The sequence below is a fragment of the Panthera pardus genome, unplaced genomic scaffold, assembly GCF_024362965.1.
Source record: "Panthera pardus isolate Hobbes unplaced genomic scaffold, ASM2436296v1 HiC_scaffold_27, whole genome shotgun sequence".
Taxonomy (NCBI): Eukaryota; Metazoa; Chordata; class Mammalia; order Carnivora; family Felidae; genus Panthera; species Panthera pardus.
Genome location: NW_026526843.1, coordinates 79,646,378 through 79,788,087, shown reverse-complemented (window position 1 = coordinate 79,788,087; position 141,710 = coordinate 79,646,378). Strand labels below are relative to the sequence as shown.

General features: G+C 44.3%; 4 protein-coding genes across 14 annotated transcripts in view; 1 reads left to right on the top strand and 3 right to left on the bottom strand.

Annotated features, from left to right (window-relative positions):
- The window catches only part of IQSEC2 (IQ motif and Sec7 domain ArfGEF 2), a 78,630-nt gene extending 49,650 nt beyond the window's left edge, over positions 1-28,980 (bottom strand). The window contains 2 exon segments of the mRNA XM_053891595.1: positions 4,029-4,058; positions 28,012-28,980. Coding sequence (XP_053747570.1) covers positions 4,029-4,058; positions 28,012-28,718 — 737 coding nt within the window. The 5' untranslated portion in view covers positions 28,719-28,980.
- Positions 28,981-71,645: 42,665 nt separating this feature from the next.
- On the bottom strand, positions 71,646-118,588 carry SMC1A (structural maintenance of chromosomes 1A). 9 transcript variants are annotated; one of them, XR_002076930.2, is made up of 27 exons: positions 118,382-118,587; positions 114,109-114,297; positions 113,886-113,998; positions 112,700-112,903; positions 112,368-112,606; positions 111,451-111,709; positions 111,228-111,368; positions 110,461-110,543; positions 110,101-110,308; positions 108,856-109,041; positions 108,584-108,763; positions 108,340-108,486; positions 108,103-108,240; positions 107,181-107,297; positions 106,968-107,074; positions 103,876-104,017; positions 101,698-101,843; positions 101,456-101,609; positions 100,290-100,400; positions 90,775-90,931; positions 89,965-90,119; positions 89,686-89,837; positions 88,488-88,557; positions 88,094-88,204; positions 75,647-75,854; positions 73,952-74,044; positions 71,646-71,857 (listed from the first exon to the last, which is right to left on the bottom strand). XR_002076930.2 is itself a non-coding variant. In XM_053891589.1 (25 exons), the coding sequence occupies exons 1-25, from the start codon at positions 118,488-118,490 to the stop codon at positions 75,642-75,644; spliced, it is 3,831 nt and encodes a 1,276-aa protein (XP_053747564.1). In that variant the 5' UTR covers positions 118,491-118,587; the 3' UTR covers positions 75,612-75,641. The 9 variants fall into 9 exon arrangements, 6 of the variants coding, with proteins under 6 accessions (XP_053747564.1, XP_053747565.1, XP_053747566.1 ...); XR_008418262.1 differs by lacking the exons at positions 113,886-113,998; positions 114,109-114,297 and having other exon boundaries at positions 118,382-118,499; XM_053891589.1 differs by lacking the exons at positions 71,646-71,857; positions 73,952-74,044 and having other exon boundaries at positions 75,612-75,854.
- A 135-nt stretch (positions 118,589-118,723) lies between these two features.
- RIBC1 (RIB43A domain with coiled-coils 1) lies at positions 118,724-133,716 on the top strand. Of its 3 annotated transcripts, XM_019438427.2 has the most exons (7): positions 118,730-118,898; positions 126,521-126,634; positions 127,970-128,051; positions 128,255-128,599; positions 132,436-132,554; positions 132,994-133,388; positions 133,490-133,716. In XM_019438427.2, exons 2-7 carry the CDS (start codon positions 126,521-126,523, stop codon positions 133,569-133,571), a joined length of 1,137 nt encoding a protein of 378 aa, XP_019293972.2. In that variant the 5' UTR covers positions 118,730-118,898; the 3' UTR covers positions 133,572-133,716. The 3 variants fall into 3 exon arrangements, with proteins under 3 accessions (XP_019293974.2, XP_019293973.2, XP_019293972.2); XM_019438428.2 differs by lacking the exon at positions 132,994-133,388 and having other exon boundaries at positions 118,727-118,898; XM_019438429.2 differs by lacking the exons at positions 128,255-128,599; positions 133,490-133,716 and having other exon boundaries at positions 118,724-118,898; positions 132,994-133,392.
- A 141-nt stretch (positions 133,717-133,857) lies between these two features.
- On the bottom strand, positions 133,858-136,396 carry HSD17B10 (hydroxysteroid 17-beta dehydrogenase 10). Its single transcript, XM_019438430.2, has 6 exons — positions 136,279-136,396; positions 135,794-135,958; positions 135,034-135,198; positions 134,793-134,921; positions 134,603-134,711; positions 133,858-134,191 (listed from the first exon to the last, which is right to left on the bottom strand). The coding sequence occupies exons 1-6, from the start codon at positions 136,303-136,305 to the stop codon at positions 134,001-134,003; spliced, it is 786 nt and encodes a 261-aa protein (XP_019293975.1). The 5' UTR covers positions 136,306-136,396; the 3' UTR covers positions 133,858-134,000.
- Positions 136,397-141,710: the final 5,314 nt, after the last annotated feature.

Genomic DNA, 141,710 nt, shown 5'->3' with positions numbered 1-141,710 from the left:
AAACGGCAGCAGTGAATACTAAGGGCAGCAGGAGCTCAGAACTCTGGGGTCAGAGCATCCCAGGAGGGAGAAAACAGGCAGGTTGGACTAGGGTAGCCAGGGAAGGCTTCCCAGAGTGAGGAGGACTGGAGTTGGGCTCCCAGAGCCAGAAAGCTTTCAGCAGACACTAAGTGACAAGGTTTTCAGGCACAGGAAATGGTGAGAACAGAGGGCTGGGGCAGGGTGGGCAACCAGGCTATGCTGAACAGGACTCAGCCTGGGAAGGGAAGACTCCAACACAGCTGGGTTGCCTCCAGGGACTGGTGGAGTCTTCGACTTGTGGATGGGGGAGCCTTGGAAGATCCCTGCAGTCTCAGCCACCCCAGATTGCCAGGAGGTCAAAACAAGGAAGCATTTTAGAGATTACCTAATCTAAACTCCCGTTTGACAGATGGGGGCACTGAGGCCCAGAGTGGGAGGCCTCCTCTGGGAACAGAGCCAACCGTGGCTCCTCCTCCCACTTCTCCTCCCAAATGCAGTGGGCTCCCGTTGCCATGGGGACATCCCTGGCTCTGTGGGTGTCAGTGGCTCCCCCACCTCCTCCCTCCTTCCCTAGCAACAGGCCACCTCTTCGGCTCTCCTCCTTGCGTGCCTGGCAACCCCAGCCCTGTCCCCAAGGCCCCCCAGTTTCAGCCCGACCTTCCCTACTGTGGCACCGCCTCCAAATCTGGGACCCCTGGGAGGTATTGGCCCCTCCTGCCTCTCCCCACACTTCACATCTCTCAAGCTTGACCATCCAGTAAGAGACAGTGGATTGGGCGTAGAGGAGGGTGGAGGGCACTACAACATACTGAGCACTATTTTATGCTGAACATTGTTTTACTTTAATTTCTTTCATCTGGCTTGGACAAGTCAGAATCCTCATCCCCATTTCACTGGCCAGGAAACCAAGGATCAGAGAAGTTCAGTGACTTTGCAGAGAGCACACCAGCTAGGAAACAGGCTCTGCTGAGAGCTGGCTTTGTGAACTTGAGCCATCGCCCTCCGAGGGCCTTGGTTTAAAGTGCTTGTAGGCTTGACAACTTCTCACAAACCTACAGGAAGTCCGGGCACCTTCCTGTGCCCACAGCCCTCGCGCAACACCAGCTGTTCAGCTCTAATTAGACTCCACACTTCCTCTGCCACCCCATACTTAGAAGCCCTCAGGCCTCCGTGGTTTTCAATCTACCTACCCTGCTCCCACAACTGCCAAGGCCTCTCTCCTCTCCTTGGTGTTTCTTCTCCCCCACCCCAGCCTCTCCCTTTTATGCACACACAGTGCTTATTAAAGACACTGGGGCTCCAAGGGATGAACAGATTTGTCCAAAAGCACATAACTAGAAAGTGACCTGCCATAAATGGAGCCCTTTACCTGGATCTACTTGCTGCCCTTGGTATGCTGCAGAGCTCAGCCTCTCCCCTCTAGCCTTCCCTGGCTCCCACTGATGACAGAAGGTATCAGTCCATGTTCTGAACTTTAACATTAGCTCTTTTCCTGCCCAGATCTGTTTTTGCCCAGCCAACTGTGCCCCCCTTGAGTCCCATCCTCACTTCTGATGCATATTGGCTACATTCCCAGGGATGTGCCCCCACCCTCCACTGCAAAGCCTGCATGTCAGTCCTCCACAGCCCAGATCAGATTCTGCCTTCTCCAGGAAGCTCTCCCTAGACCCCTAGCTGAAGCCAGCTCAAGAATTTACATGTGGTCCTGTGAGCATCCTCACACAGCCCTGGTTCCAAGTTCAAGGGTCTACCAACCAGGTTGGCAAGATCTTCCCCACAAGTGCTATGTTTTAAGACCCTTCCACAGCCCAAGTGTGACCCTTGCTTCCCAAATGCTGAGTCCTCGAGGCTGCTGTAGCCTCCTGGGCTGTGGACACAGGATGGATGTCGGGAAGCACGTCTCCATAAAACAAATGCTGGCTTTGGAACCAGACAGCACAGGGTATGAGTCAGAGTGATGCTACCCTGACCTATTGCTTTTCTTTCCTTGGGCAAGGCACTGACCCTCTGGGGAACCTCATTTTCCTCATTTGTAAATCAGGGATCCCAATCTACATCTAATAGGGCTGTGGTGAGCATTAAATAAGATCATGTTCAGAGTTCTTAATATGCGAGGAGCAAATGATAACTGCTATTATTACTAATATTAGGATGATGATGAGGATGATTATTATTATCTGCAAGGCTGTCAAGAGCTCCCGCAGTGACAGTGTGGGCAGGGCTCCGGGCTTGGTGCCAGGCAGACCTGGGTTTGAATCCTGGCCCAGCCATCTATGAGTTGCGTGGCTGTAGGCAAAACCCATAACCAGCCCAAGCTTCAGTTTCTTCAACTCTAAAACAGTGATGATAAGGCCAGCCTGGGTTCCACCTACAGTGTCACTAGGAGGATCAAATGAAAGAAAGTCCCTGATGACTTCTATAAGTTGTAAAGGCCCAATACATGTCATCATGACTTATGATTATGATCATTAGTAAATACGCTGAGCTATAGGTCCCAGGAACTCCCCTGCTGGGAGAGCTGAGAGCTAGAGATGCCTTTAATAGGATTCTTCAACAAGTAGCAGGGATATCAGTGTGGAGGCCTATGACTGTGCTTGGAGCCATGCCAGGTTGCTTTTCTCCAAACCCACAGTGGAACAGTGGGACCCAGGTCCTTTGCTAGACTAGTGCCTTCGTAAATGCTAGGACAGGCTGTGCCCATGCCTCCCTCCTTGGCTGCATCCTGGGACTAACTGCATCTTGTCATGTACTCCTTGCCTGGACACTGGGCCTGACTGCATCTGTCACATTCCCCTGCTTTCCTGTTGACACAAGTGTGCTTCCACCCCACAGTCGCGACCTTGGCCCTCATCAGTGTGCTCATCCCATAGCCCCTGCTTGGGATGCCAGGACACGGTGTGTCCCATTACACACTTCCATCTCTATGCTGGGATCCTCTGCCTCCCTCCCATATCTACTGCCTGAATGGCAGGACCTGGGTTGCCACATATGGTTGGGCAAGCTGTGCCCCGTACAAGGGTTCACAGCCAAGAGGCCACAAGTAGGGGACTGAAATGGTATCCTGTGCTCTGTTCACTAAGCCGGGAACCCCAGTGAGGGGCCACAGTAGACCAGTAGAAAGGGAATTTTCCTCCAACTGATCAACTCAGTGGATTCTACTCTTCACGAAGGCACTGTATATGCTAGTTACAATCCTGGCTGGGACTGAGTATACCCATCCCATCCCTTTGTTGCCTGGGCCCATCTCATCTCAGAGATCACCCCTGGCCTAGATGCTGAGCCTGAGCGGGCCTTATCCTGAGTCCCCCCACCATTCCCATGTACACCCAGACTCCCTATCCTTCACACTTGTATCTTCATGAAGCTTCTGGTGGGTTAAGGCCTGGGAAATGCATAAATAGCCCTTGTCTTTACCCCCATTTTACTCCTGCCCCCACGAGCTGCCAACTGATCACACCCTGAAAACTTACTGAAGCTTGTAAATCCTTTTTACCAAGCATGTAAAAAAAATATGTGCACTTGGCACCATGATGTATGTTTCTAATGTGTAGACTGTGTCACATTAAAAGTCCACCCAGATCCCACTACTCAGGGCTAGTGCAGTTTGGGGTAGAGCACCAACACTAGACCAGAGAAGCCCCACTTCTCTCATACCCTCTTCTCCTGGAAGGAAAAGGTGGAGAAGGTCCCAGGTCCAGAGCCGACCTCTCTGCAAGTCAGCTTTCCCATCTGGGCAGCAACCATGAATCCCTCTGGGGTTCAGCCCAGCTCAGCCCATAGTAGCTAGGGTCAGAAAGACTGAGGAACAGTTTTCAACCCCTTTCCCATGCCTGCCACACTCACCCAGCCCTCCCAGTCTGCTCCATACCCGTCCCTAATACCAACGGGACAAAACCCCTGGGGTTGGCCCCCACCCCTGCCCATGGATCCCCAAGTTAGAAATCAGAGGGCCCCACCCCAGTCCCTGCCCCATCTCCCAACTGCTACTAGAGAAAGGGGGTACTGACCTGACTGTCCTGGAATTCTCACCATCAGATCTGAAAGGGAAACAGAAAAAAAAAAAAAGTCAGCATTTGCTCTCTGTTCTTCTCCCTGTGCCCTATGCAATGACCTGGTGGCCTAATACATGTCATGAAAATGAGGGGTAGGGTATCTCATCCAGAGAAGAACCAGTGAGAAGGCTGGGAGATGGCAAAGGGCCTGGCCATTTGTTGGGACAGTGAGGAGGACAGCATGGCTGGAGTGCACTGAGCAAAGGGAGGAACGGTAGGGGGTGAGGTCAGGGAGGTGCCAGGAGCCAACCATGTGGGTCCGAGTGGGTCACAGTGAAAGGTAAGGCCCAAATCAGAGTGGCTGAGAGGCAGCCTGCAGCTTGGGCCAAGGCAAAGCCCAAGCTTTAAACCCAGAGAGACCTCACTTCAGATATTGGCTCTGCCATCTACCAGCCTTGTAACCCAGGCAACTCACCCCCCTTCTCAGGATCTGAGCCTCAGTCTCCCCACTTGGAACACAACGCCAATCCTGGCAGGGCTGTTGGGATGATTAAACCCTTTGGAACCCAGCAGACAAATACCAGGTATTATTAACAACATAGCAAAGGCTTCACCAATTGCCTGGTCCAACCTGCTTATTTTCTAGATGAACAGAATGAGGCTGAGAGGGTAAGTGAGTCAGCTGCTGGGCTCCGGTTTACTACACAGGCCCTGCCTTCTCCATTGTGAGGCCCCCTCAGAGGTGAAGGAACTGCGAGAGAAGAGAATGGAGTGGAGGACAGCTTTGAAGGAACCCAAGGGAATGAGTGAAATCTGAACCACACCCCTCTGGCAGCTCCTCCTCAGAGGAGTGTGGGGGGTGGGGTGGGGGGAGGATTGAGACAGTGAAGCTGGTGCCTTAGGGGTGGGGAAGGGGAGGAAGAAGGACCAGGGAACTTGGAAGAAGTGGGAGAGTGTGGAAGCAGGCTTTCCTATCTCTTTTGTCTTCTTCCTCCTTTATGTGCCCCCCATCCCCTCTGTGCCTTTTCCACAGAGAAGACAGAGATAACACATCACAGGCTCTGTCCTCAATGAGGGGAGCATCATCTATGCTGAGTGCAAAGCAAGAGATGGATGCACAGGGAGGGGAGGTGGACCTCAGAAGGGAGTATTTGTTAGAAGAGTGAATGGAGCACTCACAGCGAGGTGGGGCAGGCAAGCATCAGGGTGTTGAAGCTCTGAGTGGGTGAGTACTGTGCTCCCAGTTCTGCTACTTACTAGCCACGTAATTCTGGGGAAGGTACTCCCCTATGCCCAGCCTCAGCTTTTTCACTTGTAAAATGGGGTGTGTGTGTGGAGGGAGAATCTCTCCTCTTGTCAGGTAAGGCTTGCACAGCGTCTGCCTGGCACATGGTACATGTTCAGCCAAGGACAGTGGTACTCACCTTTGGCCTCACAGTCCTGTAAAGGGATAGATGACCAGGGCCACAGAGCACCTTTTCATGTTTATTAAAACTTTCCATCTCACTGTGCAGCAACACGATTGCTTCTGAGGCTTGGCCCAATTATTCACAGGTACCAGGTCAGAGGGGTCTGACTTCAATGACTCCCCAACTGCCAACAGAATTGAGGCCAAGACCCTCAACACTCCCTAACACTCTCCCAACACTCTCAACACTCCCAACACTCTCTCCCTAACACTAACCCTCTGCTCCAGACAGGCTGGTCTTCTTGTTGCCCCATCCCACCCCCAAGCCCCAGCACACATGGATTCAATCTACCATATACCATACCCAGACCTGGAAATATGAACCCTCCAGGAACTCATGGACTGGCCTCCTGCCCCAATCTACTTTTGAGCATAAGCAACATATATAATCACCTCCATCAGCACTGAGCACCTATATGTACCAGGCACAGTGTCAGACTCTTTCCCTACATTATCTACTTTGATCCTGCAAAGTGGGAACTACTCATCCAACTTTAACATGATCAAACGAGGACTCAGAGAAGTTGAAATGATTGGCCACACATCATGTAAGTAGGGGAGCTTGGCATGAACCCCAAAGCTCGTGCTCTTACCATCACATGCCACTGTATCGGTAGCTCAGTGCTGGGCACATATGTACTGTTAAGGTGAGTTCCCTTATCCTACTTCCCTAATGTCAAGACAGACCCTTCCTCTCTAGGGCTCTTTCTTCTGAGAGGTTATTAGATACCTATCTCTGCTCCAAAAGCAGGCCTATATGAGGTGTTACAGTCCTCAAGATGGCAGCTGAGGGGAGCAAAAGATCTCTAAGCCATGATGAGGAATGAATTAACCAGTTCTCCTCACTGTGGGCTGATTCTTACTAGTTTGAGGGTATATGACATCATGGGACCCTCAATGTAGGGGGGGCATCCCACCTCAGAGGTTTACAGCCCTTTATGCATTTAGTGTATGATTAACTATGTGTAGATACCAATGATCATTAGTGCTGTGCTTTCCTACACCTCTCTGAGGGCAAATGCCCTGCCTAATGGTCAGTCTACCTCTTACTCCATGAAGCTGAGCCACCATTTTGGGGGAGGTGGCACAGACTTGGATAAGTCACTGCTGTCTGGACCTTGGTTCCTCATTTATAAACAACGGGGCTATGTTGGCTGAGTTCCAAACAATCTTTGGGCCCTAAAATATTTAGTTTCTTCAGAATGCCAAAGTTTCTCTTTTTTATCAACTGGGTTCAGCTGCCTAGATAGAGAGGCAAAGACGCAGGGTACCAGGCCTCCCTTTATCAATCCATGTCAGGAGAAGAGATCAATTTCTCCTGCTACTCCCACAGCCCTCTCCTAATGAAAGGTCACTTGGGACCCCGGGGCTCTCAAAAGGTTTAGCCATGCCAATTCCTATCCTCAGGAGCGATCCTCATAAACAGTAACTTATTGAAGCCTATGAGTACAGTGACCATATTTTCTGAACCAAAAACTTGGGCATGTAATATGACCAAGGATTTTTCTTTCTTTTTTTTAAAAATTATTTTAGCGTTTATTTTTTATATATATTTTGAGAGAGCATGAGCTGGCAAGGGGCAGAGAGAGAGAGAGAGAGAGAGAGAGAATCCAAAGCAGGCTCCAGGCTCCGAGCTGTCAGCACAGAGCCCGGCGCAGGGCTCGAACTCACAAACTGTGAGATCATGACCTGGGCTGAAGTCAGATGCTTAACTGACTGACTGAGCCACACAGGCGCCCTGACCAAGGATTTTTCTTAAGTGATTTCTACCCAATGTGGGGTTTCGAGGACAACTGTGAACAGGGCTCCTTCCAGCAGTGCTCTGAGGGGAAAGAGGTAGATACCCTGGTCCAGGGATCATACAGGTCTCTCCAAAAGCTGAGAACCAGCCCAGGGGCAGCCAGGCATCTTCTCTCCTGGACATCACCTGGTCTAACTGTAAGTCTCTCCAACGGAAAACTCCCTTCTCATTGCAAATCAGTTGACATGGTTCTCCTGCACCAAACATTCAGTGACTCCCCTCAATGACCTCCCTGCCAGTCCTGCCCAAACTCTCCAAAGCTCTCCATCTTACTCCACCTCCTACCTACTTGTCTAGCACATCTGGTATTTGCTACTTGGAATACTCCTGCCCTTCTTTTATGCCTTTTAAAGTATTTTTAATTGTATTAGAGTGATACGTGAAATAGTTTAAAAAGTCAAATTGTAAAACGATCTTAACACAAAACTCGTTTTCCACATTTTTTTTAACGTTTATTTATTTTTGAGACAGAGAGAGACAGAGCATGAACAGGAGAGGGTCAGAGAGAGGGAGACACAGAATCCGAAACAGGCTCCAGGCTCTGAGCTGTCAGCACAGAGCCCGACGCGGGGCTGGAACTCACGGACCGCGAGATCATGACCTGAGCCGAAGTCGGCCGCCTAACGACTGAGCCACCCAGGCGCCCCTCCACGTTTTTTTCTGATTGCACTTTCGTATTTCTAAAGTATATGTTCGTGCTGCTAATCTATTTTGGAAACATATTTTCTTGTGTGTCCTTTTACCATTTTTTTGCCAAAGTAATACACATATGTAGATTTTCAAGTCACCCAGTACTTCAAGGATTGTAACAAAACACACAAATTTCCTACCCTACCCCCTTTGCACCCCCAACCCCCACTCTCAGGGACAAACCCTTTTCAACTCTTTTAACTGCTTTTTCAGGTATTTACCTCCTCATTTCTAAAGAGCCCATGTGTACATCTAGCTCAATCAATACTGGTAGCGGGCATTACTATGACTATATCAATACTAATAATGGATAAATCGTATCATATGCTATAACCACATTTCCTTTTCCATGCAACTTTTTCTTTTCCCTGGTGTTGATGTTGTTGATGGTGATGATGATGATGGTGACGATGATCTTGTTTGCTTAGTTTTCTTCATATCTATGATCAATTCTCCCCAAACTCTGTCAGAAGTGCAATTCTCCTCTCAATATGTTTTGACACATCAGGTAATCTATCAGATTATTTTTTCCCCCTCTGAGACATTGTCCCTAGTGCAATTGAGACTGGGCGCTCTCTAGACCTGCACAAGGTTGCACTGAGATCTTCTCCTCTCCTCATCACTCTGGGTTTCCTTTCACCTCTCTTCAGTGTTGGATTTCCTGGATCCCTTGCCCTTTTTTCTGACTTTATGTCCACATTTTGCTGGAGCACATTCCCCAGTGCTTCCTATGAGGCCTAGGGCATAAAATCTTTAGATCTCATATGCCTGAAAATGTCTTTATTAGACCCTCAACCTCGATCGATAGTTCAACCAAGTATAGACTTCTAGGTTGGAAATTATGTTCATTCAGATTTTTGAGAACACTGCTCCATGGTCTCCTAGCTCTCCAGTGTTGCTGTTGAGAAAGCCAATGCCATTCTTTTCCTTGATTCTTTGTGTATCATATTTTTTTTCTGGAACTTTTCAGGATCTTCTCTTTAATGCCTGGTATTCTAAAATTCCACAGGCATACCTTGCTGTGGTCATTTTAACATTTATTTTGCTGGTTACTCAGTAGGATTTTCATTCCTTCAGTTCTGGGACATGTTCTTGGCTTTGATCACTTTCTTTGATCACTTTGTATTATGGCTTTGATCACTTTCTTCCTGCTGTTTCCTCCATTCTCTATTTCTGGAACTCCTAATGTCGGATGCTGGAGTTCCCCAATTGATCCTCCAATTTTCTCATCTTTTCTCTTCTGTTGTCTATTTATTTGTCTTGTTATTCTGCTTCTTAGGATATTTCCTCACCTTTTATTTTCTAATTCTTCTGTGGAAATCTTTATTTTGACACTATCTTTAACTTCCCAGGTTTCTTCTCCTCCCTTTGTGACCTCTGTTCCCTCCAAGTGCCTTTGTTTTTTGTTTTCTTGCTTGCTTTTTTGGTCACTCTTATAGGTTGATGGTCTTCTTCAAACAGGCTTGTACTATCTGATCATCTCTGGCTACCTAAGGCTTGCTAGTCGAGGGCAGGCGGCGGGGGGGGGGGGGGGAGGTTAAATGTCAGTTGTACTGAGGTTTAATTTACATAAAATGAAATGTACCTATCTTAAGTGTCCTTGGCTGGTGATCCTTGGTGACTGGTTCCCATGACACTAACAAGCTGATGGGAAGCTCTGTGAATAGATGGAGCTTGCCAGGTGGTGGGCTTCACTACAGTTGCTGGGCTGAAGCCTGTTCTTTTGTTGGAAGACTCCCACATGTTATCTTTTGGAGGCCCTTTTCTAGGGACTTTCAGTTTCCTCAGAGAAGACTACTTTACCCTCTTGTATGCTCCTGATTTCGGTGTCCTGGAAGTAGGGGAGTGGAAGAGGTTGGGATCCCACTGTTTTAGGATGCTTGTAAGCCTGTTTCACCCCACCCTTCATTGTGCCTGGTATCCCCAAGCCCAGGGCCTCTTAACTTCAATTTCTCCAAAAAATCAACCCCTATGTGCAGGGATGGGGCTGGAGGGTTGGGGGGGGGGCCTCACTAGATGGGGCCAGGGAGGGGCCAAGAGTGTCTGTTAACAGACTTCCAATATTCTCCCTGTTTTGAATTCCACACCTCACCCTGTCTGCTGTGGTTCATAGCCCCTCCAAATCCTAAGCATTTCTGGGGCTCTCTGGGTGGAACAGTTTACTTCTGGTCAGCATCCCAGACCCTGTGTGTTTCTACCTTTTTTAGTTCTTTTTCTTTTTAAAAAATTATTTATTTTTGAGAGAGAGAGCGTGAACAGGGGAGGGGTAGGGGTGGGGACGGACAGAGGATCTGAAGTGGGCTCTGCACTGACAGCAGCAGGCCTGATGGGGGCTTGAACTCATGAACCATGAGATCATGACCTGAGCTGAAGTTGGATGTTCAACTGACTGAACCACCCAGGTGCCCCTACCTTTTTTGTTTCTTTACTCATATTTCAGTTGGATTTGGGGAAGTGTCAGAGATAAATAAGTTTATTCAACTCATTATGTATAACAGGAAGTTCCTCTTCTTATTGCAGCTAACTCCTATTCATTTTCTGTGACTCATTTAGGCAAGACCTCCTCCAGAAAGCTTATCTTAATGTCTCTAGGCTGGATGAGGAGGCCCTCCTCTGTTCCCCTGCACTGTCCTTTTCTTGCCTCCATCACAGCCCTGATCAAACTGTTCTGAAAGTGTCCATTTCCTGACTCTCCCTGAAGATCAGGAGCTCCTGGTGGTCTGGGGCTGTCACTCAGTCATGCCTGTATGCCCCAGTTCCCAGGGTCTGGTCCACAGAGGCACAGAGCAAATATGTAGTGATAGAATGAATGAATAAATGAATGACTTCCAAAATGAATCAGACCCAGCCAGAGGGACCATCTAGAAAGGGAAATAAGCCGAAGACAATTGTTCCTATACAAGGCCAGTTCCCTAAAAGCTAGATGTGCAAGGATGCCCACTACAGCATGATTTGAAACTGTGGACAAATGGGCCCAGCTTCCATGCCCTGCATCCATAGGATGGTTAAGTACCTTATGGTATATCAGTTGCCATGAAAAACAATGCTAATGAAGAATATGCAATTACATGGGGAAATGCTCAAACAAAAAGCAAGAAAAAATTTTATGTGCTGTATCATTTCAACTGTATGAAAAGAATGAAAAGAACAAGGGAAACACACCAGATGTTTGCATGCAGTGGCTGCCTTTGTGTGCTATAATTATGGGTAATGTTTTCCTCCTCTACTTTTCCAAGTTTTTCTACATTTTCTAATGGAAGAATGCATTAAATGTCTAATTTTTAAAAAGGTCCTGAGACGTGAAGGCCAATGTCCTGAGAGTGCTATGAACAAAATACTGTGATGGGGGACCTAAGAGTCTGTGTGCAGGTCCCACAGTGCTTGGTGGGAAAGCTGCATTCTTCACTGTCCAGAGACCTTGAAGACCCAGGCCCATGGAATATGAACCTCTCTCGCTGCAAAAGTAGGACCTAACTTGGGAAGCCAAAGGAGGAAGATATTGGAGTCTAGCTTATTACAAATAGCAATACCATAGGCCATCCTGGGAAACAGAGGCCCCTACACTGGGCCGCAAACTTTAGAAACCCCTATCCATGAGGTAAAGGATCTGAGGGGCCAAGGGAATGGGACCATCAGGGTCTCAGGGGCCAAGGGAATGGGACCATCAGGATTTTTGGCCCTCTTTCTTCTAGACTACACTCCAGGTACCCAGGACCCCGGCATTCCCTGCCTATGTCTCTTGAGCTTATTTGCGAGAATTGTGAGGTCTTATTATCAAGGTCCACCGGCTAGGCCCAACAGGTGGCCAAGGGGAATCTGGGAGTAGGGAGGGCTTTGATGTGGCCTGGAGTGTCCATACACATCTCAAGGTTCTATACAAACCACAGGTTCATACAGAATGGGGACAGGCCAAGGGTGTCAACTGGTACCTTGCCCAGGCCCTACAAAAGTAGAGCCAGGCAAGTCCATACCTAAGCCTCAGGGTTTATAGAAAGGTCTAACACTGAGAGGTGGATGGACCTGGGTTCAAATCCATTTATCAGCTGTGAAACCATGAATGAGTCCATTCCCTTCTCTGAACCTCAGTTTTCCCAACTATAAAATATGTATAATAATTCCAACTTCAGAGAGTTGTGGTGAGGCTTTCTGGGAACAGGATGGCCTAATGGTTATGAGCACAGGCCTTGGAGAAGACAGGCCTAGGTTTCAATCGCAGCCCTGCCCCTTCTAACTATGTGATTTGCATCTCTGAGGCTCAGTTTGTTCACCAATATAATGGAGGTATTAATAGCATTAACCTGATAAAGTTGTTGGAAGGATTATGGTTGTAAACAATATGTAATAAAATTGAAACATTCTTAAATGAGGAAAAGCTGCTTAATAATAGTTGTGCAAATATTGGTTATGGTGGAGTTGACGAGGCCTTCTATACTGCCGATGCCCCTGCCCAGCTTTATTTTTCTCCACAGCACTTACCACTACGTGACATACTCATATCTTCTTGTTTCTTTTCTGCCCCCACCCCCTCCAACATACAAACACTAGAATATCAGCTCCACAAGGCAGAGACTCTGTCTGTTTTGTTCACTGTTTCTAAGTACCTAGAACAGTGTGAGGTACATAGAAGATGTTCTTCTACCGTTAGGTAGATATCTGCTACTTAGGGGTAAAAAGGCATTCTTGGCTGATAAAATAGCCAGAATACAGGCATGGAGGCACAAAGAAGTCCACTGTGCTTAGGGAACCCTAGACAGTTGACTACAACTTGATTACTGGTCAGGAAGGGAAGAAAGTGGCTAAAAAGGTGAATGGAGCCACGGCCTGACCAAAAGGAGCATGCAAGAGCTTTCCCAGACCACAAGTGGTGTAAAGACTTACTTTTGATGGCTAGGGAATGGAAAAGCACTTGGGAGAGAGGCAAAGATACCTCCCAAGTCCAAGAGCCATCTAAATCATGACAATGTGAAAAATGAAAGTCAAAACCTTTTGAAAGATTATTCAGCTGGAGAAGACTCCTTCCGAAGGGACCCATCTGAACCAAGAATCAGACCTAGAAATGACAAATAGGCAGGTAGAGAAGTCAGGAAGATGAGATGATGGTGATGTAAGAAAATCTTATAAAGGTTAATGAAAGAGAACAACCAGATGAACCACCAGACAAATCAGAAAGCTTGCTGGATAATGAAACCACCTTCAGCAATAGAGCCACATCGAAGGCGAAGATGGTGGCATGGATGCAAAATGAAGGCCATGGTAATTTTGGTTGCTGGTTATCCCTTTGCTGGTAATTACTCTTCCCATGGTCCTTGATTTCCACTATTCATTGAACAAGTTCTGGGATGATAAGGATGATGATAATAATAATGAAGATTGCTGCATACTTCAAAGGAAATATTTTGCTTTTAATGTTTTGAATTTCTTTTTCAGGAAATAATGAGACAAGTACCACTTCACATTTTTATTTCAAATAGAAGATAGGCAGAGACTACAACAAAGAGCCTTGAATACCAGGCAACAGTGTATTGTCCTATAATTTCTGAGGAGCTTTTGGGGAGCTCAGCCCTAGGAGTAATTAGGTCAAATACTGCCTTCCCCAACTTCATGCTCCTTTCTGTCAAGCAGGCTTTATTTTGGTCCGTAGCATATTCTGCCTTCTAATAATCCAAAAAGAATAAAGTGAATATTGATTAAGCACCTACAATGGTTCAGGGCTTGTGTTATATTCTCAACAGTTGGGCAAGATAGTGATTATTCTTCCCATTGTATAGATGTGAAAACTCTGGATCAGGGTAGCAATGAGATTTGCCTAGAGTTACGAAGCTAATAAGCAGGGAAGCTGAGATTCAAGTCTGGGTTTGTCTGACTCTGAAACCAAGGCTTTTAACTGCTACAGCTGTGGCTTCCTTCTGTCATGCCAGAGCTAAGCGGCACTTCATCTCCTATACCAGCCTGTGAGCTTGGCCTCTCTCCCTCACCTGGCTCCAATCTCCCCTCCACACAGTGCAGCCCAACACCCTCGACACACTATGAGCACTCAGAGAGTACTTCTGGAAGAAACAATCATTCAAGGTCAGAGGGGGAGCAAAAAGAAAAGGAAAGGTGGGATTAGGCACAGGTGTTGCAGTCCAGATCAGCTCAGCATTATGACAAAAAAAAAAAAAAAAAAAAAAAGGAAGGAGGAGAGAGGGAGAAAAGGAAAATGGAACTGGCTCTCTCCAGCCCTCCCTTCCTGCCTCCCTCTGCCTGGGGCAGAGGGATGGAGGTTCAGCCATGATTGGAAGGAGAGTGGGTGGAATGGGGTGCAGCTTAGAGAAGCTTGCTGTTGTAGAAGCCTCAGCTCATCCTCAAAGCCCCTCCTGTGCACCAGGGGGCCCATCTCTGGTCTACCTGCTCCCACGGCCTAAGCAAAGGACCAGAACGTTGGGCTGCATGCCAGGCACCCACCCAATGCTGCCAAAGCACAGCTCACAGCAGACCCAGGACCCTCTCAGGTCACAGTGAGGGTACCAAGAGAAGTAGAGGGGCTGGCTCGGGTTGGGGGGTACAGATGGAGGCCGTGGCAGAGCAGGAGTCAGAACCCAGGTCTTCAGTTTGCTGAGGGCTCTCTTGACTGCACCAGAGGTTGAGAAAAATGCTCACGAATGCACATGGAGCCAGAGGTAACACATGCTGAAACGAGGCCCTCCACGGTTAGGTATTTGGGGGGTTCCTAATAATTTCCAGTCTCAGTGCAGAGTGAGAAAGCAAAACAACCACTTTTAAAAGTATCTTTAGGGGCGCCTGGGTGGCGCAGTCGGTTAAGCGTCCGACTTCAGCCAGGTCACGATCTCGCGGTCCGTGAGTTCGAGCCCCGCGTCAGGCTCTGGGCTGATGGCTCGGAGCCTGGAGCCTGTTTCCGATTCTGTGTCTCCCTCTCTCTCTGCCCCTCCCCCATTCATGCTCTGTCTCTCTCTGTCCCAAAAATAAATTAAAAACGTTGAAAAAAAAAATTAAAAAAAAAAAGTATCTTTAGCTTCATTTGGGCCTCAGAAGCATAAATGTTTATCTCCTCTCTCTCTCCCAGGACCCCACTAAAACGAATGTGAAAAATCAAATAAGGTAGGAAATTGTAACAGTGAAGAGGATGGAAGAGAGTGAGATCAATGGATGAGAGATTTCGACAAATTTCTAGAAGCAAAAAACAAAAAGAGTGTGCATAGTTGGAAGGAGAGCCAGGGGCACCACTCAGGGGGTTGCAGTCCGGGGTGGGAATCAATAGGGCCAGCAGAGACCCAGAAAGACTCCAGACTTGGAGATGGTAGGTATGAGGAAAGGGTAGGAATGCTCAGGATCTGAAGACAGGGGAATAAACCAAGGGTAAGTACATGAAATCCTCCCCTGCTTCCCTAACCCCTCAAATCTAGAATACAAGCTGCCTGGCATTCACCCCTAGGCAAAATATCAGAGAGCTCAGGGCTAAAGGAATTAAACTATCTGGGATGAATTAGGGCATCCAAGTGGCATGTTGGTGTCCCTGGAATAAAGTGCTTTTCAAGTGCTTTTCATCCTGGCATTTAGGGGGCACCCATTATAACAGTCAGCTCCCTGGAGGCTCATCTGAAAGAAAGCCAGCAAGTGGACAAGGCAGTGTGGATATACAAACATCTCAACCAGACTTTCTACTAACTCATTTATAAACTACTAAAACAGAAAGTATGAGAGAAAAGAGCAGCAGCCCAGAGGATCAATCTGGGAAGCTCAACATCCAACTAAATGACATTCCAGCAAGAGGAAACAGAGAAAATGAAGGGGAGGAGACTATCAAAAAAATTATGTAACAAAAGACAAAATGCATCACATTTTGTACCGGGGGGTCGGTGACTGGAAAACTGAGTGCTGGTTACATAGGTGTGTTTGGCTTGTAAAAATTGACCAAGCTATTCATTTGCGATGTGAGCACTTTTTTGTATGCATATTATGTTTCGGTGTGAAGTTTAAAAAAAATCCTTCTTCTAGAAATCTCCAAGGAGATTGTCCCCAGAAGAAGTGCTGTGATTATTCTGCAGGTGCAAGGAACTCCACAAAACAGTAACTAAATAAGCAAGGAAGTAAACAAACAAACAAGGTAGAAAGGAAGTCCTGGTCTCAAATATAAAACAAAGTAAAAAGTGGCATGATTTTGAACAATGTCGTAGAGCAGAAGAAAGGAAAATTCATTTGATCTGGATGCTAGGAACATCTTCCTGGGAGTACAGAGGTTGTGACAACGGACCTTGGGAACTGAGGTGCAATTATAGTACACTATTTGGCCCTGCAATGAATAATATTGACATAATCATAATCACATAAATAGAGTGTATTGGTGGTCAAATTTAAAAAAAAATTTCTAATGTTTATTTTTGAGAGAGAGAGAGCGCACACAAGTGGGGGAAGGGCAGAGAGAGGGAGACACAGAATCCAAAGCAGGCTCTAGGCTCTGAGCTGTCAGCAGCTGGACGTGGGGTCAAACTCACAAACCATGAGATCGTGACCTGAGCCGAAGTCGGACAGTTAACTGACTGAGCCACCCAGGCGCCCCAATGTGGTCAGCTTTTAAAATCAATTTGTCTTGATACAGCACTGAAGACCTAATTATTGTCACAGAACAGAATATAAATGCAATCAAGCTTGCTGACAAAAGTATGGAACACACAAAGCAGGAGCTACAAGGGTGGAAGAGAAATGGAAGGAAGGATGGGGCCCTAATAACTATGTCTTACAAACTGAGTGGTCGAGAGATACTGTGGAGGGGCGCCTGGGTGGCTCAGTCAGTTAAGTGCCTGACTTCGGCTCAGGTCATGATCTCATGGGTTTGATTCATGAGTTCGAGCCCCACATCGGGATCTCTGGTGTCAGCACAGAGCCTGCTTCGGATCCTCTGTCTCCCTCTCTCTCTCTCTCAAAAATAAACATTTAAAAAAAAGAAAGATACTGTAGAAAATGGATGGAATAAGAAACCATAGTTTAAAATAGTACTTGATAAAAATTACAAACTTGAGAAGAGGAGAGAAAGAGTCAGGTGTTGTAAATAAGCTAAATCCTCACTTGTCATAGTAGAGAGAAGTCAGTGGATAATGTTCAAAGTTGATAAATGAAGAAATGATGCACGCTATTTAGAGATATGAAGTCACTGCCAGAAAACCTAAATGGTAAAAGCAGCCACCTCTGGGGACTGGGAAGGGGGCAACGGGGAGACACTGGCTTTTTACATGTGTCTTTGTGTACTACTTGCCTTTTTAAAACTATGCATATGTACTGCTTTAATTTAATTTTAAAAACAAGTCCCTCCTCTTTCTCTGGACCTTGATCGCCCACATGCTACATACAAAAGAGGGAGTTTGATGATTCCACGTGGTGTGAGGTCCTTTTCTCCATGCTTCCTTTTATATATTTATTTTTTTAAGTTTATTTATTTATTTTGAGAGAGAGAGAGAACGAGCAGAGGAGGGGCAGAGAGGGTGGGGGGGGTACAGAGGATCTAAAAGACTCCCTGTCAAAAGCAGAGAGCTCGATGTGGGGCTCAAGCTCATGAACCTCGAGATCATGACCTGAGCCAAAGTCAGATGCTCAACCACTGAGCCACCCAGGTGCCCCTCCATGCTTCTTTTTAGAGCAGGAAGAAGACAGGCGAGTAAAGGGCTGACTCCCCCTAACTAATGCCTCAACTCCTCATGGCACCACAGTCATCTATGCAGATGCCTTCTCAGCTGCCCCAGCCTGCACCACCCTCTGGTCTCCTTCAAGCCCCACCATTGCCTGTCCAGCCTCTCCAGCCCTCCATTCATTCAACTATTTACACCTGTTAGTTATTTATACCTGCCTGAGTCACAAAGGATTTGAGGTGGCTTACTCCAATAACACAGATAAAGAAAGAATAAAAATTGAACTAGAAAACGAGAGCTCAGAAAAAGAGATCAACAGAGATGCTGAAGCTGTACTTCAAATTAACTGGTAGCTGAGGAAGAAAGCGAGATACAATGAGCCATGACAACCTCATATTAGGAAGGAGGAAATACACCCGTTTTCAGGGGAAGCAAATCTTTGCCGAGCGCTGAATTCTTCAAATCATTGTCTATGGGAGATTCCAAGCAGGAGAAGGAGATGACTGGTTTGGTTTGGTTTTGTTTTTTAAACTTCAAGTTGTCTTATTCAGGATGAACTATTCAGATATTTGGATGAGTTATTTCCCATAAAAACTAAAGAATTTCAGGTAATACCATAATTATGAAATGAGGTATGTGCTATGGCACAATCTTGGGTTATTTCATTGATTTTCTTCCCCTGCAAATGACTATTAAGCACCTACAAGTATCAGGGAATGCCATTCAAACGTTCTTGGTTAATCCTGAGAGATGGGCATTGTCATCCCATTTTCCAGATGAGGAAACCAAAGACGAGAAGGTAAATGACATAGCTAAGGTCATCCAGTGGGTTGGGGCACAGCCTAGATTCAAAAATAGGTTTTTCTGACTGTAGCTATGCTTGTGGTGAGCATATCATAATGTATAAACTTGCAAAGTCACTATATTGTACACCTGAAACTAATGTAACATTGTGTGTCACTATACTCAGAACACAACAAAACAAAAACAAAGTTAGGTCTGTCTGTCTCCAAAGCTCCTTCTTTGTGTATCATACCATGGGGACTCATAACAAAGGCATCCAGGCTGGAGACACTCTGCCCAAGGCGATGGGCACACAAGTGATGACAGACACAAGCCCGCCCTCTTCCACAAAAATAGAAAAAGGGGGGATGACAGGCCTAGCTATCAGGCCAAAAACTGCCTGTGAGCTGCCTCAGTTACATTAAATGGGGACTCCTAGGGTAAAAAGCAGCAGAAAAAACGGTGGGCCTGGGTGGAGAAAGTGAAATCTGGGTCTACTCCCCAGCTATGAATCTAGGAAATCTGATTTCTGAGGGGCTGAACTAGACAGAGCAGAGGGTCTGTCCGCCATCAAAGCAAGAGATCCTTTATTTAGGTGATCCCTCCTCTTCACAGCTTCCTCCCCAGCAAGTCTCCAAGCCTCCTCGAGCTCCAGTTTTCTCATCAGCAGGACCCAAAGATAATGATCCCTATAATCTTCACAGGCTTTTAAGGCATAAAATAGCACATCTAAGGAACAGTACTTTAAACACTGGCATTAACAGTAGAGTGACTTTTCTTTTAAAAAACATTTTTTAATGCTTATTTATTTTTGAGAGAGAGACAGAGCATCAGCAGGGGAGGGGCAGAGAGAGAGGGAGACACAGAATCCGAAGCAGACTCCAGGCTCTGATTGTCAGTACAGAGCCCGACATGGGGCTTGAACCCATGAACCACAACATCACAACCTGAGCCAAAGTCAGACGCTTAACCAACTGAGCCACCCAGGCACCCCTAGAGTGACTTTTCTAGTCAGAGCTGTTCTGCTCATACATTGAGCAGCCTCATACAAGCCCTTTCTCTCTGGGCCTCAGTCTTCTCATCTGTAAAATGAACAGCTTGAGCTGGATGATTTTTAAGGATCCTTCTAGCTTGAAGTTTCTTGGCTTTTATGCTGGTATTATTAAAATCCTGCTCATCATGAATGGCTGCCGCTCCTCTGTGTCCCCAAAGTAGGCTGCATGCCCCTCTGTCACAGCACTTGTCAATGTGTTGTCACTCTCCTCCAACAGAGTATCTCTACTCCCCACTACCCCAGCTCAGGCCTTATCATCTCTCATCTAGACTGTCACACTCGCCTTCTCACTGGGTGCCCTCCAATCTGTCTTCCAAACTATCCACTAGTCGGATCTCTCCAAAACATGCCTCTCAACACATCTCCCCATTCTCTACAATAAGGACCTCTTGCCCCAACCTAAAACCCGATCTTGGCTCCCAATTCCCAACATAATAAAGCTCGTTATCCTGCTAGTCAAGTGTCCTCCTGATCTGGGATGGCTGACTCTTCAGACTCTTCTCCAGACCTTTCCTGCCTCAGTTTGTGCTTTAGTTTGTACTGACCTAATAAAAGTGCTCCGCCCCCCAACACACCCTGCTGGTTCCATGCCTTTGTTCATTCACTCACGCTGGCCCCTCTGCCTTAGTCTCCCTTTTGTTTTCCATTTCTGCCAAGCCACACACTGTCCTGCTTCACCTTGCTAACTCCTACTCATCCTCCAGGCCTCAGCTCAGGCAACACCTCCTCCAGGAAGCTCTCCCCGACAGTCTAGGTAGATGTCCCTCCTTTGGGCACCCACAGAGCCCTGTGCCCCCCCCTCCCCGGCACAGCACACAGGAAACCGCATCACATTCATCTTCTCTGCCCAACTGTGAATGCCCTGAAGCCAGGAACTGTATAACATTAATCACAGAACTCCCTGCCTGCAGCAGTACAAGGAATGGCATGTCCTAGGCACACAATATTCACTGGACTGACCTCTCTTTCAGAAGTGGGGTGAGCTCCCACATGGCCTGTCCCTCCGGCTCCTCCCCAGCACAGAGTTTTGCAAAATTATTAATAATAACAATGCCTCAGGTCACCTGGGTGGCTCAGTCGGTTAAGCTTCTGACTTTGGCTCAGGTCATGATCTCACGGTTCATGAGTTCGAGCCCTGTGTCAGGCTCTGTGCTGACAGCTCAGAGCCTGGAGCCTGCTTCGGATTCTGTGTCTCCCTCTCTCTCTCTCTCTCTCTGCCCCTCCCCCACTTGTGCTCACTCTCAAAAATAAACATTAAAAAACTTTTAAAAATAATAACAACAATGCCTATCACCAACTAAACATACACTATGTGCTGAATACTTCACATATGTCATCTTACTCAATTTTTACAACAATCATGAGAATATGGGTTATTTATGAACTGGCCAGCATATCAGATGTACAAGTGCCTCCCAGTTTTACAAGGGAATTTTAGGGAAGGAACATGTAGGTACTTTTAATCACAGATATGATGACAATAATTCTAAAGTGGTTATATAGAGGAAAATAATTGGTTTTATTAAGGCAAATACAGCATCCTGGATTCTAGTAGGAAATCACAAGGCCCAGATATACAGTCATATTATCCCTTTAAAAGGATATAAAAATCACATAGCTAAAAAGACAGGCATTGATACTGGAGAAGTGGCACATATCAGGTGATAATTGTGATTAAATTGTGATAAAATAAAAACAAACTTTCCTTCTTAAAATGTTAGAGGAATCATCCTGATCAGCCCACGTGGCTCTGGCTTGTTATCTTTGTTTTGAAAAGGATGTGCTGTGTGGATCTTGGCTGACTTGTCTGGTTTGCTACACTCCACCTCTAGGGGGCAGGGCAACCCCACAGACTATTTTCCATCCTCGTCTCTCAGCTTTCCATCCTGACCAGAACCTTCCTTGACTACTGTGTTAGGTAGACAGGAAAATTTTTGATACACTGGGGAGGTAGGGTGCAACATGAATCTGAATCTTATATATCAGAAAATATAGTTTTATCCCCATTTGCAACTTGAGAAAACCAAGGCTCTGAAAGTGACTTGCCTAGAGTCACAGAGAGTCCCCCTTCCATGGCACTGAGCTTTCTGTGAATACAGAGGCCCCAAAGAGCTTCAGCTCTTAAGTGCTTGATAACAGGCTTCCCTACGTAAATGCTTTCAACATGGATGCCTGGAGAGAGATCAAATAACTTCCATGAGAAAGTTAGAGTAACTAGCAAATTACCTTGCCCTAAATGAGTTACCAAAAGTGGAAATAAGTCATTTATTTATCGTTCTCCCCCATGACCCGTGTTTATCATTCTGCCAGGGAATACAGCCAGGGAGTGAGCCAAAGGGGCCGTGTCTTATTCTGACATTGAGACACCACACCCGGCCCAGGGTCTGAGCCCCAACAGAGACTTGTTGGATAAATAAGTAGCTTTCCACTAAACTGGGCAGGCTGCACACGAGTCCTACGCATGTCTCTTTGCTCCTTTCGGAACAGAAGATCTTGCACTGAGGGTCAAGACCACGGTATGATATGGCCATAGCATGGGAGGGAGAGGTAATGATGAATAGACAGGCCTAAATGTCTCCAAAGTTTCCTCTGATTCTGCTACCCTGGTATCCCACAAACTGGAAGGCTGGTAAGTATGAAAAGCCCAAAGTAGAGGCCAAACAACTCCTGGGAGCATGAGGAGAAAGCAAGGCAGGAGCCAACAGAATTCTGAAGTGGAGTCATCTCTCTATGGGGGGCTCTAGAATGAAGAAAAACTTAGGCACCTCTAGCCATTAGTGCACCAAGGCTTAATCTGACATTCATTTGTTTATTCAACATTTACTGAGTGGCTACTACGTGCTGTGCTGTGTGTTTCCAAGCTGCTGGCTCTGTCACTCATGCCCAGAGCACCTACCATAGGGACCAACACAACATGCTCTTGATACATGTCACTTAAATGTCAATCTGTGGGGGCTCTCAATCTAGTAGAGAGGATACAAGATGTAAACAACCATAATGGTATAAAAAGAGAGAGGGGCGCCTGGGTGGCTCAGTTGGTTAAGCCACCGACCGTTGACTATGGCTCAGGTTATGACCTCATGGTGTGTGGGTTCGAGCCCCACATCAGGCTCCATGCTGATGGCATGGAGCCTGCCTGGGATTCTGTCTCCCTCTCTCTGCCCCTCCCCTGCTTGCTCTCTATTTCTCAAAAAAATAAAGGAAAGAAAAGAAACTTAAAAAGAGAGAAAGTACTCATTTCAAGGGCCAGGGGTAGACCAGCAAATAGACACAGGAGAGATGACAGCTTAGCTCAGCGTGGGAACTATATGGAGCAGCCCAGGAGAAGGAACCAGCATCAGCAAAGACCCCGAGGCTATCAGAAGGCTGAGTGGGCTAACACTGGGGTGCACAGGCCCTTCTGGCTGGGGCACGGTCTGTGAGAAGGGGACTATCAAAAGATGAGGGGAGAAAGGGAAGTCAGGTGCCGATGCTAAGAGGACTATGCATGGCAGATGGAGGAGTCTGAACATTCTCCTGCAGGCCAAAGACAGAGTGGAACCACTGGAGCCCTGCAGAAAGCTTGGCCAGGCTGCATCTCGTTAGAGGCTTGATGGAACAAGAGCAGGAGAGGCATCTGTTAGAGAAGACTATGGCAAAACTCCAGGAGGCAGTCAGGAGACGGACCCTGACTGGAGCAGTGGTCTTGGGAGCTCTGCTGGGGGAAGCCCGGAGCCATGCCTGGAGTGTCTCTAACGTCTTTACACCTTGCCTGAGGGAGGCAGTGGTGTACCACAGTCTCAAGCCCGACAGTTCTGGGCCCCATGCAGTTGTGTAACCTCAAGCAGGTCACTGCACCTCTCTGATCCTTGTTTCCCTGCCTGAAAAATGAAGATAATACTAACACCCACCTGGCAGGGACTCTGCAAATGAGATAAGAGGCAGTAGTACTGCATCGTGGGTAAGAACGCTGCAGATGGACTCTGGAGCCTGGTCACCTGTGCTCCTTCTAGCTCCTTCTCAATTCTCCTGCTTATTCATTGAGTGACCTTGGGTAAGTTAACCAACCTTCCCGGGCCTCAGTTGCCTCATCTGTAAAATGGATTTAATAACAATATCTACATCAAAAGATTCATGTGGAGATTGAATGAATTAATACATGGAAAGCACTCAGAACAAATAGTGCTTGGCACACAGTAAATGCAGTAAAAAAAAAATGTTAGCTATTATTACATAAAGCCACATAGGGTGGTGCCTGGCACACAGAAGGCTGAGACTCACTCAGCACATGTGTGGCCTCTTCTCCGTGCTCCAGGCCTTTACTATGCTCTCAGCAAATTCAGAGGCCACAGTAGGCAGGGGTGGGTGAGATGAAAGAGTAGCAGAGGGTAAGCCTCAGTCCAGTCTTCCTCCCACCTAGGCCCCCATTGGACCCCAGGAGACACCCACTCTCTTTGAAGCCCTTGAGCAGGGTCCCCAACCAGTGGCCTGGCCTACCCTGATCCTTCCTCTGAGAACTTCCACACTCACCACTCTTGCCACTTGTTTTGTCCAGACCACTGTCATGATGGTGGGCTGAGCCTGGAGCCCTGCAGCTCCGGCAAGGAGGAGGGGGCTCCTCAAGCGCAGAGAGCATGGTGTTTGCTCAGCCTGGTGGCCCCTCCTGCTCTGTGCACGCAGCCAAGAAATGTTTGTGGATGACAACAACCCCATTCTTGCCCCAGATCTAGACGGAGAAGCAAGACTCCTCTAATTCTCATTCAACTCAACATTATCATTTCCTCCCACACAAGTATAATGCTCTCAACACAGTGGGGGGGAAAAATAGATGGTTTACCCTCCTGGGAAGAAGGAGAAATCCCCCCCCCCGGGAAAAGTACCTGAGAGCCCAAAGGAGACAGACTTCCCCGGGGCCCCTCCCTTGGGCTCACTCTTTCCCCCCTCTCCTTCCCAGTGCCCTCAGCCCCTGCAGGGAGAACACTGACACAGCCCAGCAGCCAAGCAGCAGACCATGCATTGCCCTGGCTGTCAAGAACACCAGGCCAGGCATTCTGGTTGCTGCCCCCCAGTGTGGACCAGCTTGCAGGGTGGGTGAGGGTGTGTGTGTGGGGGGGGGAGCGGGAGAGTTACCACCAAACCAGCTTCAGCCCACCACCGCCTACGGCAGAGCCGGAGCTGGGCCCATGCACAAAGCGTGGGAAATACCGCTCTCTTCAGTGTGGAGCAACTCAACAGTGGCCCCCAGCACACCCGTAAATCATTCCAGGCGCCAGAACTGCAAGGGGGGCCAGGTCAAGATCAACAACGAAAGCAGAGCTCTTCTCTAATCATCTGGGGGTTGAGGGGAACAATTCCAGGGAAAAAAGACCTGAACACTGGTGGAGACCAGCAGCTACAAACAAACAAACAAACAAACAAGCAAAGCCCTCACATACAGAAGACCAGGGGCCAGAAGGAGGTTGAGCCTCATCTCGTGCTCTGCTGCACTAAGAAGGCCACACCCAGAGCACAGCAGAAGGCATACTGGCATCCGGGAACCCGTCCAGAAGAGACAGTGCGGGAGGATGTTGGAATCCTGGGGGTATGACATGGGTGGGGGTGGACATGACAGCCGCTAGCAACCGCACTAGAGGGAAAGTTCACAGGATGAAGAGTCTGTCTTAGGGCCACTGTGACCTCTGGTGTGTCGCTTCACTTCTCTGAGCCCCTCGGTTTCTTCGGCTGTAAAATGTGGACTGTGGTGCCTGACGCACAGGGTCGTTGGGAGGACTAAATAAGTCCCTAGGCACAAGGGGCCCTCAACAAGAGGCAACTGGGGCCCAGGCCCGTCTCTCCCCTCTTCCTCCACCAGAGGGAGCCTGGGGACCAGGAACGCCTAGCCTGTACCACTCTACCGATCCACCCCCAGTGCTGCAGCCTCTGCCGCTAAACTCCCACCTTGCCTGCCCTGGCTTCCAGCAGCAGCCTTCTCACCCACTCCTTACAAACCCAGAACAGGCCTGGCAAGGGAGTCTCTTCAGCAGCTGTGGTGGCAGCAATGATTACTGCATGAACAAGCCCTCTGGATGCTTGGCTGGGAGGGAGAGTAGAAAGGAGGGAGACACAGCCTTCTCCCCCACACCCCTGCCCCTTGACTCTGCCACTCATCCCAGAGTCAGCTCCTCCTGCTCCAATCCTATAGATACCTAAGGCTTGCCTGGCCTCTCCAAGTTTGGGACCTGGCCAGGTCCTGAAGCCAGGAGACTCATGTGGGTTGGAAAGCTCTAGTGGAAAAATGACAGGTCTCAGACACAGGTGGATGTGGGTTCTAGTCCCAGCTCCATTAGGAACTAGCAGCGTAACCTTGGGCAAAAGCCTTTCATCTTGGGGCCTCAGTTTCCCCATCTCTCAAATGGAGTTGCTAACGCTCACCAGGGCCTGTGGTGAGGCCCAAAAGAGGCAATAACTGATGTGCAAATATTTAATATGTGGCTAGGAGAAATTCAAAGCACTATCTAAACCCCCTTATTAATCCAGTGGGAAATGTGAGGCAAAGAAATCGGACAAACAGCCTGGAGGGTGCACAAAAGAGGGACAGACTGAGAGGCAGGCCTGTGCGGATGGCAGAAGCACAGAGCTCAAGAGCAAATGGGCTTCCAGCCAGCCAAGAGATCCACGTCTGCAGGATGGAGAATCTGAGAGTAATGAAATCCTGGTATCGGGGAAGACCCAGGTCACTTCACTGGGCTTTACACCCAATTCAGGAATGGTGCTTTTTCCAGCTCTTCCTGACACCCACTGGGCCTCTGCCGGACAAGTCCACCCAGCTCCCACCCCCACCTCTTGACAGTCCTCTGCATCACCAGGCAGCCAGGTTGGAAAGTTCTCCCTGATTTACCCCCAAATTTCCCACCGCTCCTGGATCTGCTCTCTGGAGCCACATATAATGAGCCTGTTTCCTCTGTCACAGGCCTGACCACTCCAGAAAAGTCTTCCACAGTCAGGCTCAAGGACCACAGCAGGCTCCAGTCTCCTGCTCCCACCCACCGTAGCCCTCTCCTGAAACAGCTCTGCTTGGTTGATCTGGACCCTTCCTCCAGGGTGGGGCCCCAAGTTGCACACAATCAGTCCACTGGGAATAGGCTCCCAGCAACCACGCCTGGACAGGAGAACCCATCTCCCTGGCCCCGGGACTACTCTGAGGCAGTCCACACCGAAACTCAGCTGAGGGTGCACTGCAGTGGAGCCCAGCGAGGCCTCAAGCTGCAGCTGCTGCTCCTGGGGCCCAGCCATCTCAACCCAGCACCCCAGCCTGCTGCCTCACCACGGGGGAGTTGCAGAGAGCTGTCTCCCAGCAGATTTCCTGAGGCAGAAGGCTTCCCCACCCCCAGCCCAGCCTCCAAGAGACACTCCACTGGTTGTGGCACATGGTAGGACCAGCTGAGCAGTGAGAGGAGGGGGAAGGCTGTCCATTCGCTAGAAGACTTCAGACTTGCTCTGTAGTGTGGCTGGATTAGTCACAGAACCATCAAATCTAAGCTGGGGGGCCTTAAAGAGCATTCAAGGAAGACAAGATATGGGGGGGACTGATGGCCTGAGAGAGGAAGGGAGTCAGTCAAGGTCACAAAGTCAATCTGCAGCACAGCTGGAAGGGGAACCCAGGTGTCCTAACTCCCAGTTCAGTGCTGTTCTTTCCAACACAGCAAAAGAGAAATCAGGGGGCCTTTAGGGCAGCCCTGTGAGCCTGCATGCCCTTGACTCTCTTAGCCTGACATTTATCCTGACCAGCTCACAGTAGTATCTGCATGGAAGAAGTGGACCCAGCCCATGTCCCACCAACCCAAGGTGTCCCAAATAGGCAGACATACGGACACCAGCAAAGAAACTGGCACTGATCCAACAAGAGAGAAGATCTGTAGGCTTCCCTTCCTGGAAGCTCTTTAATTGGGTGGTGTTTTTCTTGAGGGTGGAGAGGGGGTGCTCTTTGAGGAACTAGCCAAGGGCCTAGCCTCCATCTTTGCTCCCCCATCTTTGCTCCCCTGGCCAGGATGTGCTGCGGTTCCCCTCAGAGGGATGTCTCAGCCTCCAGCAGCCATTCTAGTCCCCACCTGCCTCTCTGGGAAAGGATGGAGCTGAGGCCACCAGAGGAGACAAGATCAGGCCTACACTCAGGACCTGCAGAGGAGACCCAAAGTGGGGGGGGGGGGAGACGGGGGCTTTCTTTCCCTTGGGGCTCTGAGGTGACAAAATCACAGATAATAAAAATCCCAAGCAGCACATCCAAAATAAAGAAATAAATGAAAAGCCATCCTCTGGCAAGGGTACAGCTAGGGGGTGAAGAAGTGGAGGGGTGATGACTGCTGTAGGCCCTCACTGGCCACGGTTTTGAGAAAGAAGAGACACCTGCACTCATCTGGCCAAGCCAGGCTGGGGTGGCCAGAGAAGGGGTGTCGGCTGCTTGAGCAGGACCCAGCTTCTCTGACAGTCTGGGACGGGAGAGGAGGACATGGTATCAGGCACTGGCTTCTTACTTTATCAGCCGGACAAGTTGGAGAGGGAACTGGAGGGGAAGAACCGGGGTGAAGGGGGTAGGGGGGAGAGGGGTACAAACACACGTTCCTTACTTTCTCTGGAGGGTTGTGGCCGGGCTGGTGCTGGTACTGGTGCTGTGGCCGCCACCGGCCCCGGGGCTGGAGCTCCTGGATGCGCCACGGCTCAGCTGGCCCCGCTCCCGCGGTGGCCGGGGCCCCACGCCCACCGCAGCTGAATAGCCGGCTTCCTTCTCGCGGCCCGGGTGCGCTGGCACGGTCTCCCGCCCGCCACGCTCGCGACCCAGGGCTGGGTTCTCGTGGTGCAGGTGGCACTGGGCCACGTCGCGCTCGCGGGCTGGGTAGCCGGTAGTGTCCTGGAGCGGGTAGGCGGCGTCCCGCTCCTTGTCCCGATACACTGCCTCCCGGTTCTGGTAGGCGCTGTCCCGGTTCGGGTAGCCCACGTCCCGGGCCGCCTGGTGGAACTGGCTCTCCCGCAGCTCGCGGTGGTGGAACTGGGTCTCGCGCAGGTTCTGGTACTGGCTTTCGCGGCCGGGGCTATCCCGCGCGCCGTGGGGGTCCCGGAGCAGCTCCCCGCGGTGCAGCTGGCTCTCCTCCCTCAGGTCGCGGTTCTCCTGGGTGAGCTGGTCCAACTGGCCCTCCAGTTCTTCAATGCGCCGCCGCTGGGTCTCCAGCAGCTGCTGCTGGCTCTCAATGATGTTGTTCAGCTCCAGCAGGTACTCCACCGCCCGGTTGGGGCTCTCGGATCCCGGACCGCCCGGGGGCCCCGACCCCGCCTCCATCCTGGCGGCCCAGGGGCAGGGGAAGGGGCAGGAGAGCCCGGTCCCCGCTCGCTCACGGCGCCACCCTCCCCCGGGCCCAGCCGGGGGAGGGGGCCGGCGGGACGCGAGGGCGCGCACCGGGCTCGAGGGCCCGGGGGCCCGGGGGGGCCCGGGAGACAGCGCTGGGGCCGGCGGCACGGGGAGCAGGAGCTGAGGCTACCGCTGCCGCCGCCGCCGCCGCCGCCGCCGCCACCGCCACAGCTCAGGAGAACGCGGCCCACGGCGCTCCGCCCGCTGCGGAGTCACTGCGCAGCGCGGCCGCGCGGGACCGCCCCGGCCGCCGGCCCGCCCCCCGCCCCTGCCCCCACCCCGCGCGTCCGGCCCGCCCCCGCGCGCCCCACCTGCCGCCGCCACCCGCGCCCGAAGCCGGACCCGACCCGAGACACCCGCGCCAGGTCGGGGCCAGCCCCATCGCAGGCTGCCGGAGAGTTCTCCCTTCCACCGGTCCCAGGGTCTTCACCTAACCAAGGTCTTCAGCCTGACGAAGCCCTCCATCCCAGTCCGTTCCAATATCCCTCGGGTCCTCTCGGACCAAGATCCTCATCTAAGACCTCCCAGGAACCCCCATCGCAGGCAGCCTCCAGGTCCGAGCATCCCACGGATTCCCCATTTCCTGGGTCTGCCAGTCCCAAGTGTCAGATTCCCCATCCCATCCAATACCTGGGCCTCCTATCTCAGGCGACCTTCCTCCCGCCCACATCCCGGGTAGTCCCTGGATCTCTCATTCTAGCCAGTCCCCTGACCATTCCTCCATCCCACCCAGCCCCGTGTCCCTCCAGCCCAGGCAGTCCACATACAGTTCCCCCTTCCCAGGCAGCCCCTGGAACATCACTCCCCTATCCCCACACACAACATCACAGTCATCCCCCACTCCAGCCAGTTCCTAAACTCTCCATCCAAGCCAGCACCCAGATCCCCTAACCCAGTCAACCCCAGGATCCCAAAGGTTAGCCAGTCTCTGGGTCCTCCAACCAAGGAAGTCCCAGGATCCCATCCCAAAAGCTCTGGGACTGCCCATTGCAGCCAATCTTAGGATCAAAGCTTCATTCATTCATTCAACTCTCACTTTCCATCCTCCTTTGGAGATGCTCTTCTCCATTCTGTCCATCATCTTCATCCAATGAAACTGTACCCATCCTTCAAGACTTAAATGCCCCCTTCCTGAAGCCAACCTTGATTTCTCTAGCCAGAAGTGCTTGCTCTCTCTCCTCTGGACCTCCCATTGCACTTCTCTACACTTCTCTCATGGCACTTGTGGAACAAGTGGAACCCTACTTTATAGCGCATTGGTTTGTGTTCTTGTTATAGCATGTCAGTTTGTGTTCTTGTTTTATGTCCTCTGCCAGGGTGAGCTCCCTAAAGCCAGAAACATGTCTTCATTCATCTTTGTGAGCAGTTGAGATAGAGGAAAAAGCATACGTTTTACAGTCAGACAAAACTGGATCTAAATTCCACCTTCTCCTCTCTGAACTTCCATTTCCCTATCAATACCACCTGCCTCACAGGAGTGGTCTTGGAAAAAAGCAAGTAAAAACGTTTGGCACAGAAAACACAACCCGGGGAATAGGAGAATATATTTGCAAATGATATATCTGATAAGAGTTTTGTATTCATAATATGCAAAGAACCCCACCCCCCTCTCCACTGTTGTTACAGCCCAACAACAACAAAACAACCCAATTTTGTTTTGAATGGGCAAAGAATTCGAAGAGACATTTCTCCAAAGAAGATGTACAAATGACCATAAGCTCATGAAAAGATGCTCAACATCATTAACCACCAGCAAAATGCAGATCAAAAACCACAATGAGAAAAAAAAAAACACAATGAGCTTTCTGTGCTACCCACAAGGTGTTGTTCTGGATTCCTGTCGTAACCTAAAGGGAAACTTTCATGATTACCAGAGCCCTTGGGGTCCTGCAGATGAAGGAGGGGGCTGTCCTTAAATTCTTTGCAGCAGGAACCCTCTTAGGTGGCACCAACCTTGACTTCCAATCTTGACTTCCAAGTGGAACAGTACATGTACAAACGGAAAAGTGAAGGCATCCACATCTTAAATCTGAAGAGAGCCTAGGAGAAGCTTCTGCTGGTGGCTTTTACCATTGTTGCCATTGAAAACCCAGCTGATATCGGAATACTGACCAGCAAGCTGTGCTAAAGTTTTCTGCTGCCACTGGGGCCACTCCTATTGCTGGCCACTTCATTCCTGGAAGCTTCACTAAACAGATCAAGGCAGCCTCCCGGGAGCCATGACTACTGGTCCCAGGCTGACCACCAGCCTGTCACAGAGGTGTCTTAGGTAACCTGCCTACCATTGCTCTGTGTAACACAGACTCTTCTCTGTGCCCTGTGGACATTGCAATCCCATGCAACAACAAGGGAGCACCTTAGTGGGTCTGCTGTGGTGATTGCTGGACCAGGAAGTTCTTTGTGTGCACACGTGGCATCATCTCCCATGAGTATCCATGGGAGATCATACCTGATCTCTGTTTAGCAGAGATCCCGAAGACATTGAAAAGGAAGAGCAGGCCACTGCTGAAAAAGCTGTTTAAGGAGGAATTTCAAGGTGAATTTACCGCTCCAGCTCCTGGGTTTACTGTTACTCAACTCAAGATCACAGACTGGTCTGAAGGTGTGCATATGCCCTCAGTGCCTTTCCAGTAGTTCCCTATCGAAGACTGGAGTGCTCAGCCCACCACTGAAGACTGGTCCGAAGCTCCCACTGAATGGATAGGAACAACTAGTGGTGGTCTTAAACTGTTCTTCCACAGGCTCTTAAACAAAAAACGGAAATAAAGTTGTCGAAAAATAGACATCAGCTTCTTTACACACACACACACACACACACACACACACACACACACACATCACTTCACACCCATTATGGCAGGTAAAATAAAAAGGACAGACAGAAGTATTGGTGAGCATGTGGAGAAATTGGAACCTTCATTCACTGCTGGTTGGGATGTAAAATGGTGTGGTCACTTTGGAAAACAGTTTGAAATTTTCCTCAAATGTTAAACATAGAGTTACCATATGACCCAGGAATCCTACTCCTAGGTGTATACCCAAGAGAAATGAAAACATATGTCCACACAAAAACTTCCACATGAATATTCATAGCAGCATTATTCATAATAGCCAAAACATAGAAACAAATGTTCATCTAATGATGAATGGGCAAACAAAATATGGTGTATCCACACAATGGAGTATTATTCAGCCATAAAAAGGAATAAAGTACTGATCCATGCTAAAACATGGATGAACCTTAAAAACATTATGCTGTGTTATACTCCATGAGACACAAAAGGCCACATATTATGATTTCACTTATATAAAATTCCAGAATAGGCAAATTCATGGAGACAAAAAGCACAGTGGTGGTTGCCAGGCATGTGTTGGGGAAAGAGGAGTGACTGATAACAGGTATGGGTTTTTTTTTGGAGGGAGAATGAAAACATTCTAAAATTAGATTGTGGTGATGGTTGCACAGCTCTGTTAATTAAAAATCACTGAACTGTACATTTTTAAAGGGAGAATTTTATGATATGTGAATTTTATCTCAATAAAGCTGGTTTTAAAAAAAAACCCAAATACCTTGCACAGAGTATAGCACATAACAGCAACTACAGTAATAATAACTAACACATCTATGGAGCTTACCATGTGCCAGGCACTGTGCTAGGCATTTTACATGTATGAGCTCACTTACTCCTCATGACAATCCAATGAGGTAGGCAGTGCTATTAGTCCCATGTTACAGGTAGGGAAACCCAGAGGTTGAATTGACTTGCCCAGAGGCATAGCCTGGATGCTCAGATGTTTCCATCTCGCTTCTTTGTACCTTTCCTCAGTACTTTATATAAAAAAGGTACCCATAAGTGTTAAATTAATATATGCATCAAATACTTCTATGTATCCAGTGATCACTTACAGAATATTTATTATGTAATAGGCAATACCTGCATTATCATCTTTATCCTTGCTTCTCCCATTCAGATTCCCTGTGGGGTATAGGGAAAATGGGTACAAAGGTTCATTCACAAAATACTTATTGCATGTCTGCCACGTGTCAAGCACTATTCTAGACGCTGAGGATATAGCAGTGAACAAAGTAGACAACAATCCCTAACCTCATGGAGCTGACATTCTGGTGGGTTAGACAGACAATAAACACAAAATATAGAAAGCAGGTTGGATAGTTTACTAGATTGAATAGTATCCCCTCGAAACTTGAGGTCCACCTTGTGACTGCAATCTTATTTGGAAATAAAGGTCTTTGCAGATGTAATCAAGTTAAGGCGAGGTCATACTCTTTTAGTGTGTGTCCTAATCCAATGACTGGTGTCCTTATAAAAAAAGGGAAATTTGGACATACACACACACACACACACACACACACACACACACACACAGACACGAGGAGAATGACCTGTGAAGAAAGAGGTAGAGATTGGAGTCTACAAGCCAAGGAATGCCAAGGATTGCCAGCAATCACAAGAAGGTGGGAAGAAACAAGGAGGGATTCTTCCTTAGAGACTTCAGAGAGAGGATGGCCCTGGCAACACCTTGATTTCTAACTTCTAGCCCTTGCAACTGTGAGAGATTAAATTTCCATTGTTTTAAGTCACCCAGTTTGTGGTAGTTTGTTACAGCAGCCCCAGGAGACTAACACAGATGATGATAGATGCTCTGGAGAAAGACAACACGGGAAAGGATGACAGAGAGCCCTGGGTGAATCAGACATAGCTTATGCCTCAGAGAGCTCCCCATCTAGTCAGAGAGCTATGACCCTAAGTCACAAACAGGACCAACAAGACAATGTGTAAAGTGCCAGAGTGGAGGCACCAGGACTGGGGTGCTGGGAGGTCTTTATGAATATGAAGTTGTTTGAACTGAGCTTAGGATTTCAACAGGTGGAAGTGGTAGAGCGGAGAAATACCTGTTGAAGGGAACCACGTGTGGTGGGAGAAAACGAGCAGTCAGTAAAACAGTGTGTATTTAGGGAACCACACACAGTTTGGTTGAAGAGAGCACAAGAGATGCATGCATGAGCAGGTGTGTGTGTGTGTGTGTGTGTGTGTGTGTGTGTGTGTGTGTGTGTGTGTGTTGTAAGGGATAGGAGGTAGTGGGAAGACATGGCTTGATTTAGCTTGGAGAAGGCTCCATTGCCAAGCTGAAGCATCTGGACCTTTTCTTATAGGCAATGAAAAGTCATGGAATATTTTTGAGCGAGAGCAACATGGTAGGCAGGGAGGGGGTCCACATGGATATTATATGTACCAAATAATACACACTACAAGGTGAGTTTTGTGTTGGTTCATTGTTGTTTAGCAGAGACTGTGGTACTACCCTTTTTTCCCCTTGCCTGCTGGCTCCCAGAGTCATTTCCAAGAAGCCTCAACCCCTGGTGTGATTGTTCCAATTCCCCTTACCCTAGAGCTGGCTTTGCCAAGGAATATGGAGCTTGAGCAGGAAAGAACCCTGAAAACTACATCTCACCACTGCCAGTGGCCAGTCAACAAGAACTCATCATGATAATGAAAGCCAGAAAATATTTTCTTCAGATGCAAAGGTGGCATCTGTTCAAATTGGTTTTTCCTATTGCGTTCTCACAGCTCTGTCCATAAACAGATATTCTGTTATACTGGTTAGCTGCCAGACATGAAACAGGAAAATCAAAATTAAAAAAAAAAACAATCATTGGTTTTTCCATCAAATCATTGGTTTTTCCATCAAAGAGTTTACAGTCCAGGGGCACCTGGGTGTCTCAGTTGGTTAAGCATCCAACTCTTGATTTCAGCTCAGGTCATGATCTCACAGTTCATGAGTTCGAGTACCGCATCGGGCTCTGTGCTCACAGTGCAGAGCCTGCTTCAGATCCTTTGTCTCCTTCTCTCTCTGCCCTTCCCCCATTCTCTCTCTCTCTCTCTCTCTCTCAAAAATAAATAAATGTTAAAAAATAACTTTAAAAAAGTTTACAGTCCACAACATCAGAGTTGAAGTGACCAAAGAGATTAATTCATTTTTCACATGAGAACACTGAGGACCCAAGAGAAATGATTTGCACATTTTTGCTGTGCGATCGCTAGGCTGCAATTCCTTACTTGGGCTAGTTCCTGAGGTCTGGTGTCCCAAAGAGTCTTAACATTGCAGACTTTAAAGAGCAGAATGGTAGGAAAGTGACCATCTTCAAGGAGCATAGGAGAATGAAAAAGGAAAGGAAAAGGAAGTCTCTCATCTCTGTGGGGTTCCCTAAAGAGATATCGGTGCTTGAAACTGAGACAGCATTTAGCTAATCAGTTAATCATCCTTCCAGCCCTCTTTCCCCTATTGGGGGAAGGGGCAAGATTTATCCAAAGTACCTGTCAGTCCTGAACAGTCTAACAGAAGGCACTCCGAATAGGCTAGTCTGGAGTTTTGTTTCAGGAAAAATTTTCTCTCTGAAGATGATTTGTAAGCTTGATCCTGTCAGAACATAAAACCACATAACCCAATGTGTTTCCAAATTTGTCCTAGCTGCCATAAAACTTTGAGCCAAATTCAGAGTCCAATTATAATCCAGTTCATTTTAGGTACCTGGCAACATCTATTCGTGCTTCCTTTACATGGTCTCTGGTCTGTTTTCTTCCACATTTTTATCCCTAATTGTCTTTCTTTCATGTTGTAACCGATGAGCCTCCTAATATCCTCTTTAAAGTAGGCGGGATATAAATCTTACATAAACTAAACTATATTTACAGATGCAAAGGGGATTTGAACTAGCGAAGAACATTTGAAGGAACAGATGATATTTGGCCTAGAAGAGAGCAGGCTTATGAAGACATGATTACTGGCTTCAAATATCCAGCAGGCTGTCAAGAGGGCAATGTGGTGAAATTATTATGCTTAGCTCAAAAGGGCACAACCAGAAGTAATGGGTGAAAATTACAGAGAGACAAATTCCCTGAGAAAACAAACCTCTTACAGGCAAAGCTTAGTAAAAATGGTGAGTTCATTGCTGGAGGTCTTCAAATAGTGGCTGGACAGCCTAATTCTGAGGGTCTGTTGCAGAGGGAATGGAAACATTGGATGGAGGGGTTGGATAAGATGATTTTAAAGGCCCTTTCCAGTCCTAATAGATGCAAAATGCAGCTCTAGGTGTAGAAAAGAAGACAGGAGAGAGGGGGGCCAAGTGGGGAAAGGAGACAGGAAAGAAAGAAACTGAAGTTCATCAAATGCTAGAACATTCTAGTTAAAAGCAGCAAACCCTAACTGCTTCTGAGATGCTTGCAAAGGGGAGAGTGGTCCAGAAACAGAATCCCAGGCTGCATTTCCCCAGTCCTATTCCATGTGACTCCTATGCGGCAGGAGAAATGAAAACATCAGCTCCATTGCTCCCACTGCTGTTATTCAGGAAAGAGCACATCAAGACTGTTAGAGCTGGAAGGAGACTTAGAGGTGATATAATCCCAACCCCTCATTTTAGAACTGGAGACAAAGAGGCCCAGAGAGTGGAAGGGGCCTGTCTACCTGTCAGCCACTTCACCGACCATGCGCTGCTGAAGGGCAGAGACCTTTTTTTGTTTACCTTTTAATCCCCCAACTGGACCTGGCTGCAAGTCCTTGCACATAGTGAATGCACAGGAAATCTTTAGAAAATCAAACTGAATTGCCCAGAACAGCTGGAAGCAGAAGCTAGGTCTTTTGACACCCTCACCCCCAGCCCACGATGCTTTCCATGACAAAAATTTTATCCAATTCAATTCAACAGACATTGATTTGGCATATCCGTGTGCCAAGCCTGGAGCTATAGCAAGAGATGAACAAGAGGCAGGCTGTGCCCTCAAGGAGCAAATAGTTCCTCCTGAGAGCTGGGCTCTTCCCCTCTTGGGCCCTGCACACCTGCTGTTCTTTTGGCATGGAAAAGCTCTTTTTGCTGCCTTTGCCTACTTACCGCCTATTCAGCCTTCAGATCTTAGTTCAAATGTCAGTTACTCAGCAGCACCGTCTCTCACTCCCGGATGAGGCAGATCCCTCTGATACACACTTTCAGGGAGTTGTTTTCCTTCCTTGAACTTAGCAAGTATGTAATTACATATTGATTTGTGCGGTTCTTTGTTTGCTTTCCCCCTGCCTCCTTCAGTAGACTGTTAGCTCTACAAGGGCAGATACTCCGTCTGTTTTGCTCCCCACTGTACCACGAGTCTGGCAAAAAGCCTGGGACATGGTAAGTAAGCAATAAGCAATCCGTGTTTGTTGAATACATGAATCAACAATCTAATGGAGTATACAGATAGATCAATTATAACAACAATTCAACATGATAAGGGATAGAAGGTAATACAGAAATCAATTCCGTAGGAGGGAGGAAGCCAGCTCTTGCATCAACGGATCTGGCATTGTAGAATATGTACACTGCCAGATAATCAAAGCAGGGGGCCAACAGCATAGCCTTGAGAAGGTGCCTGTTGGGGGCGCCTGGCTGGCTCAGTTAGTAGAGTATGGGACTCTTGATCTTGGGGTTGTGAGTTCAAGCCCTCACATTAGGTGTAGAGATAGAAAGAAGGAAAGAAAGAAAGAAAGAAAGAAAGAAAGAAAGAAAGAAAGAAAGAGGAAAGAAGGGAGGAAGAAAGAAAAGAAAGTGTCTCTTGTGTTCTGACAAACCAAAGATGTGTGTAGCATCTATTTCCCCATTACCCAGAGAAGCAGGGTAGTTCTGCCACAGTGGGACAGACTAGGCATCTGAGTACCAGGCACAATTGGCAAAATCTGACCACATGGGGTTGGTAAGACCAAAAGGACGCCCCTGGGATTCAAAATCCACAGATCTCTCTGTTGCTCAGTGATGTTCTCTATAGGAGAAAGATCCACAGGATTGGCTGGTCCTGGAATGAGGGGGCAGTTCTACACCTATTGGGTGGGGGAAGACCTACTCCCAGGCGTAAGAGAGTGTTGCCCTCTAGTGGTAATAATGATGATAAAGATCATGATCATGATCATGATAATAACAAGTAGTGGATGTGGTCCTTGTTAGGGAAACTGACCATCCCAGTTTGCCTGGGGGACTGTTTCACCACCCAAGTTCCACTTCCCAGGGAACGTCTGAGTCCCAGGTAAACAGTTGGTCATCCTACTCCTTGATGGTGTTCGATGCACTGTGCATACACATGATCTCATTAGATGGTTCAAAACCCCCAAGGCCAGGAATCAGGATTCAGGTTCCAGAGATCTGTAGAGCTTTAATTATCCAGCTTGATTTCCAGATGAGAAAAGAAAGCCCAAGAGAAGTAAATTCCTTGTTCAACATCACATTACAAATTTATAGCAGAAGTGGGATCAGCAGGTACATGTCCAGACTCCCTGCCACTGCCTGGCATGCCCTTGCCTGCTTTGTTAGTTTGTCTAGGTCCCATATCCTCCAGGAGGCCTTTCCTAAACTACCCACCTCTCAATCATTTCAGAAGGCTTTCCCTGAAACACTCATCTGACACTTAGCATGTGCTATAAGTATTGCATTATTTTTTAATGCTTTAAATATATAACTGGAAAAAAAAGGAAAGTTCCTTGGCCTCACACCCCCAACCCCCCAGAGGTACTGGGGAGGAGAGCAGCCGCTGGGCATGAATCTCAGGTGTGCCTATAGTTTGTTCAGGGCCCTAAGGAAAAGGCATTTGGCACTGCAGAGCAAGGAAAGAAACAGGATTTTGCAATTACCAGGTGGGATGGATTTTAGAGTCAAGAGCTGAGCAGAGGTGAGAATGAATCCCTGCATCCTTAAGAGGAAAAGAGAGTGAGAGCCTTCCTTGCTCCAGTGATATCATCAGGGAAATAGGTCCTTGTTTCTTGCTACCAGAACTGCGGTGTCCTTTGGTGCTCTCCTGGTCCCTGACAAGGACCCCCCAGATCAGCTCTTGCCTCTCTCTTCCACGGAGACAAATTTGCAAACTCCCACATCTCTGTGGAAACGGCAGAGAGCAGGAGAGAAGAAAAAAGGAGAAAAATCCACCCACATGCCAACAAACTGGAAAAAAAATAACCCAGGCCTTGTCTCACTCAGCTGTTGGCTTGCTGCTCCCTCCCACTGTGATGGCTGCTTCTGCCTCCTGGACAGGGACCTGGCTCAGTGCAGCCTCCCTTCCCATCCTGAGCTGACTTTTGTCAATACCCCTCCCCCAATCTCAGCTATGAGAAGGAGGGTCCTATAGCCTAGGGATAGAAAATGTGGAAGGAAGGACTGACGGGGCCACCAAATGCTTGTGGCCAACTACAAACTCAGTTCCCATCACTGTCCCCCAAACCATGCAGGGGACCATCCTCCCATCCCGGGGAGAGAAGTCAAGGAGCTCTGTCCCACCAGGCAACTTCTCCCTCAGATGCTGTCCCCTGCCCATTTTCCCTGCTGCCTCTCTCTACCATTTCATTTTTTGGCTCTGTTTTTAGTCTAAGTCCCTCTATTCCAACCTTTTTGTGCCCTATCCTTTCTTCACCTTTTGCCCAGTTCTGGGCATCATACATTTTTTTTTTAAAACCAACAAAATAAAGTGTGCTGATAGGAAAGGAGGGCTCTGGAAATCACTATTAGAAACTGTTAAGGAGGGGCGCCTGGGTGGCTCAGTCGGTTAAGCGGCCGACTTCGGCTCAGGTCACGATCTCGCACTCTGTGAGTTCGAGCCCCGCGTCGGGCTCTGTGCTGACAGCTCAGAGCCTGGAGCCTGTTTCAGATTCTGTGTCTCCCTCTCTCTCTGCCCCTCCCCTGTTCATGCTCTGTCTCTCCCTGTCTCAAAAATAAATAAACGTTAAAAAAAATTAAAAAAAAAAAAGAAACTGTTAAGGAAAATAGAGATGTTTAGCCTATAGGAGAGAGGATATGGACTCCTATAGGAATCATGGAAAGATGGAACAACAAGAAGTTTTTTGGATAACTTTGTCTAACCCTTCACTTTTCAGCTGAGGTGACTGAGGCCCAGAGAGGGAAGAAGACCTGGGCTCTCAGGCAGAAGAGGGGACAGCTTTGGTTTGTGGGCCTCCAGAAAGCAGAAGGAGGATGAGTGGGTGAAAGATATGAGAAAGTAGATTTAAATGACAGTTTTGTTTCTTCCTTCCAATTCCTTACTCCTGTTATTTTTTTTCCTTGTCTTACTGTTCAGGATCTCCAGTTCAATGCTGAACAAAAGGGACAATAATGGGCATTTTTGTTTTGTTATTCATCTTAAAGGGAAGTTTTTCAATGTTTCACCATTATATATGTTTGCTGTAGGATTTTGGAGAATGCTTTTTATCAGGTTAAGGAAGTTCCCTCTTATTCCTAGTATGCTAAAATATTTTTTTCTTACTAACAGGTGTTAAATTTTATCAAAGTCTTCCTCAGCATCTTTTATAATGATCATGGTTTTTTTATTTTCTAATCTGTTTATGTGGTCAAGAATGCAGTATTTAGCTCAAGAGAAATATGAAGTTTCTAACGTACAAAACCACCCACAGAGGCATTGGCTGCCTCATAGATCAAAGTAGTCAGCTCCAAGTCACTGGAAATGTTCAGGAGATAGTTTCAGGCATTCAATAAATATTTAGGTACCAGGGTCTGCTCCAGATGTAGACAACTCAGTAGTGAAGAGGGCCCAAGCTCTCCTGGTGCTCACATTTTAGAGAAAAGATGATAGATACAAACAAGCAACAAATACAAGAACAAGATCATTTCAAAAAGTAAAAGTGCTTTGAAAACAAATGGAAAAAAATGTACAAAGGCAGTGTGACTGGGTAGGGATGGGGAACAAGATTAGAGAGTCAGAGAAGGTGTCTCCAAGGAGGTGACAGTGAAGGCAATATTGAATGGTAAGAAGGCAGTCATTTCATGAAGGTCCAGAGGCATGGCATCCCAGGCAGGGTGAAACACAAAGGTAAAGGCCCTAAGGTGGGGATGAGTTTGGTATATTCAAGGGACTTCAGGAAGAAGTCTCACTAGAGAGACCAGGGAGACTGGTACTAGATGAGGCAGGAAAGAAGTTCTGGAGCAAGACCGTGTAGGGTGTATTTGTCATAAAAAGAATGAAATCTTGCCATTTGCAACAACATGGATGGATCTAGAGGGTATAATGCTAAGTGAAATAAGTCATCCAGAGAAAGACAAATACCATATGATTTCATTCATATATGAAATTTAAGAAACAAAACAAACAAGGGAAAATAGAGACAGACAAAAAACCAGACCCTTAAATACAGAGAATGAACTGGTGTTTGCCAGAGGAGAGGTGAATAGAGAGATGGTGAAATGGTAAAGATGAAGAGAACACTTATCTTGATGAGAACTGAGTAATGTATACAATTGTTGAATCACTATATTGTACACTTGAAACTAATATAACACTGTATGTTAATTATCCTTGAAGTAAAAAAAATAAATTAATTAAAGAAAGACTGTGTAGGATCATGCCAGCCATGTGAAAGCGTTTAGAATTTTTTCAAGTTTATATATTCATTTCGAGAGAGAGAGAGAGCAAGAAAGAGAGAATGAGCACAAATGGGGGAAGAGCAGAGAGGGAGGCAGAGAGAGGGGCAGAGAGAGAGAATCCCAAGCAGTCTCTGCACTGTCAGCACAGAGCCCAATGTGGGGCTAGAACTCACCAACTGTGAGATCATGACCTGAGCTGAAGTCACACGCTTAACCGACTGAGCCACACGGGCACCCTGAAAGTGTTTAGATTTATTGTCAGTTCAGTGAAAAGCTAATGGAGACTTTGAGCTGGGAGTGATATGATCTATGATCATTCTGTGTGAGGTGAGGAGAATGGATTATAGTGAAGGCAAAACTGGAAACAGGTAGACAAGTTAGGAGGCTGATTATGAAACCAGTTAGGAGGTCCAGGTGAGAGACCATGATAGTTTGGGCTATGATAGTGATGGTGAAGCAAGTTAAGTAGACATATTTGGGATATGTTTTTACCTGAACATCATTATTAATCAACTTGATCTCATTGGCATTTATAGACTACTCCATCCAACAGCAGAGTGCACATTCTTCTCTAGACTGCAGTGAACACTCACCAAGATAGACCATGTTCTGGTCCATAAAACACATTTTAGCAAATTTAAAAGAATAGAAACCATACAAAGTGGGGCGTCTGGGTGGCTCAGTCAGTTAAGCATCCACCTCTTGATTTCAGCTCAGGTCATGATCCTGAGTTCCTAAGATTGAGCCCCACGTTGGGCTCCCAAGCTGACAGTGCAAAGCCTACTTGGGAGCCTGCCTCCCTCTCTTTCTGCCCCCCCAAAATAAATAAATAAACATAAAAAAAAGAAATAATACAAAGTATGCTCTCAGACTACAATGGAATTAAATTATAAATCAATAACAGAAAATAGCTGGAAAATCCCCAAATGTTTCGAAATTAAACAATGCATTTCTAAATAATGCATGGGTCAAAGAAGAAGTCTCAAGAGAAATTTTAAAATATTTTGAGTTAAATGAAAATGAAAATATAATTTATCAAAATTTATAGGATTGTAGAAAATCCCGAGCAATCTACACACATTCATACACCCACACCCATACACACAACCTTCTGGAACTAATGAGGACATACATAGCAAGGTTGCAGATACAACTTCAATATGCAAAAATCGATTACTTTCTTATTATACGAGCAATGAAAAAGTAGAATTTGAACTTTTAAGAAAATAGTACTACTTCCAGCAGCTGCAAAGCAATGAAATACTTAGGTGTAAATATAACAAAATATTGCACAGGATCTTAATGTGAAAAACTACAAAACACAAGTAAAAGAAACCAAAGATCTAAATAAATGGAGAGATATTCCATGTTCATGGATAGGAAGACTCAGTGTTGTTAAAAATGTCAGTTCTTCCCAACTTGATCTATAGATTTAACATAATTTCAGTTAAAATACAACCAAACTATTTTGTAGCTATAAACAAAGTGATTCTAAAGTTTATATGGAAAAGCCAATGACCTAGCACAACCAAAATGATACTGAAGAACAAAGTAGGAGAATTCATACTACCGATTTCAAGATAGCTACAGTACTATAAAGTTACAGTATATAAGGCAGTGGTATTAAAAGAAAGAATAGACACATAGATCAATGGAACAAAATGAAATATATTTTAAAATAGAGCCCCCAAACTTGTTGATGGATGTACAGGATGAAGAAAAGAAGAGAATCAAGAAGGACCATCTGTATGAGATGAGAGGAAGATTGGGTTAGATCATTTAAAAAAATCCTTCCAAACTTAAGTTTTAATAAAGATTTGTAAGGTCTATGATTCCTTGGCCTGCCCCACATATTTCTCCTAACACACTACAACTATACTTGTGGCTGGTGTCTCCCTACTTACAGATCCCACACCTCCAAGCTCAGGCTTCCCACTCCCCTTTCCTCTTTGGAGGGGTTACTGGCAGCTCTCTGCAAGTGGGAGCCAATGAACAGGGTGAAGCTGCCTCTAGTCTTGGTTTTAAGAGGCTTCAAGCTATGTGTATCAAAGATCCGGTTACCCTATAATTATGTGTTAGTGAAGCATGAGGGAGGAGCTGGAAAAGGGAAAGGCGAAGGGAAGGAGAATGAGGAAAAGAGTTTTGGAGAAGATGAAGAAAGAGAGACCGTGAGAGGAGAAAAGGAAATGAATAAATGATCTGTTGGCAGAAAGTGGGGAGAGGAGCAGGACACAATAGCACACAGGAGCCCCTAGGAATAGGGTGCATTCAGCCCTGCTAGCCTCAGCCCATTTCCTCAGCAAAATCCCCTCCCTATTTGCAGCCCTAAGAGAGCAAAGAGACTGTAATACAGAAATGATCCTCTGTAGTGACTACATCCGGTCAGAGTGGAGGGGTGGATGAAGAGAAATAGGCGGAGTTAGAGCAATGTGCTTAACTTTCTGTCAAGTCACAGACCTGCTTGAAAATGTGATGAAAGCTATGGTCTGCACACTCTCCCAGAAAAAATGCTAATGCACATAATTGTACCAAATTTTGCCTGCAATTCAGCATGTTCATGGATTTTCTAAAACCCCCTAGGGTCCATGAACCTCTGTGTAGAATCTCTGAATAAGAGAATACTTAGGAGGTGAAAACCAACACTATTAGTAAATGGATTGCATATGGTAGTTAAGGGAGTGAGTCAAAGAAGAAGCCTGGATTTATGGCTGAGGTTGCTGGGTAAATGATGGAATGATTCACTGAGACAGAGAACACCCAAAGAAGAATGGTTTCAAAGGGAAAATGCCGAATTCAATTTTAAGTGGCTTTGGGATATCCAAGGGGAGATATTCAGGAAGCAGTTGGATATATGGATCTGGAGTTCAGGAAAGAAATGTAGGCAGGAGCTATAGAGTTGGGAGCAATCAGTATGTGGATGGTTAAGGCCATAGGAATGGATGAGATCACCTACTGTGACTGTACAGAGTAGGAAAAGAAAAGGGCCTTGGACATAACTCTATCAGACACCAACATTTGAGGAAAGGATAGAGGGAGAGGGGCCTACAAAAAGGACCAAGAAGTCGTGGCCAAAGAATAAAGAATAGAATAAGGAGAGTGTGGTGTCGCATAAATCAAGGGCAAATAATCCTCCAAATGGAGGGAAGGGTCAACATGCCAAATATTACATGAAACAAAGTCTGAAAAACATCCATTAGATTTAGCAACAAGGTCACTAGTAGTCTTGCAGAGAACAGGGAGTGATGGGGGTGGATGGCAAATTACAATGGGTTAAGAAAGAAGGAGTGGGAAAAAAAAAGAAGGAAGGAGTGGAATGCAAAATGCAATGAGTTAAGATGTGACTGCAGGGAAAAAAAAGATTAAAAAAGAAAAAAATGAACAGGAGGTGAGGAAGTATATGGACAGCAAGTGCAGACAACATTCTTAAGCTGTTTGCCTATGGCAGAGAGCAGAGAAATAGGGTAGAAGCTAGAGAGTAATGCACTGAGGCATTGTTGTTGCTAATTTAATTTAATTTAATTTAATTTATTTAATTTATTATTTTTGGTGAGGACTTTTAAGTTCTACTTTCTTAGCTAATTTCAATTACACAAAACAGCATTGTCAACTCTAGACACTATGTTATACATTAGCTCCTCAGAATTATTCATCTTATAGCTAAATGTTTTTACCCTTTTACCAAACTCTCCCCATTATCCCCACCCCCCAGCCCTTGGCAACCACTTTTCTACTGTCTGTTTCTTTGGGTTTGATTCTTTTCTTTTAGATTCCACACATTGCATGATACCATGCAATATTCTTCTCTGTCTGGCTTATTTAACTTAGCATAATGCCCTCAAGGTCCATCCATGTTGTCACAAATAACAGGATTTCCTTCTTTTGCATAGCTAAATAATAGTCTGAATATCTATATGAATATATAATATGTGGATATATATCACACGTTCTTTATCCATTCATCCTTTGATGGACTTTTAGGTTCGTTCCATATGTTGGCTATTGTGAATGATGCTGTAATGAACATGTGAGTGCAAGTATCTCTTTGAAGCTCTGTTCTTAGTTCCTATGGATATATACCTGGAAGTGGAATTGCCGGATCATATGGTAGTTCAAGTTTTAATTTTTTTACGTTTATTTATTTTGAGAGAGAGAGAGAGAGAGGGAGGGAGGGAGAGAGAGCATGCATGCACTCGCAAGTGGGGGAGGGGCAGAGAGAGAGGGAGAGAGAGAATCCCAGAGCCCAATGTAGGGCTCAAACCCACAAAACTGTGAGATCATGACCTGAACCAAAATCAAGAGTTGGACGTTTAACGGACTGAGCCACCTGGGAGCCCCCAAGTTTTAATTTTTTGAGAAACCTCCATACTGTTTTCCACAGTGGCTGCACCAATTTGCATGCCCACCAACAGTGTGCAAGAATTCCCTTTTCTCCATGTCTTTGCCAACACTTTTGTCTTTTTTATGATAGCCATTCTAAGAGGTGTGAAGTGATATCTTATTGTGATTTTGATGTGCATTTCCTTGATAATCAGTGACGCTGAACACTTTCATGTGCCTGTTGGCCATTTGTATGTCTTTGGAAAAATGTTCATTCGATTTCTCTGTTCATTTTTAATCTTATTGTTTGGGTTTTTGCTATTGAATTATATGAGTTCTTTATATATTGTGAATATTAACCATTATCAGATATATTATTTGCAAATATTTTCTCCCATTCCGCCCTTTTCATTTGGAAAAGGTATACAGCATAATGACTTTCCTTTGCTGTGCAGAAGCTTCTTAGTTTGATGAGGTTACACTTGTTTATTTTTGCTTTTGTTACCTTTGCTTTTGGTGTCAAATCCAAAAAATCATTGCCAAGACCATTGTCAACTAGCTTGCCCCTTATGCTTTCTTCTATAATTTCAGGTCTTAATATCCAAGCCTTTAATTCATTTTCAGTTGATTTTTGGGTATGTTGTAAGATAGGGGTCCAATTCATTATTTTGAATGTGTCTGTCCATTTTTCCCAATACCATTTACTGAAGGGATTATCCTTTTCCCATGTGTATTCTTGGCTCCTTTGTCATAAATTAATTGGCCATATATGCATGGATTTATTTCTGGGCTCTCTATTCTTTCCACTGATCAATGTGTCTGTTTTCATGCCAATACTATACTGCTTTTTTCCAGTTTTATTGAGATAGAATTGATATACAATACTGTATAAGTTTAAAGTGTACAGAATAATGACTTGACATACATACACTGCAAAATGATTAAGTTTAGTTAACATAAGTTAACTAGAATAGCTAACATCCATCACCTCATATAGTTACAAAAAAAGGTTTTTTTCCTTGTGATGAGAACTTTTAGGATCTGAGAGCATATTGCTTAGATTACTATAGTTTTGTAATGTAGTTCAAAATGAGGAAATATGATGCTTCCAGCTTTGTTGTTTATCAAGATTGCTTTGGCTATTCAGGATCTTTCATGGTTCCAACAAATTTCTGTATTGCTTGTTCTATTTCTATGAAAAAATTCCATTGGAATTTTAAGGATTTCATTGAATCTGTAGATTGTTTTGGGTAGTATGGACATTTTAATAACATTAATTCTTCCCATCCATAAGCATGGAATATCTTTCCAGTTATTTGTGTCTTCTGTCTTCTTCAATTTCTTTCATCAATGTATTATAGTTTTCAGTGTACAGATCTTTCACCTCCTTGGTTAAATTTATTCCTAGGTATTTTATTCCTTTTGATGCAATTGTAAATGGGATTGTTTTCTTAATTTATCTAATTTTTTTAATGTTTATTTATTTCTGAGACAGAGAGGGATGGAACATGAGTGGGGGAAGGGCAGAGAGAGAGGGAGACACAGAATCTAAAGCAGGCTCCAGGCTCCAAGCTGTCAGCACAGAGCCCGACACGGGGCTCGAACCCACAAACTGTGAGATCATGACCTGAGCTGAAGTCGGTCGCTCAACCGACTGAGCCACCCAGGCACCCCTTTAATTTATCTAACTGGGGCGCCTGGGTGGCTCAGTCGGTTGAGCGTCCGACTTCGGCTCAGGTCACGATCTCGCGGTTCGTGGGTTCGAGCCCCGCTTCGGGCTCTGGGCTGATGGCTCAGAGCCTGGAGCCTGCTTCCGATTCTGTGTCTCCCTCTCTCTCTGCTCCTCCCCCGTTCATGCTCTGTCTCTCTCTGTCCCAAAAATAAATAAACGTTAAAAAAAATTTTAATTTATCTAACAGCCCATTATTAGTGTATAGAAATGCAACTTATTTTTAAATATTGATTTTGTACTCTGCAAATTTACTGAGTTCATTGATTCATTCTGATAGTTTCTTTTTGTGGAATCTTTAGGGTTTTATATATGTAATATTATATCATCTGCAAATAAAGGCAGTTTCACTGCTTCCTTTATTATATGGACACCTTTTATTTCTTTTTCTTACCTAATTTCTCTGGCTAGGATTTGCAGTACTATGTTGAATAATAGCACTGAAAATAGGGATCTTGTCTTTGTTCCTGATCTTAGAGGAAAAACTTTCAACTTCTCACCATTGAGTGTGGTGTTAGCTGTAAGCTTGTCTGTCATATATGGCCTTTATTATGTTGAAGTATGTTCCCTCTATACCCAGTTTATTGTGGGTTTTTATTTATGAATGGATATTGAATTCTGCCAAGTGCTTTTTCTGCATCCATTAGGAAGATCATATGATTTTTATCCTTCAATTTGTTAATGTGGTGTATCACATTGATTGGTTTGTGAATATTGAACCATCCTTGCATCCCTAGAATATATTCCACTTAATCGCGTGCATGATTATTTAAAAAATTTGTTTTATGTTTATTTTATTTTTGAGAGAGAGAGAGACAGAGCATGAGCAGGGGAGGGGCAGAGAGCAAGTGGGGGACACAGAATCTGAAACAGGCTCCAGACCCTGAGCTGTCAGCACAGAGCCTGACACAGGGCTTAAACCCACAAACTATGAGATCATGACCCGAGCTGAAGTCAGACGCCCAACTGAGCCACCCAGGTGCCCCTTGTGCATGATTCTTTTAATGTGTTGTTAAAACACAGGACATTAGCCTGTAATTTTCTTGTAGTGTTCTTATCTGGTTTTGGTATTGGGGTAATGCTGGCCTCATAAAATGAGATTGGAAGTGCTTCCTCCTCTTCTATTTTTTAGAACAGTTTGAAAAGAACTGGTATTATTCCTCTATAAATATTTGATAGACTTCACCTGTGAAGCCCTCTGATCCTGAGCTTTTCTTTGAGGTTTTTGCTTGCTAATTTAATGTCTACTGATAATTGGTCTGTTCAGATTTTCTATTTCTTCATGATTCAGTCTTGATAAGTTGTATGTTTCTAGGAACTTATCCATTTTTTAGGTTGTCCAATTTGTTGGCATACAATTGTTCACAGTCTCATGGTTCTTTGTATTTGTGTGGTACGTGGTATCAGTTGTAATGACTCCTCCTTCATTTCTAATTTCATTTATTTGGGTTCTCTCTCTCTTGTAAGTCTAGGTAAAGGTTTGTCTATATTGTTTACCTTTTTATTTATTTTATTGTTTTATTTTTAAAATTTATTTATTTATTTATTATTATTTTTTTAGACATGTTAATTTAATTTTATTTTTTTCAATATATGAAATTTATTGTCAAATTGGTTTCCATACAACACCCAGTGCTCATCCCAAAAGGTGCCCTCCTCAATACCCATCACCCACCCTCCCCTCCCTCCCACCCCCCATCAACCCTCAGTTTGTTCTCAGTTTTTAACAGTCTCTTATGCTTTGGCTCTCTCCCACTCTAACCTCTTTTATTTTTTTTCCTACCCCTCCCCCATGGGTTTCTGTTAAGTTTCTCAGGATCCACATAAGAGTGAAAACATATGGTATCTTTCTCTGTATGGCTTATTTCACTTAGCATCACACTCTCCAGTTCCATCCATGTTGCTACAAAGGGCCATATTTCATTCTTTCTCACTGCCACGTAGTACTCCATTGTGTATATAAACCACAATTTCTTTATCCATTCATCAGTTGATGGACATTTAGGCTCTTTCCATAATTTGGCTATTGTTGAGAGTGCTGCTATAAACTTGTGAATTTTCCAGTTTCGTCCTTGTAGTTGATTTTTAGTTTCATACCATTGTAGTTGGAAAAGATCCTTGATATAATTTCAATCTTCTGAAGTTTAAGACTTGTTTTGTGGTCTAACACATGATGTATCCAGTAAAATGTTCCATGTGCACTCGAGAAGAATGTGAATTCTGCTGCTGTTGGATGGCATGTTCTGTGTTGCTGGTCTTAGAAAAAAACAGCTTTGTTGAGATATATTTAAGTAGCATAAAATTCACCTGCTTTAAGTGTACAGTTTAATTAGTTGTAGCATAGTTACAGTGTTGTACAACTATCACCACAATCCACTTTTAGAACATTTCTGCCTCCCCAGAAAGAGCCCTCATGCCCACTTGTAGTCACTCTCAACCCCCATCCCTAGCCCCAGGCAACCAATAATCTACTTTATGTCTCTATAGATTCACAATTTTTGGAAATTTCATATAAATGGACTCATAATATGTGGCTTTTGTATGTCTGGCTTCTTTCATTGAACAAAATTTTTTTGAGGTTCATGTATGGTATAGTACATATCTATCTCTGTTGCTTTTTATTGACAAATAGTATGGATATATCACATTTTGTTTATGCATTCAGCAGTTGGTGAACATTTGGACTGTTTCTATCTTTTAGCTATTATGAAGAATGCTGCTATAAACACCCAAGTACACCTTTTTATGCAGACATGTTTTAATTTATCTTAGGTAGATATCTAACAGTGAAATTTCTGGGTTATATGGTAAATTTATGTTTAACATTTGAAGAAATGGAGACGATAATTTTTTTTTTAAGAAGACTTCACACCCATCATGAAGCCAAATGTGAGGCTTGAACTCACGATCCTGAGATCAAGATCTGAGCTGAAATCAAGAGTCAGGCTCTTAGCCAACTGAGCCACCCAGGTGCCCCAGCAATGAGTTTTTAAACTGAGGTAAAGTTCACAAAACATAAAAGTAGCTATTTTAAAGTGTACAATTCACTGGCATTTAGTAAATACATAATGTGCAATCATCACTTTTATCTAGTTACAAAACATTTTCATCACACCCAAATGAAACCCTATACCAATTAACCAGTCATTCCCCATCCCTCTTCTGTGCCCAGCCCCTGGAAATGAACAATCTGCTTTCTGCCTATATGAATTTACCTTTTCTGGACATTTTCATGTAAGTGGAATTATATAATATGTGGCCTATTATGTATGGCTGCTTTCACTTAGCATGTTTCCAAGATTCATCCATGTTGTAGCATGTATCAGTACTTCACTCTTTTTTATGGATGAATAATATTTCATAATATGGCCATACCACTATTTTGCTTATCCATTCATCAGTTGATGAACATTTAGGTTGTTTATTCCTTTTGCTTATTGTGAATAGTAGTATTATAAACAAACATTTGTTTGAATGCCCATTTTCAATTCTTTTTGAGTATATACCTAAGAGCAGAATTGCTGAGTCATATGGCAATTCTATGTTTATCTTTTGGGAAAATGCCAAGCTGATTTCCACAGTTGTTATACCACATTACATTCCTATCAGCAATATACAAAGGCTCCTATTTTTTCATATCCTTGCCAACACTTCTTTTCCTTCTTTTAAGTTATGGTCATCCTAGTGTATGTGAAGTGGTATCTCACTTGTTTGCATTTCCCTGATGATTAAAAATATTGAGCATTTTTTCATGTGCTTCATGGTCATTTATATATTTTCCTTGGAGAAATTTCTATGTGAGTCCTTCGCCCATTTTTCAATGGGTTGTTTGTCTTTTTGTTATTGAGTTATAGGAATTCTAGATACAAGTCCCATATCAGAGATATGATTGGCAAATGTTTTCCCCTTATTCTATAGGCTATTTTTTTCACTTCTCGATGGTGGCCCTTTATGCACAAAATTTTTTTCTTTTTAACTTTGATGAAGACCAATGTATCTGTATTCTTTTGTTGTTTGTGTTTTTGGTGTCATATATAAGAATCTATTGCCAAACCCAAGGTCATGAAGATTTACCCCTAGTTTTCTTTTAAAAGTTTTATTGCTTAGGCCCTTACATTTAAGTGTTTGATCCATTTTGACTTAATTTTTCTATATGGCATGAGGTAAAGGGTTCAACTTCTCTTTTGCATGTGGCTACCACTTATCCCTGTATCATTGTTGAAGAGACTATTCTTTCCCCCATTGAATGGTCTTGGCATCTTTGTCGGAAATCAATTGACCGAAGATGTTTTGGCTTATTTTGGACTCCAAGTTCTATTCCATTGATCTATGTCTATCCTTATGCCAGTACCACACTGTTTTGATTACTGTAGCTCTGTAGTAAGTTTTAAAACTGGGAAGTATGAATCTTACAACTTTGTTTTCTTCTTCCAAAATCGTTTTGGCTATGTGGAGTCCCTTGCAACTCCATGTAAATAATAGGCTTAAGTTTTCAATTTCCTGAAAAAAGATCATTGGGATTATTTTTGAAGTATAGTTGGCATACAATACTATATTAGGATCATAGGGATTTTGATAGGGATTGCATTCATTCAGTAGATGGCTTGGGTAGCATTGTCATCTTAACAATGTTAAATCTTCCAATCCATGAATATGGGATGTCTTAGTTCTTATTTCATTTCCTTCTGTAATGTTTTGCAGTTTTCAGTGTATAAGTCTCATATATCCTTGGTTAAATTTATTCCTAAGTATTTTATTATTTTTGATGCTATTATAAATAAGGCAATGTTTTTTTTAAGATGCAAGAGACTGAAACATGTTTTTTTTTAATTTTTTTAAACGTTTATTTATTTTTGAGACAGAGAGAGACAGAGCATGAACAGGGGAGGGGCAGAGAGAGGGAGACACAGAATCTGAAACAGGCTCCAGGCTCTGAGCTGTCAGCACAGAGCCCGACGTGGGGCTCGAACTCATGGACCACGAGATCATGACCTGAGCCGAAGTCGGACGCTTAACCAACTGAGCCACCCAGGCGCCCCGAGACTGAAACATGTTTAAAGTCTGAGTCAGCAGAGAGGGAGAGACTGAAGATACAGGAGGGAGAGAGAAAATGGATGGATCAAAGTTCCTGAGGAAATATTTGGGCATGGGGCACAGAACACCAGCAGAAAGATTAGTCAGCATGAAAAAGGGCATCTCTTCACTATGACAGAAGGGAAACGGCAAGGATTGATCAGGTGGGGATGCTCATGAGTTTGCAGATAGTTTGTGGCAAAAGGTTGAGAGCATTGCTGCCTAGGTGGGATCTTCTAGTTTAAGTTCAGTAGGAGGTGAAGCGAGGAGGAAGACAGAGGAAAGTGTAGGAGGGCTAAGGAAATGGGAATTTGGCAAAGCTGCCATGGAGACTTGGAGAAGAGAGCAGGGAAACAAGATTCCTAGGGTGCAGTACAGTTTAGGGACCATGAATTTTTATTGGCTCCTGTCTAAGCAATTGTATTATATGAGCATAGGATTGAGATAGCGAAGATGGAGAGTTGTATTCATCTGGGGTTGGGGCTGTGATGGAAGGACAATAAGGCATATGGTTGAGGATATTATTGGCTAGAGAATGGCAGACTGGGCAGATTTTCACTTTCCAGTGGGGAGAGGCAAGTTTAAGTCAGGAAGTGAAAGACTGGTCAGTGATGGATTGAAGACTAGAGTGAACATAGATATTTTGGCTGCTTAGCATTCAAACACTCTTCCTATTTGGGAGACATCACAAGATAGGTTTGGAAGCAGGGCCTTATCGAGGGTTACTGAAACCAGGGAAGGGGGGCACATATTTTTTCTCCCCATCCCCTGATAACTAGTGCATGGGCAGGTGACCTCAGGATGGCAAATCACATGATCCTGCTTGGAACCTTGAATGTTGAGGGAGTGATGCAAAGGTGTGCAGAGTCAGTTAGTGATTTTTCAACCAGCTAATGTAAAGTCAAAAATCTGATAGTACAGCAATAGTATCAAGGAACAATGGGGTCCAGATGTAGTGGCAAGTGTTAGCTGACAATGGAGGCAACAGTATCATCCTCTCAGACCATTCCTGCAGCAAAATCTTTGCTGTGTCATGTCATGCCACCTGACCCTATCTGGTTCTCCAGGCCTCTCGTAGACCGCATGAAATACCTGACACCATTTTCTGTTAGGATAGGATGGCTTATGTTCTGATAATAAATGAACCCCAAATCTCAATAACAACACATACAAGTTTACTTTTTTCTCATGCAAAATCTACAGCAAGTTCAGTGGCTTTTCGAGACAGTTCCTTTCCAAGTGGTAACTCAGGGATATAGGCTGGCATCTTGTGGCTGTCTCATCTAGCACCTGTGGCCTCCATGGTTGCCATAGCAGAACAAAGAACAGGATTGAGCATCAGTTTTTAAATGCACAGCCTATTGGCCAGAACTCCTCACTTGGCCTCATCTAACTCTGAGAGGACTGGGAAATGTAGAGAAGCACATGGATATCCAGCAAACAGTAAATGACTTGGCCACATCTTCCAGTAATTTCATTTTCTGCTGCAGTTAGCCAAAGTCATCAGTGATACACTGCATTATTTATTTACAATCAAGAACCATGACTAGTAAAGGATATAGGTTGTCAGAATATATATATTCATTTTTTCTGGTTATGAAAGTGATACATGTTTTAAAATTTGAACATTACATAAACATTTAATGTAGAAAGCCAAAAGTACCTCAGAATCTCACACCTCTGAGATAACTATTAAGTTTGTTATATAGTCTTATTATATTTTTCAAAGCCAATAGTAGTGTTTTATCAAAAATAGGATCATACTATAGTTACTATTTTGCAAGTGCCTTCTTCACTTAACACTATATATTTGACATTGTTCCGAGTTACATAGATCTATACTTTCTTGTTGTTTCTCACCTGTTTTTATTTTTAATGATTTTTAATTACACAAGTAATAGAGGAGTAGATGACCCTTTAGAAATTTTTTAAGCATTCAGGTAAGGCTAAAGTTCTTTTTGACCACCACCCAATTCTAATTTCTTCCTTGCCTTTACATATTTTTGAATGACTGCATAGTATTCTATTATGTGAATGCAATGTAATTTACTTGAGTAATTTCCGATCAGTAGACAATCAGCTTTTTATTTTTACTCTGGATTATATACAAATGTTTTTCCAAGTTTGTCCTTTGACTTTATGTATAGTGTCACTCACTAAATTGGAATTTACATTTGTATACAGTTAAATTTGTCTATCTTTATGTTGTTTCTTGAGGAAAAAAGTGAAAGACAGAAAAGTGTATATAGCATGTTACCCTTTGTGTAAGAAAGGAGGGAATAGGAATAAATATTCACATTTGCTCATATTGGCATAAAGAAACATTGGATGAATGAACAAGAAGTTAATAAAAATGGTTATCTATAGTGTTCAAGGGAAAACAGGTGGATGGGGACAAGGGTGAGCACTGCATATCAGTGTACACCTATTTATATAGTTTTTTTAAACTATATGTATTAGACTTCCTATTGCTGCTGTAACAAATTACCACAAACACATTGGCTTAAAACAATGCATATTTATTATCTTGCAGTTCTGGAGATCATTAGTCTGAAATGAACCTTCTGGAACTAAAATCAAAGACTCTTTTTTCTGGAGACTAAGGAAGAATTATTTCCTTGCTTTTTCCAGCCTTTACAGTACACTTGTATTCCTTGGCTCATAGCCCCTTCTTCATCTTCAAAGCCAGCACTGTAGCATCTTCAAATCTCTCTCTGATCTCTGTGTCTGATGTCACATCTTCTTTGACTGTGACTCTCTTCTCTCCCTTGTGATTACATTGATCTTACCCACGTAATCCAGGATAATCTCTCCATGTCAAGGTCCATTTTAGCTCATTACTTTTTAGTGTTGACTAATATTCCATTGTATGGCTGTACCACATTTTGTTTATCCATTTACTTGTTAATGGGCATTTGGGTTGTTTTCAGTCTTTTTGTGTGATTATGAATAAAGTATGGGGAGGTGTTGAACAAATATATATATATATATATATACAGTATAATTACTTATATAATTTTAATATATATATTTAAATGTTTATTTTGAGAGAGAGAGTGCGAGTGGGGAAGGGATAGTGAGAGAGAGAGAGAGAGAGAGAGAGAGAGAGAATCCCAAGCAGGCTCTGCGCTGTCAGTGCAGAGGTGGATGTGGGGCTCCATCCCACCAACTGTGAGATCATGACCTGAGCCAACATCAAGAATCAGACATTTATATTTGGTCAAAGTACATGTGAATTTTAAAATTTGATACATAAATGCCTCTTTGATTTCCAAAACTGCTTGGCCATTGTGCAGGCCCACCAATAGAGTAGAACAGTATCCTTATCTCTGAATATTCACTAAGAGTTGATGTTATCCATTATTTTAATTTTTGCCAATCAGATTGGTTAAGATATTTTATTCTACAGTTTATATTTCCTTGGTTGCTAATGACAATAACCCTCTATTAACTGGCAAAAAAAAAAAGAGTCAGACACTTAACCAACTGAGCCACCCAGGTGCCCTGAACATTCATATATTTTATGCATCTGGAACTTATTTTGGTGTAAGAAATGAGCTAGATATCCAACTTTATTTTTTCTAAACCACAAGCTAATTATCAAAAAACCCATTTATTGCATAATCTACCTTTTCATCAATGAATTAAAATATTACCTTTCAATATACTAAATTCTCCATAGACCAAATGACTTTTTCCTGAATTTTCTATTGTGTTCCATTGAGTGAGTTGTCAGTTTTGAAGCCATACCACTGTGTTTTAATTGCTATAGCCTTACAATGTGCTTCAATAAGTGGTAAGACTGACTGGTACACATTACTCTTATTTTCTAGAATTTTCCTGGTTATTTCTGGATGTTTATTGTTCTAAAACTACATGATTTAGAACTTTAATGTGAATGAAAATGATTTTGTTGCATTAGATTTATAAATAATTTGAGGGGAATTCACATCTTTACAAATATTGAGTATGCTCATGCAGGAATCAGATACAGATATGTCTCTCTGTTTATTCACATATTTCTTAACCTACAGGGACCTTGCTAACTATAGAATGAAGTTTCCAGAGGGTATAGTAGAAAGGTTTTGGAGGAAGAGAGGCAGTTCAAGTTTGGCTCAAGGAAGGAAAAGCACAGAGTTGTATGAAATATGGGAGAAAATAGATGATTAGAGGAGCTTATATAAATGATGGTTACTATATTAGTTATCTATTGCTGAATAACAGATAACTACAAATTTTGTGGCTTAAAAAACATTTATTCACCTCATCGTTTCTGTGGGCTTAACTGGGTCCAGGTCCTCTGCTGAGTTCTCCATTTCAGGGTCTTTCACAAGGCTGCAATCAAGATATCTGCCATGGCTGGGGCCTCATCTGAAGGCCTGACAGTGGAAGGATACACCTCCAAGATCACCTGATTGTAGGCAGATTTTCAGTTCCTCAAGGACTGCTGGACTGAGAGCATCAGTTTCTGGCTGGATGCTGGCTTTCACTTCCTTGGCACATGGACCTCCCCAACACAGCAACTTGCTTCATGAAAGCTAGCAAGCGAGAGAGTCCATGAGCAAGATGGAAGTCATAGTCTTATGAGGCCAAATCCCTAAGCGACATTCCATCACCTTTGCCATATTCTATCAGCTAGAAGTAAGTCCCTATGTCATCCCACACTCAAGGAGAGGGGATTACACAGGGGTGTGAATACCAGGAGTCAAAATTTGCCAAGGGAATGTCCTAGAAGTCTCCTGGAACATGCAGATAAGAAGGGACATAAGTCTTTTTTTTTTTTTTTTTTTTTTAGTTGGGACATTTATTTGAACATCCATAGTAATTAACAAATGAGAATATGATCCATAAAGATATCTGCTCTAAATAGGCTATCTTTAGTAATCTTAATTTTACCAGATGTTTTATACTTCCATTTCATAAGGAAAAAACAGGAAGTAGATTTCTTTTGAAAGCTTCATGAATAACTCTTTCATCAGTTGTCTCAGGATTGCACACTCTGTTCAGTTGAAAGTTTTTGATTTCTATTTTCCTAAGTGCCTACAAGGGGGCACTGCCACCAAGAAGGTATGATAAGTAAAAGATGATGGTGCCTAATTGCGTTTTCATTTTCATGTTTCATTTTTCCAATGATGCAAGTTTGTTTGGGAATTCTTTTTTTTTTTTTTAATATATGAAATTTACTGTCAAATTGGTTTCCATACAACACCCAGTGCTCATCCCAAAAGGTGCCCTCCTCAATACCCATCACCCACCCTGCCCTCCCTCCCACCCCCCATCAACCCTCAGTTTGTTCTCAGTTTTTAACAGTCTCTTATGCTTTGGCTCTCTCCCACTCTAACCTCTTTTTTTTTTTTTTTTCTCCTTCCCCTCCCCCATGGGTTTCTGTTACGTTTCTCAGGATCCACATAAGAGTGAAACCATATGGTATCTGTCTTTCTCTGTATGGCTTATTTCACTTAGCATCACACTCTCCAGTTCCATCCACGTTGCTACAAAAGGCCATATTTCATTTTTTTCTCATTGCCACATACTATTCCATTGTGTATATAAACCACAATTTCTTTATCCATTCATCAGTTGATGGACATTTAGGCTCTTTCCACAATTTGGCTATTGTTGAGAGTGCTGCTATAAACATTGGGGTACAAGTGCCCCTATGCATCAGTACTCCTGTATCCCTTGGATAAATTCCTAGCAGTGCTATTGCTGGGTCATAGGGTAGGTCTATTTTTAATTTTCTGAGGAACCTCCACACTGCTTTCCAGAGCGGCTGCACCAATTTGCATTCCCACCAACAGTGCAAGAGGGTTCCCGTTTCTCCACATCCTCTCCAGCATCTATAGTCTCCTGATTTCTTCATTTTGGCCACTCTGACTGGCGTGAGGTGGTATCTGAGTGTGGTTTTGATTTGTATTTCCCTGATAAGGAGCGACGTTGAACATCTTTTCATGTGCCTGTTGGCCATCCGGATGTCTTCTTTAGAGAAGTGTCTATTCATGTTTTCTGCCCATTTCTTCACTGGGTTATTTGTTTTTCGGGTGTGGAGTTTGATGAGCTCTTTATAGATTTTGGATACTAGCCCTTTGTCCGATGTGTCATTTGCAAATATCTTTTCCCATTCCGTTGGTTGCCTTTTAGTTTTGTTGGTTGTTTCCTTTGCTGTGCAGAAGCTTTTTATCTTCATAAGGTCCCAGTAATTCACTTTTGCTTTTAATTCCCTTACCTTTGGGGATGTGCCGAGTAAGAGATTGCTACGGCTGAGGTCAGAGAGGTCTTTTCCTGCTTTCTCCTCTAAGGTTTTGATGGTTTCCTGTCTCACATTCAGGTCCTTTATCCATTTTGAGTTTATTTTTGTGAATGGTGTGAGAAAGTGGTCTAGTTTCAACCTCCTGCATGTTGCTGTCCAGTTCTCCCAGCACCATTTGTTAAAGAGACTGTCTTTTTTCCATTGGATGTTCTTTCCTGCTTTGTCAAAGATGAGTTGGCCATACGTTTGTGGGTCTAGTTCTGGGGTTTCTATTCTATTCCATTGGTCTATGTGTCTGTTTTTATGCCAATACCATGCTGTCTTGATGATAACAGCTTTGTAGTAGAGGCTAAAGTCTGGGATTGTGATGCCTCCTGCTTTGGTCTTCTTCTTCAAAATTACTTTGGCTATTCGGGGCCTTTTGTGGTTCCATATGAATTTTAGGATGGCTTGTTCTAGTTTCGAGAAGAATGCTGGTGCAATTTTGATTGGGATTGCATTGAATGTGTAGATAGCTTTGGGTAGTATTGACATTTTGACAATATTTATTCTTCCAATCCATGAGCAGGGAATGTCTTTCCATTTCTTTATATCTTCTTCAATTACCTGCATAAGCTTTCTATAGTTTTCAGCATACAGATCTTTTACATCTTTGGTTAGATTTATTCCTAGGTATTTTATGCTTCTTGGTGCAATTGTGAATGGGATCAGTTTCTTTATTTGTCTTTCTGTTGCTTCATTGTTAGTGTATAAGAATGCAACTGATTTCTGCACATTGATTTTGTATCCTGCAACTTTGCTGAATTCATGTATCTGTTCTAGCAGACTTTTGGTGGAGTCTGTCGGATTTTCCATGTATAATATCATGTCATCTGCAAAAAGCGAAAGCTTGACTTCATCTTTGCCAATTTTGATGCCTTTGATTTCCTTTTGTTGTCTGATTGCTGATGCTAGAACTTCCAGCACTATATTAAACAACAGCGGTGAGAGTGGGCATCCCTGTCGTGTTCCTGATCTCAGGGAAAAAGCTCTCAGTTTTTCCCCGTTGAGGATGATGTTAGCTGTGGGCTTTTCATAAATGCCTTTTATGATCTTTAAGTAAAGAAGGGACATAAGTCTTTAGGGTTCTCCTGTAACTTTGATCAATTGCATTTCCAAGAGAATTGTGGTCTTTGGTGGAAGAAGAGAATCCAGGCTCATTAGGTCAGGTAAATAATAACCATTTACATTTGTATAACACTTCAGGGTTTACAAGTCTACTTTGGAGCCATCATTTAATTTTTCTCATAACAACCCTGTGAGTAGCCAAGCAATGAAACTAAGGTTCAAAGACGGTACATGGTCACCTCAGATCTCAGAGTGGGTGGCAGAGCTAAGACTAGAGTCTCAATCTTCAAATTCCTAGCCTATTATACCATATTGCCTTCTCAAAAGCATGGAAATATGCTGCCTTTTCTCTTTGATGGCCTCTCCTACCATCTTCCTCCTTCTCTGGGTTCTTATCATGGCTCAGTTATTACCAGCCAGTCAGTCAACCTCACCACACCTTCCAGAATTATTATAGGAGAACAGAGATAATGTTTGTAAAGTTCCTAACCCACTGTCTGGTACACAGTAAGATCTCACTAAATGGAAGCTATTAGGTATTATTCTTTCAACTTTTCCAGGCCACTCTCATTGCTACTCATCTTTGGTTTTGCTCCTTCCCATGAATCTCTGTGGTACCACAACCCAAGGTACAATGTGCTTTCAAAAGACACCAATACCCAACAACTTCTATAGGCAGACATTGTCCATCTTCCTACAGTCCCAGAAAAGAGCATTTGGTTGTCAATGTTGTGGCTTCAGCTTTCTTTTCCTTCAAATACAAAATCAAAATTCTAAAAGTATAGCTATAATACCTAGTGCCCAAAGTTTGCTTCCTAATGCCATTCTCAACAAAAAAGAACTAGGATTCTTGAAAAAAAATGGCTGATTCCAAGGCTGGGGAAGGGAAAGTACAAGACGGCCCTTGGGCATCTTGTGATGTCAGAAAACAAGGAAGTGCTCAAAGAAAGATGGAAACATATACAAATACATGTAGAAGAAGGGAAAACTCTCTCTTATAGTGAAGAGCCAACTAATCCATGTAAAAGAATGAAGGCATTTGAAAATCACCATTTAACAACCTTGAGAATCATCAGTGAACACGAAAACTTGTGGGTGCAAGTTTGAGGAGAACAGGATATTTACATAATCTCAATGTAGCTCTCCACAAAATACTCATTAATTACAAAGGGAAAAACAGTAACTTTACAATGGAGAAACACAAATAGTCATTATGTGCCTTCTGATATGATGCACAGAAAAGGACACAGCATCACTTCTGTGATATTCCTACCAAAATGTGTAACATGAATTTCATCATGAGGAAACATAAGACAAACCCAAATTGAGGGACAGTAAAAATAATTAGACTGCACTTTTCAAAAATGTCAGTGTCAGAAGACACGAAGGAAGACTTAAGAACTCTTGCCTATCAAAGGGGACTAAAGAGAATGATGACTGCACATGATTAAGAGTTTCTTTTGCTATAAAGGACATTATTGAGGAAACTGGTCCGTTCTAAATAAGTTCTGTAAATTACATTTATAATAGTATTGTACCAATGTGAATTTCCTGACTGATAATTACTCTGTGTTTATGTAAGATAATTCTTTGCTTTAAGAAAAACACATTGGGGGGGCCTGGGTGGCTCAGTCGGTTGAGCGTCCAACTTCGGCTCAGGTCATGATCTCACAGTTCGTGGGTTCAAGCGCCGCGTCAGGCTCTGTGCTGACCGCTTGCTCAGAGCCTGGAGACTGCTTCAGATTCTGTGTCTCCTTCTCTCTCTGCCCCTCCCCCGCTCACGCTTTGTCTCACTCTGTTTCTCAAAAATAAGTAAATGTAAAAAAAAAAACACATTGAAGTATTTATGGGTAAAGAGGTACCATGTCTGCAACTGACTATCAATTAGTTCAGGAGAAAAAAAGAAATATATGTATAAGAAATATAGAAATATATCCATGAGACAGAGGGAAAAATAGAGTAGGATAAACAAATGTGGTAAAATGCTAACATTTGAGGAATCTGGGTGAAGAGTATATAGCAGTTCTTTGTACTATTCTTGGAACTTTTCTGTAAATCTGAAATTGTCTAAATAAAAATTCAAGAGAAAATTTCCTAATTAAAAAACACAGTTAAAGAACATCCACAAAAAACCTAGAGCTAGTATCATACCTAATGGTAAGAAACTAGATGCTTCTCCACTAAGATCAGGAACAGGGCAAGGATGTCTGCTCTTATCACTCCTATTCAGTATTGTACTGGAAGACCTAGCTAATGCAATAACACAAGAAAAGGAAATAAAATGTATGCAGATTTGGAAGGAAGAAATAAAACTGGACTTTGTTCACAGAAGACATAATTGTCTATGTAGAAAATCCCAAATAATCAACTAAAAAACTATTGGAACTATTAATTATAGCAAGATTGCAGGATACAAGGTTAACATACACAAGTCAATTGCTTGCCTGTATACCAGTGATGAACAATTGGGATTTTAAATTTAAAAACACAATACCACTTGCATTAGTACCAAAACAATGAAACACATAGGTATAACTCTAACAAAACATGTATAAGATGTATAGAAAGAAAGCTATAAAATTTTGATAAATCAAAGAAGATAAATGGAGAAATATTCCATGTACATAGATAGGAAGATTCAATATTGTCAAGATGTCAGTTCTTCCCAACTTGATCTATAGATTCAGTGCAGTCCCAATAAAAACCCCATCAAGTTACTTTGTGGATATAGACAAACTGACTCTAAAATTTATCTGTAAATGCAAAAGACTCAGAGTAGTCAACTCAATATTGGAGGAGAAAAATGAAGTCTGAGGACTGTCACTACCAGACTTTGAGATTTACTATCAGTTACAGTAATCGAGGTGTATGATATAGGTAAAAGAATGGACAAATAGATTAGTGGAACAGAATAGAGACTTCAGAAATTGATCCACACAAATAGTAAACCGATATTTTAACAAAGGAACAAAGGGAACTTAATGGAGAACGGAGAGTCTTTTGAACAGATGGTGCTGAAACAACTGTACATCCACAAGTAAAAAAACATTAATCTAGACACAGGTCTTACACCCTTCACAAAAATTAACTCAAAATGGATCACAGACATGTGTAAAATACAAAACTATAAAATTCCTGAAAAGATTTCTGAAAATTCTTTCAGGAATCTAGGTGAACTGGAGTTTGGTAATGACTAACTGTAACACCAAAAACACAATCCAGGAAAGAAAAAAAAAATCAATAAATTGGGCTTCAGTACTGGTAGAAGACACAGTTAAGAAAACGAAAAGAAAAGCCACAGAATGGGTAAGAATATCTGCAAAACTCATATCTGATAAAAGATTGATATCCAGACTATACAAAGAACTCTTAAAACTCAAAAATAAGAAAACAAGCAGTCCAATTTAAAAATGGGCAAAAGGCTTGAACAGATACCTCACCAAAGAAGATACACAGAAGGCAAATGAGCATATGAAAAGATGTCCAACATCTATGTCATTAGAAAAACGCAAGTTAAAACAACAATGACATACCACTGCGTACTTATGAGAATGGCTAAAATCCCAAACACTGACAACACCAAACACTAACAAAGAGGTGGAACAATAAGAACTCTCATTCATTGCTGGTGGGAAAACAAAATGGTTACAGTCATTTTGTTTTTGTTTTTTTAATGTTTTTAATGTTTATTTATTTTTGAGAGGCAGAGCACAAGCAGGTGAGGGGCAGAGAGGAAGGGAGACAGAGAATTGAAGTAGGCTCCACGCTGTCAGCACAGAGCCCAACCTGGGGTTCGAACTCACAAACCATGAGATCATGACCTGAGCTGAAATCAAGAGTCGGATGCTTAACTGACTGAGCCACCCAGGCACCCTGGTACAGCCATTTTGGAAGACAGTTTGGCAGTTTCTTGTATATTCTTACCATACAATGCAAAAATCATGCTCCTTGGTATTTACCCAAATGAGCTAAAAACTCCACACAAAAACCTGCGCATGAACATTTATAGCACCTTTATGTACATTTGCCAAAACTTGTAAGCAACCAAAATGTCCTTCATTATGTGAATGAATAAGCTGTGGTACATCCAGACAATGAAATACTATTCAGCAATAAAAAGAAGTGAGCTATCAAGCCATGAAAAGACACGGAGGAACCTTAAAAGCATATTACAAAGTGAAGGAAGCTAATGTGAAAAGACTACACACATGGTATGATTCCAACTATGTGACATTCTGAAAAAAGCAAAACCATGGGATAGTGAAAAGATCAGTGGTTACCAGAGATTACGGGAGGGAGGAAGGGATGAATAGGCAGAGAGAGGATTTTTAGGTAAACTACTCTGTATGATACTGTTATGGTGGATACATGTCATTATACACTTGTCAAAACCCATAGAATGTACAACACATAGAGTGAACCCTGATGTAAACTATGGACTTTAGTTAATGTATCAGTTGAGTATATCTCAATAAAGCTGAAAAAAGAAAAATAATAATGTATCATTATTGGTTTATCAATTGTAATAAATTCACCACACTAATGCACAGCATTAATAATTGGGGAAATTGGGGTTTTGGAAAGGGAGTATATGAGAACTCTATATTTTCCACCCAGTTTTTGTTTAAACCTAAAGCTGCTCAAAAAAAAAAAAAATAATAAAGTTTAGGGGCACCTGGCTGACTCAGTTGGTGGAGTGTGCAACTCTTGATGTCAGGGTTGTGCTTTCAAGCCCCACATTGGGGGTAGAGTTTACTTAAAAGAATAAAATTTTAAAAAATTAAAAATAAAGTATATAAGGAATAAAGTATTGATACCTACTACAACATGGCTGAACCTTAAAAACATGCTAAGTGAAAGAAGTCATCCAGAGAAGACTGCATAGTATATGATTCAATTTATATGAAATGTTCAGAATAGGCAGATCTATAGAGACAGAAAGGACATTGGTGGTTGTCTAGGGATGGGGAGATGGGGGCTTTGGGGTGACAGAAAAAAGTTCGGTGTTTCTTTTTTGGGTAATGAAAATATTCTTTTTTAAATTTTTTTAACGTTTATTTATTTTTGAGACAGAGAGAGACAAAGCATGAACGGGGGAGGGTCAGAGAGAGGGAGACACAGAATCCGAAGCAGGCTCCAGGCTCTGAGCCGTCAGCACAGAGCCCGACGTGGGGCTCGAACTCACGGACCGTGAGATCATGACAGCCGAAGTCGGCCGCTTAACCGACTGAGCCACCCAGGCGCCCCGGTAATGAAAATATTCTAAAATTTATTGTGGTGATGATTGCACAACTCTGTGAATACAGTAAAAGCCATTGAATTACACACTCTAAATGAGTGAATTGTATAGTATGTGAGTTAAGTCTCAATAAAGCTGTTTAATGTTTTAAAAAATAAAAACATAGCTACACACACACACTTGTATAGGCTTAGAAAATCCACACACAAAGGACACACGAAGAAATGCTACCAGTGGATTACTCAGTAGAAGACTAGAGAACCAAGGGTGAGGGGTGAAAAAGAGACATATTTTTCACTGAATACCTTGTTGTATCATTTCAAGATTTTATCCTGTGCATGTTTAACACACTCTAAGAAAGTTTCCCTCAAATACAATTGCTTCCAACAAGCCTACCCTGCTTTTCCCAACTCTTCTCAAACAACAATCTCTCTTTATTCTACCTCCCAAAATAAGACACAAGAGGAAATCAAACCTAAAACCTGGCCAAACAATTCTAAAGAAAGAAAGAAAAGTAATAAAAGGAATGCCAAAACCCACGCAGAAAGAAATTCCATAAGTATATTCACTCAATAGGACATTTTGTACCATTTAAATATGTTTACAAATAATTTTAATGGGAGAGGCACCTGGGTGGCTCAGTTAATTGAGTGTCCAATTTTGGCTCAGGTCATGATCTTGTGGTCCATGAGTTCGAGCCCCACGTCGGGCTCTGTGGTGACAGCTCAGAGCCTGGAGCCTGCTTCGGATTCTGTGTCTTCCTCTCTCTCTGCCCCTCCACCACTCGTGCTCTGTCTCCCTTTCTCTCAAAAACTAAATAAGTATATTAAAAATTTAAATAATTTTAGTGGGAAATGTTTATGTGAAAATGGCAGTATATAACCGAATATACAGCGTGATCCCAAATGTATTTTTTAAGGACTAGAGTAAAGCCTAAGTACACCAAGATGCTAACATTGGTTGTGCTTGGGCAGTAGGATGTTTTTCTCCCCCAAATTTTCATCAATGAACCTGTATTACTTTTGGAGGGAGGGGCGTTTATTTTGTTTGGGATCTACCTTCTGGGTAGAGGGAGAGGTTACTCATGGCCTCAGATCAGGCATATTATCATCGTTGGCTCTTTCTTGGCTCCTCTTGATTCCTTTCTTTGTTCATTTTATTTATTTATTCTCTAGAATTCCCACACCCACTCTCACTCCCATTCCCCCCCAGAACAAACATTTAAATGTATTTAATGAGTTTTACTTTTAGCATCAGAAAATTTTCTCTCTTCAGTATATATAAATTATAAATATATTTTGTTTATAAATATATAATATATAGATATATATTATACATGTTCTCTATAGAGAATGTTTGCTTATGTATGAGAATGTTGACTTATGTATATATATAGATATACAAATACATATTATATATAAATATATATTCTCTGTATAATTATATATATTATTACATTAATTATATATTATAATATGTATAGAGATATATTTATATGTGTTATAATCTTATATATTATATATAATATATATGTTTTTTAAGTTTGCTTATTTCTTTGGAGAGAGAGACCGTGCATGAGCAGGGGACGGGCAGAGAGAGAGAATCCCAAGCAGGTTCCTCACTGCCAGCGTAGAGCCCAATGTGGGGCTAGAATTCACGAACTGTGAGCTCATGACCCGAGCCAAAACCAAGAGTTGGATGCTTAACCAACTGAGCCACCCAGGAGCCCCTATTTGTTATTATTATTATTTTTAAAAGAAAGTGCCCAGTCTGGGCCTGGCATTCTAGCTCTGGGCCCTCCAGAGCCAAACTCCATACTTCCTCTTCAAAGCATAGCCCTCACCAGTCCCTCCTGTACTCTGGGCCACTCTCAAAGTGGCCACTCTTGTCCCAGCCCCTTGCAAAGCCATGATTTAATTTTCTTCAGAGCCTTGCTGTCCCCTTTCATTGTGGAGCCTGACACATCTACGCAAGTCCTGCCCTTGCTGCTTATTAGGTGACTAAACTTATGTAAGTCATTTCCTCTCTAGAGGCCTCAGGTTTTCAGAGGTGAATCGTGATATTAATAATTTCCACATAAAAGGGGCTGCATTAAGTGTTAAGAAGTTATGTACAGAGAGACCCAAGTAGGTAATAGAAGAATAAATGTTCAAGCTCTATCTTCCACCCCATCCCCCCTTGGTGTCCCCACAGCTTAAGGTCACTGTAGGTGTTCAGGATATGATTTCTTCTTTCTTTTCTGCCTTGACAATTGTTTCCCTATGACCCAGGCTGGAGTCACCACTCCACCATTCACTACTACAAACCTGTTGTCCAAAGTGAATCCTGGGAGAGATGGGGACAAGGTGAATAATGACTTAGAGTTGATCAGAGTTGGAGTCCCAGCATGATCATACTTAGCTGTGTGGCTTTGGCAAGTCACCTAAGACTCATCGTGCCTCAGTTTCCTTACCTATAAGGAGGAGGGAAAATAATAGCATCTACCTCAGTGGCTACCCTCACTTTCTATCTCGCCTCTCACATCCCTTCTCTTTCAACATGACTCACCTTCAGGCTCAGGACTTGGTTGGCTGGCTTTACCCTGCAACAGCTGACCCACTCCACACCCCCTCTCAGAGAAACCACGTCCTGGCACCAAGAGGAACCTGCCAGGAACTAGTGACATCTTGCTGGCCCTTTAAGGCAAGAGTGTGCAACCACAGGGCTGAACCCAATTTCCATTCCTCATCCAACCTTTCGTGCACCTGAATGCACACAATGAATATTCTCTGACCTTTCCTCTGGGGACCAGCCAGGGGCTGAGCTTTGCTGGAGTCCCTGCCTTCAGGGAACTTCTGATCTGCTAGGAGAGAGAGCACTAGACATCGATTTCACACGGGGGGCGACAGTGGAGAGCTCTGGGGGCTGTGGGAGCCCAGAGAAAAGGATCTATTCCCACTTGAGAATCAAGGCAGGCTGTTTGGATGAAGTCACACTTTACGTGAGCTCATCAGGTTTGGGAATTCAGTGTAAAGGCCTTACACGGAAAGACATCTAGTACATTGTAGTAACCACTTGTAGTTAGTTCAGTAATCAGAACACAGCATGTGAGGCCAAATGTGGCAAGAGATGAGGCTGGAGAGGCCTGGTGGGGGCAGAACTGTGGATGGCCTTAGTTGCCAAACAAGGAGCTAGAACTTTAATGCTAGTGGAGGGGGTGTAAAGGAAGAAAGCCACGTGTTGGCTTCTGCATCACTGCTCTCTCACTGCTTGTATGCAAAATTGTAGGTTGGAGATGGCCAGTCTGGAAGCAGGGAGCCAGGGAATAGATTTGGGGTCACACATATGAGGGATGTTGAGCCTGAAGCAAGGCAGTGGCAAAGGATGAGAAAAGGTGGATTTGAGAGACAGAAAGGAGAATCAGCTGGATTTGGTGAAGGATTGGCTCTGATGAGAGCAGGGGGGTTCAGGCTGCATGTAAGGCAGAGGACAAAGGGCAAACATACTGTTCAAGTGCCAAGGGGGTGATTAAGGCAAAGATAATGGCGGGAGGAACTCTGTGGGATAGAAGGGGCAGAAACACCTTTTTGGACGAGGAGGGATTCAGGCCACACTCACCGTGTGGCCTTGGGCCAGTCATTTTATCTTCCTCTAGTTCTTTAGATTTCCACCTGCTAAGAGTGCCTAGCTTGCTCAGTCAGTAGAGCATGCAACTCAGCCTCAGGGTCATGAGTTCAAGCCCCACATTGGGTGTGGAACCTACTTAAAAGAGAAAAAGAAAAAAGAAATATGGCTAGAATTCTTCCTGCTAACTTAGGCAGAGAATGATAATTGTGAGGAATTAATCACATAAAAAAATGTACAAGAAGTGCCTAGCCCTGTGGGTGATTAGGACAGGGAGACATGTGGCAGGTGGATTTGGTTCAGGGTGGGGTGGGGTGGGGCTGGGCTGCCATTTGTGCAACAGCATTGCCAGTGGCAGTGGGAAATACATACTTGCAGAAGGTGTGTGGGAAGGGAAACTGTGACCTGAACACATGTATCTTGGATTTGAGGGGGTCAGAGGCCAAGGCAGTCAAATGAATCTTACCCTGGGAGGCTGTGTCTTGGCAGTCAGCAGTGAAGAGCCTCTCTGAATCATGAACCCAAGACAGCCACCTCCCCCAGGTAGTATCCAGGCCTGGGAGGCCTGTGGCCTCTGAGTTCTCCTCTCAGATCAGCACCTGAGTTGCTGTGTGACCATGAGTCAGTTCTCACCCACTCTGGGTCCCAGGACTTCCATATGAACAACAACAATAAAAGCATGGGTGTGTTGGTGGAAACATGGATGAAATGTTTCCAAAGGCCCTCTCCATGTTTTTTATGCCTCAGTTCTATGACCCTGAGTCTTCTTTTTAAAAAGTCTGGTCCTATTTCCATCCCTGACTTACTGTGTGGCATTGAGCCAGCCGCTGGACCTCTCTGGGCCTATTTTCACATCTGGTATATCAGGAGATTGAGAAGGAGACTCTCCAATGTCCAATGATTCTCCCTGGAGGACGCTCACCCTCATCTCCAGCAGAATCTTCCAGACAAATCAGAGGAAATTGAGGCGCTGGTCACAGACGACCCCCTTCCAAATCTTCCATCTTCTCCCACTGCCCTCCCCTTCCTACTGTCAGGAGCTTGCAGCACTGGCTCGCTTGCCAAACTTGTTGCCATGACAACGGGTTACAAATAACTCAGATGCAGACGAAGATTTTAACCCAAGAGCTGCTGGTCCAAGGGCTTCTTTCTTCCTCCCCACACCAGACTGAGGGAACAATCTGGCATATTCTTCAGGTTCAAGTGACTCCTCAGTGTCACAAGAATACATCCTGCTGTCTGAGGCTCTTTTAAAACCTGACTCAAATCTTTCCAATCACTTGCTCCCATTAAGGAGTGATCACTCTTATTTTGAACAGCTTCTGTCTGTTGAGGGCTATGTTGGATGCTTTACACACAGTAGCCAAGAAAATCTTCCCAGAACTCTTTCAGATAGACATTATTATTCCCATTTTGTAGGGGAGAAAATTGAAGCCCGTGGATGTGACTTGAGTAAGGAGGTCAGAGAGTCAGAATTCAAACTCAAATTAATCAGATTTCCAAACCCAGGCTTTTTGCATTGCTAGTGGTTCACAAATGTTGGTCTACACACTTGGGGGCATATCTAAATAATCTGGGGCAGCTAAAAATTCACATTCTCACTTCCATTCAGAAGGTGGAATACATCTGCCTCCTCTAATTCCTGAGACCCTATGAAATAAGAGGAAAGGGATCATGTATAACCCACGTCTCCAAAAAAAGCTGGAGGAGGCCCCATCAATGGGAGTGAGATTTCACCAACTTTCTGGCAAGCAGAAAGGGACTTGAAGGGTGGTACCTGAGAAAGCAGGACAGGGAAGGGTAGAGGCACAGCCCACATGTGGAAGGGGGACCTGCAAAGGAGAGCCCTGGTCTACCCTGCAAAATCCTGGTGAGACTCTGGCACAAAAGAGCTATCCTGATGGTGGGCAGGAAATGAAGAGCCCCTGAGAGAAGAATTGAAAGTATGTGTTGGAACAGTTGCCTCCCCACCCTCCCTCTGCCCTTCCCCATGTTTGTTGGTAGAAATCAAAAGCGAAACATCTGCACTTGAAGTACAGAGGGTTTCCTAAAGAAATCAAACAGTCCCAGTGCAGAACCTCCGCTTTCTGGACTTAGGAGTCCTCCAGTAGAATGTGTGGGGCACATCTGTCACCTTAAGGGAAAGTTTAGTAGTGGACTTGACCAACCTCTGCCTCTTACACAGGCTTCCAACCAATCAACTTTTCATTGGTTTCTTCTTTTTCAATGTTTTTGAGAGAAACACACACAGCGTGAGAGGGAGAGGAGTAATGAACTAGCGGAGAGAAGGAGACACAGAATCCGAAGCAGGCTCCAGGCTCTGAGCTGTCGGCACAGAGCCCGACGTGGGGCTCCAACTCACGAACCATGAAATCATGACCTGAGCCTAAGTGGAACGCTTAACCGACTGAACCACCCAGGTTCATTGGTTCCTTCTTAAATCAATGGGTGACAGGTTTGAACATTTGTGAAAAAAACGCTAATTGGTTTATGAGCGGACTGATGAAGCCAACGGGAAGAACTAAGGGTGTGCCTATCTCAAGCAAAAAAAAAAAAAAAAAAAAAATTACCAAGCAATTATGAAGTTCAGGGACACACACACACAGGAAAATAAATCCAGGTAATTATAGTACATTTCTTGGCTCTTTAGCAACTACTTATTTACTAGAAATTGGGATATAAACATACTGGCCAGGGCACCTGGGTAGCTCAGTCGATTAAGCATCTGACTCTTGGTTTCTGCTCAGGTCATGATCTGGCAGTTTGTGAGTTCAAGCCCCATGTTGGCTCTGTGCTGACTGGGCGGAGCCTACTTGGGATTCTGTCTCTGCCCTTCCCCTGCTCGTGCTCTCTCCCTCAAAATAAACTTTAAAAAATTTTAAAAATATGTAAACATATTGTAAAGAGTGAAGGGAGGGGATATAGGGATGTGTGTGTGGAGGGGGATAAAATCCTCTCCTACTATAATGAGTTGTCGAGAGATGTCTCAAATTGCTAAGAAATAGTAGCAATATCATATTGTATGTCAACTATACTCCAATAAAAAAAATAGTAGCATAAACATGTTGTATAGGAGCCTGGTGGTGCTGCAGTTAAAAATCCTTTCAGTTACAAAGTAACACAAAACCAAACTGACAGCAGCTTAAACACTTATGGCTTTACTCATTCATTTATTTATTTATTTTTCGGGAAGTTAGTTTATTATTAACATAAGTGTGGCACGGGTTCGGCTGCGCAGTGATGCCATCGGGGAGCCAGGCTCTGTTTCTTCCTTCATGTGCTGTATCTTCATCCTCATGCTCATCTCCTCACAGTCACAAGATTGCTGTCACAGCTCCAGGCAGCACGACTGTAGTCAAGGTAGAGAGAAGAAGGAAAGGGACAGCGTCAGCAAAAGCCTCTTCAGAAGCCCCCTCTCCCCAGCAAACTTCTCATGGCCATAACTGGGACACATAACCATCTCCAGCTGCAAGGGAGGTTAAGAAAGTCTGGCTCTTCAGCCTCTGACTGGGAGATGACAAAGGAGAAGGGGGTTGGGAGTGGTAAATGCCAGAAGAAACAGCCAATGGCTGGTAAAAATCGTTTAATGCAGTTGCCTCTACGAAGTGGGACTTGCAGTGGGAGAAAACCCAGATATTGCTGGGTTTTCTTATGAGTTCTTTAGCACCACTGTATTTTTTTTTAAGTATATGCAAGTGTTACTTTGATGAAAAATTAAAATTTAGAAGTGTTATGGTTTCTGTGAAAGGAAAACATTAGGAAAAAAAAAATAGAAGCTGGCAGCAGTTTTCTGTCTCCAGAGGAAAGGACATCAATTCACCTTGGAAGCAAACTTAGCAGAACAAACTTGCTACTTAGACTAAGGTATCTCAGGAATCCACCCCCGATCTTAGAGAAAATTGTGCTATCACCATCAGCGGTAACATGGCTGGTGGAAACCAGTACAGCACTGTGCAGCAGTTACAGAGGTTGACTACAGTTAGACAGTCCTGGTGCAATTTCCTGTCTGCCATTTATTAGCTCTGTGACCCTGGCAAGTGACACCTGGGAACCTCAATTTCCCTCTTCATGAAATGAAGGTAATTCAGGTGCCAGGTACAGAGTAAGCATTCAGCAAATGTAATCCACTCTGATTAAAATATTAAATGTTCTGAGCAGTGACATAATTTGAGTGCACTTTAACAGCATTATGCTTCCACTGAGTTCATTTTTTATCTCAAACATGGGTTTGGACTGGACTGGCCCTGAAAATTACTTGCTCCTGAGAGATGTGTGTGCATATTTTGTTCACAGAAGATGCTCAGTTTGGACTACACCAAGAGATCTGCAGGCTTGGATTGCTGTTGACTCCTGTTGAAGGAAAGACTGTAAAAAGGAACTAGACTGGATTGTCGTCTCCACTATATATATTATTTAATGTTAAAAAACAATCCACCCTACATAATGTGCTGCTGACTATTACAATTGCCTCATGTTGGCCTGGGAGTGGTGAACAGAACAGTGACCTTGTCTCTCTGATGTCAAGGTGAGAGCTAGAGATCTGAACTTCTGGTAGGGAGCATACGGCCAAAAACTATCTGGTTGTTGGATGATCATCTTGCCCACACATGGTATCAGTGTTGGGGGCTAAGGAGAAGGACAGCCAGTATGTAGCCTCATTCAGAGGGGCATGGGTGGTATTCTCTCAGAGAGGTAATATCTGATCATCCATTTATAATTTTCCTTCCTGGCTTGGTAATTATCATCTATTATCCCCAAGACTCCAGTAAAGCTCTATTAAGCACACACTCACAGAAGATATTGCATCCATTAAAGAAAAGGATGCTATGAAAAAAGGCACCTTTGGAGAATAAGAAAGAGTGCTCAGAAATTTAAAATGACTGCCAAAATAAAAAAGTAGGCTAGAAGATAAATTCAAGAAAATGTCCCAGACTGCAGAGTAAAAAAACAAAGACATGGAAAATATGACATAAAATGAAAAGACTAAGATGATCATCCAGAAGATCCAACACCAACTGATATGAGGTCTAGAATGAGAGAACAGAAAAAATACAGGAGAGAAAATTAACAAAGAAATAAAACAGTCATTTCTCAGAGGAGAGGAACACGAGTCTTCAGATTGAAAGAGCCCAGCCACCAGATGCCCAGCAAAACAGACAGGAGAAGAACACACTCCTGTGCTCATCACTGACATATTTCAAAACACAAGAAGGGAGAAAAAAAAAGTAAGCTTCCTGAAGTGCGGAAAACAGGTCGCCAAGAAAGGAATGAGAATCATATTAGCACCCGACATCTAATCAGCAACACTACACACGAAATGCAATACCTTCAACATTCAGAAGAAAAAATATTTTGATCATAGAATTCTAAAGCCAAGCTATCATCCAGATATGAAGGTAAAATAATGCCACATTTTCAGGTATGCAAAGACCCCAAATTTTACCTTTCTTAAGAAGTTACTTGAGGATGTTCTCCACCAAAATGCATCGTGTCTCAGGATTCTTGGATGCCGGTAACAGAAACTGATTCTAGTTAACTTAAGCAGAAAAGGGATTTATTACAAGGTTATTAGGTATTTCACAGAAATCTGGGGACGCGGGCAGGAGAAGCCACAGCTAAAGCCACACTGTGGGAACAGCCAGGTGAGAATGCTGCTACTGGTCCTGCTTATCCCCACAGCTGGAGCCCTGGGATGTTGTCCTGCCACCACACGCCACCACACATAAACTCTGGCCATCCTCCTGTTCGTTCTCATTGATTTGTGGTCAACTTTGGCATTGTGTTGTTACTCATGCTCTTCAGTCCATGGTATTGTTTTCCTCAGTTTATCCAAGGCCCCTCTTTTGCTTTATTTCATTGTATTATCTCTTTTCCCTTTCAATTTCCATTCCCACTCCCATTCTACTGTCCACCTCAGTGTGCTACTCAACTGTATTTCATGTATATACACTTCCAACCCATCTTCCATATGTTTATTTTGGTATATGCATATCCATGAAAATAGTGTTGTTTTACAGTTACATAAATGGTGTTATGCTGTAAATCTCATTCACCTTTTCAGTCCACACTAGCCTTTGGAGATCTATCTGTGTGACTCTAGTGAATTTAGCTCATTTCTTTTGATTGCTTTATATTTTGCATCCTATAAATATACCAGTTTGCTTATCTGGTCCCATGGTGATGGACACCTGGATTGATCCCAATTCTTCACCACCACAAACAATGCTAGAACAAATAACCTCAACTGTATTTCCTTAAGGACCTGGAGAAGAATTTCCCAGGTATCTATTTCTTGGAATATATATTCAGGAGTGCAGTTGCTATGTTGTACGGTCTACACCTACTGAACTCCGGGAAGTATTGCCAAATTAGTCTCTGGAATACCTGTTTCCATTTATGCTCCCACCCACGATTTTCCTTTTCTCCTCACATCCTCATCAGCATCTGACAATACCTGACTTTCTACATGTTGCCATTCTTGTAGCAATTTCTATCTTAATTCTCATTTTTCTAATTATTAGCAGAGTTGAAAATGTCTTAATATATTCAAGTTTCCCCTTGTGTAAATTCAAGATTCTCTGTTTGTTAGTTACTCTTCCTATCTTTTGCCCATTTTCCTATTGGGTTTACTATCTTCTTTTTTTAGTTACTAATCTTTTGCCAGTTTTACACCTTGCAAATATATTCCCCTAATCTATCATCCATCTGTTAATTTTGCATATTCCCCTCTCCCCTGTACTTTTGGCCCTAGATTCAAGGCCATGAACAGAGTATTCAGCCCTTGCCGCCTGGTGGACAGGGAAAGGAAGTTTCTGACCTCCTTCAGTTTCCACGGTAGGAAGTGAAGCCCTGCCTCCCACCAAGACTCACAGGAGGGGAGTAATCTCCCAAACAGAATGAGGATTTAGATGCTAGGCAGCCACTAGAGTTCACTCTTTTGGTTGTCCAACATCCATATGTACCCTTCTTCCCATACTTACTTACAAAAATGCTTCCCTCTTAGTACCTTATATAACCAAAAATGTACTTATTCCTTCTCTAAAGGAAGACCACAGAAAGAATGCTTTCAGGTGCAAGCAATATAAAACTCGACTCAAGCTGGCTTAAATAATAAACGTAATTTATTGAGTCACTTAACTGATAAGTCTGTAGGCAGGGCAGACTTTAGGCACGGTATGATCAGCAATATGGTTCCATTTCTCTGTGCTTCTTTTGCCTCCTCCATTTGTCAGCTCCATCCTCAGGTACGCCTTCTGCATGTTCACAAGATGGCCAACAGCAGCAACCAGGCTACATGCTTCTTTGTTCATATCCAAGGGAAGACAGGCCACCTCTTCCCTCAAAAACTGAACAAAAGTCCTAAACTTCAGTGTGACTGGATCATCTCTGAACCAATCATCACTGTGGGAATGGGGCATGATTACTCAGATTGGTTTCTACCAATAAAGGCCTATACCTAGAGCTGGCAGTGGGTTCAATCCCACTCAAAATTGTATAGTTGTTATACAATGGGGGAGGAGAGGAATGGATATTGGAAAACAACCACAAAGTCCACTACAAAGGAGTAAACTAAGAAAGAGGAAGATATGGGGTCCAGGAAAGATTGGGTCCAGCCCAGAAGAGTAATGAAGGGACGTCCCAGGATGACAGTTGCGCTGCAGGCCTACAGAGCAATCAGTCCAAATTGGAGCAGGAAGACGGAGGGCTCCCAGGAGGAAGGTATCTGGGAAAAAAGGGGATTCAAATGATTTTATACTTTCCTTGAGAATTTGGAACAATTTAAGAAGGAGATAAAGTCAGACAATGCAAGGAAAAAAGAAAGGCAATTAGAAACTCCAGGAAAAAAAAACTGCATAAGAAAAGAAATGTAATCCTAGTACACTAATTGGAGCTTCAGGGAACAACATTTACATAATTATAATAACATAAACACTTTATTGACTTTAAACTTTTAGAGTGACCTGTCAGCTAAGTATGGATGACTTAATTATGGTTATAGAGCAGAATGTAAATGTTATTAATCTCATTAACATAAAAGTAAAAGTATAAATGACAGAAGCTGAGAGACTGAAAGCAGCATAAGTCTATTATTTAAAGGTACGAAGGTAAGGAATAGAGAATATATAATTAACAATAGAGCTATATTGGGGGCATGGGAGGAGGGTAGTTGGCTGATTTAAATAGCAGGAAGTCAACAGATAATGCCTAAAAGTGATAAATAGAAAAAACCTGTATATTATTTAGAGATATTAAGATAATTACCAGAAAAATTAAAAACAAACAGTTGTAAGTAGACTAGTAGATTTCCAGGTCAAGATGGCAGACTTACCATGTGTTTATCTCCACTCCCACCTGAGACCTTGCTAAAATGATAGTAAAGGAATTTTTTAAAAAGGTATAAAAACACAATGAGGAAGATAATGAGAGCAGGTCCATCAGCAAAAGAGAGATTTCAACACATTTCTGGAAGATAGAAAGTAATGGAGGAATGGCAACTGATGGAGCATGGTGGAGGAAGCCAAAGCCTGGAGTATGCATGGAGATGATGCCACCGAGGAAGGAGTTGATCTTTTTCTGCAGAAGCCTGGAGTCTTGGGTCTTAACAATGTCAGGCATGATGTAAAGTGTGAGTGAGATGTTGGGTTGAAAACAGGGAGATTAATTGGAAGCCTGTATATCGAACAGTTAACCCACCCCCTTATGTACAATTCACAGCACCCAGGTGTCTACCCATTAGGCAAAACCCAGAGGGTTCTTAACTAAGAAAACTGAACAACCTCAGAGAAAAGATCTTCACATTCTAGCATTCGAGGATTCTGTAGCATAGCAGTCAGTTCTCTTCCAATCATCCTAAAGGAAAGCCATTGGTCACCTAGCACTGTCCCCCCATACACAGAGCTCCCAATCAGATATTTGTTGCTACATTCTTAAATGGATTAAATGCTACAACCATGGATTACCAGGCATTTGAGAAATGACTGCAAATTAAAAGAGACCAAAATAAGCAAACAGGGTAAAACTAATCCCAAAGGAAACATATTTTTTGAAAGGAAAATAATAGAAAATACCTCTATTATACCCAGAGAGATTCAAGATACTAGTACATCCATTAAGCAAAAATAGGATGCTGTAAGAAAGGAAAAGGAACACGAATGGATGTTTGGAGAGTTTAAAATGTGATTGCCAAAATGAAAAGAAATTCAATAGAAGAGTTGGAAGATAAAGTTAAATCTCCCAAAAAGTAAATGAAAACAAAAGTAAGAGAGGGGGAGAGCTAGGGAGGGAGGGAAAATGAGATTGAGGGAGAGACCAGATTGAAAACTACAAAAGATCAATTCAGGAGTTGTTCCAGGAGAGAACAAAGAAAATGGAAGAGAGGAACATATTAAATAAATAAAAGAATTTCCTAAAGAACTTCACAATGAAGGGACCTAACCAGTGACCAGCACAATGAATGACAAATACCCAAACCTAAACACATAATTATAAAATCTCAAAACACCAAGAATATAATTTTTTTAAAGTACTATTTAAAGTTTGGGGTGGGGGAAGGTAGATGAAGTACTTTTCCCTATTCCTCTCCCCAAGTACAGCTAAAATCCTGGGGCACTGTATATAAACATAATAAGACTCAGAAAGGTGAAGAGAAGAAGGCAAACAGGCTGGAGACCTTGGCAGTAGAGAAGTGACATGGTGGTGAGTTCCTTCAGTTTGCTTTTTTACTCGCACACTCCAGATTTGGTGCTGGAGAAGGTGGCAGTTAGATAATAACCACTTCACTCCAGCCAAATACCACAGAAAAAACTGTGCAAATGCCAAGTGGGGAGCTTAGACTTGTACCCTTACTGGCTGAGAAGTCACCCCTTCCCCTTCCTGCTGGGGTGCTCTCAGAGAAGGTTGAGTAGGGAGCTGGAACTCCCATATCCTCACCCAAAGAGTAATGAGAATACCCTCCTTCTGGCTTGCCAGTAGGAGGGGATCCTAGACTTCCACACCCACCTGGTAGTAATGAGGCACTGTCCCCTCTCTCACTGCTGGAACAGTGTCTGAGGAGGGAAGCTGAAAAAGAATGCCCAGGTTTCAACATAAAATTATTCATCATACCAAGTACCAAGAAAATCTCAACTTAAATGAGAAAAGACACTTGATAGACTCCAACACTGATATATTAAAAATGATCTGACAAGGGTTTTTAAGGAGCCATCATAAAAATGCAATGTACAATTAGGAACATGCTTAAAACAAATGAATAGAAACTGTCAGTAAAGAAACAGAAGATAAAAAGAAGACCAAATGGAAATTTTAGAAGTGAAAAATACAATAACCAAAACAAAAACCTCAATGGATCGGCTAACATCAAAATGGAGAGAACATGGTAAGGAATCAGTGAACTTGGATACAGAATAGAAATTACCCAATCTGAAAAACAGAAAAGACTGGAAAAAATAGTGAACAGAACCTTAGGCACCTGTGAAACTGTAACAAGAGATCTAACATTTGTGTCATTGAGATCCTTGAAGGAGAAAGAAAAAAAAAAAAAGATATGGGGAAAGTTACTATAAAGCAATGAGATTCAGACTGATATCAGACTTTTTATCATCAAAATTGGATGCTAGAAGGAAGTGGAGTAATGCCTTCAAAGTTCTGTGGGAAAATGATGTTGAACCTCAAACTCTATAGCCAAGTATAAGGATGGAATAAAGCTATTTTCAGACATGCAAAGACTCAGGAGGTCTAACTCTACAAACTTTTCTGAGAAAGTTACTTGAGGATGTGCTCCATCAAAACAATGGAAAACAAACAAACAAAAAAACCCCTGGGAGCCAGCAAATGGTGGATTTAACCAAGGAAAGCAGTGAAGGAAGGTCTTGAAATGACAGCCATGCATCAGGCCTAGAGAGCAACTAGTCCAGATCTGAGAAAGAGTATAGAGGGTTCCAGGAAGAAGTTCTCTTAGAAGAAGATTAAAAAAAAAAAAAAAAAGTAGGCTTGATGGAATACTTAATGGAAGAGAGATTTTGAGAACAAAAAATATGGAATACATGATAAATTAAAATAGTGAAAGATAAAGAGTATTAGAAATGTGAGGAAGAAATGAAAAACTACAAGGAAAAATTAAAAAGTACATTAAATGGCTTCCTCAATGAACAATATTTACAGTCACATTAATATAATCGCTTATTGCTTTTCAACTTTTCAAATCAAACTATCAAACTATTGGCAACACACATACAAAAAAACTTAAATCGTGATTACAGAATTCAGTGTTATCAACTTTGACAATAATAAAAGACCAGATGGCAGAAGTTGGGGAGGTTGACAGTGGAGAAGGGGAAAAAAAAAGAAGATATTCTCATCTAACAAAGTTCTGGTCAAGAAATACTGTCTCTAATTCACAGACAAGGAAAGAAAGGTGCTACTTAAATTCTGAAAAGTATCTTGTACAGAAACTCAATTCTATTAGAAGCAGAGAAGACGAGAGTTGAACTTGGTGTAAGTGATCTAAATCCTCATTTGTCCTACATAGCAGGACAGCAATGGGTTAATGTCTGAAATTGATGAGAGACAAATGTTCACATAGCTCACATAACATTTAGATATGGAGGTAACAATCAGAAGAAATAACTAGAAGTGGCTGCTAATAACTAAAAGTGGTCTAGTGGGAGTGGGGCTGTAGACTCTCACTTTTCAGTGTCCTTTTGTACTGATTTAAGTTTATTGACTTGTCTTCTAAATATGCACACATTACTTCTATTTTAAGATGAACGCATTAAAATTAATTTTGAAAAACACAGAAAAAGGACACTCCTGTCCACCACTTATGCCCTCCCTCCAAATTCCCTTGTCGCTGCAGACCTAATGGCAGAATACAAAAAAACTTTGACAGTCTCCCTTCCTGCCTCTCCCTTAGATACAGCTCTGCTGCAGCCAAACTGGGATATTTGTTAGCCTGAAGTTGCCATATTTACACCCACCTCCTTGCTTGTTTTCACGTCTCCCAGGCCTGAAAAGCCCTCACTCATCTCCACCAGTTGGAATCCTATTTTTCAAGGCTCAGCTCAAATTCCTCCTCCAAAAAGTCTTCCTTAGTCCCCTGGGAGAACCCTTTTCCTCTCTCCTCAGGGACTCTCGAGTCTTCATTCATGCCTCTAATTATGACACTTACATGTTCTTTCAAGTATATTGCTTGGGTCAGTGTTTCATGCCTACAACCATCTTTCACGCCAGTTACCAGAGTGATCTTCCTAAAATACCCATCTGACTTACTTTCCTGCTTCAAACCCTTCCACAGCCTCCCACTGCCAATAGGGTCAAAGGTGAGCTCAAATGCCTGGCTTCCACATCTTCTACCGCATGGGACAATGCCCACTCTCCCCAAAATTCATGCATTTCCAAACTTTTCATATAACTTTGCTTAGGCAGCTCCTCTGCTTGGAATGTTCCATATCCCCTTTCTACATGGTAAACACCAACTCTTCCTTCAAGATTCCGTTCAAGTGCCCCCTTCTCTATAAAAGCTTTCCTGAGTACTCCCTCCATCCTGCCCCACCCCACATAGGAATGGTCCTATATTCTCTCCCTGCCTCATTTAGACTTCTGCTACATAATCTCTCGCTCTTGGTGCTTGCTTATTCATCTGAGTCCCTGATTAAACTGCAAATTCCTAGGATTGAGCACAGGGCCTGACATGATGCAAGAACTCAGTGTATGCCTGCTGGCCACATGGGTGCAAGTGATGACTGAGTGGATCCAGGAAAGAACAAATGAGCAAACAAATGAGTGAATGCTTATACTGAAGCCTGGGTGAATAAGTGAATGAATGAGTTATGCATGAATAGGCGAACAAAGGAATGATGAGTGGATGAATGAGAAAAAGAAGCCAATAAGTAAATGAATGAGAAGTGCCTGTGCCAGTGAGGTTATGCGACAGAGTGAATTCCCACCTGTGTCTTGTTTCAAACCCACTTGGGGAAGGCCCTCGTGCCCTGCTCTCCACCCATCTACAGTGCACACCACAATGTTCACTTCTTTCAGATTACAAGAACACACACACTCAGGTTAGTGATGGAGATTTATTGAAGCATTCACAGGGAAATAAGGAAGACAAGAACAGCTACACAGGCAGCCTCATGGAGGAACAGAAACTCGAAAATGGTTCATGATCCAAAGCAGCTCTAGAGCCTGGCTTATCTCATCACCCCCTCAGCTGCAGGCATCTGTTGCTCCCTTCTCTAGTGCTTCCCAAAATGGTGACTCAACTTCTTTCTGGCTGTATTTATATTCCTCCTACTGCTACTGACTACCTTTTATCTTTCTTTCTTTCTTTCTTTTCCCTCTGCTCCCCTCCTCTCTAGCCCTTGGCCTTTGGGGGCCTCACAGCTTCTGGGCCTCCTGGCTCCCACAGCTTCCTGGCTTCTGGGGCTTCAGTTCTAATGAATCCAGGGCTTCTCTGTGTTGTAGCTTCTGTTTGCCTTATAAATCCTGCAGCCTCTTCGATTCCTGCTGCCTGGCTACCTTGTGGCTCTTACAGTCTCATCACTTCTGCTACCTCGTGGATCTTTTCCGTTTGAACCTTCTGCTGCTTCATGGATCTCAGATTCAGGGTTCTGCCTCATGGTTTCTGTTCCTCGTGGCTCCTGCTACATTGTGGCTCCTATTGCTTCATGGCTTCTTTGTCCTTTTGGCCCATTGTTGTCTTGCTGCTTCATGGCTTCTGCTACCTTGCGGCCCCATGTTCTCACGATAATAAACATCTATGGTCCCTGCAGCTTTCTCCTTGCTTTTGCTGTTTCGCTTCTGGCACCCCTCATTCACCACCACCACTTCTGTCTCACTAAATTCTAATTAATTGTTCACTTCTGAATGCCTCACATCTAGCCTCCCTGGAGGCTATTTAATGCAGGCCATCCCTACGAGGTGGAGTTCTTACATCAGTCCACCTCATAGGCTGCGACCTAGAGATTGGCTATCCTCAAGTCAGATACTATCCCAAACTAAACATCTGTGGCCAGGATTGTGAGGTCACATGGTACAGAGCATGGCAACTCATGCTTAAGAAACCCCTTAGAAGGGACTGTGGGCATGGCAGGTTTGCTGAGGGTTTCCAGAAGGGGGCAGTGTAATTGGCAAGCTTCTTGTTTGGCCTGTCCAGTACACTGACCTTCAAGGCCAACCTAAGTCCCGCCTTCTCCCTGGCCACCTCTGCTTGTCCTGATCTGTGATGGGAGAGATCAAGGCTCTAGGAGTGATGTGGAAAAGGAACTTAGGTTCCAGTTCTGGCTCTGACACTTTCTTGTAATGGGGCCTTGGGCAAGCTCCTTCCCCTCCCAGGGCCTCAGGAGGGAGTTGGACAAAGTCTGTAAGTTCCCTTACAGGTCTGACATCTAGGCATCTCACTTTAGGTTACGGTCTAAGGGATGGGAGTCTTACCTGGGGAAGCCCTCAAAAACATCTCTTGAGGTAGGAAAGAGGGAGTCAGAGTCCTGGCTTGGAAGAGCCTCACTGCATACAGGAGGTGCTTAGCCAAGATTTATTGAACTGGATGAATGAATCAATGGCTGGGAGGCTGGGCGGGGGGGGGGGGGGAAGACCACACAGCACACAGAATGTTTAACTTAGGGGAGGAGTTCCAGTTGCTGAGGCTGGAAGGAGATTCTGACTTAGATGGATGAGGAAAGAGGAAAATGACTGGGATAGGGTAGGAATGTGGGCTACTGATGGACATTCATTTATCCTCTCAGTCACTCTCCACATCCAATAATCAGTCACGAAGTCCAGCTCATCACCTTCCCTTTACAGCTCACTTTTGTTGCCTCCAACCCATTCTCACTGCTGTTGCCCTTGAGTAGTCCTCCTAGTCTTCTCAGTAGTTTCCTAACTGATCTCCCTGTCTCCATTCTCTCCCTCACAAGTGCATTCATTCACGCACTCACTCACTCAAAAACTATTTACTGGGTGCCTGTTTTGGGTTAGGCACTGTGCTTTTTGCTGGGGATATACCAGTAGCAAGATAACCCCAGGCCCATCCTTGTGGTGCTTTTAGCTTATTCAGAGACAAAACAAGCCAATACAGTGAGTAGTTGAGCAACAGGGAAACCACAGGTCTGGCAGCATACAGCATGCACATCTGACCTAAACCATTTCCATACTGGCTGACCAGAAAAAGGCTTATTAAGTTCTCATCTGACACAGTCTCCTAAAACCATTCAGTGGCTCCCACACTGCCTACAGCTAGTTCCCAAACCTGGCTGTACCCTACACTCACATGCTGACTTTTCTAAGCACTCAAGATCCTGAGGCCCCATCCATTACAGAAATTGAATGTTTAGAGGCTGGGGCCTGGGATGCTCCATGCGTCTCTGGTGCACAGCCAGTTTGGGAACCACACTGTCCCAAGAAAGTAAATCTGAACTCTGTCGCCAGGCTCTTACTCCCCTCTTCAAATTTCTGGCTCTCGAATACTTCTCCAGCTTTACTTCCTGCTGCTCTTCCCCACCTCAGTAAAACTTGTTTCAGGAGTTTGGAACTGTTTTGCCATTTCTTGCCTTCAGGTCTTTGTGCATACTGTCTCCACAACCTGGAAATTCCCTCTACTTCAACTGGATGGTTCCTACCAGTCTCTCGAGACTCAGCTCAGGTGTCACCTCCTAGACTAGAGGATGCCTTCCCGGAACCTTTACATTTAAGCTAGATACTCCTCAGTTTTCAATGCTCCCGTCAAGAGTGCTATCACACTGTATGGTTAAAGGCTGTTCTATGAATTGCCTCCAACTAGTGAGCTCCTCAAAGGCGGGGTAAAGATTGAACTCCTGTTTGTGTCCCTGGCGCACAACACGAGATTCCTAGAGTGAAGTGCCCAGTTAAAGGTAAACACTGCCATGGAGTTTTCTTAAACTCCCTAGACCAAGGCTACTGGGTCCAGAGTATAAGGGAGTCAGCCTAGTGCCATCCAACTAGCCCTAGAGATTCTATTTGGACATAGCCTACTCTTGGCAACACTGTGGTGTTGGCTCTCATCTGACTACAGCCTTCACTCAGCACATGTTGCCCTGTGATGATAGGAGGCAGTGTGGCACAGTGGGCAAAGCACTGGGCAAGCACAGCGATCCTCCTGGTTAAGTCTAGGCTCTGCCAACGAACCACTGGGCTCTAGGACAAGGCCTCTCACCTCTCTGATCCCCAGGACCTAAGTCCTTTGTCACATTTGTGTTCCTGTGGGCCAGGGCTTCAGCCCAAGGCATGTCATCTAATCCTTTCCACCCTGTGAGGTAAGGATTATTATCCAGATTATTATCCACACCTACTGAATTAGACTTTCAGAGGCGGGACCAGAGCAAGGAGCTCCACATCCTTTTGGACATGGAGGTGCAGCAGGGAACAGCTGCTTTTTATTATAAGCCCTTCTGTACTATTTCACCTTCTAATCAGTGTATATATTGCTTTGATTTTTAAAAAGGAAAAAGAAAAAGCTTCACAAGTGATTCTGGTGCACAGCCAAGGTTGATAACCATCCTCGCAGCGGGGAAAGCACAAGACTGAAGCGGAGGGCCTGAGTTCAAACCCTTACTGTTATCTGGTAGCTTGGTCATTAACCTTCCTGGGCCTCAGTATCCTCAACTGTAAAGTGAGGAGAATAGTAACTGCTACCTTGAAAGGCCTGTGATAATCTAAGTGCCAGCCAAATTGCTTCAAATGTATTTCACTTCATCTTGCCTACACTGCTGCAAAGTAGGCACATATGACCTCCTTTCCTATGCAAGGAAACTGAGATTCAGGGAGGTGAAGTAACGAGCTGAAGTTTCTACAGCTAGGATTTGAACCAGGGTGACTCCCAGACTGTGCTCTTTCAGATATGCCAGCATTTCCCAAACTATAGCACACGTACCACTGGTGGTATGTGACTTCTTTGGTTGAACACAGACAAATTTGAGTTATGCCTTTTAATATGTATTAGAAAAATACATAATTAGCATATCAAACCCGTGGTTTCACGGATATCACTACCTAGGATGAAACTGAAGTAGGTAACAACATTATACCTAAGACAACCTCAGGAAAATATTGAGTAAATAGTACAGGAGGGCAATTTGGAAGTATCTATTTAAAACAAAAATATAAATAGCCTATGACTCTGCAGTTCAACCTAGGAAGCAACCCTAGGTAAACTCATACACACACGCACACACACACACACGTGTTGTTCCTGTGTAGTATTCCGTAATAGCAAAAAGAGAAAACAGTCTTAACTATCTATCACAAAAGAAATGGGAAGATGTGATAGAGTCCTATAATGGCAGTCTATATAGCCATTACAAAGGATGAATTGAATCTACATTTTGTAAAAACATGCATAGATCTCAAAAACATCGTTAAATTGAAGAAAGCAAACTGTAGAACGACTCAATATGCCATTTGTATTAAATACACAACAGTATTTTCAATGAATTATATACGTAAAAGTCTTAAAAACAGTCTAGATGGATGTACAACACACACGATAGCAGTTTAGAGGGGGATGGGGAATGGTAGTCAAATGAGGCTACCTTTATTTATAAATCTAATGTCTTAAGAGAATGGATTCATGCATTACTTGAGTAATCAGAACTGACTTAACTTTTAAAAAACAAAAATGCAGTATACAATCAGAACAAGGTGATGGTCTGACAGTGTACATGAACGAGCAAAGGCTGACCTCATGGCAGCAGGCTCTGCTGCCTCTGCACGGTCCCTACAGCTGACACAGTTAGTTCCCAAAAGGAACTTCACACACATTCGGCCGGGATGTGGCCCAGGCTACCTCTCCCCGACTTCCTCACAACCCAGGTTGGGGCCCAGGCACCTGGTTACCACACGATTGAAGCTATAGGCTTCCTTAGGCCCTTCACTTACCAGATAAACCCCACTGGTGCCCTGGAACTTTCTCAAAAAGCTAGGCATCCAGTATCTTCCAGATTTGGAGGCTCTTTCTGTCCCTAACAATTGGGATCAGAGCCCACAGGGGTCTAGGTATGAGAAGGCTTGTATTCTGAGGGGTCGGCACCTAGTGGGCTCCAAGCAGGGATAAGGCCCCCAGTGAGGAGCTTGACATCATTAAATCCTATGAGGTAGGTAATATTGTTAGCCCCATTTTACAGATGAGGAAACTGAGGCACAGAAAGGTCAAATGACTTGCTCAACATCAGATTAGTGACTTAAAAAAGGACGAGAACCCACAACTGTCTGTCCCCAGAGCCCAGGCTCTGCTCCTAGTGCCCAAGCAAATCCTACCAATTTGTCAAGGTTCAGCTCATATGTGACCTTCTCCAGGAAGCCTGGAGGTGATCATCCTCTTCTCAAAGTACATATACATAGAATTCAGCTGACCATGGGAAATCATGAACCTACTGCATCTCCTCAGTAGGAGGGTAGAGATCATGTCTGATTCAGCTCTGTATTTCTAGAATAGAGCCTGACAAATAAAGAGTGCTCGATATATGTCTGATAAACACACGAATGAACACACGAATCAGTGAAATGAGGGCAGTTTCACATGACTGATTCCTATGAGGTCCTGAATACCTTTGCCCAGCTCTGGGGTGCTGTCATACTAAGCTCTCTTAGAATCAAGTTCAGCCTAGGCTCCTTCTAAAATGAATCTCCGATATCTTTATTATTGTGCTAACACACCCACATGCACACACGCAGACACATATATACACACATACATACCCACACACAAGCAAGATGCAAGAGGCCCAAGGGACCTATGGTTATGGGTGATAGGAGGGGGGCCTGGGGAGGGGAAGGCGGGGGGAGGGAAGAAAGAATGGACAGATGGCCCTGTTCGGCTCAGTTCAGCTCAGCACCTCCTTCCAAAGGCCAGGATGCTCCCTGTAGCTCAGGAATTTTTGCTCCAGACCTAACATCACCTCTGTTCCTCTTCATGCTTGACAGCAGTGCCTAAATCCCATGACTATACCAAACAGGGACAGGAGGTAGGGGAAGGTTGGGAGCCAAGTATCGAGAGATTGGGAGAGGGGAAGCTTAGGGATCCAGACAGGGCAGGAGGGCAGAACTACTGCTACTGCTCATTGGGGTTGGGGTTGGCATCTGGGTACTTGGTGAGGTCGAAGGTCAGGACTTTGCTGATCACACAGTCCCCTTGCTGAAGGAGGAGGGAGAAAAAGAAAAATGAAATTGTAAGGAGAGAATTAAGGGAGGGAGGGGGTCTAGCGCCCCAGGACTGGGGGCCTCAAACCCTCCTCCCTACATACCTGCCCAAAGCCCAAGCAATGGTTCTCTCTGGGTGTGAGAGGATGTGCTCGGTCCCATGTGCCTTCTCTCCCTGCCTACCTCTGCATTCTCCTCCTTTTCTCTGCTGTCTGGCTGCCTCTGCCTGGCCGTTCCACCTGTCCCCAGACGCAATGGCCCTGCCCAGCTGGGCTGGCTAAGCCTCAAGGGCAGGGCTCCAACAAGCCCAGATGGTTGTTCAGGACCTGAGTCCCTATGCTCCCCCACCCCCATGGCCCTCCACTGCAGCCTTCCCTTCCTGCCCTGGGGAGTCAGGCAGGGAGTGGGGCTGGCTCCTGAGCCAGGCCCGCCCTACCTCGGGGTAGACTCCAATGAGGCTCTCAGCCTTGGTGTAGAACTCCTCCTTGAGAGAGATGACGATGGCCTGGAAGTTGCAAGTCGACTGCTCCTTGATGTAATTTGCCACCTGTGGGAGGGGCCGCCGGGCACTTAGCAGGGCTGAAGCCCTAACACTCCCTTGTGTTTTCCAGTCAGAACCAGAGGCAGAGGGGGTGGGGTAAGGGGTGAAGGGTTGGGGGAAAAGAGGCTGAGAGGCCACTGACTAGCACGGCGTGAATGACCCTGGGCCCAGCCTCCCAGGCACAGAGAGCAGGCAGCAGGAACGGCTAGAGCACACTCAGGAGTTGCTCCCTGAAACCCAGCCCCAAGCTAGGGGCCTCCCTCCCGGGCCCCACTTTCCTTGCACCCACCTTGCCAATGTTGGTGTTATCCAAGGCAGCATCGATCTCATCCAGGACGAAGAAGGGGGCTGGCTTGTAGCTGGGAGGGAACCAGTAAGTGAGCTGACACTGATGGGGGCAGGGGTGGGGCGGGAAAGCCCCAGGGCCCATCACACAGGCCAGCATCCCCCTCCACTTCTTCAGAGACTAAAAACCCCAGGTCATAATGTTGCCTGAGCCCCCAAAGGCCAGTATACCAACTGAGCCCTCCTGTGCATCCAACCCTGTGCTCCAGGAACCTACAGAACCAGGAGAGGACATGGTTCTCTCCAGAGCTTCCAGACTTGCTGGGGAGATAAAGCAGTCCTAGGCTCTGGCCACACTGTCCAAGCTACCTGAAGGTTCTCCCCACCCACCTGCACACGCTGCTGTCTCCCTGCCTCTCTGCACGTGCTGCACCCTCTGCCTAGAATGCCTCCTGGTCTCTTGGCTATCTTCTACTCATCCTTTGCATTTCCTGCTCAAGTGTTACCTGCCCTCAAAAGCCTTCCCTGACCACCCAGACCCTCCCCCAGACTGGGTTGGTATCCCTCCTCTGTGCATCCACAGCACACACGCTCATCCAGTTACGACACTTAGCTTGCTGTTTACACATCTGGCTTTCACTAGATCATGAGCTCCTCAAGGACAGAGACCATGTCTGACTCATCTGTGTTCCTAATCCCCCAACAGAGTCTGGTACAGAGCAGCCTTCAAGAAATGCTCGCTGAATGACGCTGTACAATCAAGTACTAAGTTGTGGGGGTCAGACTCAAGTACTATTGGCATTCAGGAGGGGGAGATCAGGGTATGCCATAGTGGGCAAAGCAGGCTTCCTAGAGGAACAGGAGGAGGAAAATGAGATGTGAAGGTGTGGTAGGTGACAGTCAAGCTAGATTTGCATAGAAAGGGCTTGTTAGCCAGCAACCATGTAAGCAAAAGCCTGGTGGTAGGACTGAATACATGCAGGGGCCAGTGAGGGCATGCTGAGTGGATGAGGGTGGATGGGAAAGACAGGTCCAGGAAACCAAGGCCAGATATGCTGTAGTAGGTAGGGAAATAGGGATGCAATCCAGATTCCACCAGAACATCTTCACCTCTGCAGATCTCTGCATATCCTTGGGCCCCAGAGCCTCTGGTGGCCTCAGTTCAGTCTCTCCGCCATCTGCCCTGGGAGGAGCAGCCTTACCTGTGGATGGCAAAGAGCAAGGCCAGAGCTGCCACTGTTTTCTCCCCCCCTGACAAGTTGTCCATTGGCCGGAAGCGTTTGCCAGGAGCCACGCAATTGTAGTTGATGCCATCCAAGTAGGGCTCCTCAGGGTTCTCAGGGCCCAGGAATGCCTAGGGAGAAGGCAGATGGATCAGAATCTGGGTCTGGGTCTGCAGCTAAATGAGGATGGGGACAGGATGCCTAAAGGGAAGGGCAACAGGATGGTAGGGGCTAGCCGGGTAAGGGGCTCCAGCCTACCTGGGCACTGCTGTTGCGGGATAGGGCCTTGTAGATCTCATCAATGTTGGTGGCCACGGATTCAAAACAAGCATTGAAGCGGTCAAAGCGCTCCTTCTTGATCTGTTCGAATGCCTGCTTGGCTTTCTTGGCTCGCTTTCGGGCTGCCTCAAATTCTGCCACAAGGGAAAGACAGGTGACTCCTCAGTGCCCAGGCTCTGCCAAGGCTGAGGACCATACCCTGGCAAGAATGACCTGCAAATGACAATCCGCAGAGCAGGGACATCCCAAAGGGAGAGGAATGTCTGGGGAGGGTCCCAGGAAAACGATCCCACAACCACCCATCCATCACCAGTGGGCCAGCCACATAGTATAAACGAAGAAACATGGGCTTGGAGCCACAAAAATATGAATTCTTCCCTGGGCTCAGGTAGGTGATGGTCAAGCTAGATTTGCATAGAAAGGGCTTGTTAGCCAGCAACCATGTAAGCAAAAGCCTGGTGGTAGGACTGAATACATGCAGGGGCCAGTGAGGGCATGCTGAGTGGATGAGGGTGGATGGGAAAGACAGGTCCAGGAAACCAAGGCCAGATATGCTGTAGTAGGTAGGGGCTATGTGACTTTGGGTGGGTCATTCACCCCCTCTGAACCTCAGCAGTTTTATACTCTATAAAACAAGTGTGGTAATTAACCCCTACTGTTTAGGGCTCTTGGGAATTTCAAGTAAGAAAGCTCGTAAAAAGGGGAGCTGCTGTGATATGTAACAGGCCCTTGCTGTAATTCCGGCCTTCTGCCTTCACCTTAGACCCAAGTAAAAGGGAAAAATCTTACCATCTGAGGTCTCCTGGAACTTGTCTCGGACACTTTCCAGCTTTTCCATGGCTTTCATGTTAGGGGCAGCAATACGCTGGAGTACACTCTGCTGCTCATTGAGCTTCTGCTGCAGTGTATTCATCTCCTGTTTGATCTCCTCCTCGGCCTGGGCATCCTGTAAACCCCAGGCCCAGAAACATCAAGAAGGGCCATCTCCGTAAGAGATGCTCCACCAAGTGGGGGCCTGAGCACTTGCTCCCATGTAGAAGCTCTTCTTCCCTAGCTCAGCTCCTTCCACCAGGTCCTCCTCACAGGAACCATTCCTACCACCCTGGAAATTACAGGCTGACGCCACTTTCTCATCTCTAGCCCTTCCCCCAGGCCCTGCCAACCTCTCCGTCTCTCAGGAAGAGCAGCTGGTGGTGCCCCTCTCTGGCTCTCAGCCCAGGCCATGAGCCAGTACCATCCCAGGGTGACCTAGAGGCTCCCACACAGACTGGTCTGGACTCCACCTACGGCTCCACAATGAATAAGGCAACTCATGTTTTCTGCTCAGATCACCACATCTGAGCAAATTCCATTTAAGTTTTAGGTCTTATGGTATTGCAATGCATGTCTGCGCTTGTGCCTTTCTGCCACTTTCAGTCAATATTTACTAAATGCCTTCTAAATGCCAGGTGGCACTGGGGCTCTCATATCCTGTGAGCCAGGGCTCCTGTGCTCACAGAACTCATGGACTAACAGAGGAAGGCATATAAGTAAACAATCAGAACACTGTACAATGAATACCAAAACAATGATAAACAGATGGTGTTGGGTCAGCACATAAGAAGGGCAACTAACTGAGACTCGGGCTACGGAAGGCTTCCAGAAATATGTTTAAGCTCAGGCCTACAGGATGAATGGTGAGGACAAAGAGAAGGAACAGCCTATGCAGACAGGAGCATCACATGCAAAACCAGGGGTCTGCTTGTGGTTCATTCAGGGAAGTCAAACCAATTAAAAAGTAACCAATTTTAATAAATTTCAAAAGCCAAAAAAAGGTGGGGGGGGCGGCAATTCAATATGGCAGTAATTATGCACTGTGTGCGTGTGTGTGTGCACGCGTGCACATACGCATGCTGGGGGATGAAGTAAGGCTGGAGACATGTGCAGAAGCCCGAAGATAAAGGGCTTTTTAAGCCTTGTAAGAGGTTTGGACTTTATCCCAAGGGAGGTGAGGTACCACTGAATGGCTTCAAGCACAGGAAGGACATGAATATACACAAATGGATGCACAAATATACACGTTTTAGAAAAACCCTTCTAAAGATCTCTCTACACTGCTATGAAGTGGTCTCCTGGATATAAGTGAACTATGAAAGGTACACAATAGAATGTTTTTTTTTATATCTAAGAGAAGGAATGGGAGTATCTTTGCATATTTACAGATATATTTGTATTTTTAAAATACAACAAAAAAAGGATAATCTAAAAACTAATTAAAATGGTTACATATAAAGGAAGGGAGATGAAGGGGACAGGAAAGAAAGTTAAACTTATTTTCATGTACCTTATGTTATACTTTTGGTTTTAGAACCATATGAAGATTTTATAGAATTATAAAAGAAAATTCGATCAAAATGTGAAAACCACCAGGTAAAAAAATTGTTGGGAACAAGACATTCACAATATACCAAACAATCACCTTAAAGATGACTAGTTACTACTGACAACAGTAAGAAATGTGGCAATTGATACCTTAACTGAGGACCACGCTTAACATCATGAATAGTAGGACATCCTCACGTTACATGCCTCCTGGCATGATGCAATACAGAGTACACAGCATCACCGATGAAAGGTTCTGGCCAAAAAATTACTTAACCCAAATCCATCAAGCCTCCAGACTAGATCAAACTTCCAATTTATAGGAAACAATAAGGGTAGGTAGAACAAGGTTAGCAACAATGAAAGGAAACAAACATATCCATAACATATCCATTCAAGACAACACATAGACTTCAAAAGATCAATGATGTGGGAATGCTCCACATTAAAAGAAACTAAAAAGAGATCAACCAAAAGCAATACGTGAATCTTGATTGGATCACAGTTTAAAACAATTATTAAAAACAAACTTTTTTGGAATAACTAAGGAAATTTAAAAGTGGGCAGGATATTAGATATGACATTATTAATTTTCTTAAATGTAATATGGAATTGTGGTTATGGAGAATCCCTTGTTATTAGCTGAAGTATTTAGAGTTGAAGTCTGCAACTTCCTTCAAATGGTTCAGCAAAAAACAAAACGCATGTAGTGCAGAGGGAGGGAATCAAGCAAGATGAGAGAGGGAAAAAAACCAGAAAATTATTCATTGGGGAGTGTAAGGTGAAAGACATGTGAACATTCATTGTACTATTCTTTCGATTTTTTTGTGGATTTGAAAATTTTCAAAGTAAAATTGGAAAAAAAATCAAAATGCAAAAATGAGCAACCCCTTAAAAATGGAAAACTAAACAAAGAACCATGACTATATATTAAGCTGATTAAACACTCAGAGGATTCTTTCGAATCACTTTAAAATACAGGAACATGCCGTACATGTTCAACGAGCCATTAGCTTAACAGCAAAGAGGACTTCAAGGAAATCTTCAATAGCATTCAATAATCAAATTATTACTAAGAATATCTCATTGATATTTTCAAACTATTATATATATAGAGAATAGGATAAAAAAATACATTATTATGTTAGTGTTGCTAGGAACCAAGATTTTTAGCAAGAATAACTGAGGGAACTCAAACATAAAACCAATGATGTTAAACTGTGAAAATTACAATTTCAACTGAAGTATCAATGTGAACTCATGGTAACATTTTTCCTTCAAAATAAAAAATGCATCCTGTAGCCCAGTCTACTGAAACGTTCTAGAAGCACTCAGCAACCCAGCAGTCATGAGCACTCCAGTGCTCAGTTGGTGGTTGCTAAATAGCATTTCTCACTGCAAGAAGTCAAGGCTTCTCAGAGAGAAATGGCTAATTATAGATCTGGGGAAATGTAAAGGATGAACCTGGACATACCAGAAAGCAAGGAAGACAAAAGTCTGTAACAGTTGTGTCAAAATGATTCAGAAGCCAACTTGAACCAGTTCTCACTGGCCAAAGATGCAACAACTTGATCAACAAGAAGGATAACCACCACAACAGTGCAACACATCTAATATGTTTAAATCCTTGAGTTCATAATGATATACCTGAAAACTCAGTGAACAAATCTTGAGAATGCCAAAGAACAAATTCATTATTTTATAAACTAGTAATAAAAGATTCAAGCCTACATACCCTGCCTTTTTAATATAAACTGTATACCTCAGAGTAACCAAGTAATTGATAAGAGGAAATCTCTCTTTACAGTATTCCAGCTAACAAAGAAGAATGACAGAGTAAGAAGGTTACCATTTTGCAACCACAGACAAATTAATGAATCTGGACAATAACCACCATGGCTGCAAACCACACAAAAAGAATCACAATCAGACATTACCAACCTCCTGATTAAAGTTAACAACGCCACTTATGACCAGTCATAACAACCCCCAAACTTGACCAAAACAAACCCCCCAAACTTGAATCTAATCACACCCCTAGATCAGAGCTGTCCAGTACGGTAGCCATAAGTCACATATGACCGATTTTAATGGATGTTGATGGATGTAAAAACCAATATTCAACTTAGTTACTAGAAAACTTTTAAGTATATTTGGAAAAAACCTGGCTATGTGGTTCTCCTTTTCCAATTGTAAAGTTTAAGATAGCAAAATACAGATCAAGTATATCCAAGGAAAATTTAGCATCCAAATTGAGATGTGCTGGAAACATAAATAGATACTGTATGTTGAAGACTTAGTACAAAGAGATTATCAAATATCTCATCAATAATTTTATATTGTTTACACACTGAAATAACTCTTTAAGATATACCGGGTTGAACAAAATACAGTAGTAAAATTAATTTTACTTTTTAAAAAATGCCACATGTGGGTCATATTATATGTCTACTGAACAGCACTGATCTATGTCTAACTACCCACTTTCAGGAACTACAGGGGATACCAGAAATTTTTTTTTTTTTTTTTTTTTTTTTTTGTTCTGGGGGAGCATTAAAAAATCATAGTACACAATCAAAAAGGTACAGCATGTAGAAAATCATTCAGGAGAAATAAGCCAATTTCTTCAACAAAAAATACTGCAAAGAAAAATAAAAACTGATAGAGGAGCATTTATATAGTAGTCCCCCCTATCCCCATGGGTACATTCTAAGACCCCCAGTGGATGCCTAAAACCATGGACAGTGCCAACCCCGACATACCATGTTTTTCCTCATACATACATACCCTTGATACTTTAATTTATAAATTAGGCACAGTAAAAGATTAACAGCAATAATAAAATAGAACAATTATAAAAATATACTATAATAAAAGTTACATGAATGGTCTTCTCTCTCAAACTATCTTATTGTACTGTAACTCACCCTTCTTGTGATGACCGGAGATGATAAAATGACTATGTGATGAAATGAAGTGGATGATGTAGGCACTGTGATACAGCACTAGGCTACTACTGACCTTCTGACAATAGGTCAGAAGGAGGATCATCTGCTTCCAGACCGCGGTTGACCGCGGGTAACTGAAACCACAGAAAGCAAAGGCATGGACAAGGGGGCACTCCTGTAGATTAATTGAGACTTAAGAGACATATCAACCAATCACTATATCAATTATCTATCTATCTATCTATCTATCTATCTATCTATCTATCTATATCTATCATCTTATTTGACTCCCAGTTCAAGTAAGCAAACTGTGTGTGTACATGACAATCAGGGAAATGTGAATACTAATATTGATATTAAGAAATTATTTTATAATATAGAATTCCAATATTAAGGAATTATTGGGTTTTTGGTGTAACAATTCTAAATATTTCTAAAGATCTGAAAATGATCTCTTTTAGACACTTAAGTACAGAAAACAAACTGAGAGTTGATGGGGGGGCAAGGGAGAGGGGAAAAATGGGTGATGGGCATTGAAGAGGGCACCTGTTGGGATGAGCACTAGGTATTGTACATAAGCAATGAATCATGGAAATCTACCCTCAAAACCAAGAGTACACTCTATGTTAGCCAGCTTGACAACAAATTACATTTTAAAACATTAAATAAAGATAAAAATTATCATTTAGAGATACATTCTGAAATATTTACAAACGACATGACATGATGTCTAAAATTTGCAGCTGACCCTTGAACACAAGGGGGTTGGGGCATAAACCCCCCACCCCACACAGCCAAAAATCCATTTACATATAACTTGTGACTCCCCCAAAACTTAATTACTAATAGCCTACTGTTGACCGGAAGCATTACAGATAACATAAACAGTGGTTAATGTGTATTTTTATTTAAAAAAAAATTTTTTTTTTTAATGTTTATTTATTATTGAGAGACAGAGAGAGACAGACCATGAGCAGGGGAGGGGCAGAGAGAGAGGGAGACACAGAATCTGAAGCAGGCTCCAGATTCTGGGCTGCCAGCACAGAGCCGATGTGGGGCTTGAACTCACGAACCGCGAGATCATGACCTGAGCTGAAGTCAGATGCTTAACCAACTGAGTCACCCAGGTGCCCCAATTAACATGTATTTTTAAAGTAAGCTAAGGAAAAGAAAATGTTACTAAGAAAATCATTAAAAAACACATGTACAGTACGTATTTATTGAAGAAAAATCTGTGTATAAGTGGACCTGCACAGTTAAAACCCGTTATTATTCAAGGGTTGACTGTATTTTTTTTGAGACAGAAAGAGTGCAAGTGGGGGAGAGGGGCTGAGAGAGGGAAGGGAGCAGGAGGAGAGGGAGGGAGAAGGAGAGAGAAAGGGAGGTGGGGAAGGGGTGAGGGGGCGGGGGGGGGGGGGAGAGAGAATATCTTAAGCAGTCTCCATTCTCAGCACAGAGTGGACTTGAGCCTTGATCCCACAACCCTGGGATCAGGACCTGAGCCAACATCAAGAGTCAAATGCTAAACCGACTGACACCCAGGCGCCTTGGGATTGACTGTATTTTTAAAGAAGCCAGGGGTAGGGAGAGAGGATGAAGTGTATGAGGTGCACAGAAAACAAGTCTGGCCATGAGCTGATAACTGTTGAAACTGGCAATGTCTACATGAGACGGCACTGTGCTATTTTGCTTTTGCCTGTGAAAACTTCCCATAATAAAAATCTAAACATAAGAGCAAAAATCAACTTGAAGTGGTTCCTGCTGGACAAAGATGGGACAATATGAACATAAAGAAGAAAAATGGCTCCAACAGATAAACATCAAAATACCTTTAAACAGTTTATAATAAATACAAATTAAAAAAGTCACTGGTCACCTTTAAAGGTTACAAGGGCAACCACCTCTTTCTGAAAGCTCGTAAATAAAAGAATGAAGCATTTATCCTACCCTTTCTGTATTGGCTGTATTTCAAGGGAACTAAATAGTTGATATGAGAAACTTCTTTTTAGAATTCCAATAAATAAATGGAGGAGGAATGGAAGAATCAGGAAATTACCACTTTCCAACCCTTAATAGGGCTAGGCAATGATGATTAAGAGCTGCTAAAACCAACTTGTGAAAGACTGACAGGGAATTTTATAAAAACTGATGGGCTAACAACACCTGAACCTGGTGATCACCTCCTCCACACCCTCCAATTATTTTTCTCTTTATATTATGTAAATTTTCAACATGCACAAAAATGCAGAGGATAATACAAAGCACCCCCGTGTACCTATTATCCAGCTATAATTATCAACTCAGGGCCAGTATTCTGCCACCTATACTCAATTCCTTTCTATCTTCAATTATTTTTAATTTTTTTTAATGTTTATTTTTGACAGAGAGAGAGAGACAGAGCATGAGTGGGGAAAGGGCAAAGAGAGAAGGAGACACAGAATCTGAAACAGGCTCCACGCTCTGAGCTGTCAGCACATAGCTCGACGCGGGGCCTGAACTCACGGACAGCAAGATCGTGACCTGAGCCGAAGTCAGACGCTCAACCAAGGTGAGCCAGGTGAGCCACCCAGGTGTCCCTCAATTATTTTAAAGCAAATCTCAAGCATACCATTTCATCCATAAATACTGCAGTATGTGTCTCTAAAATGGTTCTGAATCTCAGCACTACTGACACTTTGGACCAGATGATTCACTGTTGTTAAGGGCTGTCCTTGTGCACTGTTAAGATGTTTAGCAGCATCCCTTGTATCTACCTACTCAATACTGTCAACAACCAATTATGACAAGTGGGTGTCACAAGTATCTCCAGACATTACCAAATGTCCCCTGGGAGGCAAAATCCATGCACCATTGAGAACCACTGCTATAAAAGATAAGGACATTTAAAAAAAGCCACAATACTATCATCTCACCTAAAAATATTAATAGCAATTTCTGAACATCATAAATTATCCGGTCAGTGTTCAAATTGTCCTGATTATTTTATTAAAAAAAATTTTTTTACAGGGTTTTCAAAGCAGGTTTCAAATAAGGTACACACACTGCAACTGGCTGATTTGTCTCTTATGTCTCGTCTATAAATTCCCCTTCCTCTCTTCGTAATGGATTTAAGGGAGTGCCACATGTTCCAACTGGTTGATTTGTCTCTTATAGCCAATAAAAATTTTCCCTGTTTCTTCTCATTTCTCTATGGAAGACACCAGGTCTATAGAGTTTCTCACAGCCTGGATTTAGCTAACTTCATCCCTATGTTTTTATTTAACATGTTGCTCTGGCACCAGTGTTTCATATAATCGGTGTATATAAGGCTTGATCAGATCCTTATTTGAGTTGCTGACAAGAATATTCACAGGTAACGTTGACTCCTGCTCAAACTTATTACAAAGATAGAGAGAAATGACATTCAATGTCAACTGATGTGATGCAAAAGAAAGTTCACAAGCAGACAGCACCACCTATGATATATTCCTGCCAAAAATAAAAAATGAACTGAATCCAATCAAACCCCAGATTTAAGTACCAGTTTACAGGAAGTACAGGGGATGGGAGAACACGTTAAACAACATTATAGGACATAATCAGCCAAATTCGAAATGTAGAAAATTGTACAGGGCCAATAACCTAGTTTCTTCCATATACAGGTAGAAAAAAATAAAAAGGGATAAGAAAATGTTACAGACTAGAAGAGACCACTTTTAACATTATGAACCTCACTTGAATCCTGATTTAAATACACAAACTGTGGGGCACCTGAGTGGCTTAGTTGGCTAAGCATCCGACTCTTGATCTCAGCTCAGGTCCTGATCTCAGTTCTGACTTCAAGCCCTGCATCAGGCTCTGTGCTAACAGTGTGCACCAACTGAGGATTCTCTCTCTGCCTCTCCCCTGCTTCTGTGTGCGCATGTGCACTCTCTCTCAAGATAAAATAAACTTAAAAACACACAAACTGTGTTTTTAAAAAAGGTATTTATGGGATATTTGTGCAAATCTAAAGATTTACTGAATATTAGATGACATTGCAGCTACTCTTAAAATTTTTTTGGTAGGACACTATAGTACGTCTTTTAAAATGTCCTTCTTTCTAGAGATGTATATTGAGGTAATCATGAATATTATCTGGAATTTTATTTAAAATATGCCAATGGGGAGGGAAGGGTATAAAAAACAAGACTGACCACATGTTGCTAATTGCTGAAGCTGGGTGATGGGTACCTGGGGTTCATTATATTCTTCTCTCTACTTCTGTGTATATTTGAAGTTTTCCGCAATAAAGGCTTCTTTAAAAAATCAAGTACCCCTGGCTATAATGATGGATTGGAAAGCATCAGGACCTGTTTAGGAGGCTCCTACAGTAGTCCACAAGAGAGGTAAAATGGCCTGTACTAGAAAGACCACAGAAACAGAAAAAAGTAGAATTCACTAGATATCTAAGGAGGTAGAATGGATAGGGCTTGGTAATTCAATGAGTATGCAAAATGAGAGAGGCAGTCAAGAATGAGGCTCAGATTTCTGGTTCAAACCTGTGGCTGGCACTGAGAAGGGGAAGACTTGGGGAGGAAGGCTGGGGTTTGAGGTACCTGTGGAGCATAGCATACATGGCAGCTGAAGCCAGGGGAGTAAAAGAGATACCCAGGATGAGAGAATGCCAAGTGAGAAGGAAGAGTGCCTGGGACAGAGTACTGAGGAACACCCAAGGCCCATCTGTTCACTGTAAAGGAGCATGTTCTCTGTGTGTGCATCTGGGCTGAGACGTGTATATGCGTGGAAGGGGAAGACTGGCAGCAGACAGGGATGAGGACAACTGGGGGTGGTGGTGGAAGATGTGCCTGTGTCTGTGTGTGCATAGCTGGGGGAGACCCTAAGTCACAACTCTCTCCCTCCTTTGCCAGCTTACCCCTCTTTCCAGCCATGGTCTCCATGGGGCCCCCAGGTGGGCTGACTCTCTTCCCTCTGAACAGCTAGGAAGATGTCCCCACCCCTGTGGCTGATCCTCACCTTCAGATCCTCACACAGGTCACCGTAGTCAATCTCGATGAGGGCCTCTCGTGCATAGATACTGGAAGTTCGCTGAGAACCACTCACTGAATCCTCCCCCTGGGAGCTACCCTGCAATGGTGAGAGGGAGAGTCCAATGGAGCACACTGGCCATGAGAATGCCCCTCTAGAGGGTATGGGGGGGGGGGAGGGAGGGGAGGGCGCTCCTATGCAGCCTTCAAAGTCTTTGAGAAGCACCTTGCTAGAGAGCACCTGTGGCAGAAGGACAGCAGCTCTGAAGGCACAGAGACCTGAGTTCAAATTTGGGCTCTACCACTAACGGTGGGATCCTGGGCAAGTCATGCTGTCAGATCCTGACACCTGAATCCTGATTTAAACACACAAACCCTCAACTGTAACACGGGACAACGCCTGCCTGGCAGGATTGTGTTTTGGATTAGGAGTAATTATGTCACCCATTACCATGGCGCCTGGCACATTTCTGGTGTTCAAAATATTTTGCTGAATTAAATTGAAATGCTATTTGGGAGGAGGGAGGGAAAGACATGTGGGCCTGAGATCCGTGCCCAGGTCTAAGACAGATATATGCAAACCTCCTCTCAGTTAATGTTCCCACCCCTTGCTACCAACTGTCAATTCCAGGACATAAAATGCCTTGGCTCCTCTACTGGCTAGTGTCCATCCCTTTCCTATGACTAAGCCTTGTCACCTCTGCATTGCTGTCCCTTACCCAACCCTCTCCTGGCCAACCTCTTTCACTGCAGCTAGGCCATCATTTTCAGGTCCCTCAGCTTCTGTCTTCCTTTGCTCTTGGCTAATGTCCCTCAACTTGCACTCTTCCCAATAGTCATCACCTGCGGGAGCTAACTTTTTCCTCAAGTCCCTAAGGTTACATACAGAATGATTTCATCTTCCCCTGGCCTCGCTCCCTCACCACCCACTGACAGCACTACCCCTCAATTCAACTTCCCTCTCACACCAAAGCTATTGCCTTTCACTTCACCTGCCTTCACAGCCTCACCCTGCCTCATCTCCCCTTCATCCTTCCTTATGTTCCCCACCACCTCCACCCACCATCCTTTTCTCTCTCTCCCTGGTCACTCTCACCCCCCATCTCTGGTCAATGTTATTCATTGCCCACTCCCACCACCAGCCATGACACACACCTCTTCCTGACTAATGTCGTCCATAGTGCCTTTAGACAGTGGCAACTTGATGTCCTGCATCTTGCAGGCCTGTAGCAGGTTGTGGCGGTCACTGCGTTTCTGTTCAAGCTTGGTCTCAATGGCTGTTACCTCCTTCTGTAAGTGGGTCATTTCCCTAAGAAGGTCCAGGGAGAGGTGAGATCCAAATCCAGCAGGCTGCCTGCTCTACCTAGTTCCCCCACCCCAGGCCTGAACCCACTCACTTGTTGGCGCCCCCCAGTTTCTTACGAATCTCCTCCATCTCATGATTCTTATCATTCACCTCCGACTTCTTGGCCAGGTGCTGATTCTTCAGGTCTTGTAGCTGGGCCATGGTCTCATCTATGATCTTCATGTGTCTTTGCTCCTCCTGGTCCCAGCAGGGGGAACAGGACAAGAAGTGAAGGTTTTCCTCATCTCAACTTGGGATCTTCTCCCCTTGCCCCCACCCTTTCCACCAGGCAGAAGGAGCCTCTGGGTGTGTCAGAACCTCTCTTCAGTAAGCTCTACTTTCACACACCACCATCACCCTCTGGGCTTCTTTTTATCTTTTTTCAAATTTGGTTGCCCTCCCCTACATAACCCATAATACAAGTTGCTTGATGTAGAAAAGTTCAAAGTACTGAAACAGTATCAAGTAGGAGGAGAAAAAGTCACTCGTAATCCCACCAGCCACAGATAACCAATTAACATCTTAGTCTATTTCCTCCTCATATCACTTCTAGATAGCCCTACAGACTTGAGACTAGATTAGAATTAAAACTCTATATTCTGACTTAGTATTATATTTAAGCATCTTTTCCACATCAAAATTGCCATCATGAGCAATATAACATCAATTTTTTAAAAACCCACACAAACAATACTGCATATTTTCTATGAGTGTACCTATATGAATATACAAGTATTTAAGTAAATGCCTACAAGCTCTGGAAGAATACACACTGTATGGGATTAGCCCCAGGAAGAGGAAAGGGAGTGGCATTGAGCATGGTCAGTCAAGGGATCGGAGTCTTACTTAATAGATCAGATTTCTTAAAGGAAGAATGTTTGGTTTTCATTTTGATCTTAAAGTCACATAAAGGAGACATATCTGCAACTTCCTCCCAAATGGCTCATAAAAACAATACGCATACACAGACAATGCAGAAACAAATATGGGATGTCAGTGACTGATGAATCTTGGTGACAGGTAGGGGGGAGTTCTTTGTAATACTCATTTTCAAATGATTTCAAAATAAAAAGTCATAGAAACATGACTCTGGATCATCTAGATGTCCGTGTACGCCTGCCTGATCTTCATTTGCATTTAAGATTCTGGTGACACCAAAGAGAACTACTTTAATTATCTGGGTTTAATGAAAACACACACACACACACCACCACCACCACCACCACCACCACCACCACCACCACCACCACCACTACCACCAACAAACACAGGCAGACATAAAAGTCAAATGGTTTAAACCAAGTGAAGAGGATCAAATCACCTCAGGACGGGATGCTATGAGAAGAACAAAGGTTTGACAGGAATTTAAAGAGAAAGAATGTGGGAAAAGGGAGTTGTTAGACAATACCCAGTGACACAGGCATGCTTGACTCAAACTGAGCCGTGGCAGTCAGCAGCACAGGCGCACTGTGAAAAGGGACTCAGTTTCAGCAAAACACCATCATCTGTTGCACTGAATTAATGTGGTTAATTATAAAAATTAATTTGTAAGTTTATCCTGGCTTTCTGGTTAAGTGCTCTAAGTATGGATGTTTGTATATATTTAACAGTAAGGATTTTTTTAAGCCAACGCTAAAGATCTTAGGTCTTTAAACGGGTTCTGTATATTACTAAACTTTGAAGACCATTTAACTACACACATATATGAATGTAGCGTAATTTGCTAAACTCCTAATTCCCAGAGGACATTGGAGAGTTTCCAATATAGAACTATAAATGTTTGTAATAAACATCAACCTCCGTGCACAAAGCTGTGCCAGCATTCTGGATTTCCTCAGGTATTACTGAGTAAGAGGGGATAAATACATTCTGAAGAATCTTGATGGATGGTGCCATATGGCATAAAAGAATGCTGGTCTTGGGCACCATGGCCAGTGTTAATCATTTTTTTTAATCTTGGATGTGATAGGAAACAAATTACCTCTGATTGTTGCTTTAATTTGCATCTCTTTGATTTCTAATAAGGCTAAATTATGTGTATGTGTTTATGGGCTATTTGAACCTTCTTAAACTGTTTGTGCCTCTTACTCATTTCATTTTTCCTATTTAGGTCTTGGTGTTTTCTTATTTCAACAGGGCTTTATAAATAATGGATATTATCCTTCTATCATATCTCTTCCAATTTTTCCTCCCAGTTTTTAGTATGTCTTTTCATGCTCTCCTTCCTTACCTTCTTGAGCTTTTCTATCTCATTTTCATCCTTTTTCACTGTCTGCTCCCACATGTGCACTTTATCCTGGTCCTCTTTCAGTTGGTTCTTTTCAAAATCCAACTGGATGCCCAAGCGAGTCTTCTGATTCTCAAACTCCAAACTGTGGGGAGAAAAGAGAACTAGGCCCAGGATGCAGGGACTCAGGTACTACTAGATTTCAGTCACCACTCAGCTCATCCCTCCATATCCACATAAAACTATTCCAACTCCAACTGATGCTGGAGAACTAAGTTCCTCAGCCTTGCCTTGTGGATATGGCACAAGGCAGGGGAGATCAGGCCAAACTCCACTACTCCCCCTTTATACATTGGAAGACTCCAGAACCCTCCCAAGTTCCTAGGAGGCACAAAAAGGTCCACCTGAACCCACCAGCCATGATAATTCCTACTTACTAAGTTTCTGTGTACTTTACAAAATTACCTCTAATCCTCTAATTAATAGCTCCACAAGTAAGCATGATTATCCTAATTTTACAAATGAGGGAACACGGGCCAAGAGGTAAAAGACCTTGCCCAAGGCCACACAGGAATCCAGGTCTAACACCAAAACCCAGGCTGTTTCTCCTATGGCACCATCGCAATGTAATGTGGCAGAATAAGAGGTCTGGCATCCAAACTCTGCCATTCACTAGTAGTGTAATCTTGGCCAAGGTAGTTATACATTCTATGCTTCTGTTTCCTCATCTATAAGATGGAAATAACAGTACTGCTTACCTCATAGTTATTGGGAGAATTTTTTAACAAGTTAATATGCATCCAGTCCTTAGAAGCATACCAGACACACAGTTAAATACTTAATAAATTTTAGTTACCATCATTATTGACAGTATACTGGTTGCATTCAGCTCATACTTGCTCATGGGCTTTGACTCTTTCCAATGAGCCCACCCACCCTCCCCCATCCCAGAACCTTCAAGGAGCAGAGCTTAGGTAGTAAAAACAAAACATGGAGAAAATACTAGATTTCTGCTATTGCCCTGCTCCCCATCTCTTCAGAAACTCAAAGAGTATGTAACCAGCATCCAGATACTAGCAGGCCAGACAGGGCTAATTTCCAACTGCCTCCCCACCCCCGCAATATGGTGTGACAGATGCTGCCAGATGTCATGCTAGCAGCTTAACCCTATTAGTCACTATAATCCAAATGGAATGTAATTAACTCTATAATTTTGAGCTATGCGATTTTAAGTCCAATCTCCCAAGCATGACTCATAAAGCCCTCTGCAATCTGGCCCCTGCTGACCTGTCCACCACCCCCGCCTTCCTCCTGACCCCATTTTTATGCTCCAGACATTCAAAACTACTTAGTTTCCAGTACAAGGCACACTCTCTCACACCTCCGAGCATGCTGTTCTCACTGCCTGGAACTCCCTTCTGTCTGCTGCCCAGCTGGCCAAGTCCTACTCACTCTACAGGCATCCAGTTCATCGCTTCTTGTTCTGGAAAAGCTTTCCTGACAGTTGTGAGCAGGTTCTCTGATTTTATTACATGTTTCTGGGTTTCCTCCCTTTTTGGTGCAGTTAATTATATCCCACAGTTCATAACACGCTTATGTTCACTGTCTGTGCAAGACCATGGTCTCCTTTGGCTCAATACCTGATTTCTACTCCCATTACTCTCTCTACAGGGAGCACACACTCCAAAGTGACATACATACGTACATACATACATACGTATATAGCCTTAAAAATACACACCCTTGTAAAATATACTTGTTTTTAAATGTACACAAATACAATTATAAATGTATCTATGTTACAGCCTGTAAATCTAGTTCTTGCTTTGAACTGCTACACAGTATTGCATAGTCTATATATTCATCACATTCGACTTGTATTTTCCTCCAAGTGATGGCCATTTACATGGCCACCAACATCTAACTACTACAAATTATGCCAAGACACAACCCCGAATGTGTCTCTTTGTTGCCCTGTGGCAACACTCTCTCTGAGCTATATACCCAGAAGTGGCTTTGCTAAGTCATAGAGCTTATGCAAACTTATTTTCACCAAATACTGCTAAGACTGTTTTAATTTGCATTTCTCTGATTAGAAACAAGACTGAACGTCAATCTGTAGTTATCAGCCATTTGTGCTTCTTTTTCCATGAAATGCTAACTGCACCCTCTGTCCATTTCTCTATTGGGTCTCTCGTTTTTATCTTTCTTCTTGATTTGCAGTTCTTTGAACATTTCCTCTGTATTTTCTATGTACCTCAAGTACAGCATCAATGACACTATTCTGAAATTGTTGATCTACTTGTTTGTCTCCCCCACTTCCACAACCCCCTGAGGACAAGGACAGTCTCTGATTCAATTCTATATCCCTTGAGCCTGGCTTATGGGTAGGAGAGCAATGAATATTTACTATATGGGCCATGAGCTACATAAACTGCAGACTGAGACCCAGGGTCCAGGAGGCAACCTCTTTTAAAGATTGTCACGTTCGTCTGTGTCACCCCAATCTCCCCACCAATACCTAGCACAGGACAACTTCGTACAACATAGGGACTCAAGAAAAGTCTATTAAATTAACAAATATAGTAAAGAGGGGGAAGAGAAGAGGAACTGTTGTGTTGTTCTTACTATTCTTCCAACTTCATTCCATCCCCACCCCTCTGCAATGCCCATCAGGATAATGACAATAATAAAAGCTAGCATCTACTACTCTTGGTAGGTGCTAAGTATTATCCTAAATACTTTACAAGGACGAGTTCATTTGATCTGCCTAAATGCCATGAGACAGGCATCCTTATTATCCCACTTTACAGATAAGGAAACTGGGCCTCAGAGAGGTCAAGTCACTGCCCAAGATAATGAGTTATGGAGCTAGGATTCTAACCCAGGTAAATCACATTTAAAGCTGGCACTCTTAAGCATGAGACCATGCCACACTGCCTCCCTGATGTTCCTGTTCTTTAAAGCCGACCTACTACACCCATCATTCTAAGAGCTGCTCCTTGTCTTATGATGGCATGTGACTTCCCAGGATATCAGGCTGGGGGCTCAAGGGCACCCCAGTGTGTACTCTTGTACCCCACACTTCCACTTACCGCTTCTTGGCAATTTCGTTCTGCCGCTTCACCTTCTCTTCCTCAAACTCTCGGATGTTGCGCACACCAATCTCGCGACAAAACTCTTCAAACACCTCATCCTCTACCTGAGGGGAGAAGCGAGGGACAACAAAGGCCCTCTGGATCAGAGTGCTGCTGCCAGTCCCAGTCCCACCCCACTGCACACACTGGCATGGTTCATCCCTTACCAACCTGGTTCATCTTCTCCTTCAAGTCTTTCATTTCCCTCTCTCGGCTCTGGATGATCCTCTTGATATCATTAATGCGAGGCCCAAAGTTGGCTAGCTCACTCTCCAGCTTGGACTTTTCCTGCAGGAAACAGGGTTGAGGGAAAAAGAGACCAGGCTCTTTGGAGGAACGGAGCCACCCTGAGCTCACCGGCCCCTGCAAAAGAAGGGCTAGCTCTCCACATGCTGAGAGAACATGGCTCACAATTCCCCAGTCAAGGTTCCATCATCTCCTACTTGAACCATCACACAGCTTCCTCCCCGGGCTCTATTCGGCTAGCTTTAATCCACATGGTAAACATCATCAGTTACAGGTCCACATTTCCTTATCTATAACCCTTGGAATTCAGACTTTTTGATTTTAGAAGAAGGTAAAGGGATATTTATACTACACTTTAAATAATGCCTCCAGGTGGTCTTGGGAAGCACCCTATGATCAAACACATTAATATACCTAGAAGAGCACCCCCACCGAGAGGGACTGAAATGCCAGCGTTCACTTTCAATTTACTTTCAGAAGCAGCTCAGATATTTGTTGAACGAATAATGCTAATAATAGCATCTAACATTTACTGAGCACTTACCGGGCACAAGGAATCAGTCTAAGTACTTTACAGGCATGTAATCATTCAATCTTTGCAAGAAGGCTATAAAGCAGGTGGTATTCTAACTCCCATTTTACAAATAGATGAAAAACTAATGACGACATATTAAGTAAGCTGCCTCCCACCATAAAGGCGAGACCTGAAGTCCGGACTGCTATGCTTGGTTCCCTGAAGCAGGCTGGGAGGAGAGAGGGAAATGGGATACATTTCCACTCGCAGAGAAACTCTGACCAGGAATGTGAGGGTGGCCTTTGGAGGACAGGGCTGAAGACTAAGCCCCACCTGCAGATTCAGGGCTAGATGTCTTGTCTTAGTCTGTTCCAGGTCACTCTGCGAGTACTTGAGCCGCATCTGTAGTCCATGGGCCTGAGACTGCACCTGACGTAGCTCTGCCTCTTTCCGCTTTGCCTTCATCTGCTCCTGAAGTGGACATGACAGAACAGCTAGGTGATAAGAACAGGAATGGCCAGCCTGGGCTTAGGATTCCAAACCCTGGGGACAGTAATGCCCATGACTTACTTTCAGCTCCTCTGTCAACCGCTCCTTCTTCTCTTTCAACTTATCTACCGCTTTCTCATCCCAGCGCCGAGCCTTGGCTTTCAAGTCACTGGCTCCACCAGAGATCACCCCTGACTTCTGGAACAGGGTCCCATCCAGTGCCACCGTCTACACACAGTAGGGAAAAGAGAGAAGGAGGGAGAGAAGATGAAGAGTCTCCAATACTAAGCCTGTCCAGCTCCAATGTGCACAAGGGAATCCATACCTTGTGACGCTGGTGGCCGCCAAAGGCAATGCGGCGGGCATCCTCCACATTGTCACACACAAGGGCGTTGCCACAAGCATATTGCAGGGCCTTTTTGATGTGGGGTGGCTCATAGCGAATTACGTCAATCACCAGCTTGGCCCCCTTCAGTTCCCGGAGCTTCTCATCTGTAGGTTTCACCTATGGGAAGAAGCTCAGTAAGTGGGAGAACATGGAGGGCTAGGAGAAGGGGCCCTCTCACACTGCCCTGACCCCATCCCCACCAGCCTCACCTCCAAGTAGTCAAGAGGCAAGAAGGTCTCAGGCTCCCCACGCTGTTCCTTGATATACTGAATACAGTCCCGGCCTGTCTTCTCAGAGTCCACGATAATGGCATCCATGTTCTTGCCCAAAACCTTGGTCACGGCAATCTGGTACTTCTTTTGTGTGGGCTGACAGAGGTCAATGAGGCGTCCATACTGAGGAAAGTCAGAAGAGAAAACTGAAGCATGAGGCTTTTGGGGACTGACTCAGGAACCCCAATTCCCAGTTCAGAAGTGGCAGACCAAAACCTGCATGAGGAACATAGCTTCCATGCTATGGAGGAAAAGCCTACTCTGTCCCCAAAGCAACAATCACTCCAGTCATGCCTGAATCCAAAATCATCTTTCTAAACCTCAGTTTTATCATTTCATAGACCACTACTGCCCCAGGCACTATGTCAGATACCCCTTACATACATTACCTCAAATTCTCACAAGCACCCAGCAAAATAAATCTTTTTCTAGTTCATGTCCCCCATGCCCCCTAAGCTAATCATGGTTCCCTAAGAACTATCAGATAATGGGTAAGATCTTCAAGGGCAGGAAATGAGCCTAAATCATCCTTATAAACTCCTCAGGAGTGTCTAGAGGACAGATCAGGAAATATCTATGGAACCAAATTAAGTTAAACCCAGGGATGGAATTATAGCAATAGAGATCCTTATAAACTCCCCCAGAAGTGTCTAGAGGACAGATCAGGAAATATCTATGGGACCAAATTAAGTTGAACCCAGGGATGGATAGCAATAGAGAGAGAATACTCAGGGAACTCAAGATTTGGTTCAAGAGGCCAAGAGCTCTAATAAAGCCTAGGATATCCCTACAAGCAAATAAACCACTTGGTACAGGCCATGTGAGCTCATATCAAAGCCTGCAGAGTTACTCCCTATGAGACTAAATCATATCCTGTGGCTCCTCCCACTTCCAAAGGCCTCTCCAGTTTCCCAGCATCCCACAGAGGAGTGGAAGCAGCAAGACAAAACCTTCAAGAAGTTGCAACTGGTGTCATAGAAAGAACAGGAGGTTCCAAGTCAGACATAAGTTGGGTTTGGATTACAATTCTTATAAGCTGTGCTGTTTTGGGTAAGTCATTTCATCTCTCTGAGCCTGTTCCCCCAGCTGTAAAAAAGGGATCAGCAATCTTGTCTTCACAGGGCCGCTGACAGCCAGTGGGAGAGTAGGTGCTCAGGAAAGGAGTTCCCTTTCCATTCTTACCACAGAGCCAGGGTACAAGCGCTTGATGCTTTCCATAATCTCTGCCTTTCGCTGTTGGCGGCTGCTCTCCTGGCGGTCAATACGGGCATCACCTAGCTGCTCCATCACCTGGTTCAGCTCCTTATTGATCTCATCAATACGCCGTTTGGCCATCTCCACCTCCTCTGTCAGCTCCCCCTCTAACTTCTTCTGCTCCTCTAGGGACTGCCTACAAAGTGAGGGATCACAAGGGGTTACCCTGGCTAGTGAGAAAATATTCCTGGCTGAAAGGGACTCTGGGGATCCTGCCTGAGGAGGGGCAGGACAGATAGGGTTCACAACAGCCCTGGAAATAAGAGGAAAGGCTGCAGAGCCACATACTTGCTAGTGGTAATGTATTCCTCTAGTTTCTCAATCCGTTTCTGATTCTCTTCAATCTCCCGCAGCTTTTGCTTGATCTTGGCCTGGAAGAAAGACAAATATACACCATCACCAGGGGCTGAGCAAGTTAACTCTAAGACCATGGGGCCCTGGCTTATACCTGCTATGTGCCCACTGATCAAAAAGCCCAACAGTCCAGGACAGTCTGTCACTAATGGGGGAGACCTACTAAAAAGCAGACACACAACAGTGTTCAGTGTGGCTCTGCTAATTGATGCCCCTCCCAGAGCCCTGAGACCTTTCATGACGTTCTACCTAGCCTGGGTAGAACATATCCTGGTTCTGCCACTTCATAATGATGTGACCTGAGGCAAATTACTTCACCTCTGGACTATAGTTTCCTCATTTGGAAAATGAGGAATTAAATGAGTAAATACATGTAAAATATAGTGCCTAGCAAACAGTAAATGCTTACTAGTTGTTAGCTATTGTCATTACTGTTAAGGGGCACCTGGGTAACTCAGTCAGTTAAGTGTCTGACTTCGGCTCAGGTCATGATCTTGCGGTTCGTGGGTTTGAGCCCCGCATCAGGTTCTCTGCTGTCAGCACAGAGCCTGCTTTGGATCCTCTGTTCCCCTCTCTCTGTGCCCCCTCCCCTGCTCATGCTCTCTCCCTCTCAAAAATAAACATTAAAAAGAAAAAAAAAAGACTTTCATCACTTCTTTTTTCTCTGAACCATCATCCCTAATCTTGTAACACATGCCCACCTCTGTCTCTACTTTCTTCCGCTCTTCCAGATCCAGCCGGTCCTGGTCGGCTTTCTGATCTCGATTGAACTTCTCCAGCTCCTGGGCCAACGTAGCCGCTCTCTTGCTGGCTTCTTCTTTCAACCGGTGGTATTTCTTTACCTGTATTAGGAATAGGTAACCAAATCAGTCTCTGTAGAAGCACAGCAACCCCCCACCCCACCCCCAACCTCCCAGAGCTTACCTGATTCTCCTCCAAGGTTAAGTCTCTGCCCTGACTCTGACTCTCCTCTTCCATCCGTTCCTCAAACTCCTGCCGGGCTTTCTCTACTGACAGCATCTCCTTTTCCAGCTCATCCATGTCACCTTTACGCTTCTTGTAATGCTTCTGAGCATTCTGTAGGGACTTCTTGGCTGCTTCCAGCTTCTTGATTTTGTGGGAGGTATTCTCCTTGGCTTTGATGTACTGAGGCCGCTTCTGGTTCAGCTCTGAGTCCTTCTCCCTTTTGCCGGAGGGGGGGTGGTGGGTAAATCAGTTAGCACTGTGGCAGAAGGGAGGGTTCCCAGGCTTTTTACCCAAAGGGGGGGCCTGATGTCCCAGCCAGCCTCAGGGAATTGCTTAAAGAACGAGGGCCTGATGCCCCACAGATCCTCAGAAAAGGGGCAGTCTGACTACTCCCTGGAACTGATGGCTTCAGCCTGGCATTCCGGCCACTCCGTAAGGTAAAGCTGCCACTCCTGCCTCAGCCCTAGCCAGGCCAGGACCATCAGTAACAGCTCCCAAGAATGCCCTATGTTCATGGAGTTGTCCCCCATCTGATCTAACTTTTTCATGTCCTTTAAACTTCTAGCGCCAGTTTTCCTCTTCCAGGAAGGCATTCCCAGCCACTCTAGTAGCCAGGCCTCCCATTGCTTCCTCTCACTTGGCAAGGTCCCCACCCCTTTCAAGTTCTCTCTTTCATGAGTAGCCATCTACCCAGAGTTTGAGTACTCAAATGCTTTGTCTAAAATGCAAGTCAAGAAATGTGTTTGGTTCTGGCCAAAGCAAGTCAAGAGGAAGACAAACTAGGACGAGCACCGGACTCTAGGCTCAGAGGAGCCCTAGGAAACAGCACAGCCTCTTGGTTTCCCATAGGTTGCAGGCCCAGGCCTGCCTCTTACTTGATCTCCTTCTCAATCTGCTGCTGCTCCCGCATCATTTTGCCCAGCTCCTTCTTCTTCTCCTTCAGCTCATCCTCTACCTTGTCCATACGCTTCTTGTCCTTCTCGATCTCCTTGTTCTTAGAGGCCAGTTCCTTATTGAGCTTCTCAATCTCCACTTCATTGTGATAAAGCTTAAAGAGCTGCAGCTGCACCTGAGCTCGCACCACCTCATCCTTCAGGCGCTGGTAGCGGTCAGCCTGCGCAAACAGGAGCACGGAGGCAGGTGTGCATCAGTAAGGCACTGGCTCGACCCTGGCCCCTTAGAGCCCAGAGGTAGCCTAGCCACCTACCTCTTCTTTCTCCTGTTTGGCTTCCTTGCGTTCGGCCGCAATGTTTTTTTTGCGATGGTAATTAAACTGTGTGTCCTCTTCAGCCTTCACCATTTCCTTCTTTCGCTTGTCATACTCCTGGGCCAGCTCCCCAGAGCGACTTATCTCTTCAAATAGAGCTGTCCTCTCTTTGGGATTCTTCATGGCAATAGATTCCACAGCACCCTAGTAAAGATCAAAACACTCTCCCCATTTAGAGCCTATCCAACCCAGTTCCTTCTACCCATTTCTACTCAGTTATTCAGAAAAAGGTCTCTGACCCTCTCCCCGCACTAGGTGCCACATTTCACACTGGGCCTTGAGGACACGTTCCCTGCCTCTTGAGGTGCACACAGAGCAAAAGAGACAAAAGCAAAGACAACACCATGTGTTATGTGCAGTGACAGAAGCAACACAGAAAAAGCACTAAGTGAAGCTTGGGGGTAGGAGACTGGTAGGAGTGTCTATCCAGGAAAGCTTCCCAAAGGTGACATCTAAGTTGAGTTTGAAAGATGGGGAAGAACTAACCAAGAAAGTTAAGAGAGAAGGTCATTTCATGTAAAGGACGATTAATATGCAAAGGCCTGCAGGCCAAAGAAAGCAAGTGAATTTGGGGAACTATAAACAGTTTAACTGAGCTGGAATGCAGGGTTGGAAGGGAAAAATACTGACAGGTGAGGGGCTAGTAAGGTGGGCAAGAACCAAAGGATGATGTTTCCTGAATGCCAGGAGTTTGGAGTTTATGCTAAAGCAATGATTTAGCATGTATAATAACCTGGAGAGCTTGGTAAAACACTCAGTGCTGGGCCCCATCCCATAGTCTCTACGTCTATAGATCTGGGATGGGACCAGAGAAGGTGCATTTCTAGCATGTCCCCAAGTTGATGCTGATCCAGAGACAATAATTTGAGAACCACCATCATAAGACAATGAGCAATCACTGAAATGCTTTAAGGAGGAAAAGGAAAGAAACAGATTTGTGTCTTTGTAAGATGAACCTAGCCTAAGGGATGAACTGGAAGGGGACAGACTGGAGTCTTGTAAGCCCAGTGAAGAAGCTGCTACATTAATTCAGGGGAGAGATGAAGCTCAAGATGAAGCAGGCCCAGTGAGGATGGGACAAGGATCAGCAAAGAGCAGACAGCCAATAATTGTTAAAAATGCTCACCTGGAAGACGAGGAAGTTACGAGCTTTGATGAGAATGCCCAACTTCTCTAATTCCTCACTGTACTCATGTAGCTGAACCACTTTGTTGTTGATCTTGTACTCAGAAGAACCCCCTACAAGACAGTGCATGAGTTAGCTGAAGGTCAGACATCCACCTATCCCAGTCAACTAGTCTAGTCACCTCCCGGGACCCAAGGGGAGCCTTCTGGCCAGCCTCACCCACCAACAATGACACGGGCAAAGGTGCGGTCCTCAGCACCCTCCTCAGAGTAGACCATGCTGACAAAGGCCCGATTGGCAGCTGGCTTGCCCACAGGAGCTCCATGGATCAGGTCCCTCAGGGTCTTTACTCGCAGGTTGCTGGTTTTCTCACCCAATACAAAGCTGATCGCATCCATGAGATTTGACTTACCTAAGGGAGTAGGGGACAAAGCAGAGGAGGGGAAGTCAGGGAACACTGCTCTGCCCCCACCGGAGCCCTGGTTCAAGGGCTGAGAAAAACAGTCCCTTTGCAGCTATTACCTACAGCAGTTAAAGACTAGAATCCCATCTAAGGAAACAGCATATTCACATAATGGATTGTTCTACAACCATTAACGACACGGGGAAATGCCCATAATAGAAGAAATAAGCAGATAATGTAACTGTAACAAAAAATATAGTTTGATCTCAACCAAGTTTAAAAGTTAAAAAAAAAAAAAGAGCTAAGGGAAGGTGATAATGGGGAGTTGCTATTTCCTGTGTACACTTTCAATTTTGCAAGATGAAAAAGTTCAGGAGATCAGTTGTACAATGTGAAGATACTTAACATGGCTGAACTGTACACTTAAAAAATCGTTAAGATGACAAATTTTGCTATGTGTATTTTACTATATTTTTTAAAAGGCATATTCCTATTGTGATACAATATGACGCATACAGCATCATCTATGAAGTATCTTGCCAAAATATTTAACCTGAATCTGAACAAGCCTTTAGACCTACCTTCCAGTTTACAGGAAATATAATAGTTAGAGGAACATAGTAAGTGACACTATGAAGAAACCTTAAGACAAACACAGAATGTGGAATACTCTCCAAGACAACTGGCCTGATTTTTTCAAAAAGTGAATGTCTAAAAAGAAACATGTGGAGAACCACTCCAGAACACAAGCGATTACTGAGAAATAAGCAAAGGCAGTGCACGAACTTTGATTGGATTCGAGTTTCCCTTTAAAACCAAGACCAAAGCCAAAGCCAAAGCCAAAGCCAAAGCCAAAACCAAAACGACATTCTGGGGAACAATTAGGGAAGCTTGAATATGAACTAGATAACTGATGACAACAAGGAAATTAATTTTCCCAGGTGTGATCACAGTCTACTGGTGACACAAGAGAATGATGATTTTAGGAGTCGAATGCTGAATCCCTAGAGGTGAAATGTCATGAAGTCCACAGCTTACTTTCCAACGATTAAGCAAAACACACAAGTAGGTTTGAATATTTTCATAATAAAAACTTGGGGAGAGGCAAAGGCATAGAAAAAAAATACATGAAAATGTGAACAGTGTAACCAGTGGTCACTTCCCAGAAGGAAAATAGGTTAACAGGTCAGGGAAGGGTATCTTTTTACTGTCTATCCTTTGGGATTTTTTAAATTTTATACTGTGTGCATATATCAGCTATTCAAATAATTAAGATTTTTTTAACATTAAGAGTGGTTATCTTTTCAATAGTGGAGTCACAATTGTTACTTTCTTCATTTTAGACTCAGGAAAAAAATTTTTTTTCAATTTAGACTGGGGGTGGGGGGTGGGAGAACACTTTAATCTCTATAAATGCTACCTCAGGATTATACCCCAGCATGTTATATGACCTTGAACGGAAGACCTGATTTCCCACACCTTTCTACTCAGGTATAAAAATAACAGCCCAGTTCCTTCCAAAGCAGTACAACACCGTGATTAAGAGCTCGGGTTCTAGTCCAACAGACCAGGTTCTTAGTTTCACCAATTTTTAGCTGACCTTCCATTCCCTCACTTCGAAAATCTAAAAAACCACAACTGATAGGTAAAGCCTCTAAAATAACGCTTAGCACACAGTTCTCTGTTGGGAGTGGCAGGAGCACAAGGCTTTGAAGTATGACAGGCACAATTTCTGACCCTGGCTCTGAGAATCAATTAGTGTGCAAGTGATCACAACTGTTTGTGCCTCACTCTTCCACCTATGAAACAAAGATAATGGTACCTCCCTGATAGGGTCATTTTGAGAATTTAAATGTAAAAGGTCCCAATAAATAAAGTACCTGACACACACTGGTGCTCAACAAATGGCACTCCTATCTTAACACAGGTCTGAACTCAGCTCTGTCTCCCTTATCAGAGCAGGACTAGCACACCATGCTGACCAGGAGTTAGACTTTTAGGCACCCACTTCCAACCTTTAGGCTTCTCCCATGCTCTCCAGAGATGGTTAGAACGTCTCACAATCAAAGCCCTCCCTATTAGCAATCATTCGATATTGTAAACATTTTTATAACATGCATTATGAGCTGAACACTGATAAAACGTTTTAAGGAATGTCTTCTTTGGGGCACTCATAAACCAGTAATGAAAACACAAAAACATATACCATAAATACAAGACAGAAGAAAGTAAACATTAACTTGTGCCAAGTGTCTACTGTGTGCCACAGAAGAAACGCAATTCACTCTTCTTCTCTGCCAAGAAATGGGTTGTGGAGGTGGGTATTGAAGAATTGGGGGAGGGGACAGGGTCCAGACCAAGGGGGTCTTTGGGGAACAGCTGGGTATACAAATCTACCCACGCTGAGGGGAGTGAATGCCAAGAGGTGCATCCTGGCTCTTTCCACAGGGGCCACCACTCCAAAATCCTAAGAAACTGGAGTGAAACCCCAAGCATTAGTCCTCTAAGCCAGTGGTCCTCAAGTGAGGATGGGGAAGGCAGGGAGTGATCTGCCCCACCTCTCAGGGGGACACAGACAATATCTGGAAACATTTTTGGTTGTCACATCTGGGGGGTAGGGGTGCTATCATCTAGTGGGAAAAAGCCAAGGATGCTGCTAAACATCCTACAATGCACAGGACCTACCTCACAGCAAAGAATTATCTTACTAGAAATGTCAACAATGCCGCTGTTGAGAAACCCTGCTCTACAAAGAGCACCAAACACAAGCAAAACCCCAGGGAAGGTCACAAATTTGAGCTACGTCTGCAGGGAAAGCCCCTCACACTAGGAAATGATTTAGCTAGAACATCTCTGGGGTGGAGGAACACAGTGGGATTCCAAACAGACTGCCTATGGGGGTAGATGGAAGGAATCCATGGTGTATCATTTAGAAATGAGGAGTTAAGATATGAAATAGAGGTGTTACCTAGCCACTCTTTGCCCCTCCCCAGTTTTGTTGAGATATAACTGACATATAGCATTGTGTTAGTTTCAGGTGTACAACATGATTCCATAGCTGTCTATATCGAGAAATGATTACCACAATAAGTTTAGTTAGTTAACATCCATCACCTCACATAAACGATTTTTTTTCTTGTGATGAGAACTTTTAAGATCTATTCCCTCAGCAACTTTCAAATACACAATACAGTATTTACTGACCACTCTTTCCAAAGACACCACCCAAGTCACTGTATCCCATCAACCTAATTTCCTGCATAGCATGTATCACAGCCGAATAGTCTTATTTTCTCCTTCTTTATTATTGTCTTTCCCCTCTGGAATGCAAGCCCCGAGAGTAAGGCTTACTCTATTCTTCACTGTTTCCACAGCACCTCGAATAACTCCTTACAAAACAGTAAACATTCAATAAATTCGGCGAGCGGAAGAGTTCTTTTAACGGCTTCAGTGGTAAATTAAAGGGGGGATTCCGAGGCACCCCCATCTCTGAGATGGGGGTGGAGGGTGGAGACCCCAAGCACTCCAGCTGGAGAGGCGAGCGCGGGATCAGAAATTCAAAACTGCCGCCTCCGGAGGAGAGTAAAAAAAAAAAAAAGGACGAATTGGAGCATACCAGAGCGAAGCGGGAGGGGGCGCTGGGATAAGGCAGAAGTGTACCGCTGGAGACCGGGGGCCAAGGGAGGGCTACCAGCGGTCCCACACCCTCCGGAGGGTTCAAACAAGGCAAGGGGAAGTAGCCGGAAGCAGCAGGTCCGGCGGAGGACTGCACGGCCCGCCGCTGGCAGTCGGCTCCGGACGCGCCACTTTTGGCGGGAGGGGGCAGTGGGCGGGGTAACGTACAGAATCGGCCCGTACCACTTGCTCCGGGGAGGGGGCCGCGCAGAGAGCGGGCAAGTGACACCTGGGGAAGAGGTTTGAGTTAGAGCACTCGAGCGGGCAAAGCGGGTTCGAGTTGAGCCCGCTCAGGAGGGAGAGGAACCTGTGAGGGTTCCCGACATTTCAGGTCACACGGGCTGGGTTGGACTACTCTGCTGCCGGATAGGGGGTCCAGGCTGGGACGTGCGGAGGGCCGCAGCCAGGTTTATCTCACCAGAGCCATTGGGTCCAATGATGGCGGTGAACCTCTGAAACGGTCCGATAATCTGCCGACCCTTGTACGACTTAAAGTTCTCGATCTCAATCAGTTTCAGGAAACCCATGACAGCGGCGGCGCCGGCGGCTGTACAAAAGGCCGCGCCGTACGCCCGGGAACTGGGGTAGCCCGCGCGGGAAACACCGCAGTGCAGGCCGGGCGGAAGACAAACCTCGCGAGAATAAGTCCAGGCCTAACGGGATTTCCGGCTTCCGGCGCAAGCGGAACCAGGGGCGTGGTGTGGAAGTTTTGTTGATCCGTTGCCAGGGCGCGAGCTTACCACGGACGTTTGGGTCCCGCCCCCCTTTCTTGTGGCGTGGCAACGCCAACCACTGACACAGCCTACCAAACCGCAGAGGAGGCGGTTACGCAGGACTCTGCGGCTTTTGGGATCCGAGGAAGCAGGCAGGACCAGAGCCCAAGCTTACTGAGACAGAAGTCACAGCAGGGTTATGCCCTCCAGGGCAAGAGGAAGGTGGGAGCTTGGCAGTGGCTTTAGCCTCGCCGGCTGGAAGGCTCAAACAAGAACAGGGTCAGGAATTGGAAGGACCTCGAGGAGCGAGGGCTGTATGGGAAGGAGGGGCCAGTGGGATGATTCGGTGTTAGGTGAGCTCAGACCATGCTGATGGTGAAGTAGAGTTGGAAGTTCCACTAGGAATAAGGGTAGGAATGGGTTGGGATGGGAGGGGGAGGGAGTGTGAAGGGAGAGGAGAGTACTCTGGAGCGGCAGGCTATGGGCTAGGGAAAGCTACTGCCACAGGTACTGCCTCTGTCTCCCGCCTCCCACCTGTGTTTCCAAGCAGAATTCAGAGACTGATGCTGTAACCCAAGAATAGTCTTGGACCCGAGCCACTTATTGGCTACTTGAACACAGATCCAACCTGGGAGCTTCAAAATTGACACTCCTTGCTAAGAAAAATATTTTATGTGAACTCCCTGGAGTCAGGGTTCCTGAGCCAGTGCTCTCCATCTCTATTCTCTTCCTTTCCCCCCATTTTATCTATCTCTCTTCATGCTTCATCCCCATCCCATTTCCTCCTCTCCATCCTCCTCTGCCCCCTCCCTCGCTTTCCTTCTTTCCCTTCTCTTGCTCTCTGTCCTCCATTCCTATTAGTAATAGGTTGCCCTTCTTCCCCTTTCCTTTTCTCCCTCCCCCTCCATTCCCCATATTTTCTATCCTTCTTCATACTTTCATCCCCCTATCACCTTATACTTGCTCATTACCAGATCATGGCTGGGACAACGAAGTGGCTCAGTGGGTTAAGCATGTGACTTTTGATTTTGGCTGGAGTCATGATCTCACAGTTGGTGGGATCGAGCCTGGCATGTGGAGCCTACTTGGGATTCTCTCTCTCTCCCTCTCTCTCTCTCCCTCCCCCACTCACACTCTCTCTCTCTCAAAAAACAAAACAAAACAAAAAAACAAAAACACAAGGTCATGGCCTTAGCAGTCCAAGAAGCTTAAAATATCTACCAAATCTTCCCGTTTAATGACCTTACATTGTGGTGACAGATGGAATGAATAGGCTGGGGTTGGTGCTTAGGCTTAGACATGGAAAAGGTCTGGTTGTTGCCATAGCCATTCCTGAAACCATTTTAAAAATGATGTCTGGAGGCTGGGAAGAGTCTAAAAGTTCTAGGACAAGTCCAGGAAAGTGAGAAAGCTTGGTTTATGGAATCTAGTAGAGTAATCGTAAATGAATTCAACTGGGAGAAACAATCACAATCAGGCTGAGGGGACAGAATGACCAAAGGACAGCAATCTCATATAATTGACAGGAACTAATGTTCCATTTTAGAAAGATGAGATGGAACTTGGAAAAAAATCTAATTGGATCCCTACCTCTCACACCATATATAAAGTGCAATTCCAAATGGATTAAAAACTTAAATGAGAAAGGCAAAATTCTAGACATTTTAGAACATATAACAGGATATCTTTATGACCTCAGGGGATTTCTTGAATGATGAAAACTTCTAAGTTTAAAGGAAAAGATTTGTGAATTGGACTACATTTAAATTCATCCAAATTACAACATAAAGAAAATGAAAAAGTGGGTAAGTGCACACAAAAAGCTTCTGGGGTATTGATTATGTTTTATTTTCTGGCTTCTGCAGGGGATCCACAGGTATTCATTTTGTTGTTGTGCTTCATAACTTACATGTATGTTAACCAGATTCCTTTGTATGTATCAATTGTTACCATAAAAGTAAAGTGAGGGAGCACCTGGCTGACTCTGTTAGCAGAGCATGTGACTCTTGATCTCTGGGTCATGAGTTCAGGCCACACATTGGGCATAGAGCTTTTTAAAAAATAAATATTATTAGTTTTTTAATGTTTATTTATTTTTGAGAGAGAGCGTGAGCAGGGGAGGGCAGAGAGAGAGGAGGACACAGAATCCAAAGCAGGCTCCAGGCTGTCCTGAGCTGTCTGCACAGAGCCTGACATGGGGCTCTAATTCACAAACTGTGAGATCATGACCTGAGCCAAAGTCAGACACTTAACCAACTAAGCCATCCAGCTGCCCCTAAAAATAAATATTATTTTAAAAAATCTGGGGCGCCTGGGTGGCTCAATCAGTTGAACATCCAACTTTTGATTTTAGCTCAGATCATGATCCCAGGGGTGTGGGTTTGAGCCCCACGTTGGGATCTGCACTGAGTGTGGAGCCTGCTTAAGATTCTCTGTCTCTCTCTCTCCCTCTGCCCCTCCCTCCTGCTTGTGCTCTCTCTCTCTCTCTCTAAAATGGAAAAAATAAAATAATAAAAAATAATAAAGTGAAAAAACAAGCCACAGATTGGAGGTGTTTGTCACATTTAGGCTAATAAATGATTAGTGTGTAGAATACATAACTCCTAAAATTAATAAGAAAAGGACAAGCAACTTGATTTTTTTTAAATGAACAAAAGTGAGCACTTCACAGAGGAGTATTCAAAAATGGCCAAAATACATGAAAAGATGTGCAACCTCATTAGCAATAATGATAATATCAATAAAAATTGATAATTATAATTTTATGTTAACAAATTGGCAAAAATTAAAAAGTCTGCAATACCAAGTATTCCTGAGGATGTGGGGTGACTAGAGTTTTTATACACTATAGTGAAAGTGTAAATTGGTACAGTCTCCTTGGAAAACAACTTGTAAAGTTAAATACATTTATGCCCTATGATCAGCCCTTGCACTCTGAGGTATATGCTAGAGAAATTTTTCCACCTGTATATAGGTTTCTTTTAATCTACAGATTCCTCCTTTTTTTCCCTTGCAATTAAAAATAAATAAACTGGGTTGTTTGTGCTGCAGAGTCCTAGTCTCTCCTAAACTCACTTCAGTCAGGTCGTCATCCCCACAACCCCACCAAAAATGTTTTTGTTAAGGTCATCAACAATCCTCGTGTTATTAAACCGGTCAGTTCTCAGTCCTCATCTTAACATAACATCAGTTGCTCACTCCTTCCTGAAGTCTTCTCAGATACCACACTTCTGGTTTTCCTCCCACCTCACCAGACACTCCTCCTCAGCCTCAAGTGCTGACTCCTCCACTCCCCATCTCCCCTGGGGCATCTAAACTTACTGCCCTAGAGTAAGATCTCTTATAGCCTCATAGCTTTAAATTCCTGGGGTGCCTGGGTGGCTCAGCTCAGGTCATGATCTCCCAGTTCATGCGTTCATGAGTTCAAGCCCCACATTGGGCTCTCTGCTGTCAGCATAAAGCCCACTTTGGATTCTCTGTCCCCCTCTCTATGCCCCTCCCTGTTCACTCTCTCTCTTTCTCAAAAGTAAATAAACATGAAATTCCTTTGTATTAGGATACACTAACTTTTGCTGAGGTTACAAACAACCCCAAAATCTCAGCAGCTTAAAATAACAAGGATTTCTCACTCATGCATCTTGTCTGATTTGAGTTGGCTACATCTCTGCTCTATGTCATCATTCCAGGACCAATGCTGAAGGAGCAGCTCTTACCCGGGACATTGCCAGACTCCTAGCAGAGACTGAAGAGGAAAACGTGGCAATCACATAATAGCTCTTAGTTCTATTTGGAAATAACACACGCCAATTCTCCCATTGCAAAGGGCAAAGCCAATCACATGGCTAACCTTGAGGGCAATGAGATGTATAAGCCTTCTATAGGGAGAAGCACCAGATCTTTTGGAACAATAATGAAATCCACCATACCATCTGTACGCTATCAATGGATATCTAATAGACTTCTCAAACTCAACACTTCCAAACATGATCTCTTGATCCTCCTCCCCATTCCACTGTTCTCCCACACAGACTATTCAGTTGATAACAACTCTATCCCTCTGATTGCCTTAGCTCAAATCCTTGAAATCATTCTTGATACTGCTCTCATACTGCACATCTAATCTATCAGAAGTCCTGTTGGCTCTGCCTTCAAAATCTATCCAGAATCTGGGGTGCCTGGGTGGCTCAGTTGAACATCTGACTTCGACTCAGGTCATGATCTCACAGCTTGTGAGTTCAAGCCCCACATCGGGCTTGCTGCTGTCAGCACAGAGTCCACTTGGGTCCTCTGTCCCCCTCTGTCTCTTCCCTTCCCCCACTCATATTCATTCTCTCTCTCTCTCTCTCTCTCAAAAATAAATAAAAACATTTTTAAAATACATGCATATATTCAGAATCTGACCACTTCTCACTATCCTTGCTGCTCCTGACCTGATGTGATTCACCATCATCTTTTGCCTGGATGGCTGCAATAGCCTTCTGTCTGGCCTCCCTGCTTCTAGCCTTGCCTCTGGTCCCCTTAGTCTGTTCACACAACATCCAGAAGTGAATCTTTAAAAAGCAGAGGCTGAACACATCATTCCCACTGCTCAAAATCCTCCAATGGCTGCCCATTTCTCTAAGAGTAAAAGCCACAGCGTTTAACAATGTTCTGCAAAGTCCTACAGGCTCTGCACACACCCCACATTATCTCTCTAATAGCATTTCCTACCTACGTCTCCTCCACCCACCTGCCTCCCTGCTGTTCCCCTGAATGTGTGCCTTTTGCATCCTCCTTAAGGGCTTTGCACTTGTTCCCTCTGCCTGAGTGCTCTTCTCCTAGATATCAGCATAGGTGACTCCCTCACCTTCAAGTATTTGCTCAAATATTACCTGTTCAATTATGCCTCCCCTGGCTTCAACATTTAAAATTGTAACACTCCCCATTTCCTTGGCACTTCCAGTTCCCTTTATTCTGCTCTATATTTTTTCCCAGAGGACTTATCATCTTACAAACTATTTAATGTGCTGTTGATTGTCTGTGCCCCCCCAAAAGCAACCTCCACAGACTCAGATTCTTGTCAGTTTTGTTCTTTGATGTCTCCCAAATGCTTACAGGAGTGTCTTGACAGTAGGCACTCCCCAAAGATTTGTTAAATGATAGAATGAACGTGAGTGAACACGGGAAGATGAAGAATGCACACTGCATGATACGTTATAAAGTTCTTAAATGAGAATATTTCAAAATATTGTCCAGGGAGTCGTATACACACACAGTATATTAATGCCCATTAGTAAGTGAATGTCAACATTTGCACAGTAGTTACCTCTTAGGGTAAGGATGAGGGAGAAGAGACATAAGATACTTCAATAGTATTGATCATGTTCTATTTCTTTTTTTTTTAATTTTTTAATGTTTATTTTTGAGAGAGACAGAGTGTGAGTGGGGAAGGGGCAGAGAGAGGGAGACACAGGATCTGAAACTGGCTCCAGGCTCTGAGCTGTCAGCACAGAGCCCAATGCGGGGCTCAAACTTGGGAACGGCGAGATCATGACCTAGGCTGAAGTTGGACACTTAACCGACTGAGGTACCCAGGTGCCCTAATCATGTTCTATTTCTTAAGTTGGGGTGTTGGTTCATGGGTCTCTTTTGTCATGCCTCCTAACTTGTAAATGGGTTATATATATATATTCTCCTGTATGTGTCAAATATTTCAACCACAAAATTAAAAAAAAAAAAAAAAAGACCAGAACTAGCTCTAGGAGGAGTTGAGGAATGGTATTCTAAACAAAGAAACACCATGTACAAAGGCCTTGAGGTGGGAATGGTTGTTGCGTTGGAGGACTTGATAGGAGGCCAGTGTGCCTGGAAGACTGTAAGTGAGGGAGGCTGTGACGTGGGATGAATTGGAGAGGTGTGCAGGAGCCGGATCTTGAAACTCGTGGTTAGGCATTTGGATCTGATGCTAAGTGCAGTGGGAAGCCATTGGATTGTAAGCAGGTGAGAGACATGATCAGATTCATGTTTGCAAAAGTGTATTTGGCTGTGGTTTTGGCCAGCTCACAATGCCAAAAGTGAGCTTCCCAAAATATGAAAGAACACAGGTGAATTTAAGCCTTCTAGCCTGTCACTTGACTAGAGAATAAGTAGCAAATAAAGAGGAAAAAGTGGTGCCATTTACTGAAATAGGGAAAACTGAATAGAGCATAATACAAATAGAGGAGACTTGTAAATGAGTTTGAGAATTGGAAAGGTGAGCAGGGGTCAGATCATGAAGACTTATAAATCTGGCAAAGAGGGTTACATTTTATCTTGTAAACACTGGGGAGCCATTTGCTTTAAAGCTGCTTTTAAAGTTGTTGTTTTTTAAGATCTTTTATTTTTAAGTGATCTCTACACCCAACATGAGGCTTGAACTTACAACCCTGAGATCAAGATTCACATGTTCCACTGACTGAGTCAGCCAGGCACTCTATTGCTTTTAAGGTTTTTTTTTTTTTTTACTTTCTATCATTTATTTTTTATAATTTACATCCAAGTTAGTTGGCACATGGTACAACAAAGATTTCAGGAGTAGATTCCTTAAGCCCCTTATCCATTTAGCCCATCCCCCCTCCCACAACCCCTCCGGCAACCCTATGTTCTCTATATTTAAGAGTCTCTTATGTTTTGTCCCCCTCCCTGTTTTTATGTTATTTTTGCTTCCCTTCCCTTATGTTCATGTTTTGTATCTTAAAGTCCTCATATGAGTGAAGTCATATGATATTTGTCTTTCTCTGACTAATTTCACTTAGTATAATACCCTCTAGCTCCATCCATGTAGTTGCAAACGGCAAGATTTCATTCTTTCTGATTGCTGAGTAATACTCCATTGTATATGTATACCACATCTCCTTTATTCATTCATCCATCGATGGACATTTGAGCTCTTTCCATACTTTGGATATTGTTGATAGTGCTGCTATAAACATTGGGGTGCATGTGTCCCTTCAAAACAGCATACCTGCATCCCTTAGATAAATACCTAGTAGTGCAATTGCTGGGTCGTAGGGTAGTTCTATTTTTAATTTTTTGAGGAACCTCCATATTGTTTTCCAGAGTGGCTGCACCAGTTTGCATTCCCACCAGCAGTGCATCCTCACCAACATCTGTTGTTGCCTGAGTTAATGTTAGCCTGTCTGACCGCCATGAGGTGGTATCTCAGTGTGATTTTGATTTGTGTTTCCCAGATGATGAGTGATGTTGAGCATTTTTTCATGTGTCGGTTAGCTATCTGGATGTCTTCTTTGGAGAAGTGTCTATTCATGTCTTTTGCCCATTTCTTCATTGGATTATTTGTGTTTTGGGTGTTGAGTTTGGTAAGTTCTCTATAAATTTTGGATACTAACCCTTTATCTGATATGTAGTTTGCAAATATCTTCTCCCATTCTTTCGGTTGCCTTTTCATTTTGCTGATTGTTTCCTTTGCTGTGCAGAAGCTTTTTAATTTGATGAGGTCCCAATAGTTCATTTTTGCTTTGGTTTCCCTTGGCTTTTAAAGGTTTTAAGCTGAGGTGCAATGGTCAGATTTGCTTTCAGAAAGGTCACTCTGGTAACTAGCGGAGACAGAGAAGTAGAGAGGGTAACACTGGAGCAAGGGAGACCACTGAGGCTCCTGGGAATATTGTCTGGCACCCAATTGTGAGGCATGAGTTAGGGTGGTGACAACAGAGATGTAGGACACATATATGAAGTATACCAGTAGGTAAAATCAGTAGGAATCAATAAGTGGTCAGACACTGTAGGGAGAAAGGAATGGGGGTTAGGGATGTAGTCAAGGGTGATGGTTAGCACTGATTAGCCATTCCACCCCACCCTTGCTCCAGATGAATAAGATAAACCTGCCAGATCCGAAGGAGGTGGCAGCCATTGAGGCTAGAAAAAATCAAGAAAAACAGCGACAGAGCCGATTCGTCAATGTGCGGACCCGGGTCATGGGGGTGAGTGGGAAATGGGGACTTTCTTGGGACCAGGAGTAACATCACTCCTGCACCTGGAGCTGAACGTAGCAGTGTCTGTTACAGCCCTCCTTGATTTGAGCAGGCCATCGGGTTGGAAAGGAAGGAGAATGGAGAGAAGGCATCCCCTCCCAGGTGTGGGAAGGAAGAGGGCTGGGGGTACAGGGGAAGAGACTGGGGGAAGAGGAGCAGTGACAGCTGACTCTCCTCCAGTCAGCTCTGGGCTGAGTGGCCTGGTTCTCGAGAGACAGGCAACATGGAGCCAAAAGAAGTCTAAAGAATATTTGGTATTGTATATGCCTAAATGCTGTCTGGAAGGCCACGTAAGAAACTGTTAACTAGGCTGAGAGAGATGGGAGGGACTTACTCTTCACTAAACTATATTCCCTTTTGCACTATCTTGAAATGTTCTAAATGAATTATAATCAAAATAAAGAGAAAATATTGACAGTTTAAGAAAAAATAAATTGCTAAGTAGGTGGATAGATGGGGGTATGCAGCATGGTATTCTGGAAAAGACCTTATACCTATGCTCAAGGCCAGGTCTGCTGTTTACTAGATGCATGGCTTTAAATGAGTCGCCTATCTTCTCTGAGCTCCAGGCTCCTTGGTAAAATGAAGCTAAATAAAGGAAGTGTGAAAGTGAATATTAACATATGGTGATGGCTCTGGAAACCAGAGGTATAGTGCCTGACATAAGTAAGTAGTTGGCTGAGAGATGTGTGGTGTGATTGAGATCCAGTTGGCAAGCTTTTCCTCAGGGTCTGCTCTGTGCCAAGCGCTGGGTTGGGCAGAAGGGTACAAAACTGACTAAGGCCCGGTCTCCACCCTGAATGGGCTCACAGTCTGGTGGAGGAGATCATCAAGAGAGGCAAACTTCAATATAATGTGGACAATGGGTCCTAGATTCTATGGTAGTAAGGAATGCCTAAGGAATTAGGAAGGTGAAGCCTGGGCTGATCTTGAAGGATGAATAGGAGTTTGGGTAAAAAGAGGAAGAAAGAGTTCCAAGTGGAGGGAGCGGCTGGAGCAAAGGCTATTTGTTCAGAACAACCTAAGATGTACAGGGAAACATAAGCACAGAGCTCTTGAGGGTGGGGTGGGTGAAAAAGGTACTGAGATAAGGCTGGAGAAGGAGGCAGAAGCTAGACCACTGAGGGGCTTACAAGCCATGCTCAGATAATAGAATATTATCCAGTAGGTATTGGGAGTCTATTGGAGGATTCTGAAGCAGGTAAATTCTTAGCAGTTTGTGTTAGAGCATCCAAGGCCCGCTGCTGTTCCCCTACCCTGATCTACCTCTTTTCTTGGGATCAGATGGATGTCAAAGCCCTCGACAGCCAGGTGGAAGAGCGAAAGCTTCGAGAGGCAACAGAGCAGAGCAAGGAGGCAGCTTATGGTAAAAACTCAAGGCAAAGGGCAAGCCAAGAAGGCTAGTATAAGGGCTTGAGTGGGCTGAGGTAGGGCCGTACTGCCTTGGGGTGGGGCCTGAGGCCTGGGGTGTGGTGGGACAAACCCGATGGGCCTTGGGAGCAGAGGCCATGCTGAGTGGGCTCTGTCTCTGCCTTGGGGCTTTTCCATGTTCCTTCCCACCACTCCCAGCTACTTACCAGAAGCAGTATGATATGGTAGCCCAGATGCTAGAGAAGGAAGAGGCAGAACGGACACGTCGGCTGGCCAAGAAAGTCCAGGAATTTCGAGAGCAAAAGCAGCAGGTCAAGAACAAGCAGGAAATTGACTTTTGGGATCCTAGCCGACAGTGGATGGAGTATCCAGCCTATCTCAGGGACAGCGAATCCTGCTATGGTCCATCCAGCCTGCAGTACTTTGCAAGGGAGGACCTGGAGAAGGCCACATGCCTGAAAATGCAGCAGGAGCAGTTCAGGCAAAGCCTGGAGAAGCAGCTGAAGGAGCGACAACAAGTCAGGGTTGATAAGAAGTATTCAGGTAGGCAGCCGGAGCCCTCCAGCTTTATTGTAGGGATACAATATATAACATATAACATACAAAATATGTGTTCATCAACGTTATGTTATTGGTAAGGTCAACAGCAGCAGTAGGCTATTAGTAGTTAAGTTTTGGGGGAGTCAAAAGTTATATGTGGATTTTTGACTGTGGGGGGCATTGGTGCACCTAAGCCCTGCGTTGTTCAAGGGTCAACTCTATAATGTGGTTAAGATAGTTGCTAGGGAGAAAAATAAAGCACAAAAGGGGGATATGAGGACTTTGGGAGAGGGGTGCACAGTTGCAATTTTAAGTAAGGAAAACCTCACTGAGGTGATGTTTGAATACAGATCCGAAGATGAGGAAGTGAGAAATGCAAACATCTGAGGGAAGAGCTGTCCAGGTAGAAGAAATAGTACAAAGGCCCGGAGGCAGGAGAGAGGGTGTCTGGAATGTTTGAAGAATGGCAGTGGGGCCAGAGTAGCTGAAGTAGACCCATTGAGGGGAAAAGTGATAGAAAACAAGTTCAGAGAGATGGAAGGGGCCAGATCCAGAGGGCCTTATGGGGCATGGTGGGGACTTTGGCTTTTACTGAGTGAGGTAGGAGCCATGGGAGGGTTTTGTGCATTGGAGTCACGTGATTTGTATTTTAGCCGTAAAATTTTGCCAGCCATTGTGGAGACTAGGTTAGAGGGAAAGACTAGAGGCAAGGAGATTAGCTAGAATGCTGTTGCAGCCAAGAGGAGGTGGCCAACAGGCAGCCATGTAGCTATATGATTCTGAGGTGGCATATAGCCAGCCAGCCTGGGGTGCAGGGAGAGATCTGGAGGTCCAAGGTGGGGAAAGCTGTGCAGATGAGCAGGATGCTAAGCCTGAATGGAGCCTGGGAAAGGGTGAGCAAATGGTACACTCTGTGAGGACAAAGGTCAGAGCTGTCTTATTAACCACTACAACCCCAGTGACTTACACACTACACTACCTGGTACATGGTAGATGCTCAGTAAATGTATCTTGAGTGAATGAAGGAGCCCATAACAAAGGGATCAGGGAGGTAGGGTAAAAGATACATCAAATAATAAAAAGAGCTAACCTGTATTGAGCACTTACTGTATACCACTCTAAGTTTGCTACCATATATTAACTCAGGTAATCCTGACGACCAGTCCATGAGGCAAGTCCTAGTATTATCCCCATTTTCAGTGGAGGAAACTGAAGAACAGAGATGTTAAATAACTTGCCCAAAGTCATACAGCTAATGGTGATGGACGCAGGAAGTAAACTTGGGCAAGCTGGCTCCAGAGCCCAACCATGTCTTGACCATGACACCATGCTTGCCTTCTCTCAGTTGCCACGAGAAGTGGTCTCAGAGGTCAAGGGAGGAGTTTCAGAGAGGGAGTCATCAATAATGTCAAAGGCCCTGGAGAAGTTCAGATAGGAACAGAAACCTGTCTACTGTATTTGGAAATTGGGAGTATTTGGTGATTTTTGTCAGAGCGCTGCAGTGGTGCCATGGGGCCCAGCTACCCTGTGGCAGCAGGCAAGTGTATGAGAAGGCAGAGCTAGGCAACAGGGACAGCAGAATACCAAGGGAGAGTCCACACAGTGTAATGGAAGGAGCATGGGCTGATTTCTCGAGAGACTTGGATTCAAATCCTGACCGACTACTTGCTGTGCAACCTTGGGCATTTTGCTTCACCTCTGGACCTTAGTGTCCTCACCTGAAAAATGGTGCTGATCCTTTCCTCTCTGGGTTGTTGTGAAGAGTGAAATGAAACCATGTACCTCTATCCATCCTCCCCACTCCACCCTTGCCATCCTCCAGCATCTGAAGTCTGTGTCCCTGTGCCTCTTCAAAGCCAAGCCTTAAGCCTATGTTCTGGACCCCATTATCCCTGTGCCTCCCTCTACCTGCCCCCAGGCTGTGGTCTCTCAGATATCCCCTGCACTGTGTTTTCAACATTTCCCCTTTCACTGGTCCCTCCTGTGCCTGCTGTAAACATGCTTATGTCTAACCCATCTTAAAAAAAAAAAAAAGCCTCCCTCCACCCTGTGATTCCTCTAGATGCTGTGAGCTAGCTCTTGTTCTTTACAGCCGTACTTTTTGAAAAATCTGCTTCTGCTTGCTGTTTTTTCTTCCTTTCCAGTCACACCTCAACCCCAAGATCTCCTTTCTCCCCCACACAAATGCACTGACCCTGCTCTTGCTAAATCGCCAATGTGTTTGTGTTATTAAGTACAAGAGGTTCTGTTTAGTCTTTCCTCTTTGGACCTTTCTTGCTACACTTGACTCTAATCACATGCTTCTTGAGGCTCTTTTCCTTGGCTTCTGTAATAGTACATTCTGCTCTTAGGTCTCTGACCATTTCTTCAGTATCTGCCTTTTGTGGGCTCCTCTTCCTTTACTCCTTCCTTGTTGAGGCTTGGTCTCTGGCACACTGCTTTCCCTACCCTGCATACTTACCTCAGGTGCCCTCGGCCCTCATTCTGGTTTGAGCTACCATGTCACCACCTCTGTGCTGTGGACTCTCTACCTGCAGAATCAGATCTGCAGATGCCTGTTGACCACCTTCAACTTAGCTTCCTAAACAGAATTCCCTAGTCTGCTCTTCATTCTCTTTTATTTCCAGTGGTGGCCACACCATATGTCCAGTCATCCAAGCCAGGACCCTGGGAAGCATCCAAATCTTTCCCCTCCCTTACTCTCTCATGCAATCAATCGTGTACTGCTAATGTAGCCTCCTATATATTTGGCCTGGCTTGAGCCCTCCAAGATGGCTTCTCTACCTCTATTGTCTCCCACCAGCCTGACTATATTCTATACCAGCCTGGAAGGAGGTTTCTAAAATACACAGCTGTGTCCCCGCCCCAACCCCTTGCTTAAAATCCTTCCATGTTCCCCACTACCTTCAGGGCAAGTTTCTGGCTCTTAGTCTGGCCCCTGCAAAGCTCTCTAGCCACTTGCATTTTATGCTCCAGCAAGAGCACACTATTTGTAGTTTAAGGTAGAGAACATACTTTTTCTTGGTTTCCTTCATTCATTTGACAAATATTTATTGAGCACCTACTATGTACCAGGCTCTGATCTAGGTGCTGGGCATGGTAGTGAATAAAACAGACAAAATCTCTGCCCTCCCAAAGGTTACTTCCTAGTGAGGAGAGAGATAGGCAATAAACAAAATAAGTTAAATGTAGAGTATATTGAATGGTGGCAAATGGTAGGGAGAAGAATAAATCGGGGAAGGGGGATAAATGTTGGGCACAGGAAGGTTGCAATTTTAGGTAGGAGAGACAGGGAAGGCCTCACTGAGGTGGCAATATTTGAGCAAAGACCTGGGGTGAGCAACAGAACATGAGCCAAGAGTAACATCTATTGCAAATCCCTGGGGCAGTAGTGCCTGGCATGTTCTAGAAACAGCAATGAGGCTGGTGTGACTGGACTAAAACACGGCCTGGAATGCCCTTTGCTCTTTCTTTCTATATGCAATGCACATTTCAAAGATCACCTCCTCCTGGAAGCCTTCCTCTCACCCACCACCCAAAGCTCTCATGATGCCCTGTATACATTTCTATCGTTGCCCTTATCAAAATGCGGTATGATGATCTATGTTTGATCCATCTCCCTGTATCTTTCAAGTAGGCACTTGAGAAATCCTTCGTTGCTGCTATTTTGGCTATCCCTAGCCCCAAAGAGTAACTCCTCCACATCCCTACAATTAGGACATTCCCCTCCCAAACATACATATACACATATCCACCGAGCTTGTTGAACAAATAGCTGAATGAGTGAACCAGCAATGGGGCAGACCAGTATAGTGCCCTGGCCATATTTATCTGTGTAGATCTGCTCGATGACCAGCTGCGCCTAGCCATGGATACACGGGCCGCCCAGCTGGCCAAGCTGGAGGAGTCCTGTCACGTGGCCATGATGACTGCCATGGCCAACGCCAACAAAGCCCAGGTACAGCCTGAGCCATTCAGTGTACTGGGCTCTCCTGAACCCCTTGAACAAAGTCCTGGAGAACCTTAGCCGTATCTTTGCCCACATAAACTTTCTTGAATCAACACCAGCCCTCTCATCTAGCTGAGGATGTCCCCTTTCACCTAAGGGCCCTCTTAGGGCAGAAGATGCTCTTCCCCACATCCAGACTCAGGATGACCTGAAAATGGAACACCACCCTCCCTTCCCCAGCCTCTCAGTCTAAAGGTTTCCAGAGAACACGGAAGTTCCCTGTCATCCCACCGCCGTCCCCCCCCCCCATATTAGGTCAAAGGTCAGGCAGTATCTGTTCCTTTTCTCCCAGAGATAGAGGAGAGTAGGGTCATGTCTTCCCCTCCCCTGTGACTGAGGGTTCCCCGATGTTGGGTACCCAAATGCTCATATTTTGGGGCCCCACCAGGCAGCTGAGATGGCTCGGTGGCAGCACCATGAGCAACGCCATGAACAGCAGGCTAACCTCAAGGAGATCCAGAAACAGGTCACAAGTAACCTACCGACTGAGAACCCCCAGACTACCCAAAACCCTGTGGCTCCCCACCGGGTCCCACCCCATTGTTGGAAGGGCATGACTCCAGAGCAGCGTGCTGCCATCAAGAAAGCCCAAAAGGTGCAACACCATGAAAAGGAGGCACAGCGCCGGGCTGAACGAGCATTGGATGCCAAAAGGGAAAGTCAGACCTTGAGCTTGGCCCAGGCAGCACTGCAGCTAGAAGAGCAAAAGAGGGAACTCTGTGCTGTATTTCAAAGGGGGCTGGGCTCCTTCAATCAGCAGCTGGCTACGGAGCAAAAAGCTCAGTGAGTTCTAGGGGGTGGCAACATGAATGCCAAGGGAGGGATGAGAAGGGTCAGGGAGAGAGGGAAGCTCATCAGCTGAGGCCTCTGCACTTCCTTCACAGGCAGAATTATCTGAATTCGATAATCTACACCAATCAACCTACAGCCCAATATCACCTGCAGTTCAATACCAGCAGCCGCTGAGCTCAGGATGGTCATCTCTTCTCCCTCATCAAGCTCACAAAAGCTTGGAGTCAGAGATGAAAATGCTGAAGGCCTCCTCCACCAATCCATCCCCCCAATATCCCTACCTTTGACCCTAGTTAATAAAGTTATTCACTAAAATCAAGGCCATGTGTTGTAACAGGACACAAAAGGTATGAGGTACTGCCTTTCCCACCCACCCCTGGGCTTGAAGGATCTGACCCTGTCACTAATTCACCTTTCTTCCCCATGCCAGTTTACCCAGCACACAGCGTTACCCACTCCCTGTGAGAAACAGAGGCTTTATTAGGCACAGAGTGTGACTGCTGGGCAGTTACAAGATGGCTACTGGACTTCCTCTCAAGCTGCAGTACAGTACTCCAGGGGAAGGAGGGGCAGAAGAACAGGTGTTTTCTGTGCTCTCTCCTTTCAAGGCTGCATGCGGATGGCCCCATCTAGCCGGATGACCTCTCCGTTGATGAATGGGTTTTCGATGATGGCTTGTACCAGATGAGCATACTCAGCAGGGTCACCCAGGCGGCTGGGGAAGGGCACCTGGCTGGCCAAGAAGTTGCGCACTTTTTCTGGGAGGCTGGTCAGCAGTGGGGTACCAAATAGGCCTAGACAAGACAGTCAGAGTCAGAGTCCTACCCTTCCTTTTTTTTTTCAATGTTTATTTATTTGAGAGAGAGACAGAGAGCACATGCTCAAGTTGGGGAGGGGGAAAGAGAGAAGAAGAGAGAGAGAGAATCCCAAGCAGGTTCTGTGCTGTCAGCACAGAGTCTAATGCGGGGCTCGATTTCACCAACCTGAGCCAAAATCAAAAGTCGAATGCTTAACCAACTGAGTACCCAGGTGCCTTTGCCCTTCCTTTCATATTTACTCATTCCCTCCTCACCTTAGCCCCAACTATGTACTTATGATGCCCAGAAATGGAAGACTATTGCTGCTTAGCTGGTAGACACCTTCCCCTCTCAATTGCCCATGAATCCTACCCAATCCCAGGTGTGGCAGGGAGGGAATATATCTACCTGGAGCAATGGTCATCACTCGGATGCCCATGGGAGCCAGATCCCGAGCAATGGGCAGTGTCATGCCCACTATGCCCCCCTTGGAAGCAGAGTATGCAGCTTGTCCAACCTGGAGAAGGAGTAGAGGTCAGAGGTGGAAGAGCCCTAACAAGTCACCAAGGACACACAAGCCTTGTCCCTGCCCACACACCTGGCCCTCAAAGGCAGCCACGCTGGCAGTGTTGATGATGACCCCGCGTTGGCCTCCCTGATCTGGTTCATTCTGGCCCATCTCACCAGCCACCAGGCGGATCACATTGAAGGTGCCCATGAGATTCACCTGGAAGACCAGTAGAAACATGGTGTAGGACCTTTTGTCCCCTAAAAGCTATGGGGGCACCCACAGTCAAATATCTCTTACTTGTACCCCTGGAGAACCTCCAAGGCCTTACATTAAGAACTCGCTGGAAGTCCTCCAAAGTATGGGCCTGATTCTTCTTTAAGTTGTATGTCTTCATAGCCACTGCAATGCCTGCACAGTTGACTGCCACATCCACACGGCCAAACTTTTCTCTTGCTAGAGTCAGGGCTGCCTGCACGTCCTTCTCTGAGGTCACCTTCAAAGGGAGAAGTGGAGAAAAGTATACATCTCCCAGCACATACACTCACCACTAAACCTGGAGGAGGAGGGAGCAGGTCCAGTCTTTGAGTGACAACAGGATTCTGTAATCAAGGGAGAGGCCAAAAGAAAACTCAAGAGTGGGGCAAAGGTGAAAATGTTAGGTAGTATAGAGCAGTGTTCAAAACATTTTTCAAATCTATACCCTCTTTTGATAAATTCACATACCCCTGGAGATTTCGGTGGATCAGAGCAGCTTTGAGAATTAGTGATATGAAGATAGCTAGCTTCACTTTCTGTAGTTTCACTAAAAGTTTTTCAACTTTGTAAATATAAAACTACAGAGCACAATATGCATTTTCAAACTGTACATACCAACTCCAGGAGATTCTGATATGTCCAATCTCCATCCCCACTGCCGTGGATCCGGGCTTTGTACATTCCTTATTGCAAATGCTCCCACAGTGCTTGACAGAGAGCTTAGGCCAAAAGGGGCAAGGAGATGGGTCCACTGTCCACATGGATAGCACCCTTATGGAAGGGGACCCCACCAGTTCCCAGGCCTATTTCAGTGACCTCATGTACACACTTACGTCAGCTGGGGCAAAGACGCAACTCTTCCCTAACTTCTTGGCTTGGACCTCCCCATCGGAGTTAGGCAGGTCCAGAAGCACAGCAGTGGCCCCTTGCCCCACCAGTCGCTCTGCCGTGGCCAGACCCAGACCAGAGGCTCCTCCGGTTATTAGAGCAACTAGGCCCTGTGAAGGATATGGTCAAATGGCTATGCTGTGCAGACCACCCCCACTCCTGCAAGGGAGACTCCTGGTCACGCCTGCGGTGTAACCCAGGTGTGTTTCCTCTCCTTACTGATGGGACCTTTTGGTGGTGTCTCATCCCCAGACAGCCCACACACATGCAGCGGAGAGTTGACCTTCACCTCCCAAGCCCAACTGCCGCATTACCAGGCCTAGATAAGGGTGACCCTTTCTCCCAGCACCGATCTCTACCCCCTAGTTCCACGACCGCGCGGTCCCAGCTGGCGCAGCGGGACAGCCAGCAGGAGCGAACGCACCACTACCTTCACAGCCCGACATGCCGCAGCCATCTTGCCCTGGCCTCTCCACGAGCCTGGCCATGAGGCAGACCCTGATTGGCCGAGGCGGAGGGATGGGGCGGGGCCGGCGAAGGGACGGGCCAATGCGCAAGACTCCGGGGCGTGGTGTCGGCTGTTTTTGTCCCTGCGCACAGCGCGAAGCCAAGGCCAGGTGCCTCCGGAGTTTCTTCACCTAGATAAAGAATCCAATAGCAGCAGCACAATGCCATCACACCTGCCGCACTACTTACTCCCTAGCTAGTCTTTGAGCAGGCGGCCAGCTCCGCGGGGAGTAGGCGGACAGGAGATTGAGAGTATTCCTTACTCAGAAAAAGCCTTCATTCAAGCATACACATATGAGAGTTTCTCATATGCCAGGCTCTGTGCGGGTCACTGGGGATACCCAAAGGAATATTAAAAGGTTCATGCCTTCCAGAAGGACACAGTTCAGTTCGGGAAAGATAATTACAGTACAGACACAGACAAAGGGACAGAGAACAAAGTTCTGAGACATAAACATGGATATGCAAAGATGTAGATTCTGAGAGCCACCAGAGAGAAATATGTTAAGAGACTGAGAAGAACAGAGATGCCAGATTGGATCACAAAGATATGGATGTAAAAAGCCACTAAGAGAGGGAAGTCAAACTCACTTTTCGTAGATGACATGATACTCTACGTGGAAAACGTGAAAGACTCCACCAAAAAACTGCTAGAACTGATACACGAATTCAGCAAAGTCGCAGGATATAAAAATCAATGTACAGAAATCGAGTGTATTTGTATACAATAATAATGAAGTATTAGAAAGAGATATCAAGGAATCAATCCCATTTACAACTGCACCAGAACCCATAAGATACCTAAAAATAAACCTAACCAAAGAGGTAAAAGATTTGTATGCTGAAAACTTATGAAAGAAATCGAAGAAGACACAATGAAATGGAAAAACATTCCATGCTCATGGATCGGAAGAACAAATATTGTTAAAATGTTGATATTACCCAAAGCATTCAATGCACATTCAATGCACATTCAATGCGCATTCAATGCAATCCCTATCAAAATAACACCAGCATTCTTCACAGAGCTAGAACAAACAATCCTAAAATTTGTATGGAACCATAAGAGATCCCAAATAGCCCAAGTAATGTTGAAAAAAGAAAACCAAAGCTGGAGGCATCCCAATTCTGGACTTTAAGATTACAAAGCTGTAATCATCAAGACAGTATGGTATTGGCACAAAAAACAGACACATAGATTAATGGAATAGAACAGAGAATCCATAAATGGACCCACAGATATATGGCCAACTAATCTTCAACAAAGCAGGAAAGAATATCTAATGGAAAAAAGACAGTCTCTTTGGCAAATGATGCTGGGAAAACTGGACAGCGAAATGTAGAAGAATGAAACTGGACCACTTTCTTACACCATACACAAAAACAAATTCAAAGTGGTTGAAAGACCCAAACGTGAGACAGGAAACCATCAAAATCCTACAGGAGAAAACAGGCAGAAATCTCTTCGACCTTGGCCACAGCAACTTCTTATTAGACATGTCTCCAGAGGCAAGGGAAATAAAAGCAAAATGAACTACTGGGACCTCGTCAAGATAAAAAGCTTCTGCACAGCAAAGGAAACAATCAACAAAACTAAAGGCAACTGACAGAATGAGAGAAGATATTTTTAAATGACATATCTGATAAAGGGTTAATATCCAAAATCTATAAAGAACTTACCAAATTCAACACCCTACCAACAAATAATCTGGTAAAGAAATGGGCAGAAGACATGAATAGACACTTCTACAAAGACATCCAAATAACTTACAGACACATGAAAAGATGCTCAACTGTTGGAGAACAAGAAGCCAGAGGCACCATAAGAATGTCCTGAAGGAAAGGGACAGAGCAGCAAGGAACTGAAAGCAGTTTCATTCCCAGGACGGAAAGCCACCGGGACTGCACGTTCTCTCCAGAAGGACATCATACAGACACCAGGCCTAGGATAAGAATGTTTTGTCTGGCGCCAGATGTACTCATGACCCAGTATGCAATACACTGCAGGTGCATGACCTGTCAAGATGCCAAATACTATGTTGTATGTGCTTGCACATACAATTTGCAAAAATAAAAGAGGCTTGAGCCAAGTGAGCGATTCTTTGGCTCCTGGAGAGTCTTAGCCCCCTGCTTTGTAATTCTCTCATCACCGCACCTTTAGGCCCTGTCTCTCTACACTCAGCATCATTCATCATCAGGGGAATACAAATCAAAACCACAAAATCACACCTGTCAGAATGGCAGAAATTAACAATTCAAGAAACAATAGGTGTTGGTGAGGATACAGAGAAAGGGGAACACTTTTGCCCTGTTGATGGGAATGCAAAATGGTGCAACCACTCTGGAAAACAGTATGGAGGTTCCTCAAAAAATTAAATATAGAACCACCCTATGACTCAAGAACTGCACTACTCAGTATTTATCCAAAGGATACAAAAGTGCTGATTCAAAGGAGCCCATGCACCCCAATGTTTATAGCAGCACTATCAATAATAGCCAAGTCATGGAAGGAGTCCAAATGTCCATCAACTGATGAATGGATAAAGAAGATATGATGTGTATATATATATATATATATATATATATATATATATATATATATATACAATGGAATTCTACTCAGTGATGAAAAAAAATGAAATCTCGCCATTTGCTACAACATGGATGGAACTAACTAGAGGGTATTATGCTAAGCGAAGTAAGTCAGTCAGAGAAAGACATGTCATATGATTTCACTCATATATGGAATTTGAGAAACCCAACAGATGAACATAGGGGAAGGGAAGGAAAAATAGGATAAAAACACAGAGAGAGGAAAACCATAAGAGACTCTTAAATACAGAGAACAAACTGAGGGCTGCTGTAGGGGAGGTGGGGGGGGGATGGGTTAAATGGGTGATGGGCATTAAGGAGGGCACTTGTTGGGATAAGCACTGGGTGTCATATGTAAGAGGTGAATCACTGGGATCTACTCCTGAAGCCAAGACTATACTGTATGTTAACTAATTTGAATTTAAATTAAAAGAAAAATAAGAGACAGGGAAGCTGGGAGACAGACATTCTGAGACAGTTGTTGAAAAGTAGAAACTCTGAGAGGCATAAACAGAAGCAAAAACATCTTTCATCAGTTCAGCCTTGGCTACTGTCCTCTAGCTGTGTCAAACCTATTTTAAATCCAAAAGCCCAGATCACACATTGCTGACTGGAACTCAACCAGACACTGCCATTAAAAATTTTTTTATTACATTTATTTATTTTTGAGAGGCAGATAGAGACAGAGTGCAAGCGGGGGAGGGGCAGAGAGGGAGACGCAGAATCCGAAGCAGGCTCCAGGCTCTGAGCTGTCAACACCGAGCCTGACGCAGGGCTCAAACCCACGAACCGCAAGATCATGACCTGAGCCGATGTTGGACGCTTAACTGACTGAGCCACCCAGGTGGCCCAGACACTGTCATTTTAGACCAGGTCTTTGGTCATCCTAGAACATCTTTCAACCAGCATCCCAATTCAAATCTTGAACCCACCTAATCTACCTAATCTGACTTCCTTTCATACTTCTCCCCAAACCAAGGTCTTCAGGCCATAAATCCTAGTCTACATTTTCAGTCCCATTTGGCTTTATGTTTCCTCTACCTAAAGTATCTCCCCACATGCTTTCCCACCCAGGAAGACTTCCCTCTAGGCCTCCTAGTTGTTGACAATCACCACACTCATGGACACTACACCATATTCATCAAAGGATTTAGTACCAGATTCACCATCTTTCTGACTACATGAAGTCTGCCCAGCAATTTATAGCACTCTTCACGGGGTCCAATATGCTCCAGCCACAGTGGCCTCTTTGTGTTCATCTTTGCGTTAGCTGTTCCCTCTGTTTGGAATTCTCTCTCCGTGAAATTTGCATGACTGCCTTTTTCTTCTTCCTTTTTCATCATGTAGAACTAAGCTTAAATGTCACCTCCTCCCCCTGATCATTCAAGCTGTGGACACCTAGTTACTATCCCATCGTGTTGGAGAAAGTCATTGAGGATGTGACCACTGGTTGACCTGAGAGTTGGAGCCAGGCAATGGGTATCTTTTCACCCCTTCCCTTGTCTTTGGAATGTATACTCTGCCCAATGTTCCCATGGCTGGAGCCATTTCAGGGACATAGCCTTGAGAGAATAAGGTATTGTTGAGACTATCTACACTGAATACATGGTTGAACCTAGTTAAAGCCTCTCTATACATTTTTAAGATTCTGGTGGGTGGATGCAGATATCTACTTGTCTTTCAGCTAAGACAAGCCTTGTATGTAAGTTCCCTTGCTTATTAAATCTGCTATCTACCAATCTGGAGTGGTTTGCCTCTTTCTTTGGTCTCTCCATGCCCTTTTCGTACAGGGACCATTTTGTGAACCAACACATTGCATATTTGAATTATCTGCATAGCCCTTACAGGTCTGTAATCTTTTTTCTAATCTTGGGACCAGATGTGTTTTGGAATTCATATTTTTTCAATTTTAGAAAAGAAGACATATTTTATATAACATAATTCTGTATACTGCATATAGTCTATTCTATATAACTACTGAGAAAGGTCTAGGGCATCACATAATTAAAATTTAATATTTCTAGAGTGAAAAGTATGAACAAGAACACTAAGTGTGAATCAAGACTATAGATAGCTTCATATCACTTCAGGTCAGGTTTTGTCACCTGATGGGTTTGAGCTCCAAAGTATGAAAAAAAACCTTGTGCTTTTCAGAACTTTTGGGGTTATGGAATTGTGCCTAAAGGCACTTGAGCCTTGTCTAATTTTCAAAAATTTTTAAATGTTTATTTAATTTTGAGAGGGAGAGACAGAGAGAGCATGAGTTGGGAAGAGGCAGAGAGAGAGGGAGACCCAGAATCCAAAGCAGGCTCCAGGCTCTGAGCTGTCAGCACAGAGCCTGACGTGGGGCTCGAACCCACGAACTGCGAGATCATGACCTAAGCCAAAGTCAGCCACTTAACCAACTGAACCACCCAGGTGCCCTGAGCTTTGTCTAATTTATGTATGAGAGTGTGTGTGTGTGTGTGTGCGTGCGCATGTGTGTGTGTGTGCGCGCGCGCGTGTGTGTGTGTGTGTGTGTGTGTGTATGTGTGTGTGTGTGTGGTGTGGTTCTCTCCCTGCTGGAAGGTAAGCCCCATGGCCGCAGGATTTTGTCCTGCTGGTTCACTTCTTGGCTACCCAATCCCAAGAAAACTGCCGGCATGTACTAGACACACGATAAAAATGAATGAATGAATGAATCAGTTGGTCAATCAATCAATCAATCAATCTTGGGAGAATTTGGGGGCCCAGTTTCATGATTCCTTCATCTGCTTAACTGCA

What these genes read in the sequence shown, in the direction of transcription:
- SMC1A (XM_053891589.1), bottom strand. Translation starts at nt 118,490, where the DNA reads ATGGGTTTCCTGAAACTGATTGAGATCGAGAACTTTAAGTCGTACAAG. An exon ending in CAGATTGAGAAGGAGATCAA is followed by an intron (nt 111,710 to 112,367) that starts GTAAGAGGCAGG and finishes CTCCGGCAAAAG; the next exon opens with GGAGAAGGACTCAGAGCTGA. An exon ending in GTTCCAGGAGACCTCAGATG is followed by an intron (nt 90,120 to 90,774) that starts GTAAGATTTTTC and finishes CCCTTGTGGCAG; the next exon opens with AATTTGAGGCAGCCCGAAAG.
- RIBC1 (XM_019438427.2), top strand. Translation starts at nt 126,521, where the DNA reads ATGAATAAGATAAACCTGCCAGATCCGAAGGAGGTGGCAGCCATTGAG. An exon ending in TGCGGACCCGGGTCATGGGG is followed by an intron (nt 126,635 to 127,969) that starts GTGAGTGGGAAA and finishes TCTTGGGATCAG; the next exon opens with ATGGATGTCAAAGCCCTCGA. An exon ending in GGTTGATAAGAAGTATTCAG is followed by an intron (nt 128,600 to 132,435) that starts GTAGGCAGCCGG and finishes TTATCTGTGTAG; the next exon opens with ATCTGCTCGATGACCAGCTG.
- HSD17B10 (XM_019438430.2), bottom strand. Translation starts at nt 136,305, where the DNA reads ATGGCTGCGGCATGTCGGGCTGTGAAG. An exon ending in TGGCTGCCTTTGAGGGCCAG is followed by an intron (nt 134,712 to 134,792) that starts GTGTGTGGGCAG and finishes CTCCTTCTCCAG; the next exon opens with GTTGGACAAGCTGCATACTC. An exon ending in AGTGATGACCATTGCTCCAG is followed by an intron (nt 134,192 to 134,602) that starts GTAGATATATTC and finishes TGTCTTGTCTAG; the next exon opens with GCCTATTTGGTACCCCACTG.